Source organism: Trachypithecus francoisi, unplaced genomic scaffold (genome assembly GCF_009764315.1).
Source record: "Trachypithecus francoisi isolate TF-2019V2 unplaced genomic scaffold, Tfra_2.0 Lachesis_group5, whole genome shotgun sequence".
Classification (NCBI taxonomy): Eukaryota; Metazoa; Chordata; class Mammalia; order Primates; family Cercopithecidae; genus Trachypithecus; species Trachypithecus francoisi.
The window spans coordinates 22,793,889-22,938,067 of record NW_022681470.1 but is presented as its reverse complement, the minus strand read 5'-3'; the positions used below and the strand labels follow the sequence as shown (position 1 = coordinate 22,938,067).

At 44.3% G+C, this 144,179-nt stretch overlaps 2 protein-coding genes, 1 long non-coding RNA gene and 2 pseudogenes across 4 annotated transcripts; 3 read left to right on the top strand and 2 right to left on the bottom strand.

Moving 5' to 3' along the window:
* Positions 1–18,798: 18,798 nt before the first annotated feature.
* On the top strand, positions 18,799–19,349 carry LOC117074646 (60S ribosomal protein L21-like). The gene has a single exon (XM_033196303.1). It carries the CDS (start codon positions 18,836–18,838, stop codon positions 19,316–19,318), a length of 483 nt encoding a protein of 160 aa, XP_033052194.1. The 5' UTR covers positions 18,799–18,835; the 3' UTR covers positions 19,319–19,349.
* Positions 19,350–28,106: 8,757 nt separating this feature from the next.
* Positions 28,107–28,599, top strand: LOC117076763 (annotated as a pseudogene). Its single transcript, XR_004434467.1, has one exon. The product of XR_004434467.1 is annotated as a 60S ribosomal protein L23-like (transcript).
* Positions 28,600–30,277: 1,678 nt separating this feature from the next.
* Positions 30,278–117,812, bottom strand: UCK2 (uridine-cytidine kinase 2). Its single transcript, XM_033200601.1, has 7 exons — positions 117,355–117,812; positions 51,779–51,938; positions 50,817–50,913; positions 45,833–45,975; positions 38,920–39,017; positions 35,926–35,974; positions 30,278–34,210 (listed from the first exon to the last, which is right to left on the bottom strand). Exons 1-7 carry the CDS (start codon positions 117,451–117,453, stop codon positions 34,071–34,073), a joined length of 786 nt encoding a protein of 261 aa, XP_033056492.1. The 5' UTR covers positions 117,454–117,812; the 3' UTR covers positions 30,278–34,070.
* On the top strand, positions 108,804–112,048 carry LOC117076762. Its single transcript, XR_004434466.1, has 3 exons — positions 108,804–109,211; positions 109,398–109,502; positions 111,772–112,048. It is a non-coding gene; the product is annotated as an uncharacterized LOC117076762 (long non-coding RNA).
* A 7,476-nt stretch (positions 117,813–125,288) lies between the features above and the next one.
* On the bottom strand, positions 125,289–125,722 carry LOC117075270 (annotated as a pseudogene).
* Between the last annotated feature and the right edge of the window lie 18,457 nt (positions 125,723–144,179).

The window sequence follows — 144,179 nt, the reverse complement described above, 5'->3', positions numbered from 1 at the left end:
CACTGCTTGGGTGCCCATCTGCTGCCCTCGCGGAGCTGGGCCATGGGCGCGGATGTGCCCCAGCGCTGCGCGTGGCGTTTCCACCCGTCTGCTCGGTGGCCTGAGCCTCCTGCAGCCACTGACCCGGCTGCCCCTCCCAGTGTTCCTGCCACCTCCGGCTCTACCCCCTCGACTTCGGCCTCGGTGGCGTGAAGAGTTCGTGCTGGCCCTTGCTCGCTCAAATCTCCTCTGAGGACCTCACGGTCCCGAAAATGCTTTCATTGTGCTCCTTGGTCGCATGCGCCTCACTTGCATTCGCCGGCTGACCGAGAAGCACAGGGAGGCAAGTCCCAGGCTGGAACATGGCTCTGCATGGTCCGCACGTCCCCTTCTCGGCACTGGCTGTCTACTTCGGGCACGTGTATTGCTAGGCTGGGGTGTGCACCGTTTTTGCCGGCCTGGAGTATGCTGTCTCCTAATCAACATAGGATCCCACATGGAGGCCTGGTGGGTCTTCCGGAGCGAAGAGCAGACCCTCTTGACCTGAGGGAAAGCTATTCTGAACCCTTCAATCCTGCTAGGGAGGAGGCAGCCCACTGCCGGGAAGTCAGAAACAAGATACTACTCTACTCTGGTCTTCCCCAACCGGCGTCCTCTCTTGTCCCTACTGAAGACACAGGTGGGGTGAGACAGAAGGGTAGAGGCCAAGGCTGACTCCAGTGTTGCTGGCCTGTCCCCGGCCCTCAAGCAACAGCAACCCTACCTGAGAGGCCCCAAGAAGCTGAGCTAGCAGAGACCTCCAGCATTTGGTACTGAAAAGAGTCCAGAGGCTCACGACCACCATCCAGTTTTTGGCCTTTACATAGCCACCTTTTGCTGAGGTCAGGCACCCCTGGGCAGTGGCTGCTCCCTGACAATCACAGCCATTTCTCTTCACAAGGTCATTCACATGGCTGATGTATCTCATGATCTACTGTGCATATCCAGGCCTGGAGCCACAGTCCCCTGCCAAAGCTGCTCAGGTGGTCTAGTCCTGACCTCGCCTCTTTGATTTGGGGTGTGCCCTAGGGTGCATACCCTTCCCTATCTGAGCCTCAGTGTGTCCATGTGTGTGATGGGGAATGGGTGTGTTATGTGATTTCCAAGGGCTCTGCCAATCTGTGGTTCTGATGTCACCGATGGAGGTGGTGTTCTGTACCTAAAGGATGACCCATTCCAGAAAAAGCACCAGCACAGCATGTATTTCCCTTCCCTTCTGAAGTTTCTGGCTTATAGACTTCCCCTCCTTTAAAAGGTATGGGGTGGAGGGATCATATCCACAGGTCCCTACCCTGAAATGGGCTCCCTTGTATACCCCTGTCTTCCCTACTGCTCCAGGCCCTGAGCTTTTTTGGTTGTACATTTTATTTTAAAAGAAAATAATGTTTTTTTGCCAACAACAACAACAACAAAGTTTCATGCTTAGGAGATGGTAAAAGGAGGAGCCTTTTAGCAGAAAAAGAATTTGTAGGTTGATGGTGGAATTGCAAAGGGGAGTGGAGAGGAGTTCAGTTTTTGAAATGGCACTGCAAGTAACATAGTAGTACAACAAAGTGTTTTATGATCTAATTGGAAAAACTAGACTAGGGCACTGCACACCATGTCTTAGAATTAAGCACGATTGGCAATGGAGGAGCAGAAATGACCATGATTACTAAATGACTAGGAAAAACTTCTTGGAGGAGGTAGTGTTTGAGCCAGACCTTGAAGAAGAGCAGGACTTAAATGGGGCCACAGAGGGGTGCGGAATAAAGGCAATTGGGCAGAGGGGCGATTTTCAGGGACATTAGAGACCAGCTATCCTCAATCAAGAGATAAGGGAGTCTGGAGAAAAAATGTTGCAGTCAAAACAGCTAAGAAAACAATGCTTTTCAGTGGTCTCTCCCTCTTCCCTCCTCCTCTTGGTGTGACTTACATAACTCTGCACACTTACTTTCCCACCAATATCACCCAGCACCTGTTCAGAGCAACACCCCACTTGTATCTCTCCTGCCCTAGACAACTCCCACATTCTCAACCTGCTCAGTCCCTCTCCCCACTAATTAGTCAACCAGTGCTCAGGGCTTACTGTGTGCCAGAGCCTGTGCCAAACAAATGACATGTAACGTCTTTTTTAGTACTCACAGTTTAGCACTTAATAATAGTTATTATTATCTGCATTTAACAGAAGAGCGAATGAGGTATGGTAGGCCAAATAACGCTCCTGCCTCCCCCAAAAAAATCCACATCCTAATGCTTAGAACCTATGAATACGTTATCTTACATGTTGAAATATGTTGGCTGGCACGGTGGCTCACGCCTGTAATTCCAGCACTTTCGGAGGCCAAGGCAGGCAGATCATGAGGTCAGGAGATGGAGACCATCCTGGCCAACATGGTGAAACCCTGTCTTTACTGAAAAAATTACAAAAAAAGTAGCTGGGTGTGATGGCAGGCACCTGTAGTCCCAGCTACTTGGGAGGCTGAGGCAGAAGAATGGCCTGAACCTGGGAGGCAGAGCTTGCAATGAGCGGAGATTGCGCCACTGCACTCCAATCTGGGCGACCGAGTGAGACTCCATCTCAAAAAAAAAAAAAAAAAAAGTTACAATGGCATTTTGCAGATGTGAATAAGTTAAGGATCTTGAGATGGGAGATGATCCCAGATTCACTGTGTGGGTCAGTGTAATCACAAGGGTCCTTGTAAGAGAGAAGTAGAAGCATCAAAGTCAAAGGGAAGATGTGATGATGGAAGCAGAATCACAATTAAGAGTCATGCACCTGAAGATGGAGGAAGGTGGAAGCCAAGGAATGCAGGCAGCCTGCAGAAGCTAGGAAAGGCAAGGAATTCAATTCTTCCCAGAGCTTCCAGAAGGAACACATCCCTGCCAAACATCTTGATTATAACCTGTAAGACCCATTTCAGACTTTTGACCTCTAGAATGTAGAATAATAAATTTGTGTAATTTTAAGTTCCTAAGTTTGTGGTAATTTGTTACAACAGCAGTAGAAAAAGAATATCCTGGGTTTACACAACACTTGCACTTTAGCAGAGACTTTTACTACCTTAACTCAATGCCGTTTCTTCAAACAAAGGAAATCTGGCAAAATCTGGCAGGCCAGTAGGGGAGACATCTGTGTGTGTGTGTGTGTCTGTCTGTCTTGCAGAGTATGCATGAGAGGGTGTTGTAAGAAGTAGCTGTTGGAGTGTTTGGAAATTCATAATAATGTCAAACAATCTGTTCTAATGGAGAGAATTCCCCAAGCAGTCAATGCCACACCTGGAATAAGATTCTGACAAAAGTACCTAAAGAAACCTGGTCAGGGCTGGGTGTGGTGGCTCACACCTGTAATTCTAGGACGAGGCAGGTGGATCACCTGAGGTCAGGAGTTTAAGACTAGCCTGGCCAACAGGGTAAATCCCCGTCTCTGCTAAAAATACAAAAATTAGCTGGGCGTGTGGCAGGTGCCTGTAATCCCAGCTACTCAGGAGACTGAGGCAGGAAAATTGCTTGAACCTGGTAGGCAGAGGTTGCAGTGAGCCGAGATCACGCCATCGCACTCCAGCGTGGGTAACAAGAACAAAACTCCATCTCAAACAAAAAAAGTAACCTGGTCAGAATGCACCACTCAGAGACCTCCCTCCTACTACGGTTTTACATCCCTCTCACTGCCTTTATCCTGGAATCAGTGGCTGCATTTTTGTTCTCCAGGAGCCTGTTGTCAACCTGACTAATTAGGTGGGTGCAATGATCAGGAATGGGAACCATAAAAGGAAAATTGCTGAGCGGTTGGCTGCCCATTAGAGAAGGGCTATGCCTATCACTCCCCATTAATAAAAGAAAGGTGGGACTTTGCATGAAATCTCAGCTCTAATATTGCCTGGCTGGTTTTTATTGGCCATGAGAGGCTCTAAGCAGGAAATTCTGGGACAGTTCAAAAGCACTGTATTATATAAGATTTACTTTGCATTCAACAAGGCAAAGTAAAGTTACTGTGCTGGTGGTTAGGTGCTGAGGTACCTGACCATTTTGTTTTCAAGAAAATGTAATCAATTACTTGGGGAAAATACAAAAATTGACCTATGATATGATGAAAACAACACTTTGCCCTCTGGTCTTCCTCCCAAAAACCCATACCCTCGTCTAATCTTGAGGAAAAAAATCAGATAAATCCCAGTTGAGGGCACCCTACAAAATAACTGACCAGTTCTCCTCAAAACTACTGTAAGGATTGGCAACTATAGCGATTGCTATTTCCATAGTGTGTAAAAGCTCTGGCTCCTGCCTACGCTGGCCCCTACCACAAAGCCCTCTGCAAATCTTAGCCTCAGGATCCATGTGGGTAGCTCTCCTAATTTCAGAAATAACCACCGTAAATGAACACAAAGACTTACATGTGCAGGATTCAGGAGACATGACCTTGAGTAGGTGATCTGCCCTCTGGAAAGCCATCTCCTCACTTGTAAACTGAAGAAGTTGGTTTAGGTCAGCGCTTGTCAATTCTAACTGCATACGAATCACCTGAGGACCTTGTTAAACTGCAGTTTCTGATTCAGTAGATTTGGAGTGGGCCTCAAGAGTCTTCACTTCTAACAAATTTCTAGATGAGGCAGATGCTTACTGGACCACGGACTGTATTTCAAGAAGCAAGGGTCTGGATCCTTGGTTCTCAAAACAAGGACAATTTTGACCCACAGGCGGACATTAGGCAATGTCTGTAGACAGTTTTGGTTGTTACAACTGGAAGGCAGATCTACTGGCATCTAGTGGGTAGAGGCCAGGGAAGCTGCTAACATCCTACAATGCACAGGCCAGTCACCACAACAAAGAATTACCTGGTCCAAAATATCAATAGCACTGCTGCTGAGAAACCTTAGTCTAGATCAGTCGTTCTCAAACTTGAGCGTACATCAGAATCACCTGGAGAATCTGCTAAAGCACTGATTGTAAGGCCCCTCCCCAGAGTTTCTGCATCAGTGAGTCTGGATGGGGCCTGTGCCTTTGCATTGCTAGCATGTTCCCAGGATGCACTTGGAGAACCACTGGTCTTCATGACTCAGATCCTTGCAGTTCCAGCACGCCTTGCCTCTCCCACTGCCCACACACCGGAGGCCATGACTCCTCATTCTAAAACACCCCACACAGCCAGAACTTGTTGGTTCCAAGGTAGGAACTGGCATATTTCCCCTGTGACAGCTTTAGATCTCGAGATGAGGCAAAAATCGACGGGGAAACCAACTCCATCTTAAAGAACATTCCCGGTACCCCTGGCCCTGTGTGTAGGTGGATCCACTTTTAAATGAAACTAACAGCCCTTCTCCTGAGGCTAAAAACAAAGCAATGGAAGGACAGTTTACACCCAGTTTTGTTGCCCCCCGCCCTCCATTTTTGTTCCCCACAAATGACCCATTAAATGTCAGAACCATGTACAAGGAAACAGCTAACAGGCAAAGAAACATAGCTGTCTTTCTAGGATGACATGTTGGCGGGCCCATGAGATGGCACACAGTGAGACTCCTCACCTAACCCCTCCATTCTTCTCACACAAAACAGCACAGAAAAACTGTCTCTATTAATCCAGGCGACCTAGGGAGTGAATACACACACCCTCACCTCCCAACTTGCCCACTTCTCTGAGTGACCCTGGGGAAGTCACTTCACCTCTGGAAGCCTTGGTTTACAATCTGTAAATGAGAATGATACAAGTACTTCATGGGTTACTGTGAGGCTTGATGCATGAGGCAGCCTATGTTATTGACCCCAACTATGGACCAGCACCATGTTAAGCACCGGGGCTCTCGCAGTGAACAGAACAGATGAAAATCCCTGCCCTGCTGGTTCATGGTAGGACCTCAACATTCTTTTTTTTCAAGATGGAGTTTCACTCTTGTTGTCCAGGCTGGAGTACAATGGTGTAATCTTGGCTCATTGCAACCTCCACCTCCTGAGTTCAAGTGATTCTCCTGCTTCAGCCTCCCAAGTTGCTGACATTACAGGCATGTGCCACCATGCCTGGCTAATTTTGTATTTTTAGTAGAGATGGGGTTTCACCATGTTGGTCAGGCTGGTCTCGAACTCTTGATCTCTGATGATCCACCCGCCTCGGCCTCCCAAAGTGTTGGGATTACAGATGTGAGCTACCACGCCTGGCCCTACCTCAACATTTCTTGTTGAATTTACCTTAGACAAAACAGTGAGTGCTCCCCCTCCCTAAGAGATCAGTCAACCACAGCCTCCAATCCACTCACAAAGAAAAGCTCCAACAAGCCAGGCAGCTCAAAGCAGAGGAAATGGAGTCAGTGAGGCCTTCCTCAGGATGAATTATTTTTTGCTTAATATGGTATGGGCCGCAGCTCCCTGAGCTTTAAATATTAAGGGTTTTATTATGACTATTTCATTACTCTGAGCAGTACATTGCAGGAGACAAAGTTACTCAGTGTGACTAAAGCAGGAGGTGAGGCTGGCTGGTGTCAGATGCCCAGTCCTGTTGGGTGGGCAGGGAACTGGGAGCTGGTGAACCACAGTCAGCTGAGAACTCCCATCTGGCAGAGGGGAGGGCAGGATGTATCTCATTCATCAGTGGATATATGGAGCAGGCCCCATTTGTGCCAGGGACTGTGCAGGGCAGAGGGGACACAAGCAGCTCTCTGGGCACAGGTGTTGAGTGATTGGCTCTGCAGCAGACTGCCAGACCCAGGCCCAGGACTCCCAAGGGCCAAAGAGGACTTTCTGGTGAAGACTCCATTTAGACAATGGCTGTGAGCTCTGGCTGGTCAACCTGGCAGGTCAGTCTGAGCCTCTACAGGCCCCACATCAGGGGTTCTGTCAGGGGGCCAGCAGCCATGAGCCAGCCTGCCCTAGTCTGCCTTTCTTCCAGCACCCCAGTCCCCTGGCCTTCCTCTCCCTGTTGCGCCTTCTCCCAAGGGAACCCCCAGCATCCGTGGTCTTTTCAGTGATTACCCTGCCTTTGTCACTCTCTCCCTGGACCCACTCCCATGTCTGATTAAATGTGACAAACTCTTCCCCAGGGCTGGGATCAGAGGATACTGATTTGCTGGTGTTATTCCTCTGAAACATTGATTCGGTAAACATATATTCACATTTTTCGTATAGGTCTTCTGGAGGCTATTTTTTAACCCTAGGGAATGATGGATGCAGAAAGTTGTAGCACCAGGGAACAACTGAGGGGGCAAAAGGTCAGATATGGGGAGGAAAACATTTGTTTCCTGCCACAATAGGCTGCTAAGGTCACGATAACCATAAGAGGTAGGTATTATTTAGGCAGATTTTTTGCAAATGAGGAATCTGTGGATAAGAGAGCTTTAAGGGACTTTCCTAAGTGTCACACAGCTAGCAAAAGACCCAGGATTTTCCTAAAATCATAGGCCCTATCATCCATGAGAAGCCAGCTCTTTGCCCCCATGTGCATGGCCTCCTGATACACTTTGGGGTTAGGAAGCCCAGACAAGTGAGGCCTCTTCTAATACCTGTGCTGAACCTACTCCCTCACTTTCCCTCCTCGACCCCCAAAGCCCCAGTCTGTGGGTATAGCTACAGCAATTGGAGAAAGAGGTCCAGCAGCAAGGCGCAGCCTGTGCCCACACAGGAAGGAAAACTGTTCAGGTGTCCCCTGACAGGAATCACAGTCCATACCCAGGTCAACTCTATGTGTGAGTCCGAAGGCCAGACCCTGATGCAGGACAGCGGGCCCTCGGCATCACTTCTTCAAGCCCTGCCTGGGGAAGCGGGGCTCACTGAAGCTAAGCTGGCCAGCTGAAGCCAGTTTCCGGCTAACAGCTGGTGTAGTGCCTTCATGTGTCTGCCCTCCCGGGTCACATTTGCATTTTAACAGCCACCTTCATGTTGCCCCACTGGGAAGCAACAGTTGCAGGGCAGGGGGGAGCGGGGTGGGGATGATGTGCTTGAGAGAAAAGGGTGGCCTTTCCTAGACCTGGAAACGTTTTTTATTTCCCAAGAGCTATTTTTCTACTTCCTACTCAAGCCTTTTTCCCCCTAGGCTGCTCCTTGCTTCCTTTCTACTGCAGCAGGAAGGGCTCACAGCTTTCAGGGCCCCCTGCCTGTCTTCTCTCTGGCACGGCAGCTTAGCCTCACCTGGGGCTCCCAATTAAGCAAGAGCTCGGGCTAATGGATTCCCTCAGCTCTCCCTCAGGGCAGCTGGGAGGGGTCCCTCCCGCCCTTTCTCTGCATCCCTGACACTGTGCCACTCTCCTCCACCCCAGCCCCACCACACGCTTCCCCAAGCCGGCCTTGGATTCCCGCATCTCAGATCCAGTGCCTTTGACTACTACACACCTGCCAGCTCCAGGACTGATTGCTGATCATGGCCGCCACTGCCCCCTCCCCTGAACTAAGTGATGACCGAATCAAGCCCCCCACACCCTTCACACCTGTAGTAAAATTGGAGAGGCTCTGGGTTTGGTGCTTGGTGATTCAGGTGTGACTCCCAGTTCTGCCACTTGTACGGGTGACCTTATTCAGGACATGTCATCTCTAAGCCTCAGTTGACTCACCTGAAAAATGGGAAGGCAACCAATACCCACCTACTTCACAGAGCTGTTATGAAGATCAAATAAGATTATGCATTCAGGAGCGCAGTAAATAATACTCCTGTCTTCTCCTAAGTTCTGAGAGGATAAACATGATTTAAAAAAATAAAAATAAAAAGACTAAATTGAGGCAGAGTACATTTTTTAAAATCAGTCTTGGCCGGGTGCGGTGGCTCACGCCTGTAATCCCAGCATTTTGGGAGGCCAAAGTGGACAGATCACGAGGTCAGGAGACCGAGAGACCATCCTGGCTAACATGGTGAAATCTACCAAAAAAAAAAAAAAAAAAATTAGCCCAGCTACTCAGAAGGCTGAGGCAGGAGAATGGTGTAAACCCGGGAGTTGGAGCTTGCAGTGAACAGAGATCACGCCACCACACTCCAGCCTGGGCGACAGAATGAGACTTCCTCTTAAAAAAAAAAAAAAAAAAAGAAAGAAAAAAAATCAGTCTTATTAATAGAGCTAAATTGAAGAACATGGATTAGACTTGGGGCCAAGGGGGCTTCCTGGTATGTCTCTCCTGAATGCACATGTGAAAGCAGAAGGCATCACAGGCCTTCTGGCCCTGCAAAGCCCTAGCCTGTAGAGTGTAGCTGCAGCAATTGGAGAAAGAGGTCCAGCAGTAAGGCACAGTCTGTGTCCATGCAGGAATGAAAATAGTTCAGGGGTACCCTGACAAAAATCTCAGTCCAGATCCAGGTAGCAACTCTACCTGCAAGTTAGAAAGTCAAACCCTGATGCAGGACAGCTGGGCCTCTGGGCATCACGCCTCCAAGCCCTGCCTGGTATAATGGAGTATACCACTTTTATCTCCAACATACATGTACAAGAGCTGTGGCTATTACTTGCTACAGAAGAGGGCACTAAGGCTCAAAGAGATGAAGCAACTTACCTAAGCCCATACACCCAATAAACTGCAGAGCTGGGATCTGAAGCCAATTAGTTGATTCCAGGCTCTCATCACTAGTCTAGGGAATACCAGGGCCTGGCTAAAAGACAAGTGACTTTGCTGCGGTTGGAGGCAGAGGTATGGGACAGCAACTATCTCAACCAAGGGGTCATGCTTATACTCTTCACTTCACCATCTCACTGCATTCACTTATCCACTCAGTAAACTTCTATCGAGCACTGCGCTGTGCTAGACCATCTTCTAGATCCTCAGGACGCAGTAGGAAACGACGTAAGTCCCTGCTTACATTCTGGCGAGGAGACAGACCCAGAAGAACTATCCATAGAGGAAAGGCAAGTACACAGATAGAGACTAAAACAGATAAATTCAATGAAAAACGAAATCAGGGTTAAGGGATAGACCATTCAAGGATGGCTGCTGTGAGTGTCACATCCAGCAGAGACCCAGTACAGTGAGCAAGTGTGACTATCAGGGGAAGAACATTCCAGGCAGAGGGAACAGCCAATGCAAAGTTCCCAAGAAGGAAGCAATGCAGTCATCAAGTACCAGCCAAGTCCTGTCAAGTAAGGCATTGCGACTAAAAAACAGCAAGAAGGAGAAGGGTAGGAGGTGAGGTCTTAGAGTTAGTAGGGAGTTATGGGGCATGGATAGTGGTGATACATAGTCTAGTTGATCACAAAAAACACTGGGTTTTATTCTTCAGTGTGTCAGAAACTGGGGGATTATCAAACCAGTGAGTAACTTGATTGAATTTACATTTTTTAAATGTGGCTATGGCTGTTATGGGGAGAACAGGCTACAAAGGGCAATAATGGAAACAGGGAGCCTAGTCCAGTTATGAAGCTATTACAGAATTTCATCTGGCACATAATGGTGGCTTGCACCAAAGGGTAAGCAGTGGAAATGTTGAGAGGTGGTTGGATTCTGGATGTATTGTGAAGGCAGCAGGATAGGATAGTTACTGTCCCCAGAAAAAAAAAAAAAAAAAAAAAGGAAGCCCAGAGCCCAGAATTAGGAAGGGAGGATGAATGCACCAGGTGTAGTGTATCCAGTTAACAAGACCTGAACCCACTCTGGAAGCAGCTCCCTGACCCTGGCCTGGGATCTCTACATTGGATGCACCAAACAACACCAAATGTCCAAGCCAGGACCTAGCCCCGGTCACGGATCCATCCCTGATTCCTCACCCTTCTCCTGTCAAGATGGCAGGCCAGATGCATCATCTAACACTTGCTGTGTATTTTTCAAATGATATTTTCCCAGTAGTGAAAACACAACATGGCACTTTAATGCAAGATGGTGGAACAAAGGAACAACTCTCAGGAGAGGCATCTCAAATCCTCCCATTCAGGGAACCACACACATATCCCACAGAGAAGCCGGTGATGCTGCATTTCAATCAATATCCCTGAGCAAGAGCTTGCCAGGTGCTTGCTGCACTACCAAGCTATATACTGCAGAGGGCTGTGCTCCTAGCCTGGTTGTAGAGAGGGGGATAAATTAAGGGTCCAGTAGATTGTTCACCAGGAGCTGCGGGGACACAGGATAAACAAAGGCTAAAGCAAAGGATAAACCCAGGGTGAGGAAAAGAGTCTTCAGTGTGTGCCCTGAATGCGATTTGGTGATGGGGGTCCAGGGGGAGAAGATCAGGTAGGGCAGCGTGTGAGCAGAGACCTGGAGATGCGAAAAGGCATGGAAGCAGAGTAGACCCATACAGGGAGCAGTCTAGTGCATCCTGAGCAACAGAAACTACAGCAGACACAACTAGTTTTTACTGAGCAAGATGCCAAGCCCTGCACTGAGAGCCTGTAGGCATTCGCTCACGTGTTCCTCACCACACTGTGAAGCAGGCATTATCACAGCCCCATCATGTGGGATGAAGACACTGAGGCTCAGAGAGCCTAAGTGACTGGTCCAAGATTATACAATTAGTAAGCAGTGAAACTTGGATTTTTAACAAATAAATATCTTCTACTGAAATATTTTACAGAAAAGATCACAAATCCTAAGTGTACAGCTCAAGAGAGTATCACAAAGAGAACACACCCAGTAACTACCACCCAGATCAAGAAACAGAATCTTACCATTCTGAAGCTCCTCTCATGCCCCTCCCCCAACCCCTTCCCTTCCCTTCCCTTCTCCCCGCAGTAAGCACTATCCTGAGTTTTAACTCCATAGACTAGTTTTTGGAGTTTACCTTTGCATCCAGGTCTGTGGCCAGGATCTGTAGTACAGACAGTAATAGGTGGATGGCTGTCCGCAGTCTGATAGGGTCTGTGCAGGATTGCCAAGCTTGTTTTCCCCAGCTGCATCCCTTTCTGTGCTGTTCTCCTTGAATCTCCTTGCGGGGGCTTGTAGGAGACAGGTGCTAGCTCTAAAGAGGACCTCTGGAAATAAGTGAGGGAGCCACCTGTGTCCAGTGTAGGAGAGTCCGTTCCTGAGCTCAAGGAGCTGGCTATGAGGAAAATATGATTTAATGACAAGAATGTCCTTTTGGAGAGAGCAAATCAATAGCTCTGGGCAGTATCTTTGAGCAGATTTAGCCATATTCTCAAAGTAAAGGGTTTCAGTCTGTGAAAGGTGAAGAAAACTCTATAGTCATTACAAAAAAAAAAAAATAGAAAGACTTCAGTTTGTCAACTGGATAATAAGACTCAAGACTCAGTCCCACCTCTCTATCCCACTCCTGGCTCGTGTTCTGAAACAAAAGCAAAAAATAAGCATAAATTGTGCTGAGAAAATGATTAGCTTGGGCTCCTTTGAAGCCCTAAGTCACATAAGCCTCAGCCCATATCTTCATACAGAATTCCATGGTCCCAGCCTTTGCTGACCATTCTCCTCTCAGGAAGTCTTCTCTTTCCTCTGTCCCATCATTCAGGTCAAGATGGACTTCTAACTTTCTCAAGTGGCCTCCAGCAAGAGTCTGCTCTCCTCGCCAGAGTGTCCTGACTGGAGTGCTGTAATGCTAATTGGAGATAGCTTAAAGGGTTGTCCCTCTCAGGAGGCAGCATCCCTCCTCTCAAAAGTTACTCTGAGTTTAGGGAACAGCCAGCTTAAGGGAGACTTAGGCCAAGCCACAGAGACAGGTAAAATGAAAAGTGGATGCTTCCATAACATCTAAGTTGGGAAAGTGCCTTTAAAATGCAGATATCAGCTGGGCGTGATGGCTCACACCTGTAATCCCAGCACTTTGGGAAGCTGAGGCAGGCGAATCACCTGAGGCCAAGAGTTTGAGACCAACCTGGCCAACATGGTGAAACCCCGTTTCTACTAAAAACACAAAAATTAGCTGGGCATGGTGGAGAGTGCCTGTTATCTCAGCTACTCAGGAGGCTGAGGCAGGAGAATTGCTTGAACCTGGGAGGTAGAGGTTGCAGTGAGCCAAGATCACACCACTGCACTCTAGCGTGGGCAACACAGTGAAACTCTATCTCAAAAACAATAATAATAAATAAAATGCAGATATGAATGACAAGGTATCAAATGGGGATATTATAAGGAAACACAAACCCAGGCTAAGGGCCGAGGTGCTCACCTGCTTGTCAGGTGAACAGGGACTTCCATGGACTAGTTCAGTGGAGAGCCAAGTACTGTAAAGATATCCAAGAGGGAGAGGGTTGGAGAACAGAACTCAGTCTTTGAGATAGCATGACATGGGGGAGGCAGCAGGGTGTAAGGGTATTGGGTTTACATTCTGCAGGCAGAAAAACACGGGTTCAAATTCCGGCTTCTCCATGTATTGCTGATGACGTAATTTACTTAACCTCTCCTAAAGCTCAATTCCCTTTATGGAAAGAGGGGTAATTCAATCTACCTCACAGGATTCAAATGAGGTTTAAAACAAAACAATGCATTTCAGTGACAGGCATACAGTAGAGGCTAACTCGATAAATGGCTGATGAAGGAAATGAATGGGAGAAATTACAATTGCGCCCCCTGGTGAAGTTTTGAAGCCTAGCACATTGGAGAATGACAAGCACATGGGAGGTTAGTGTCATTACAGGATGTGCCAATATGTCATGGCCAACACTTACACACATACACACATACACACACACACAGAGTCTACCTCTGCCAGATTCTCCTTGCTGCTACAGCAGCAGAGGTGACCATGCATTAGTCCTTTCTCCTTATTCTCACACACACACGAATGCAACCAAGAGAAAAAGCTCCACATCTAAGTGTGTCCAAAGTCGCATCCAAGTTCTGTATTATCAAATGTCTATTAGCAAACTCAACAAAAATAAACAATGGAGAAAACACTCCCTATTCAATAAATGGTGCTGGGATGACTGGCTATTCATATGTAAAAGAATGGACCCCTACCTATCACCACATACAAAAAATAACTCAAGATAGATCAATGACTTAAATCTAAGACCTCCAGCTGTAAGAATCCTAGAAGAAAGCCTAGGAAATACCCTTCTCAATATTGGCCTTGGCAAAGAATTTATGACTAAGTCCTCAAAAGGAACTGCAACAAAAACAAAAATTGACAAGAGGGACCTAATTAAACTAAAGAGCTTCTGCACGGCAAGAGAAACCATCAAGGAAGTAAACAGACAGCCTACAGAATGGAACAAAATATTCCCAAACTATGCATCCAACAAAGGTCTAAGACCCAACATTTATATAAAACTTAAATCAACAAGCAAAAAGCAAATAACCTCATTAAAAGTGGACAGAGGACATGGACAAACACTTCTAAAAAGAAGACATACAAGCAGCCAACAAACATATGACAAAATGCTCAACACCACCAATCATCAGAGAAATGCAAATCAAAACCACAGTGAGATACTATCTCTCGTCTGTCAGAGTGACTTTTGTTAAAAAGTCAAAAAATAACAGATGCTAGTAAGGCTGTGGAGAAAAGGGAACACTTACATGCTGTTGGCATATTAGTCCAGCCACTGTAGAGAGCAGTTTGTAGACTTCTCAAAGAAGTTAGGCTGAACTACTATTTGACCCAGCAATCCCACTACTGAATATATGCCCAAAGGAAAATAAACCATTCTACCAAAAGGACACATGCACCCATGTGTTCACTGCAGTGCTATTTACAATAGCAAAAACATAGAATCAACCCAGGTGCCCATCAACAGTGGACTGGATAAAGAAAATGTGGTACATATGCACCATGGAATACTACACAGCCATAAAAAAGAGCAAAATCCGCCGGGTGCAGTGGATCACGCCTTAATCCCAGCACTTTGGGAGGCCAAGGCAGACGGATCATGAGGTCAGGAGATTGAGACCATCCTGGCTAACACGGTGAAACCCTGTCTCTACTAAAAATACCAAAAATTAACCTGGCGTGGTGGTGGGTGCCCATAGTCCCAGTTATTCAGGAGGCTGAGGCAGGAGAATGGTGTGAACCTGGGAGGAGGAGCTTGCAGTGAGCCGAGATGGCACCACTGCACTCCAGCCTGGCGGGCAGAGCAAGACTCTGTCTCAAAAAAAAAAAAAAAAATTCATGTCCTTTGCATCAACATACATGCAGCTAGAGGGCATTATCCTAAGTGATACAGAAAACCAAATACCACATGTTCTCACTTATAAGTGGGAGCTAAACATTGCACATACATGGACATAAAAATGGCAACAACAGACACTGGGGAATATTAGAGGAGGGATGAAGGGAGGGGCACAGGGGCTGAAAAACTACACACTGGGTACTATGCTCTCTACCTGGGTGATGGATTCAGTCATACCCCAAACCTCAGCATCACCCAATATACCTTTGTAACAAACCTGCACATGTACCCCCAATTCCAAAATAAAAGCTGAGAAAGAAAAAAAAAATGCCTATCAGCAAACCAGATGGTACTGTTGGTGCTATTGTTGACTGCATGATCAAACAAATTTCTAACATAAAATAGCAGAGAACAGGTTAAAACCCTCTCAGAGGAAATGCTCTTCTAAAATAGTCTCTCTTTGGTCCCCATTCCCACCCCAGCAGCCCCCTGACACACACACATACACACACACACCAATGTGTGTGCATGGAAAGCTCACCTTAACTGAAGTTTTAAAAACACCAGTTTGATCAAATCAATAAAGTCTTTTTAAAAATAGACTCTGAAAGAAAACGGCCGCGAGGATCTCGCTGGGGTGTTCTTCGGTGCAGCAGGCGATAAGCACGGTGACTGACATTTCCAGCCTTTCCTCCTCCCGGCTCATCCCACGGATCATGAACAGGCGCTTTAAATCTCCCACCAGCTTGAGAAGGGGTCAGTCTCTTTTCCTCAGGCATGAGAGAGGATGGCAAAGTTCTCTCTACCATTCAGTTCCTTTATTGGTCCTGAAAAGTGATAGTGGCTTTTCTTCTTGGGAGCTTATGTCACAGGTTAGGGCAGCATCATGCCCCACCCATTCTTAATCTCCTCTTCCTCAGGGTCCCTGCCTGGGAAAGGAAAGTGCCCCTCTCCACAGGCTGGAGCATAACCCTCCCACAGGGCCACCCTTCTTGGATGCCAGGCTGACACCTCCCCAGACAGTGTCAGAGCACAGTGTTCAGCTCCACACTTTAATGACACTGCTGTTTCCTGGCTCTGAGATTTGTCCGAACCTGCCTGGTATATCTCGGCTTACTGTGAGTCTCTTCTTCTGGAAGAGTTTACATTCTGGTTAATTCGGTAAATGCCCATGGTGGACCCAAACTTCCTAAGTTCTGAGGGCAGTTTAGGGAAATTTATATTAACAATTATTTTAAAGCTTCATAAATATATGGCACTTATGACTTTTCAAAATTACTTTGATCTTCATTACTTCACTTAAATCTGACACAATCCTATGAAGTAGAAAGGACTTGGTATTATCATCCCTAAATAAAGAGATTAAAGATTAGAGAGTGGTTAGTCCAGGGTCATGCAAATAGTCTACTGCAAAGCCTGGGTGGTCTCTAGCAGGCAACAGTAAAGCCATATACACATGAAACAGGTGTATGAAGAAGTGGGTGAGACTGAGACTGAGAGGGTGGATGGTGCAGGTCCTGTAAGCTTCCTTCTCACAGATTGACCAATCTGAGTTCTACAGGAGAGACATCCACAAGTCCTCCTTCTTGAGACCCCCCCTAGATCTAGGAGTTGGGATTGTACCTCTTCGTGCACATTCCATTCTGCCCTGTACAAGAGTTGTGTCTATATGTGAGGGGCCACTGGCCATTTATGAGGTCCTGGAAGGCGGGGGGGGGGTTGGCACAGTACCTGGCACATGATAGGTGCTCTCTAGCGCGTTTGAATTGACTGTCCTCCAGCTGTTCTGAAGGTTAAAACAGGACTTTGCTGTAATGTGGCTCATTCTCACCCTCTAGTGGCCAGTTTTAAGAATAACAGCCTACAGATGAACCTGAGTTTCCAAAGCCAACCAGGAGGCACTGCCATGCCTAGGCCACAGTCCACGTTCTGGTCAGGAAAAACTCAGTTATCAAAGGAACTGTTTAAAAATACACGTGTATCTCGGGCCGGGCGCGGTGGCTCATGCCTGTAATCCCAGGACTTTGGGAGGCCGAGGCGAGTGGATCACGAGTTCAAGAGATCCAGACCATCCTGGCCTACATGGTGAAACCCCGTTTCTACTAAAAATACAAAAATTAGCTGGGCGTGGTTGCAAGTGCCTGTAATCCCAGCTGCTTGGGAGGCTGAGGCACGAGAATCGCTTGCACCCGGGAGGCGGAGGTTGCAGTGAGCCGATATTGCACCACTGCACTCCAGCCTGGCGACAGAGCGAGACTCCATCTCAAAAAACAAAACAAAACAAAACAAAAAACATGTGCATCTCCACTAGCGAGGGGTCTGGCTCTAAAGCAAAAGTTAAATAAGGAAATCAGCCAACTGTTTATCAGGCACTAACTACGTGGCAAGTACCCTGCCAGGACACGTGAGATACAGGAAAAACACATTTCACAGTTCCTGACCTTAAAGGAGCCCACAATTTAATGTGAAGTAGCAACAGTCCACCACCCAGGCATCCCAGCATGCTTCACATACACAGAACAAGGGAAGTTTTAGAACTCCAAGGAACATTTGACGCTGTGAACAAAGCAGAATTTCTCTGGAGGAGAAAGTTTGAAAAAACCAATGAGACATTTTTTTTTTCATCATCATGGTTCAGATAACCAGAAAACCTTCCTGCTACAAAATACCTAGAAGTTCTAGATAAAATACAAAAAATAATAATAATGAAGTCCTGCTTAATGCATAGCTGAGCGTAAAAGAAAATGACATTAGACAAGGGCCAAGAATAGCAATTTAAAATAAAAATCAACAAGCAGATTTGGACTATAATGAAATGGTTTTTCTAAAAGCTAAAAATATGGTCATTGAAATTAAAAACTTGGCCGGGCGCGGTGGCTCAAGCCTGTAATCCCAGCACTTTGGGAGGCCGAGACGGGCGGATCACGAGGTCAGGAGATCGAGACCATCCTGGCTAACACGGTGAAACCCCGTCTCTACTAAAAAAAAAAATACAAAAACTAGCCGGGCGAGATGGCGGGCGCCTGTAGTCCCAGCTACTCGGGAGGCTGAGGCAGGAGAATGGCGTAAACCCGGGAGGCGGAGCTTGCAGTGAGCTGAGATCCGGCCACTGCACTCCAGTCCGGGCAACAGAGCGAGACTCCGCCTCAAAAAAAAAAAAAAAAAAAAAAAGAAATTAAAAACTTGGTAAGTTTTAAACAGCAAACTAAACATGGCTGAAGAGACTAAATTGGAAATGATCTAAGAAGCTTAGCTACAATGTAGCTTGAGACATAAAAAGATTAAAAATAAGGCAGGGCACAGTGGTACATACCAATAATCCCATCACTTTGGGAGGACAAGACAGGTAAATCACTTGAGTCCAGGAGTGCGAGACCAGCCTGGGCAACACAGTGAAACCCTACCTCTACAAAAAAATACAAAAATTAACTGGGCATGGTGGCTCACGCCTGTGGTCCCAGCTACTTAGGAGGCTGAGGTGGGAGGATCACTTGAGCCCAGGAGGTTGAGGCTGCAGCAAGCCATGATCACTCTGCTGCATTTCGGCCTGGGCAATAGAGTGAGACCCTATCTCAAACAAACAAACAAACAAAAAACAGATTAAAAATAAAATAAGAGAGTAAGAGACTTAGAGGAAAGAACAAAAGGTCCTATGTACATGGAACCACAGATCAAAAGATAGAAAATAGAAAGGTGAGAAGGCAACACTAGAAAAGATAATAGCTATAAAATTTCTAGAATAGATGAAACACATAGATCTTGCCTTCAGGAAGAACAAGTCCTAAGTAGGATAAATAAAAATAAATCCACATCTCAGCATATCATAAGAAACTGCAATACGTTTCCTTTCGGCCGGAACCGCCATCTTCCAGTAATTCGCCAAAATGACGAACACAAGAGGAAAAAGGCGAGGAACGCGTTATATGTTCTCTAGACCATTTCGCAAACATGGAGTTGTACCTCTGGCAACCTACATGCGCATCTACAAGAAGGGGGACATAGTGGACATAAAGGGCATGGGAACAATTCAAAAGGGTATGCCGCACAAGTGTTACCATGGCAAGACTGGAAGGATATTCAACGTCACCCAACATGCAGTGGGCATTATTGTAAACAAACAAGTCAAGGGCAAAATTCTTGCCAAGAGAATTAACGTGCGCATTGAGCATATTAAACATTCAAAAAGCAGAGACAGCTTCCTGAAGCGCGTGAAGGAAAATGATCAGAAAAAGAAAGAAGCCAAAGAGAAAGGTACCTGGGTTCAGCTGAAGCGCCAGCCTGCTCCACCCAGAGAAGCACACTTTGTGAGGACCAATGGGAAGGAGCCTGAGCTGCTGGAACCTATTCCCTATGAATTCATGGCATAATAGGTGTTAAAAAAATAAAAAGTAAAAGACCAAAAAAAAAAAAAAAAAAAAAAAAAGAAACTGCAATACATCAAAGAGAAGTCTTTTTAAAAGACAGAAAACAGAAGACCAATCTATTCAAAATGTTGAGAGAAACAGCTAAATTATAACTCAAGAATGAGGGTAACATAAAGGTATTTTCCAACAAAGAGTGTCCCACTAATACTTCTGCCAAAGAATTATGAAAAAATGTGTGTTATGAAGAAAACTGAATCCATCACCAAGATTGACAATGCAAAATAACATAGTGAACAAAGTCATTAGTAATAATCTGGGAAAATCGAAATGAGCACTGACAGGATAAAACCGTAATCGTAACCAATGTCAGGAATATAAAAGCAAGGTGGAACTATAATATTTAACATCAATAACAGGTAAGATAGAGTAGTCAGAGTTTAAGCTTTCAAAGCTTTCATATTGTTTAGGAACAGGAGAGAAATGCTGATTAAATTCAGACTTTGTCAACTATACATGTCAATTTTAAAAGATGGCCACTAAAGTAAGAAAAATACATTGTGTAATTTTCAAACCTAAAAAGAGGATAAAAGTGAACATAAAAATCTCAACTTTTGGTTAAACATGGTAGGTTGAACCACTGTTTTCTTTCTGCTCTCTTCCAACACCACTCTAAAAACAGTGAATTTAGCAAGATCGCAGAATAAAAGACCAATATATAAAAATCAATTGTATTTTTATATACTTGCAACAAACAATCGTAAGTTGGACTTTTTAAAAAAACACTATTTACAATAGCATCATAAAATATAAACTATGTAGGGATACATCTGATAAAAGACAGATAAGACTTATACATTGAAAACAATAAAACATTGCTGACACTTTTAAAGACCAAAATAAATGGACAGATATATCTTGTTCATAAATCAAAAGACATAACACTGTTAAAATGTCAGCTGTCCCCAAATTGATCTATGGATTCGACACCATCCCAATTAAAGTCCCAGCATGTTTTGTGGAAATTGACAAGCTGATTATTTAACATTTATATAGAATTGCAAAGAACTCAGAACAGCCAAAACGATTTTGACAAAGAATAAAGTTGGAGAGCTGACACTACTAGATTTCAAGATTTATTATAAAGCTACAATAATTAAGACAGTGTGGTATAGATGTCAAGAGAGACAAAACAATGGAACAGAGTCTAGAAACAGACCCACATATATGGACAAATGACTTTTTCACAAGGGTGCAAAGGCAATTCAAAGGACAGTCTTCAATTATGGTGCTAAAACACATGGATATCACATGTAAAAAATGAACTTCCATCTATTACCTCACACCATCTTAAAAAATTAACTTACCAGGCGCAGTGTTTCAGGCCAGTAATCCCAGCACTTCGGGAGGCTGAGGCAGAAGGATTGATTTAGCTCAGGAGTTTGAGACCAGCCTAGACAACATAGTAAGACCTTGTATCAAAAAATCAAAACTTTAGCCAGGCATTGTGTTGCACTGCTGCAATCCCAGCTACTCAGGAGGCTGAGGCAGGAGAATCACTTGAACCCAGGAGGTCAAGGCTGTAGTGAGCCATAATTGCACCACTGTGCTCCAGCCTGGGTGACAGAATGAAAAAAAAAAAAAAAAAAAAAAAAAACTCAAAATAAAAAAAAAACCTCACCTAAAACTATAAAACTTTCAGAAGACAACACAAGAGAAAAATTTCTGTGGCTGGGAGTGGTGGCTCACACCTGTAATCCCAGCACTTTGGGAGGCAAAGGCAAGCAGATCACTTGAGGTCAGGAGTTCAAGACCAGCCTAGCCAACATAGTGAAACCTGTTTCTACTAAAAATACAAAGATTAGTAGTGGTGGTGGGTGCCTGTAATCCCACGTACTCAAGAGGCTGAGGCAGCAGAATGGCTTGAACCTAGGAGGTGGAGGTTGCAGTAACCTGAGATCATGCCACTGCACTCTAGCCGGGGCAACAAAGTGAGATTCCGTCCAAACAAACAAACAAACAAACAAAAAAAACCACTGGCTGGGTGTGGTGGTTCACGCTTGTAATCCCAGCACTTTGGAAGGCCCAGGTGAGCAGATCACGAGGTCAGGAGTTCGAGACCCACCTGACCAACATGGTGAAACCCCATCTCTACTAAAAATACAAAATTATTAGCCGGGTGTGGTGGCGTGCACCTGTAGTCCCAGCTACTCAGGAGGTTGAGGCAGAAGAATTGCTTGAACCTGGGAGGTGGAGTCTGCAGTGAGCCAAGATCACGCCACTGCACTCCAGCCTGGGTAACAGAGCGAGACTCCATCTCAGAAAAAAAAAAGTGACATTAAATTAAGCAAAGATTTATTAGCTATGGCACCAAACCAAAATTGGTAAGTCAGACTTCATCAAAATTTAAAACAAGAGTTTTCTAAAAGACAGTGTCATTTAAGAAAAGAAAGACAAGCCACAGAATAAAAGAAAATATTTGCAAAGTATAAATTTGAAAATGACTTGTATCCAGAATACATAAAGAACTCTCAAAACTCAGTAAGGAAGGCCAGGTATGGTGGCTCATATCTGTAATCCCAGCACTTTGGGAGGCTGAGGCAGGAGGATCACTTGAGGCCAGGAGTTCAAAACCAGCCTGGGCAATATGGCAAGACCACATCTCTCTTAACGAAAAAAAAAAAAAAAACTCAATAAGAAAACAAACAACCCTCCTCCAAAACAATGAGAGAAACTTTGATACACACAACATGGATGAATCACAAAATTGTGCTGAGTAAAAAGCCAAACAAAAAGGAGTACATACTATATGATTCCACTTATATAAAATTCTATAAAACACAAAGTAATCTCTAGTGAGAAGAAGGCAGTTCAGTGGTTCCCTGGAGTAGGAGGGTGGATTACGAAGGAGCATGAGGAAACTTTAGGAGGCGACAGATATGTTCATTATCTTGATTATGATGATGGTTTCACAGGTCAAATTTATCAAATTATACACTTTAAATATGTGTAGTTTATTTTATGCCCTTTATACCTCAATAAAGCTGTTTTTTAAAACAATAAATGTAAAAATAATAAAATAAAATTATATTAACGGATGTCATTGACTGAGTGCTTGTCATGCTTGACTGTTTCTTTTTGCTTATATTATCTTTGCACATTTCATATTTTATTCAGGGTAGGAATGCAGTCAACTAAAAGGATCACATTTCCCAACCTCCCTAGGAGGTAGGTGTAGACCTAGACTAAGTTCCGGCCAAAGAGATGTAAGCAGAAGTGTCATGTGGTGTTTCTGGAAAGTCTTCCTTAACAGGAATAAGGCATGCCCTTCATCTCTTCTTCCTTCTGTATAGAATGAAGATCTGCTGACTGTGACTCCAGCAGCCTTTTCAGACCAAAAAGTGACTTTGAAAACATCAACCAAGCGCTGATGATAGGAACGGGAGCCTGAGTCCCTTACGATATGATGAAACCGCTGAATTAGCTCGGACTTCCAAACCCTAGACTTCCGTGAGTAAAGTCAACTTCTACCTTGCCTAAGCCAGTTGTTTTGGTTCTTTTGTTTTTCTATTATGTGCCATTGAACCTAATCCTCACTGAAAGAGCCTCCTTCAGTGATGCTCAGTATGGTGGGGCTACTTCTCTGACACTGGGGCGCTTAGGTCTTATGACAAGCTGACGCCTTGAGTGAACATTGTCTTTGTGCTTCCTGCTAGCTCGCAGACATTGCCCCAAGCCTGGCTGACACAGGCTTTGATTCCCTGAATCCCCTTTGCTGATCTCATCTGCTCTAATCTGCTTTCTGGCTTTGTGTGGACATCTTATTTTCCTTACAACTATATTGGTTGAGGCTGAACTCGATCAATTCTTAGTACCACTTTGGCCCAGTTGCACTTTGTACTGAAAATGAGTAACACAGTATATGTTTGTGTTATTGTTTTTTTTTGCCTCCAATGCATGTTATACCGATTATTTCACATGGTCTTCTAAACCACTAAATTGAGGAGGGCAGAGGTGACGCTCTCATTTCTCAGATGAAGAGGACTGACAGAAGCGAGCAATCTACAAACGTCCCCAGGAAAGAGTGGGGCATTGAGAGCAGAGCGAGGGCCCCGACTCTGCGCCTGTCCGGGCTGCAGAACAGCTCTCCCTCAGTCACTCACTCCTTTATTCCCATTTGTCTTTCAAATGCTTGCCAAGCACCTCCTCTGCAGCAGGAACCTGCCATCCCACGTGTTGGGGACACTAAGAGGAGCCAGACATGCTCCAGGCTCTCGAGGAGCCGCCAGTGCAGAAGAGGCCACTCGCCATACACACCCACAGTGCCATGGACAAGCGAGCTGTCAGGGTGGCATCTCAGGATAGATGATGGAGGTGCAAGGAAAAGGACAATTCCCTGGCGTCTTCCCTTATCTGTTTTTAGGTAAGAACTAGAGCATTCTGCCATGTCCTCCTCTTTTCCTTTGATTACCAGTCATTTCCACCTTCCATTAATTCCAATCATCTCTTGACCTCTGTGGAATAAATGGACTTTAATGTGTTCCCATTTTTCAATATCATTGCAAATATTTTGCCAGTTTATCACATTTCTTTTTGACAACTTACTGTTTATTTCTCTCCACCCTGGATTTCTCTAAGATTCACTTTCTCTTCACCCATTCCTTAACCAGCATTTACTCTTCCTGCTATGAGGTGACCCCATCTCCCATTACTATATCCTCTGAAGCCTTCATGTTCCAGGCTTTCCTCTCCTCAGCTCTGGTTAGCTGTCTTTGTGGCATCTTTCATCACTGGGCTTTCAGAGGCGGAACCCCCAAAGCCTGGGCTTCTCCTGAAAGACTCAGGCCTTCCATCAGACTCAGGGCTAGAAAAATATAACCTTGACCAAAAGGCAGCGTGATGGTAGAACATCCACTAGACCAGGGCCTAACCAAAGCCTTGCTCTCTAGCTAACCATGACCTTGGACAAATCACCTTCTTTCTCTGAACCCCAATTTCCCCTTAGGTAAAAAAAATAGGACTCAACTGCAGCCTTGCCCAGCCCTGACATGATATCATTCTAACTATATAAACCAGTGCTGCCCAATGACATGGCCACTAGCCATGTGGCCATTGAGCCCCTTGATATGTGGTTAGTCCAGATTGAGATGTGCCGTGAATGCAAAATAGACACACCAAAGACTCTGTACCAAAAAAAGCATGTAAAAATCTCATGAATAATTTTACATTAATTACATATTAAAATATTTTAGTTTATATAAATAAAATATAACGCAAAAATAAATTTCACCTGTTTTGAGTTTTTTGTTTTGTTTTTGTGTGTGTGTGACAGGGTCTCACTCTGTCACCCAGGCAGGAGTGCAGTGGTGTGATCATAGCTCCCTCAGTCTCAAACTCTTGGACTCAAGTGATCGTCCCACAGCAGCCACCCAAGTAGGACTATAGATACGCACCACGATGCCAGGAGTCTTACTATGTTGCCCAAGCTGGTCTCAAACTCCTGGCCGCAAACCATCCTCCCACCTTGGCCTCCCAAAGCACTGATTACAGGCATGAGCCACTGCACCCAGTCCTGTTTTTTACTCTTTTAAATGTGATTCCAAGAATGTTTTAAATGTGGGATGCTCATTTCGTTTCTACAGGCCAGAGCCAGTACAATTATCTCACAAGAAGCCCAGCACCACTGACTGAGGCTTAGCTCGTTCCACACGCAGGGTAAAGAGGAAAACCTTCGGTCTGCCTTAGTCTCCAGGTGACCAGGATGATTTGGATCTGGACAGGGGTTCGTAATCTGAGGATAAAGCACTGAGCAGAATTCAGGTAATCCATGAACTTGAAAAATGACATCTATCTTTTCACTAGCCTCTAACTGAAATTTAGCATGCCCTTCCATTATGAAGGCAATTTGTAGGCATCATAGAAATATTGACTGTATTAGTTTGTCAGCCACAGAAATCAGTTACTTTCACAACACATTATTGTTACAGAATTGCAAAATATCACTCAGGTGCATCACTACCACACAATTTTGGTGGATATTAGACCTGCTGCTGGATCTCGTTATTTGATGTGTTAATAAAGCAATACATATCTTACTATATCCCAGATTTGTCTTTATGTTTTGGTAACCGCATTGCAATTTATTTCCTTTGGTATTTGTGGGGTGTTATTTCATGTATGTAAAAACATTCGGAGAAGGGGTCCTTCTGTAGCCTGCTAGAGGGGTTCATGGCGGTCCCCTACAAAATGTATGTATATAAACCCCAACTGACAAAGATGGGGTATTTTCATCAGCCAGGGTACCGGAACATCCTGAGTAGAGGTGGACACTGGGCCTAAAGGGGTTCCAGGTATGATGTAGACTGTCCTGCTAAAGATGCCAAGTGTCCCTCAGCTTGTCTGACCCCCTAGGCAGCCCCTTTAGCTGAAGAATCAGAGAACACAATATCAGACCCTTTCGTTTTGATGCCAGGACTTTTTGACTTTCACTATTTTGAAGAAATGGTGAAACACACACCACTAAATTGTAGGATCCCTTTAAAATTACTAAATAATATGTGCAACAGATATCCTTCCTTACGCCATCCTCAAACCCAACTTCGATATCATGGCCTCACCCCAAAGTGGGCATCGGGATGGCAAAAGGCCTAGAAATGGGTGCGTCTCAGCCTGCGAGGCACAGAGCTCCAGGGATAGGCTAAGCTCTAAAACCCATTTGATGTCTGATCAAAATATCCTACTTTGGTTTTACTAAAACCTTCTCTACAACAGCTGAGTTTAGCCTAGGGGCAGGGCTCTAGCAGTGGCTGCTGAGAAGTCTAGTTTAGGTATTCTTTCCCAAGCCAACTCTGTCCTAATCCAATCCACTGCAGACCTACAGCCCAACGATGGGATCTTGACTCAGTCACTTTGCTTCTGGGTCTATTTCATCATCTGTGAAATGAGAAGCCTGGGTTTAAATGGTTTCCAAGCTCAAGGGAGAGGCTAAGAGGAGGCTCCAGACCCCCCTTGCCAGTTTCAACCACACAGCTTTGCTTTCCTCTAATTTCCACATTGAAACTTCAGGTAAGACTTCCTGAAGGGATCCACAGCCAAAACATGTTTGAAGGCCACTGGGCTTGCTAACTTGTAAAAGCACCCCAGCTCTAGCAGACATTCTAAGGAACACTCCCAGGAAAATTCCAGCCCAGAGCCTCCTGGGGTCTGACAACCTTAGAGAACGGTGCTGACTTTGAATGGGCTTGGGGGCAGCCTCGAAACCCTCTTTCCAGTCTCCATGCAGGCAGGGGAGGTCCTTAAGCAACACACAGGACATTTCTGGGAGAAATGGGATCCCCAACGCAACGAACACCACAGATTTTAATGGTCTATATGGTTAAATACACAAGGCCCCTAGTTTCCAACCCTGCCTGTCCGTCCAATTCACCTGTCCAGTTTGTTATAAAAGATTCCCTCCCCAACATGGCGAAACCCCATCTCTACAAAAATAAAAAAAATAGTTGGGCATGGTAGTGCACACCTGCAGTCACAGCTACTCAGGAGGTTGAGGTGGGAGGATCACTTGAGACCAGGAATCTGAGGTTGCAATGAGCCATGACCATGCCACTGCACTCCAGCCTGGGCAAGAGTGAGACCCTTTCTAAAAAAAAAGATTCCCTCCCTAGAATTCTCAGGAATGGATCCCACTCAAGTTTTTAAACAAGCTCACCCACTGATTACGATGGCCATCTTGTGGAACCACTGCAACAGATGGTAGCAAAAGCCAGGTGCCGTGGTGCATGCCTATAGTCCCAACTACTTAGGAGGCTGAGGCAGGAAGATCCATCCCTTGAGCCCAGAAGTTCAAGACCCACCTGGGGAACAGCATAGACCTGCCCCATCTCTTAAAAAAAATTTTTTTTCCAGAAAAAAAAAATAAATAAATAAGACTTCTAGAGACACTCCAACAACTCTCTTACAAACCATGATAGCCAAGCATATGCCAAGTTCAGCAACCCAAAACAACCTTCCTGTTGCAATCTGAATCCCACCATTAGATGGCAGGCACACACCACACAACCTGACTATACAGCTTGTCCTACTTCCCAGCAGTTGCTTTGGGTTTAAATCAAGTTTCCTTCTCAGTAAAACTGGAGCATGACCACATTCCTTATATATTTCGCAGGACTGTTTTAAGGATAAAATGAAAGTGTAACGAGAGCTGGATAAGTTGAATGTGAACATTACAATGCAAGCTGGAAATTTCAGAAACAGAAGAGAAAGTATATGCCATCATAAAGAGAAATCTTGAGAACATCCACAACTACAATTATCTTGGTGAAAAACTCCTGGGCTTTTCAGCATAGAATTCCACCCTCACATGTGAGCAATTTAGGCAGAGGCCATGGTGGCTTTCCCTGAACCAGAACAGTCAGAATTCAGTGAGCACTGCATTAAACCCTGCACCATTTTCATTCTAGGCACCATGCCATAGGCACCATTGGATCTAGTCTAAACACATCCTCAATAAAAGGCAATGCTAAGCATGGATATGACTGTATGAAAAGGGAGTATGTATAAGGCACAACTTCATATTCTCCTGCCCCTCACCACCATTCATTTAATTGAGAATATAAATCTTGGGTTTAGTCCTAACACAAATTTTTTACTTGGTATTGTTATTTTAGTTCATGAAAAAATTATAAGCATATGTATGTGTGTGTGTATAAATATACATGCAAACACACACACCCACACAAAATCCAAAATCTCTCAAGTAGCTTTACTTCATTCTGAGTTTAGAAAGTGATCTGATTCCTTTTTTCCTCTTTCCGGCATTCAAGATGTCGAAGCGAGGATGTGGTGGGTCCTCTGGTGCGAAATTCCGGATTTCCTTGGGTCTTCCGGTAGCAGCTGTGATCAATTGTGCTGACAACACAGGAGCCAAAAACCTGTATATCATCTCCGTGAAGGGGATCAAGGGACAGCTGAACAGACTTCCCGCTACTGGTGTGGGTGGCATGGTGATGGCCACAGTCAAGAAAGGCAAACCAGAGCTCAGAAAAAAAGGTACATCCAGCAGTGGTCATTCGACAACGAAAGTCATACCGTAGAAAAGATGGCGTGTTTCTTTATTTTGAAGATAATGCAGGGGTCATAGTGAACAATAAAGGCGAGATGAAAGGTTCTGCCATTACAGGACCAGTAGCAAAGGAGTGTGCAGACTTGTGGCCCCGGATTGCATCCAATGCTGGCAGCATTGCATGATTCTCCAGTATATTTGTAAAAATAAAAATTTTAAACCCATTTAAAAAAAAAAAAGAAAGTGATCTGATTACGGTCAGCTTTAAAATAGAAATCTAAACATATCCCCCAGCACCAAATAACAGAACTCCATCTCTGGTTCCATCCTCTCAAAGCACTTTCCCATATCTCAAGTCTCCTTCTCCACCCCTTATTTAAAATCTTTCAGCAGGTCCTAACAGGTTTCTTTTAATCTGCCCCAATTAAGGGTCTGATTAAAGCAGCACTAGTCAAACAGGCATCTCCTCCTAGCTGTGGAGCTGAAGGATGGATGGCTCAGAGGATGTTGTGTCACAAGGGTAGGGAGACAAAACTAAAAAATCGACTCCGGGGCATTACTGGCCTGCACCACGGTCCCCTCCAACTACAACAAAGGTGCAGGAACACCCAGTGAGAACCAAGTGGCATCCCAAGCAAAGCATCAAAGTCCAGAGGTGGTCGGCTTGGGACAGGCGAGACTGCGGGCAGTGCAGAGGGAAACTGAACTACAGCTAGGCACCGACTTGCATGACCACTGCCTGTGTGACACCAGGCAAGCCACTTACTGTGACTCACAACATCTTCACCTGCCAGAAGTTGACAATGCTTACATTAGCTCTTGCAGGGGCACCTGAGTGTTGCTTAAAATAGCCACCTTCTGAGGACAGATCCTGTTAAAAAGCTGCTAAATTCACAGATGGGGTTGCACCTGTCAGAGTGGAACTAGTGGCTAGAAAGAAAACGGCTCTGCCCATCAATGACAGTCATTGGGTGCCTGGCAGGTAGTGGTGGAAGAGATGAATGACAAGCTACGAAAGGTGGCAAGTTAATAGTGGATAGGGCGTGACAAAGAGCATAAAAGCCATTCCCCCCCCGCCCTTTTTTTTTGAGACAATCTTTCTCTGTTGCATTAGTGTGCAGAGGTGCGATCTCGGCTTACTGCAATTTCTGCCTCCTGAGTTCAAGTGATTTTCGTGCTTCAGCCTCCCGAGTAGCTAGGATTACAGGCATGCACCACCACACCTAGCTAATTTTTTAGTAGAGATGGGGTTTCACCCTCTTGCCCAAGCTAGTCTCGAACTCCTGGCCTCAAGCAGTCCTCCTGCCCTGGCCTCTCAAAGTGCTGGGATAACAGGCATGAGCCACCACACCCTGACAAAAGCCAATCATTTTTCTATTCTTGGTGGGTGGCCTAGGTCTTTAAAAAACAGGGATGAACATACATATACATCCATTCACAGCGTGTGGGCAACATGCAACTGTTTTGTGTTGTCATAATGTAAACTTTCCTCATCTTCCACCCCCCTCCCTCAAAAAAGTTTACTTTAAAAGGGTTTGTTTGGGCAAGGAAGGGGCTTGGTCACTAGCCTAAGGAAGGCAATGGGGCAGAGGCCAGGTAAACTGGATGACATCAGGGGAACACAGCGCCAGAATGTCCTAAGAACCAAAGGCTCCCAGAAACCCTGGCCCGGGCTTCCCACTTGATAAGAACTACAAGTCCACTACCTGAACTGGTATCTGAGCCCAGGTGAGGCCTGGGGTCTGCCCCACATACACCCCAGGATCATGAGGCTTCATGACAGCAGGCCCAGTGACATCTACACCGCATATGCACAGCATGGCCCCTCTGGAGCCACTCGGGCTTCACAGCCAGGATTCGGTCGCTGCTCTGGGCCAAGCATCACACAGAAGGCGAGAGCCGGATCCTTTTTGTCTGTCTTTATTTACAGCAAAGTACATAATATGTGGTCACTTTGTAACCACTAACAATAAAGGTAGGGTGGTAAAAAGAAAAGGGAGAGGAGCAAGCATCTTAAAAGGGGGAAAAAAAAGCCTAAGTCTGTATTTAGCTACTCACCCTGCTCCTGAGGCAGGACTGGGTAGGCTCTCCCTGCCTCTAAGACCACAGTCAAGCTGACCTGGAATGCCAGTCCCCAGTATGAGGAGGGCAGCAGAACGTCTAGAGACAAAAGATGAAAGCGGACTGAGCTCTGGATGCATCCACTTATGCCTTTGCCAGACAGTTCCCTTCCTTGTTTTGTTTGAATGCTTCCCCCACCCCACCCTGAGCAAAGTGTAAAGGGCAACGGTGGCACAGAAGTACAGGCGGCCCCTTCCAGAAGCAGTCCTGAACTCCATAACCCACCTACCTAGCTGCTCCTCAGCCTGCCCAGTTCTTGGCCCTGGAATCTTTAACAGGCACATAGGAGATTCCAGGGCAGAGGAAAGTATTTCCCTGCAAGAGGCTACTTCCCTCCAACAGCCATGGGGGCCAGTGCAGGTCAAGGTTGCTAAATCAAGGAAAGTGCACGAGAGCAGCAAGAGCAATCATATACAAACCAACCAGGCTTCCGGCCCTCCTGCTGCCCGACTGCTCCGAGGTATACACAAGCCTCAGGCCTGACCCAGCAGCCTAATGAAATGCTGGCAACCCCCCTGGGCGTGCCCACAAGTATCCAGCTCCAAGCCCAAGTGAGGCGGGGAGTCAACTTCCCCATGACTGCCAAGTGGCCAAGACCAGAAGCAGGGATGATTAGGCTAGTTCTGCGGCAAGGTGAACTGGAGACCCTGTCTCTGCCCTCCTCCCCGGCCTGTCGCACAGACATCCTGTTGTTTAACCCACTGCCTTTGCAAGGACCTCCTCTGTCCGCTCCAAATCAAAGGACACTTACATCCTTCTTACATAGACTCCCATCTCTCTGCTCATAGTGGTCCCAGGCTGCCCGAGAATAAGAAACTTGGGTCAGTAGACAGCTCATTAGTGTGAAGGAGTGTGAGGCCAGGCCTTCCTGTGACATAATGCTTCTGGGCTTGTTTCCTAAACACTTGGTCCACACACAATACCTGGGCAGGAAGAGAGAACCGAGCACCACTGGATGGCTCTGGAGCCAGGGGACTTGCATGCACATACAACCCACATCACCCCACTCTGCTCATCTGTGCCTCCACCCTGAACAGCAAAGAGTACCTAGATGGCAAATGTCATGGTTTCTGGTCTAATAATTCTACTCCTAACTCTCCATGGAATCAGAGACCCAGAGGCTCTTAAAAAACTAAGACCATTGTTTGTTCCATAGAAAGCTCAAGTTCAGATACAGAGTTGGCTAAATGCTGGGCTGCCACAGAGGGCAAAGACATGGTGTGTCACAGACCCCAGCAGACACTGTTCTGTGGCCCCAGCCAAGCCACCAAGAATTGGTGATCCTGTGACAAGGGGCAGGGCAGCCCTTATAGCTGTTTCCAAGCTAGGGGTGGCCTACTCAGAGATACTGGAAGCTTGGTCCCAACACCACAGGCAGATGAGGAAGCAGCTAGGTAAAGGCTCAGAGATGAGACGAGTCCATCTTCCAAGGCAGTGGGATAAACAGCCAAGGCACTAAATGGTTTGGCACCTGGGAGCTTCAAGTAAAGTTGAGCATGCTGCCCACTGAAAGGCCAAGGCTCTCCAGACAGGGGTGGGCTTCACCTGAGCACGGCCCAGTGCCGTCAAGGCCAGGGGCCCCGTGTCCTCAGGATGCTAACCCAGGCCTGCATTCCCTGCTTCATCTCAGAACTGATCAAGCCATGACTACAAGGATAATAATGATTGATCCTGAACACACACTCCAGAACTCAGCCATCCTGGTGAGCACTGGCTTTCAAAGGAGGCATCTTAGGAGCCTTCCCTTGCTCCAAGTAGGTGGCTGCTGTGACTGGGAGCTCCTTTCAGAGCCTGCATGGTCTCCTGAAAGTCTCCGGGTGGCAAGCTCTGTTGGGGACTAGGTTTAACTCTTCTAAAATAGCAAAACAGATTTAGAGTCAAACTGAACCCAGAGAAGGGGAATCCGACTGGATGGTGCTGAGTCTGAGGGGAACATTTGGGGTGACCAGGTAGTAACGGAGACTGATTTACCTGAATGGCTCGCAGAGGCTCTGAGAGCAATGTAGAGAGAAGGTTCTCCAAAACGTTTCTGGCAATGGCAGCCACAGTGGGATAGCTAACGGCACAGTCCACCAAGCACTAGGGTGGTCAACAATGAAATGAAAATCTCTGGCTCTTCTGTGGTCAGAAACTGAGGCTCGGGACTCTCTAATCAGACCTCCTTCAGGCTCACTTGGGCTCCCCTCCACCCAGAATGTCAGGAATCTGTACTTCCAGAGAAAACACTGCCACCAAGCAGCAGCTCTCAGGAAAGCTAGAAATCTCCACCCCAAATATTTCAACCTCAGACTCCAACTTAGGTTACCTATGATTTAAATACTCCCCTTTTAAATACTTCTTAAAAACTGCTTTTCTGAGCCCCTTTTATGCTCTGCAGCTGCCATATCCACTAGGCGGTATTGCAAGTAAGTAAATCATCCTGGCCATGATGCTGCTAGCGAGAATCCCTGACCAAAGTTACTCTCCTCATCTCACTGCAAACCTCCAGGAAACAGAAACTACTACCCTTCCATGGACAGAGCTCCCCTGCCAGCTCGTGAGGTGCTGCTGCCGGCGTCAGTGACCGAAGCCCTCACCCACGCCCAGCCTGCAATGGGGCACTCTATATTCCACAATACAGGAAAAAGCCCAAGGAATCAGATCAGTTACGTCCCTGGGAAGCAGAAAGAACCAGTGATTCTTCAGATATGACAGCAGGCACAGTTCTGCCCTCTCCTTCCCATCTTCTACCAGGAAGCGATCCCATAAAATCTCTTCCAGGGAAGGAAAGAGGCAGCTCTGGCTTCTTGGAGAGACGGAGAAGCAGGAGGGTGAGGAAGGAGTCACCAAGCTATCCAAGCAGCCAGAGGCGAGAGGGTGGGAGCAGGGCAGAAAGAAAGTGCAGAAGACTTGTTCTCCTCAGTGGGCCTCTTCCCTGAGTTGGATTTTTGAGTTGAGGTTTTACCTAATTTCAACTCAAAAAAAAAAGAAAAAAGAAAAAAGACAAGAATATCTCTCATTGACATATCGCTAAGCTCCAGCTCCAAGAGTGGTATGTGACAGAGGAGGCAATCAAGGTTTTCCAACCCCATTCCCATCGAGTTCCATGGGGCACTCAAGAGCAATGGGACTTTAGCCACCCTCCCCGTCTCTCACAGATGCCCGAGCCTCCCTGCCCTGGGACACGACAGGCAATTTCCCCTTGGTGAAATTCCAGCTCCAGTCCTAAAAGACTCAAGTACAGACTCTCCTGCAAAATACTTATGGCAAACAGCTTTACAGTATTTGTACATTTACACAAAAATAGATCCTTTTATATATATATGTATTTATAACTGGTTACACGTTGGATTCATAATTAGGCATCACCAGTAGTAGTTGGCACAGTTTTGTTATTTAAGCTCAGGGTCAAGTTCCGTTTCATTTTGTCGTTCCAAAGTACAAAAAGAAAAAAAAAAAAAAATCAAAGGCATTTCATCTCCATGGTGTTTTCTTAAATACAGTAATGTCATAGGAAACAGTATGTACAGATGAGCAATGCCTCCTGACCCCTCCTCTGTCTCTTGGAGATAGGGGCTGGGGTCCGATGGAGACGGGTCAATGCGGCCTGCTGCTGGACTCCGATGCCTGCCTCTTGCGTGAAGGGGTGTAGCCGTTGAGACAGCCATTGGTCTGCCGTTTGGAGGGCCCTCCATTCAGGATGTCCTGGATGTGCTGCACGATGAGGTTGATGGCCACTGTGGGGCAGAGACCAGCAGAGCGTTATGGGTGCAAGCACGGGTGCAGGGGTGAGTATGGCAGTCTGTCTGGGAAAAGGGCACGCAGGAACCACAGCTGAAAGACTTCCAGGGAAGTGGCTCTGCCACTTGCAGGCAAGTCATCCAACTTTCCAGTGGCTCTGCCTGGACTAATATGATCCCTCTCCTTTGCAGGAGGGCTAAGACAGACAATGCTTAGCACAGAGTAAGCCCTTAATGAATGGGTACCTTATCAGGAGATGATCAGTCACCACTGGATGAAGCACTTGGGCCAAATTCTGCAGACGTGCTAACCAGCCATGGTTTTGCCACATCTATTAGCTATGAGACCTTTCCACCAGGAAACCTTCCAGTTTTCCATCCTAAGACAGAGCATCCCGATGGAAGGCCCTCTGTCCCTCCAAACCACATAACAGAGAAAGCTATCTTTTCTTAGCATTAGAAATAAATTATATACCTCAACCAAGAGGTCAATCTAACATCACCAAAAATGGAATACACATCAAATGCTTTCTGATGTGATAAACAAAGAGGACCACGCCATCTCTCTCCGGGGATAATTCCTTCAGATTACATAAGCTCATGAATCCAATCATAAGAAAGCAAAAGACAAACACAAATGGAGGACCATTCTACCAAACAATGGGCCTGTTATGTTTCAAAAATGTCTTAAAAAAAACAAAAGATAGGGAACATCTCCAGGTTAAAAGAAGTCGTATCAATGGTGTCTTGGATTTAATGACTGCATTGTGGTGATGAAAAAGAATGCCTTTGTCCTTAAAAAATACAGGGTTAAATATTTACTGCTATAACTTACTCCAAACAGCTCAATAAATAATCTTTTTAAATGAAGGGAAAATTAAATAAATTCTAAAGAGAATCAAGAAACCAGGTCCCATCTTACAGATCAACTCTGCCACACTACGCCTAGTCCAGAGACATTCATACTTCCTAGACAAGCCAAAAAAATAAAAAAATAAGCCAGGTGCTATGGCTCATGCCTGTAATCCTAACACTTTGGGAGACTGAGGTGGGACGGCTGCTTGAGGTAGGAGTTTTAGACCAGCTTAGGCAACATAATGAAATCATCTCTACAAAAACATTTTTTTTTTAAATTAGCAGAGCATGGTGGTGCACGCCTGTAGTCCCAGCTACTGGGAGGCTGTGGCAGGAGAATCACTTGAGCTCAGGAGCTGGAGGCTGCAAATGAGCTGTGACTGTGCTACTGCACTTCAGTCTGGGTGACAGAGCAAGACCTTGTCTCTAAAGTAAAATAAAATAAAATCAAAAATAAGTACAATAACAGTAGCAATGAGCTCCCTTTAGAAAGAGCTACCGTGATGGCAGGTCACTCTAAATTAGATCGAGGGAATCTACTTTTGCTAAAAGGTGGCCTCAGAAGCAAAGTATCCAAGTGTCATCATTGGGAAGTGATAGTAAAACGTAATCTGCAGCCCTCCATTTCTGCCAGAGAAGCACAAGTGCATGTCTGTCACCATAACACGTGGGTGCCTACACCCAGCAATCGGTTCCCGAGGCCAGACACGTAGGTGCAAAGGTTCTGCTGACTCACAATCTCAGACAAGCAGGGCAGCCAGGTCTGCAGAGCCCTGTATGGTCACCACGTCCTGCCTAAATTATGACTGACAAAGGGCAGACGTTATACTCCAGGATGACACTCTGCCGGGACTTACCTAGATTATCTGCACCTCTAGGGATGATCACATCAGCATACTTCTTTGTCTGTGGAGAAAGACAGTTAAAATGCATTAACACAGTTCAGAGACAACTGGCGCAAGCCCCTCTCCAAGGGAACACGGGGAAAGGGCAGCCTTCATACTAGCGAGCCGAGAGGGGCAGCTTTTAAGGCTTCAAATATAATATTGTTTACAACTTCACAGTGAATGCATCTATTAATAGAAATTTGGGGAAATCTAAGGAATTGCCTTGTTTAGCTGAATTGTGAATGAAAGAAGATAAGCAGGGAATGAGGAAAATGAGAACGAAGGACTGAAGACTTTTATGTATCAGTGAGGGAAAAATGGTCTAGACTGAGTGGTTAATCCAAAACCAATGCATAATTCAATTTATAATTATCTACCATGGATTTTTATCCACTTTATCTACATTACAAAAATTGAGCTTTTATTCAAGTTCTCTCTCACTCTTTTTTTATTTTTTTAAGACAGTGTCTCACTCTGTCACCCAGGCTGGAGTGCAGTGGCATCATCACAGCTCACTGCAGCCTTGACCTCCTGCGTTGGGTAGATCGTCCCACCTCAGCCTCTGAGTAGCTGGGACTACAGGCACCCGTCACCACACTCAGCTACTTTTTGTTATTTTTTATAGAGAGGCGGTATTACCATGTTGCCCAGGCTGGTCTCAAACTCCTGGGCTCAAGCGATCCACCCACCTGGGCCTCCTGAAGTCGCAGGATTACAGGCATGAGCCACTGCTCCCAACCAAGTTCTCATTTCTAACGCTTAACACTGTTTCAGCTTACGACCTACGCAGAGAACATGGTCTTTGAAGCCAAACACTTAATTGCCTCTATTCCACTAGGACAAATATGAACTAGAAAAATCCAAACTTTCCAGGGGACTGGTTCACCTCAGACTTTTACGCATAGTCTAAAACATGACAATGTTCACTCCTAGCACAGGGTAAAACCAGAAAAAGTATTCTTCACTGATGACCAGTTCATAGGTTCTGTTATTACCCAAATTTTTTAAAAAAGAAAGGCCACAGGCCGGGCACGGTGGCTCAAGCCTGTAATCCCAGCACTTTGGGAGGCCGAGACGGGCGGATCACGAGGTCAGGAGATCGAGACCATCCTGGCTAACACAGTGAAACCCCGTCTCTACTAAAAAATACAAAAAACGAGCCGGGCGAGGTGGCGGGTGCCTGTAGTCCCAGCTACTCAGGAGGCTGAGGCAGGAGAATGGCATAAACCCGGGAGGCGAGGCTTGCAGTGAGCTGAGATCTGGCCACTGCACTCCAGCCTGGGCGACAGAGCGAGACTCCGTCTCAAAAAAGAAAAAAGAAAGGCCACAAAGAGGCATATTTCTTTTTCGTTGTTCCAAATTTACTGAGATCTTGTAGACCATTCTACAAATAACTGCATCCTGGTATATACACTAACTCTAGCATAAGACCACATAAACCACACCTCAAGCGTGTGGGCTTCTTACTCTGTGCAGCTTCCACACTAGGACTGCTGAAAGGCAATGGTGTCAGCCCCAAACCCAAGTCAAACTTGAGCAGACATTTATCAGGTCCAAGTTCCTGGCTTACACGGGAATGAGCTGATCTTCCCTGAGCAAAGAGTGGCTGGACAGTGGGAGCAAGCAAAAATAACCTGGAAAATGTCTATGCAGAATTTTTAGCTTTGTTACAACTAAGTTAAACAGCAGAAAACTGACAGTTAACTATAACTGATTTCCAATAATAAATTCATCTTGTGTTCTTATTAAGTCAAAAATAACAGGAGAGGTCCTCAGACAGATAAATGGGCGGAAAGAAGTTCATATAGCTCCTTAGCCCCCTCTGGTCTCTTCCCAGTAACCTACTCTTGTAACCCAGTAGTCTCCGGGATAATGGACAGGGCATCAACGTTTCTCAGTTGGCTCAAAAAGTCCACCTGTCCTGCATCTAAAACCAAAGTCAAGTGTGGGTTATTGTAAAAGCTACTAATATCCTTGAAGAAACAAAGAGTTTGAGGATCATATTTTCCCAGAAGAAAAAGAATGAAATTTATTATTAGAATAAATAGGGAAATTCCAATACCCAGTCTTACTCTAAATTTATTCTCATTGTCTTCAGAGATTCCAGCCTTCCCAGTATATCTCAACCAAGACCAGGTTAAGTCCCAACCTCTTCCTACCCTTCCTCCTCGTCTCAGAGCTTAACTACAAATAATTAAGGAGCCAGACCATGGTTTGGCCAAGCTGGAGAAGACTCAGTGACTCAGGAGGATTCTCCTGAGTTAAATACTTCTCCTTCTGCAGCCCCACCACACCACACCTCTTGTCTCTGGTAGCCTTCCCTCAACATGCCCCTTCCTGTCTTTCCTGGGCTGAGGACCAACTCCCTCCATTCTTCCTTCTCTGAAAGCCACCTCACTAGAGAATTCCTAGCTGCCACGGGAAGGACTGGTGCATCTGTAAGGGTGAAGGGAAGGAAGCTTATTCCAGTAAGGCATGACAGTCCCCAAATGCGAGCTAAAGACAAGCTCAAAGCAGGGCTCACCAGTGATGGCAGGAGAGGCTCAGAGGGGAACACCTCGGGGCACAGGACCCAGTGCATCCATACTTCACCTACTGCAGGCCCTTCAGAGATCCAAATGGCTGAGGACTCTCCTTGGATATGATACACCCTCAGTAAAGAGTCTCACCCCATGATCCCACCAAGCAAGAAGTCTAGAACTAGCTGGGAATTAAATAACCTGCCTAAGGACTGGCAGGACCCTACAGGGCTACCCAAAGAAAGAACAGCAGGACAGGGCTCCTGGAGAACACAGAGGACACAAGGGCCAAGGGCTGCCCTCTCTTAGGACTTCGGGACAGAGGATCACTGAGAGAGAGGAGTGAGATTCAGGCAGGGGAGCTCCACCAACTCGCATACCTTCATTTGTATCATCAAATTTTAAATTCTACATGCAACAAAAACAAACCAAGAACACAACTCACTGGCAAGCAGAATTCCTCAAAGGCAGGCTTGACGAATGTAATGTACTGAGATAAAATCTGTTCAAGATCCCTGCCTCTCTCGCTGATGTCCCTTAATACTGTAAGAGAAGGGAGAATAAGAATCAAAAAACGGTGTAGGAGCCAGCGCACACCCGCCCTTCATGGGGTGGACCTAGCTCCCACAGGCTCCACAATTACTCTAGATGATTCTCAAGCTGGAAACCTGAGAGGCTTGACCAAGAGCAGATCAGCAGCGGCTTCGAAAAAGACAAGTTACATTCTGACATCTTACAATGGTCAAACGTGGCAATGATAACAATGCTCTTTCAAACAAACGGTTGTCCATGGAGGCCAACAGCCTTCTTGTTTTAAGCAACATTTGATCCAAACAAAATTTCAGTGTGAATTAAAAAAAAAAAAAAAAAAAAGCAGGGCAGCCCTGGAGAGCTCACTGTTAACAGGAAGCAATCTGGGCCCACGGAGGGCTGGGTTGCACGCTGCCTCCTTGCATGCACTTACCTGTGTTCAGAAGTCCAGCGACCCGCTGCTCAGCTCACTGCTCCCAGCTCCCACCCATGCTCCCTCTGCAGCATGGAGCCCAGGCCAGGCAGATCACCCAGCCATGGTTAACCATTTCCACCTACCTCAAACACAGAGGTTTGCCACACACAAAAAAAAAAATCACTCAGTGAAAGATAAGAAAACCATAGTCTAGAGAATGGTGGGCTGGCGCTGAGGAAGCCCAAGCTGACAACAAACTCACCATCTTCTGTCTTCTACCTTCTTCCCCCTGGTTAGTTTTATCCAGGGGCTTTTACCATTCTTTTTTTTTTTCTTTAAAAATGTTTTTTCTTTTAAGACAAGGTGTCTCGCTCTGTCACACAGGCTGGAGTGCAGCAGCGGAGTCATAGCTCACTACAGCCTCAACCTCCTGGGCTCTAGCAAGCGATCCTCCCACCTCAACCTCCCAAGTAGCTGGGACTGCAGGCACACATCACCTCAATGGACTAATGGGGTTTTTTGTTGTTGTTGTTTGTTTTTGAGACAGAGTCTCATCACTCTGTCGCCCAGGCTGGAGTGCAGTGGCGCAATCTCGGCTCACTGCAACCTCCGCCTCCCAGGTTCAAGCAGTTCTTCTGCCTCAGCCTCCTGAGTAGCTGGGACTACAGGCACCTGCCAGCACACCTGACTGATTTTTTACATTTTTAGTAGAGACGGGGTTTCACTGTGTTAGCCAGGATGACCTCGATCTCCTGACCTCATGATCCACCTGCCTCAGCCTCCCAAAGTGCTGGGAATTACAGGTGTGAGCCCCCCCCTTTTTTTTTTCTGTAGACACAGCGTCTTGCTTTGTTGCCCAGGATAGTCTTGAATTCTTGGGCTCAAGTGATCCTTCTGCCTCGGCCTCCCAAAGTGCTGGAATTACAGGCAGCCCATACACTCTTTATTAAATAGAGTCTTCTGTCAATAAATAGAAAGAAGACTGATCACCCTGGTTCTGCCGCTGCACATGAGCCTTAGTTTCCCCATGAGTAGGGAGTTTGGAAGGAGATTCTCTTAATTAAAACTGCCTCCCTTTGCAGATGTCATTTTAAATGTTATCTTAATTTAATCTTATCATCTGAGCTGCTAAATCTTTCACCCCAAAAAGTTACCGCATCCATCTACAATCATTTGTAGTGGCTCTTCAGCTCTCTCCCAACCATTTCTCAGTGAACAGACTCAAGTGTGGGGTGAAACTCACTGTAAACGAACATGGGGTATAGCTGTGACAGAACCTCTGAAAGCCATGTGTCTAGTTGTGTCTTTATACACACATGCACAGATGCATGCACAGAGGACAGGGAATGGGGAGGCTGTCATGGCTATCATCCAGGCTGACAGGAAGTCTGTAAGATGAGAAGGCTAGAAAACTGCCGGGAAATCCACATTTCCAGAAAGCCGGGCACTAATGATGCTGCCATTTGACTTTTGTAACAGCTCCTCAATTTACGAAGTGTTTTCTCCATGGGAGACCTGGTAATAAAACAGTTGGTTGGTTGCTAATGTGTCAGGACTTGCCCACCCAGCCCAGCAGCAGCCTTCTCCAGTCAGAAAATGGTTTTCCCCACCCCTGCAACGCTGGACCTGGGCTCCCGCTGCCGACCTGCTGCTCTGGCAGATCTGCTGGGAGACTCGCCAAGAAGGAGCCCTGAGGAGCTGCCACGTGGCACACCCCCCAGAAGTCCTCAGAGCTCCGGCACACGTGGCTAACCAGAGTAGCACTGCCAAAACACACAGCCAGCGCGGCCTCCAATTCTTCACACGTCTCCAGATAAAGCCCAAAGAAAAAAGGAAACCAGATCAAAAAGGTATCACAGCTAGGAAAAAACAAACACACCCGTGCTTGGGCAGCTTTTACTTAAAACCCTGCAAACGCCTGATGCTGGGATTGTTTCGCAACACATGCTTTTCAGACAATTGCTGAAGGCTTTAGCACTGGAGAAAGCTTTGTCCTTCTCCCAGCACACACGCGCACACACACGTGCACACACACAAACACACGTGCGCGCGCACACACACACACACACAGTGCATGTCCACACCCTGTCACGTAGTCCTCCTACTGCCCTCAGCCTGGGCGTTCAGCCCCCTTCCTTCTATAGACCTAGTGGCTTCAGCTGTTTTGTCATTGGCGAGAGGAAGCTGGTCGTGCAGAAAGTAGGAAGAGGCACAGTGAAGCTTCTACAGCCCAAAAGCTGCTTTCTGTTCTACCTCTATGGGCTCTGGGGGAGAAACTGCCCCGGACCTGAATCCTGACCCCAATAACTCCTACCTCTGTGACCTTGGACAAGTGACTTTAACCTCTGTGAATCTTAAGTTCCCTAACTATAAAACAGGAACAATAATGGTACCTTCCTCATAAATATTAATTTAATAAACAAATATAAATATTACTATTCAGGAATACAGAGATGTGCATAAAATTCTTCAGCACCCGTAGCTGGCGCCTTAGCACACGTTCAAAAAGCATGTGTTCTATGATTATTAGGACCACAACAGAAACTGAGGGCACGCTGGAAGGGTAGTGCCTCCCTGACAGAACTGCTCAACGCCATGGGAGGGCGGGAACCTCGAATTCAGGTAAGCAGGTCAGACCCAGCTGAGCAGGGTGAGCAAAGAGAAAAAGGAGTCCTGCGGGGCAGCTGGAAGGGCGGGGTGCCACACAGTAAGGGAGAGCAGGACACAAGCACATGGGACAACAAACGTGAGGAGGGAGAAGAAGGAAGACAAGGAAGAGTCTCACTACAACTTTTATGCTGGAAAAGCAAATAGGGAATGGGTCAGAATGTTGCCCAGACACTGGAAACACGCAACATCAAAAGGCCTTGCCCACCTCTGCTCCCCAAGAACCTCCGATAGAACGATCACCTCAGGCAGACTGGGCCTCCCTGAGCCAAGAACAACAGAGGGCCAGCCACCTCCCTGCACTGAAAGGCCCTGCTCCCCAGGCAGAGTCAGGAAACAGGACTGCGCCAAGGACTGAGTCAAAACAAGGTCTTGGCACAAACTGGAAACCCCAGGGGCTCAAAAACCAGCTCCTCCATCACTGCTCTGACCCCAGCACGTTTGCTGGGCCAGGACAGGCCCTTTTGGAGAACAGGGTACAGGGCAGGAAGCTACAAGTCTGCCCACATTCCCTGCTGGGCTTCCATGTCAGCCCTTCCAAACCCTGATGTGCTCTTTCTGGTTAGCCAAAAACCGAGAACAAAACTTAGAAGGACCCAAAATAAAGACAATTCCTCAATGGTGAAGTCAATCACTTTAAAAATCTGATGAGGAAATGTGCTACTCTATAGTCAATGAACAGGCTGAATCCCCCTAGGCCCAGTGCAGCCCTAATTCTATGTGAACCAGAGAATGACGCATGAGGAAGATGAGGGGTCAGCCATCCTAAATCTCCCTGCCCCGCTTCATCCCTGTCCCTGTATTAAGGGCTGAGAGAGAAGATGAAGGCAAACGAGGCTAGAAACCAATCCCTAGAATGTCAAGGGTTTCCATCAGGAAGGAGGTAGTCTCTAGAGCTGCTTTACTCAAATACAGATTTCTCCCACATGAGGGTCAACTCAGAATATGGAGGTCATATGCCCAGGAGGGTGTGACAGACGGGTAAAATCATGGAGCTAACTCAAGTCTCTAGGAATGTTCAAGCTCGCTCAACAGCTGCTTCTGACTAACCAGCCTCCCTACCCCAGCACCCCCGCACTCCACAAAGCACATGCCAAGCATATTTTTTGTCCTACGTGGAGAGAGAATGAATTTGTAGAAATAGCATGCAGAAAAGTCCCATGAGTCCATCAGGAAAGTGACTCGGCAGTAGGTGACATGTGAAGTCAGCAGATCTGAAATGAGAAAGCAGAGCCCTGCCCAGGCAGCCTGTTCAGAGAAGGCGGAGAGGCAGAGCTGGCCCTAAGAAACCCCAGGAGAGGGCCAGCACCACCGTAGCAATTGCTCCCATTTCACACAAGAATCCTGTGCAAGAAAGGAAGGGAAAATGTTCTGTTGAACCCACACTGTGATGATCTGTTTGAATTAGACACTAGGATGCACTTTGTTTCCAGCGTCATTGCTGCTGCTCAAAACTTGGTTCCAATCTCCTGTGCTGGTTCTTGCACTCCCTGCTGTGAGGCTCCCCTCGGCAGCATTGCATCCCTGAGACCGAGTACCACTGCTGGACTCGTGATGGCATCAGCCTGGACATCACCAGCTCCTGAGGACAGTACCTGAGCAGATCCCTTTGAAGGACTTAACCAGTGTTGTCAGAAAATTCAGAAAATGAACAGCACCAACCCCTTCGGCAGAAGCAGATTTCTGATCTGTCACATAGATATTTATCGACTTATGCACCACCAGGCATTTTACCTGCATTACCTCTCATCTTCACAACTACAGCAGAAGTACCAACCATAAGACCACATTCTAATAAGAAAATGAGATACAAAGAAGTTAAAACACAATCTGCCCAAGGTCACACATCTAGTAAGTGGTAAAACCAGGATCTCAGCCCAGCTCACCTGACTCCAAAATTTATTTGTCCCTGTGTATCATGCTGCCTCTCTAATTTGACAAGCTGACACAGACACTGAGCAGATCAACCAAAGTAGGGCCTGAGTTTGTGGATTAAGGTGACAAGCCAGGCCCTGGGGTAGAAGCATGAGGGGCTGTCAGGCTCAGGGTTCAATTATCTATGCAACTCTTACCCAGCCAGAGTCGTGACACTAAAAGCAGGCCTGTCTCCCCTGCATTATCCATAAAGAAACCCAAGCCACGGTGGCGCAAGAGCCTAGTCACAAAGCTAGCTGGGAAGAGCTCTGCTAGAACTAAAAGGCCCCTCCCATTCCATTCTTTTTCCATCACACAAAACTAACTGTCCCCACCCCACGTGGGAGCAGAATGTAGCTCCGACTGACTTAACAGCGTGCCTATCTATTACTACTTAGAAGGGCAAAGCTCAGGACTTGTTTCTGTAGGTTATACTGGTCTCATTAATAGTCCTTACAATTACAGTGCTAAATGGGATAAACTACAGATCTGTTTCATGAACCGAAAAGAGAAAAGTACCCAGACTTTGAAGTCAGAGGTCTCTGGGATACAGCTTATAAAATCTGAAACTGTCAATAATGTGTCCTGTGACTAGGAGCTAACCTCGTCATTTCCTGTGTCTCCTCGCCTCTTTCACACAACGGAGACTCGAACCTTCTCACCTTTCATTCCTCTATTCAGTCACCCCCACCCACTGCCCTTGCTGGGTCCTGGTCAACTCTAACTCTGCTAATACTCTTCTCATCTCAATTCTGCTCCCTCTCCCACCCACCTAAGGACCACACCCCTGCCTCGTGTCTAGATCAGCAGAGCGGTCTCCAAAGAGCTGCTCCAGCTACAGCTATAGGCTTCACTTACACTTCCTCTGTCAGCACCAGGGTCCAACACAGAACAGTGGCCACTTTACTTACCTTGCTCAGAACTTCATAGTAGCTTTCCCTTACCCACTGAGAACCAGACTAGAGATCTCAGTCTCTAAAACCAGACCCCAACCTGCTTTCTTGTGTCTCTTCGTACAACGCTCTGAACATTCCAGGTTCCTGCCATTCTCAGAACAAGCCACTGTCTGTACATCTGTGCTGTGCACCTTCATGGGTTGCCTGTATCGCCACCCTGCTACACCACATCCAAGTCCCAACCCCTCTTCGTCCATGAAGTCTCCCAATCGCTCCTGGTGGAAGCAAACTCTCTGCTTAATACCCTATAGAGCTCAGTTCACAGGCTGGGCTCCTCTACCAAGGGGCACTGCTGTACCTTCAGCACACAGGCATGGCGGACTTAGCACGGACAGGCCCATCCTCAGCACCGCCTGCGGAGGGCTCAGCTGACTTCCCTCCTGAGCTGACTGGAAAGAGTAGCAATGCCTCCGTAAAGCCTGCTGGAAAATAAAGGGCTAGAGAAGCAGGCTAACAGGATGAGCTGCCCAGCACTTTAGGCACAGGGGATCCTGTCCTCAGGGGCCCTACAGTTAGTTCCGCAAATCAGAGCATCTTCATTTTGATGTCTTGTGAACAAACTGCAAGGAACTAAGCAATTAATCAAACTTTTCCCAGCAAAAGCAGACATCAATGTCTTATTTAGTCTCTGACCTCACAAGTCTTTCGTTATCCCAAACAGTAAGTGACTAATCCCTTCTCAAATGTCACCAAGTGTCTGGGCAGCAGGATATCCTGGGGCTGGACTGACGCAGCCGCTGGACCATGCAACACACAGCTGCCTCAGGGAAGGCCTGGGCTTCAGACTCAGGGGGGTGGGGTCCTGTCAGAGGCTCCCAGGTCCTCTGCCCTTGAGGTGGCCACCAACAGGGCCACCTGGGGCTTTTAGAACGCACCTCTGCGAGAGAGCCGGGTGTCCGCATCTGTATCCACAAAAAGCTTCATCTGGAACAGGTCTCGTACCTCCTGGGAGTAGAAGGCCAGGATCCCTTCAAAGAGTACCACGTCTGCAGGATAGACAGTAACTGTCTCCTCCTTCCTGTAAAGCACAGAGCAGATAATGGACGAAGCCAGGCAGGGGCTAGCAAGGGGCAGAGAACAAGGGCCAGAACATCTGGCTGGGCTGGGTTCTGAGTTCCTTGCCCCCACAGACTTCAAGCGGGAGCTAAAGACTCGGCTACTACAGCCTTACACCACCACCAAAGAGCCAAGGGTGATCACGGCTGGGACAAAGGTCTCCTTTGACCACTTCTTCTGAGCTTTCACCATGAAACAGAAATACAGGGCAGACATCCTTCTCCTTGGAATCAAAAAAACCTGCTGTTGAATGAAGAATAAAGGCAAACAAAAACAGATGTGATTTCTTTTTTTCTCTGAGGGCGTCTCCAGAATGCTCTCATGCCTGGTTTATGGAACCTAACACTCTGAACTTTAAAAACAGAAACTTACAGTTTTCTCTCAACAACCCCACCCCCTCCCCACCAGTCCTGAGGCAGCTGAAAAGGAGGGAGAAAAGGACAGAAGGGGAAGGGAGGGAGGGAAAATAAAGAAAAGTTTTGGGAAAGAGGATACAGACGAGAACGCATTTGTGAGGAAATACAGAATCCCGATGTCTGTCTGGTCTGGCTCTACCCCAAGCCAATACAGTGGCCACAGGTCACTCCTGAGCTCCCTAGAGCTGCTCTTCCTTATCAATCAAGCAGAAATGCACATGACTTCATCCACCTAACCCACGTGGTTGGGAAGCCTAGGGCCGGCACTAATTGTAAACATGACTTTTTTTTCTCTTTTTTTTTTTTTGGAGACAGGGTCTCACTTTGTCACCCAGGAGGCTGGAGTGAGAGTGGCGCAATCTTGGACTCACTGCAGCCTCAACTTCCCAGGCTCAGGCGATCCTCCTTCCTCAGCCCCCTAAGTGTCTAGGAGCAGAGATGCACACCATCACGCCAGGCTAATTTTTGTATTTTTAGTAGAAACGGGGTTTCACCACGTTGCCCAGGCTGGTCTCTAACTCCTGGACTCATGCAACTCACCCACCTCAGCCTCCCAAAGTGCCAGGATTACAGGCATGAGCTACCAAGCCCAGCCAACACGACTTTTCAAAAAGTAAGAACAGTGAAACATTGCTAAACGGTTAGGTGATGGGCTTTCACAGATGGCCCTGCTTGTGCTCAGCTCTGCCTTGCTGCAACTTTCACTGTATTTTGTCTTTTGATTCTGTCCTATGCCCACCTTACATGTCACCAACTGCCTCCTGCTCAAAATTCACTGAAAATAGAGTAACAATCATCACTGCAAGTTTTTCCGTCACCCTGACTAGCACACTGGCAAACCAAATAAAACAAAGTCTCTTAAAACAGTAGTTCCATCTGGGCAAGCATAAGGAGGTCAGTTATCAATGGCCAGCTCAAGAGGGTGCCGTTGGAACTCCTTCCCATAAACACTCCCTGATGCCTTCTTAGCTTGGACCACCGGGCTTGTGTATGAGTTTTAAGGCAGGCACTGTTGGGGTAGCTAGCAAGTGGCAGAACAGCGCAGGGAAGACGGGAGAAAAGGACTAGGACTAGGAAATGCCCTAGAATTGTGGTGTATCTGAGATGCATATCAGAACCATCTTGGAAGCTTATAAAAATATCCCTACCTGGATCCTGCCCCCCAGGAGCTCTGATTTCACAAGTCTGAAGTGGAGCTAGAACTTCAATACTATTTAGAAGCTCCCGAGATATTTCTAACATGCGGCCATGGTTGAAGAAGCACCAGTCTAGAATGTCAGCCACCAGAAAATGGTGTGCCCACTGTGGATAAGAAGGCAACCTAGAAGAGTTCAGAAAACAGGACCAATGGGTAAATAGTGAGCCACTCTCTAGGCAACTGCCCTACACCAAGGAGAGGATGGGAGCACTCTGTCTAAAAATAAAGTGAATGTACGTGCGAGATTCCACTTGAACACACTAACAGAGAACACAATGGCTGCACTAAGTTTACATATACAGGTTGAGTATCCCTTATATGAAGTGCTTAGGTGTTTAGGATTTTTGAATTTTGTTTTTTTTTCAGATTTTGGAATATTTGCATTATATTTACGGCATCCCTAATATGGCAGGGGGAGAAAGGATCTAAAATGAGCATCCCTAATATGAAAATCCAAACTCTGAAATGCTCCAATGAGCATTTCCTTTGAACATCACATGGGCACTCAGAAAGTATCAGATTTTGGAGCATTTCACATTTTGGATTTTTAGATTAGGGATGTTCAATCTGTACTGACACTAGATATTAACAGCATTTTAGGATGCCTAACTGATAAATATTAAAAAGGAAAAGTGGGTTTCCTTCAGAAGGAGAAAATGAACTGCCTAATTTGTTGTTGGTGCCTTAAGAAGTTAGAATTAATCATTTCCCAAGTCCACATGCAGGTCTAAAAACTGTCATAACAGCTCAGAGTTTTTAAAAAACAACAACAAATTTATTGAGCAACTACTAGACCAGAATGTGCAAGGAGTCATACCTGGCTTAATATACCACTTACAAATGTAGGGTCTGGCTGGGAAGTCCCAAAAAGAAAATAGCCAATTAGATCATTTGAGATAACCCAGTCTAACCATCTCATTTGGCTTATGGGGAAAAGGATGCTCAGAGAAGTGTAACTGCAACAAGTAGATGTCTTCTTCATTTTAGCCCAACAAATTTTTATTTGTACCAAACGCCCATGGGTGGGATGGAATCAGTTAACCCTAAATGGCTTGATGTCCAATTAAGTGGCCCTTAAGATTTGCAGGGACGTGGGAAGGGGGTGGCTATGGGTCTAGCATGATCAGTGAAAGTTTCTAAGACATGAGCTTTAAGCCACTAAAGAACAAGGTTTTAATATATAAGGTATGAGATAAATCAGGAGGAAACGTGAAATATGTCTGCACTGGGAATTCTACCAGGATTTTCTCTTGTTGGCATACGAATTTGATGGAACTCATGCTGCACGAGGTCTTCAACTTCTCTCCTCCACTCCTAGACTGCATTGGTCAGGCCCTGGCTTCTGTCAACCATGCTCAGTTACACTGCCTTCTTTCAGGCCCTTATTAGTCTCTCACCGGGGCTGTTCCAAAGGCTTCTTCACAAATGGCATTGCAGATACTCTCTCCTCCTGCCACCAAAATGACCTTTCCACTACCACAGTAGAGTCGTCTGTGGCTCCCTACTGACAAAATGTTTGTGCTCCTGGCCCTGCCACCTATGGCCTTTCATGACCTGAGGCCTGCCTGCCTTCCCACACACCCACTCCCATTCCTCCAAACCTCTCCTCCGCCGTGCCCCGACCAAGCTGATCCATGCCCAGCTCTGAAATGCTTCCCTACCCAGCACCTTGGAAATCCTTTTCCCAAACAACTTCTTATCCTTTCCTATCTAAAGCTTAAATATCACTTCCTCCATACAACCTGCTCTGAATCCCCTGCTCTTCCTCCCTCCTTTACATTCTTCTGCAGGCCCTTGCCTTAGCCATCATGCTGCATTTTACCTCTTCACCTGGGAAGTGGTGGGCTGGAATGTCTCTTGACGCCACCACCACCTCCCCCTAAGGGAGAACTACAATTCTCAGAATCCCTTTCCCCACATGCTTCCAGGTTACTGCGCCAACAAGAGACTTAGAAGGTGAGAGTGAAGCAAAATCCATGATATTCAGGAGATGGTAATAATGAGACAGGAAAACTTTGCAAACAGTCCACAAGCTCCTAGATTGAGGCTGCAAACCCAGACGTGGGGGTTTCTTGGACTTTTCCATGAACCCCAGCTTCTGCTCCAGTGCCTCAGGCTAGAGTCAGCGGGGACTATTTAGTCTGATTCTCTGGCTACAAACTTCCAGGTCTTCAGTCTCCCAGCCCCAGTGTTCATGTAAGCTCCAAATCCTATACTAAACGCCTTCATTCATTCCTCCATGATCTGCAGTGGTTGAGTTAGGAAAACAGACTGACACAGGAGGCGTAAGGATGGTATCCTGATCTTTTACTCTCTTCTCTCCTACACAGAAGAACCTGGCCCATAGAAGGAAGTGTTTCAGAAGATTCTGGTGAGCCATGAAGGTAAGTACCACAATAGCCCCCTCTACACCTCCATGCACACACATGCATGCTCATTCTCTCTCTTTCTCATCTTCCTCCTGCGACCAAATCTTCACCACGCTCTCTAGTTCAGACTCACGGGAAGATGTGTGTAGTCTACATTGAGGTCTGAGACGCTCTGTGCAGCTCTGAAGGAGCTTGGGGTCTGGCCAACAGGAGTGCAATCCTCTAGGAGCCCATTCCCACCACTCAGAGGGAAGGAGGATGGGGTGGAAGTGTGGTCGCTCCTCTATTCCTAATCAGGAGCACTAAAATTGAGGCTTCACTGGAAAGGACTGCTTTGATTCCACTGAGAAGCTTTCTGGAGGGCTTGGTTAATTCTGAGATCACAGTCTGGTGACCTCGTGCCTGTCCACACTGTCCAATCCCAAGTAAACCAGGACAGCAGAAAGAACAGTTTTCTTTGTTCTTCTTCCTGCCCTTCCTCTACCCCTCCCCTTACATCTTGTTCCAGGAACAACAGCACTGGAATGTGGACCAGAACGCACATGCAGTCTCTCAAGCTCAAATACGATCCCATCCTTCGGAGTTAAGGAATCGTGACAACAGGACTGTTCCAGGAAGCGCCCAGAAGAACTCCCCAACCTCTGCAATCCCATAGCACACACTGCTGCCACCACCCACTCCACTGACCGGCTGGAATGGCATTAGGCAGGGGTAGGACAGAGGTCTGAAGTGCAGGAGGTAAGGAAGGAGGTCTCAGTGCAGACCAGGGATGCTCTGGGGAGCAGCGGGTGTCATCCCTGGCCCAGAACAGCTCACTTACCGGGAATGGGAGACGAAGTCATACACGGGGATCTGGACTGTTTTCCCTTCAGTGATTTCTTTGAGTGTTTTGAGAATGAGTTCATTGTCAAAGGCATCTGAAAAATATCAAATTGTTAAAATGTTTCTTAATTTTAAAATAGTATCTCCTATAATCATACACAGGACATCCTCATAAACATGTATATGGGCACATCATACTTTAAAGGTAATCATACTGCTCCCTAAAAAGCTGGATTTTTACCCAAAGCAGAATGGAAGCTCCCTGTATCTCAAAATAGGGTGTATAAATGAGTTCTGACAAACAGATTTCTTTTTTTCTCCTTTGACATTCCATCCCTGACTTCAGACAGGTCTTTCCCCTCTCCAAGTTTAGCTGTTATCATCCTAGGATTGGCACATGCTAAACTAACCTGGAAAGCACACCCATGACTGGGGGAGTGCACACAATAGGCACCATGCCACGGTTTGCTTCTAACAATTTTAAGAAATCCAAGCCAGCTAAAGGAGCAGTGTGCTGATCTAGGGCTGCAGGGCAAAAACCATTCTGGCAGCCCCCCCTGCCCCTCCATCTCCCTCTCTGCCACAGAGTGGGTTGAACACACATGTACACATGGGGAGGAGGGTCTGACGAGGGCTGCCTCAGAACAGAGGCAGCAGAAGGACCAGCTCTGTATGTTTGACCCCATGTCTGGCCCATCTTGAGTCCCAGGCTCAGACAAAATCACCTTTGTTCAGATACAGATTCAATCAGTATTTAACGAGCCAAGCACTACATGAAGCATCTGAAAATTCCTTCTGTCACATAAGCCCCACAATAACACTGCAAGGTAGTTTATCAAGTCTCTACGTTCTAGATAGAAACAAGATTTTGAGAGGTTAAGCAACTTCCTCATGAGCAAAATAAAAATATTCCCCCCTACACCAATACACATACATACCCCCTTCAACACCCTGACTCACCCGGGTGGTCAAAGTTGAACTGGCCCTTCAGGGCTTTGGCCTTCTGTTCCGAGGTGAGAACACGGTAGAAGCTATCCTGGCTCAGGATGACCACCTGCTTCTGGCGATAGTCCACCTCATTCTGCCCCAGGAGCTGCACGATCTTAGCACACACGGAAGACTGTGAGGAGAAAAGAGAGCACCCAGGAATAAGAGAAAGGGCATGTGTGGTACAGAGGAAGTCCCTGGAGTAACCAAGCTGATGCACACCTTACAAGAAGGGGCTCTGGAAGGACGAATTCAAAGGCAGCTGTCACGCATGACGAGTTAAAGGGCTAAGGGATGCAGCCATAAAAAGAACGAGAGCATGTATTATGCGGGAACGTGGATGGAGCTAGAGAACACTATCCTTAGCAAATTAATGCAGGAAGAGAAAACTAAATACCACATGTTCTCACTTATAAGTGGGAGCTAAATGATGAGAATACATGGACACAGGGAGGGGAACAACACACACTGGGGCCTGCTGGAGGTGGCGGGTGGGAGGAGGCAGAGGATAAGGAAAAATAACTAATGGGTACTGGGCTTAATACCTGGGTGATGAAATAATCTGTACAACAAATCCCCATGACACAAGTTTACCTACATAACAAACCCCTGCACTTAAAAGTTAAATTTAAAAAAAAAAAGAAAAGGCTAATAGAGAAGAGTCCACCTGACACGCCTGTGACAAAGAAGTCTTAGGATCCCCAAAGTCCCTTCCTCCCTTTCCTTAACACAACTTACTACTCTCAGGTACTTGCAGTGATGGTAGGGGAAGGAGGGTAGCACACACCACCTCCTCCTCCAGAAGACCCTTTCCGAAAGCCACTGATAAAGGTAGGGCTAACTGATCCTGCCTGCTTGCGCCCTGGTATAGACAGACAAAAAAGGCAGCAGCAGCAGAAGGTAGAATGAGGGCACGGTGAGGATGTGCTGAGGGGCCACAGGGTCTTGGAATCACAAGGTGACCGCACACGCATGGAACGCCACTCAGCCCCTGCACATCTCTTTATATCAATGGAACCAAAAACCACGGCCAGAAAGCTCAGCTAGTTAGCAGGAGGCTATGCTCACAGCGTTAATCCTACTTCTGTTGGTTACTTTTGCTCCAGTCCACAGCCATGGACTTCTCCATACCTGTAGTAAACCGGGTGGCCTTTTCACAAATGTGTGCCACCATAGACAGGGTGACAAAGAACACAAACACCACCAACATCTAAAACAACTTAGGGGTATCCCAACCAAGAGTGGAGAAGACAATTCCAAATGAACTCAAACCTACATGCTTTGTGTGTGTTGTTAGTAATACATGTATTCTAAAATTAAAAAAAAAGAAAAAAAATAGTAATATATGTATCTGCCCCTTTCTTCCCTTCAATAACATATACTCTTCATAAAAGGAAAATTATGAAACAAGTGCATTCAACAGAATGAGGCAGTGAAGGATTGTATTTATCAAATAACTGATTTCTTTTTCATTTCATACAAAGGTTAATTTAAAAATAAAAATGTCTATATTACATAAGCTGTAGAAGACATAACCCAAGTCTTCTAATTAAACTAGTTGACCTGCCAGGGACGGTGGCTCATGCCTGTAATCCCAGAACTTTGGGAGGCTGAGCGGGGTGGATTGCTTGAGGTCAGGAATTTGAGACCAGCCTGGGCAACACAGTGAGACCCCGTCTCCAATAAAGAAGGAAAGAAACTGGTTGACAGGATAATAGAGATGAAAAACAGGATAATAGAGATGATAATAGAGATGAAAAAAGGGTACGACTGTTACAGTGGGCTAAGACTTAATTATTATATTAACAGTCACAAAAAGACAAATACCATAGGATTCCACTATGTAAAGTAGTCAAATTCATAGAAACAGAAAGTTAAATGGTGGTTGCCAGGGGCTGAGGGGAGGGGAAAATGAAGAGTTGTTGAAAAAAGAAAAGAAAGAGAAATAATCCACCAATAACCAGGGTTTGAGAAGGCAGGCAATCCTGAGCCTACAGAAATCTAAATATGCCTAGCATATTTAGGCTAGGCACGGTGGCTCATGCCTATAATCCCACAGTTTAAGAGGCCAAGGTGGGTGGATCACCTGAAGTCAGGAGTTTGAGACTAGCCTGGCCAACATGGTAAAACCCTGCCTCTACTAAAATTACAAAAATTAGCCGGGCATGGTGGCACATGCCTGTAGCCCCAGCTACTCGGGAGGCTGAGCCAGGAAAATCGCCTGAACCCAACACATGGAGATTGCAGTCAGCTGATATCGTGCCATGTACTTCAGCCTGGGCAACAGAGTGAGACTGCATGAAGGAAAGAAGGAGGGAGGGAGGGAGGGAGGGAGGGAGGGAGGGAGGGAGGGAGGGAGGAAGGAAGGAAGGAGGAAGGAAGGAAGGAAGGAAGGAAGGAGGAAGGAAGGAAGGAAGGAAGGAAGGAAGGAAGGAAGGAAGGAAGGAGGGGAGAGAAAGAAAAGAAAGAACAGAATAGAACAGAAAAAAAAAACCCAGCATATTTAGAGGTTTAATGACTCAATCTTAGAAGTTTTACTATTGAATTTATTTCACCAACTGATTTTAACAACAACAACACACACACACACACACACACACACACACAAAACATGAAATCTTTTAAAGTTACAATTCTTATAAAGTTGTGTTTGACTGCCCTGGGCATAAGGAAAACTGGCCATTCCTGTTGCACAAGTCAGTGCCAACTAAACAGGTTTGCAAAATACGTCCTGTTATATAAGTTATGACACACGACTAAGTAAGGATCTTTGGAGGAACGATAATATTTTGACTCAATTATTTTCAAACAATTTATTTTGCTTTCATGATACTTTTGCATATTGACGCAGAAAAACATTTAAAACTACTCTGGACTTTGGGAACGCAGATCCTCCCATGCCCCAAAATGTCACAGAAAACAGATTCATATGATAAACTAGATTCAAAAGTGAAAATGTTACAACAAAACCAAAGGCTCTCTGGGTACTACAGATGGATGCGGGGTGGGGTGGAGAAATCAAAGGCTCTATGCAATTATAAACTATAAGTTTTTAAACATCTGTAGGCCCTCAATTTCCTTTTCCTCCCAGGCATCTATCTTAGGACGTTTCTTACATCCTAAGGTTGTAGGAGGGTAAAGTCTACAGCCTTTATTAGTAGATAGAATTCCTCCTAGAATTCCAAAGAACAAAAACAACAAAGTGATCCATGAAGCCAAATATATATTATCTAGTTATTCAAATTGTGGTGTTTTTATTTATACTTAAAACCCATAAAATGTTTTTAATATAAATAGCAATCCCATCACCATCAAAAAAGCATATTAAAAAGTTACACTACCTAATTTTGCAGATAAACAACTGTTTCCCTTAACCCAGCACAATGGAGGACAGAACCTGTACAATGGCCCGTAAAATGGGATAATGAACATACAGTAGGTGCAATTCTAGAAAATCAGCACTCATCCCAATCCTTGATCAATGATACAGTATAACTGTGTTGATCCCCAGCTGCACGTCTCAGTCCCGTATTTTCAACAACCTGGCTGTTGACCCTTCCCTTCTACAAACACACCACCATTGCTGACAGTGTAAATGATAACTTATTAGGCAGCAGGCCCTGCGCCAAACACTCCATTATGACCACCCTTAGAAGCCACATGTGCTCTCCTGCATGGATGAGGAAACCAAGTTAAAGTAACTTGGTTTCATAGAGTCCCGGCTCTTTACCTCAACCTTAGACAGTAAGAAGTCCCAAGGCAGAAGAAGCCCTTTCTCAGGAAGGAGATAAATAAAATTGCACAAATAAGCAAAGAAACACCTGCCTCTAGGTTAATCTAGATTTTTAAGGCATTTTCTTCCTCCTGGGCCATGTTACAAGTGGGCCCTAAAAAATCTGGGTAACTGTTGAATCTGGCTGACAGGTACCTAGAGTTTGGTTATATCATCCTCTCTATTATTGTGTAGCTTTGAATTTTTACCTGGTAGGGAAGAAGGCAGAGAGGGAAGAAGGAGTCCCACAAAGAGACTCTACTCTGCCCTGAATAAATGCTCTTTTGCTTACTTAATGCTCACCTCTGTATCTCTTTCACTATCATTTCTGTGTTCTCCTTTTGCCTAATCCTGCCCTTCTCTTCAAAAGGATGAAATTGAGCTCTGAAGTGTCATCTTGTTCCTTAAGAATAATTCAGCTGGGCACAGTGGCGTGCACCTATAATCCCAGTGATTTGAGAGGCTAGGACAGGAGGATCACTTGAGCCCAGGAGTTCAAGCCCAGGGTGGGCAACACTGTGAGACCCCACCTCTACAAAAATTCAAAAATTATCTAGGCATGATGTTTGTGCCTATAGTCCCAGCTACACGTGGCAGGCTGAAGCAGGAGGACTGCTTGAGCCCAGGAGATCAAGGCTGCAGTGAGCTATGATCATGCCACAGCACTTCAGCCTGGGCAACAGAGCAAGACTATCTCTAAAAAATAAGAGATAAAAAAGAAAAGAAAGAGAAATAATCCACCAATAACCAGGGTTTGAGAAGGCAGGCAATCCTGAGCCTACAGAAATCTAAAACATGAAAGGGTACGACTGTTACAGTGGGCTAAGACTTAATTATTATATTAACAGTCACAAAAAGACAAATACCATAGGATTCCACCATATAAAGTAGTCAAATTCATAGAAACAGAAAGTTAAATGGTGGTTGCCAGGGGCTGAGGGGAGGGGAAAATGAACAGTTGTTGAATGGATATACTTTGTTTCATTCTGTTTTATACAATAAAAGGGTTCTGGAATTTGGCCATCCAATAATGTGAATATACTCAACACCACCGAGATGTACACGTAAAGATGGTTACGATGGTAAATTTTATGTTATGTGTATTTTACCACAATTAAAAATTAGTGTTACTATAATAAAAGCCCCATTTATTTCTATATGCTGGGTACTGGGCTCAGTACTTCAAAATGATCTCATTTGCATACCACAAGCTTGTGTGATGGGAATTATTATCACACTCACACCACAGATGGCAAACATGGAGGCAAAGAGAGGTTGAATGGAGCCAGGATTCCCACTCCAGCAGTCCATCTCCAGTGCCTAGACACTTAGTGGCTGCAGCTGCATGGCGCTGTCTCACAGGCAAACCGACCCTGCCCATTGGAGTGTGAGTTCAGCCTCATTTTGTATAATATCTCTATATTTAGTGTAATGAATCCAGAATACATTCTGTCCCTGCCACTTCTAACACATTACTGAAATTGGAGTCAGGAGGGTTAAAGGTCTGCTAGGACTGTGAGCTGTAGTTCAAATATAAAGTTAGGCGAAGGTCAATACAAGGTATTTTCAGAAAGGGAAAAAAAAAACCTATGGAAGAAATTAGTGAAGGTGATTCACAATTTCTTTACTTATATGGCATTCTGAAGACATTATCTCATTTAATTCCATTACAACAAAATATTACTTTGTCTTCTTTTTTCCTAATGAGGAAATTGAAGCTTAGAAAACTGATCACATGAAATGATTTGCTCAGTCCCAAAGCGGAGTCTCAAACCACAGGTCTAACTCCAACTGCATAATTCTTTTCACGATTTTAGAACATAAGCCGCTTTGGCATCCACCCCAATGTTCTCCATAAACGTACTCTAACTCTGGAAAACAATGACAGGGGAAGGGAGACAGCGAGGGAACTGATGAGAAATATAATACTGTTTTGTCCCACTGCATCATTAAAGTCAACATTTATGTTGAACTTCTAGAACTAAAGGCAGGCAAGTGATGTGCCTATTAAAAGGAAGCTAAAAGCCCACCCACCAAGAAAACCTGTTCTAGAAATGTTTATTATGTTGAAAAGAATCCAGCTGTTCGGAGCCAGGGTCCACTAGACATGCTGAACAATGAACTCCTTGAGCAGAGATTTCCCATTTGGGAAGCCTCAGTAGCAGTCAACAGCTTATCAACAGGCCCCTTCAGCTGGCAGTTTCCAAAAGGGCAGCTGTTGAGCCAGCATAGGTTCCTGTATTGCTACAGAAAGGATAGTTCTCTAAACTCGTTCTCACTCAGGAGGTGGCTCTGACAGCCTGGACACAATCTTGCCATGCTAGTTCTAGTGTGTGTCTTCCAGGATCTAATCCATAAAATCCTCTTGTCCAGTTCCAAGACCACTGAGTGAGTAAAAGAAAACAAGCAGGGCAATCAGCTCTGACGCCTCTTTGTCATATACCCTCCACTACACTTCAGTGCTCAGAACCTGACATAGCCCAAGCCTGGACAGCTCAGAGCAGCGCAGCCCTCGGGAGGGCATCGGGCTGGGTGTGTCCCTACAGGAATGGGCTGGCACATCTCACAGTCATCCTTACAGAAGAAGACCAGATAACCATGCTGCCCAACATTTTTGAATCCCATCTAGATGTCTGTTGTAACACTCTGGATGAGCTGCTTCAGAATCACAGGGAGGGCTGCTCAGAGGGAGGAACACTTAGCAACCACAGCCAATCAGCTCCAGGTGAGGCACACTGATTAATCATTTCCTCCCTGCTTTCCAGGACGGGAAACATCACAGCAGAGAAGAATGCCCAAAGGCCAGAAGCTTGGCTTCCTCAGGCAGGAAGACCCCATCTAGCTCCTTGGCTCTGGGACTATGTGTGGGTCACATCAATTACTCTTGGCAGTAGCTTTCCCTGTCACTATCATTAAGTAAGTATCACCACTAGCTTATATGGTATCCATCTCAAAGGAAGAAACCATCGCGGCCCGCAGACGTTACATCACTCCTTTGTAGGTAGGGGTTGCTCCCCACAAGGCTCAGAAGCTCTAATTTACAAGCATTAGAAAACCAAAGCACCAGTAATTTGCCCTGGTTTAAAACTAAGAACAAGGTTCAAACCTGCTGGCTCAACTTCCAATTCAACTGGTTAAGTGGCACAATAGAGAGGTGTCACTCAAATGCTTCCTTGCAATATCTGCAAGGCCATCTATTCTTCCCCTCTTCCCGCCCCGGCCCCCCTCCACCCCGGCAGAAAGATTTATTGTGAAAAGCAAAAGAACAAAGCTTCCACAGCGTGTAAGGGGACCCAAGTGGGCTACCCTAGGCCATCTATTCTTGAAGTCACGGATGGCCCTAGAACCCATGCATTGTTGACTAGGAGCTCCTACCTACAATATAATCACCACCACCCACCCACCCCATCACATACAGGATCTAAATTAGAAACTCACTAAATTACTAATAAGGCTCTCTCTCCAGTACCAAAAAGCAGCCATGGGTCAATCAAATAACCGAAGAGCTTTTGGAGCATAAGGACCAAGAGTGTGATTAAGTTTTTCTTCTCAGGCACCTGGGGTGAGGGGTGGGGGTGTGTCTCCCAAATGTCTGTTAAACAGAAATTTTTCTGTCCAAATTTATCAGAAGTCTTTTTTGAAGTTGTGCGATCTTAGCTCACTGCAACCTCAAACTCCTGGGCTCGAGACATCGGTCCTTGAATTTTAGCTGGGCACACAAAATGCATTTTCAACCTCCTTTGCAGTTCCTCATGACTATGTTGCCTTTTTTGACATTCTTTTCCGTTGACTCAAATGAAGACTTGATAGCTGAAGCTCAAGCAGCCACCTTGCAGCATTGCTATCATGCTAAGGATTGGAGAGCAGCTAAATAAAAGCCCAAGATTCAAACAATTAGAACTGAGACCCATTAAGAGTGAGTGCTTCACACCTCTAATCCCAGCACTTTGAGAGGCCGAGACAGGCGGATCACAAGGTCAAGAGATCGAGACCACCCTGGCCAACATGGTGAAACCCCACCTCTACTAAAAATACAAAAAATTAGCTGGGCGTGGTGGCATGTGCCTGTAGTCCCAACTACTTGGGAGGCCGAGGCAGGAGGATCGCTTAAACCCGGGAGGCAGAGGTTACAGTGAGCTGAGATCGCGCCACTGCACTCCAGCCTGGTCAGAGCGAGACTCCATCTCAAAAAAAAAAGAGTGAGTGCTAAGGTCTAAATGTGTCCCCCCAAAATTCACATGCTGAAATGCTGAAACTTAACTGCTGATGTGATTGTACTAGAAGGTGGGCCTTTAGGAGGTGATGAGGCCCCTTATGAAAGGGCTTGAGGGAGTGGATTCATTCTCTTCTGCTCTTCTGCCATGTGAGGACACTGCATTAGTCCCCTCCAGAGGATTCAGCAACCAGGTGCATCCTTGGAAGCAGACAGCGACCCTCACCAGACACCAATCCTGCCACTACCTTGATGTTGGACTTCCCAGCCTCCAGAATTGTGAGAAATAAATTTCTGTTCTTCATGAATTACACAGTATCAGGTATTTTGTTACAGCAGCACAAACATTCTGAAATAATGAGGTATACTATCTTTACACCCTGTTTTAGAAGTTTTCTGTCACTTTCAACAGAAGTGATACTAATACTGATGTCAACACCCACATAACCAGCACTCCTTAGTACATGGCTCTTGGTAGAAACGTTCTCTTGGCTGGGCGCGGTGGCTCAAGCCTGTAATCCCAGCACTTTGGGAGGTCGAGACGGGCGGATCATGAGGTCAGGAGATTGAGACCATCCTGGCTAACACGGTGAAACCCCGTCTCTACTAAAAATACAAAAACTAGCCGGGCGAGGTGGCGGGCACCTGTAGTCCCAGCTACTCCAGAGGGTGAGGCAGGAGAATGGCGTAAACCTGGGAGGCGGAGCTTGCAGTGAGCTGAGATCCAGCCACTGCACTCCAGCCTGGGCGACAGAGCGAGACTCCGCCTCAAAAAAAAAAAGAAAAGAAAAGAAACGTTCTCTTGAAAGCTGAGGAAATCCTTTGTCCTGGTCTATCAGGCTGCCTTAATTATCCCAAGAACCACAAGTAACTTATCAGCCAAGCCATTTCCATGTGAGTTTTAAAGGGTAGGGTGACGAACATTTGCCTGAACCAGTGTCCCCAGACCACTGGGCACTCTGTCACCTGCCGGCCTCCAGATATTTACCCAGAGGTGTATCTTCCCCCTTTCAGCACCTATTTGTGCCACAGACCAAGCTCTCCATAGAGAAAAGTAGCACCCAGGAGAGGGAAACCCAAAAGGCTATTAACAGTAGAAGATGAAAGATTCCCCACAACAGAAGCTCCCAGTTTTAATTCCTGATCTATCTGCTGGTGCAGCAAAGGTAGTCCAGCCTAGAAAGACACAGATGTTAGACTGTGCCTGAGAAATCTTCTGGTTGATCAGCAGTCACCAACATAAACAGGTTCCTAGGACTTTTCCCTAAAATGCCAATCTCATTAAGCTCTATTACTAGAAAAGACATTTGAAAAATTCATTTCTGGGTTTACGTAATTACATGTTTGGCTCTGCTCTTTAGACTCACTAGCACTGGGAAATTAAGTGGTTCAAAATTAACTGAGTGATGATAATAACAGCTAACACACAAACATGCTATATGCCAGGAACTATTCTAAGGGCTTCATATATACTTGGCTATATTTAATCCTCAAATCAACTCTTTGAAGTGGGTATTCTTATTATCCCTATTTTACATAAGAAGAAACTGAGTCAGAGAAGCAGATTAAGTGACTCGGACCAAAGTCAAACGTCTGAAAAACAGTTGAGCCTGAGCTTCAAGAGCTTAAAAGTCAGGTGGGCTGGCTTCAGGACGCGTGCTCTTCGCCACCACACAACTGCTTTGGCTTGTCTTGCCACCTCATCAGAAGGGGATGGAAATCTTCTGATGAGAAAAGAGCCACAATAACCCTACAAGCCGGGGTGTAGTGCCAACATGTGTATACCGAATGCACTGGAACCACCAGGAGCAAAACATTCTCAGCAAGCCTCTGTAATTTACTCCCTGAGGGGCTCTGCAAAGCACATGTTTGTTGGACTTCCTTAGAAGTTGATTTTTCTGACAAATATTTCATCAAGAAAAGAGAAAGGTAGGTCACTTCTGATCCCCTACAACTCATCCTTTGGTTGAAAATGGTGTCTAGGTCCATGCTTAAGGGGGTTGGGATTAATCCTCTGGGAAACAGATGAGCCCACGTAGGTGCTTTCGGGAGCAGAAATGAGCAAATCAACTGTTTAAAACTTTACCACATCAAAACTGGTACACTCATGCCGGCTGTTGTGCTGTGAACTGGTAAACCCATTTTAAAAAGCAGTAGAGTAAGAATCAACATGTCTACCCTCTTGCCAAGTAACAAACTTACAGTGAAATCGATCAAGATAGGAAAAAAAAAAAAAACCCTGAGTAAATAAATAAATATGAGGACAGGGGATAATGGAGAATATAGTACAAATACTCTGACTATAACCATGTAAAAGATATAGGTAAACATGACGGAGAAAATCCGGAAGGCAAATTGGCCAAAAATGAGAACTATGGTTCTTCTACATCATCTTTTTTTTTTTTTTTTAATTTTATTGAGACGAAGTCTCACTCTGTCACCTAGGCTGGAGTAAGCGGCGTGATCTCAGCTCACTGCAACCTCCGCCTCCCAGGTTCAAACAATTCGTCTGCCTCAGCTTAACGAGTAGCTGGGACTACAGGTGTGCGCCACTACACCCAGCAAATTTTTTGCGTTTTTAGTAGAGACGGGGGTTTCAACATGTTAGCCAGGCTGGTCTCGAACTCCTGACCCAAAGTGATCCACACGCCTCGGCTTCCCATAGTGCTGGGAGCATGCCTAGCCTGCTAAAGGTTTGTTAAGGTTTATCACCTTAAACAAAAAGGCAAAGAGGTGTCTACATGGCTCATGTGAGACCAAGTTCTACGCTCACCCAGAGCCTGGTTAACAGCTACCACCAACCAAAGACAAAATAGGGCTATGCTTGAGATTCAAGGGGCAATGTATCCCTCACAATTGAATTAAAATTATTCCATAAAGAATAGTAATTAATTTCAGTCTTTACGCTAAGGCTGAACATGGAATCTATGGATCCTACTTTGTATTTGTCCCCACAGGACAAACACAAAAGGCATCTCACTCACTCACAAACGCACACGTGCACGCACCAAAAAAAACCTGAATGGATCCAGGCTTGTTGCTAACTTTGGTGAACTGCCGCTCATGATGCCCTCTCCAAGAGGTAGAAACAAAGAGGAGACCTGCTGGAAGATTAATTATTACTGACTTGTGGGTGCAAGTGAGGCTGGGTCTATTTCTTTCCCCTTTGACTTCAGTGTTAAGAGGCAAATTGGGATAGTGAAAAACAACAAACTGGGCCCCTTATTCTGGGTGACACACCAAAACCCACCCACTTGCTAGGGACTGGTCTACTGAGCAAAGATCACATGCTTATTACAGAAATTATGGACTGAAAGAAAGAACTGAAGTCCTTGGGTATGAGACACAAAACGAAAGCTGACTTTCCTCCGTTTTTAAAAAACTGAATAGATCAAGGGAGCACAATGTGCCAGTTGGATCCTCTGCTGAATCTTTCCAAATTGCAGGCCACATATGAGTAAACACTTAATGTGGATGTAACAGCACAACAGTGCTTTGTTGTACAAAGTATATTTTAGTTAACTCCTCCATGCAGTAATGCTTATCCAAACTGGAAAATCAGAAATCAGACTGTCTAGTTATCAAGATTTTTAAAAATTTCTTCTTAATTTCTCCTCCAGCACCCACATCTAATGCCCAAATATGGAGCAACAGGGGAAGGAAAGAGAAAGCAATGCCAACCACCCACTTCCCTTCCTTTTTGAGAGTCTCTTTCATATCTTTGAAAACTAATCTTATTATTTATTCCTCATAGCATTTGAAGAAAGGGGTTCAAGTCCTCTATTGGCTGCCTCAATTCCCTCGACTGTTCCTTTCTAAGTTTTGCTGAATTCGTCATTCATCACCACCATCTCCGGGGCCCCAAAACTCCAAGAATCAAAAAAGAGAAAAGAGAAAAGAACTCCCAAAGCCACACAGACCATGTTACTGTATAAGGAGGAGTAAGTTCATCACACTGAAAGTCATCATAAATTTTCAGGGCTGATCTACTACTGACAAAATAATAATAATAAATAATAAAAAGCAAACATCCTTTGAATATAATGATTTTCTTTTATTAATTTGTGAAACTGACACAATAATCAGTAGATATGAGCCAAACTCTTATTTCAGACTCACACAAATATGAGTAACTGATATGACAAAGATGCAAATGCAATTCAGTGGAGGAAGGACAGCCTTTTCAAGAAATGGTGCGGAAGCAACTGAATGGATATCCATTGACCAAAAAAATGAACCTCAAGCCAGGCATGGTGGTCTACTCTGCAAAAGACCCTGCCAAGAGAATGACAACAAGCTACAGTCTGGGAGAATAATTTGCAAAAGGCATGCCTGAAAGAGGTTGTTATCCAAAATACACCAAAAAATAAAAACACAAAACTGTTAAAATTCAACAGTAAGAAACAAACCTGACAAAAGATGGTCTAAAGACCTTAACAGACACTTCACCAAAGAAGACATATAGATGATATATAAGCATATGAAGAGAGGCCGGGCGCGGTGGCTCAAGCCTGTAATCCCAGCACTTTGGGAGGCCGAGATGGGCGGATCACGAGGTCAGGAGATCAAGACCATCCTGGCTAACACGGTGAAACCCCATCTCTACTAAAAATACAAAAAAAAAAAAAAAAACGAGCCGGGCGAGGTGGCGGGCGCCTGTAGTCCCAGCTACTCAGGAGGCTGAGGCAGGAGAATGGCATAAACCCGGGTGGCGGAGCTTGCAGTGAGCTGAGATCTGGCCACTGCACTCCAGTCCGGGCGACAGAGCGAGACTCCGCCTCAAAAAAAAAAAAAAAAGCATATGAAGAGATGTTCCACATATATTGTCATCAGGGAAATGCAAATTAAAACAAGGTACCACTACATACCTATTAAAATGGCCAAAATGTAGAACACTGACAACACCAAGTGCTGACAAGGATGTGGAGCAACAGGAACTCTCACTCATTGCTGGTAAGACTGCAAAATGGTATAGCCACTTTGGAAGACAATTTGGCAGTTTCCCATAAAACTAAACAGTCTTACCATACAATCCAGCACCCATGTTCCTTGGTATTCACCCAAAGGAGTTTAAAATGTATGTTCACACAAAAACCTGCACATGGTATTTAAGAAGCTTTATTCCTAATTGCTAAAACTTGGAAGCAAGCAACCAAGATGTACTAAAGTAGGTAAATGAGTAAACTGTGGTACAGCTAGACAGTGGAATGTGATTCAGTGCCAAAAAGAAATGAGCTGGCAGCGGGCGCAGTGGCTCACGCCTGTAATCCCAGTATTTTGGGAGGCCAAGGCATGCAGATCATGAGGTTAGGAAATCGAGACCACCCTGGCCAACATGGTGAAACCCTGTCTCAACTGAAAATGCAAAAATTAGCTGGGCGTAATGGCACATGCCTGTAGTCCCAGCTACTCAGGAGGCTGAGGCAGGAGAATCAGTTGAACCCGGGAGGTGGAGGCTGCAGTGAGCCGAGATCGCGCCATTGCACTCCAGACAGAGCGAGACTCTGTCTCAAGAAAAAAAAGAAAAAAAGAAATGAGCTGGCAAGCCATGAAAAGACATTGAGAAACCTTAAATGCATATTGCCAAGTGAAAGAAGCTAATCTGCAAAGGTCACATACTGTATGATTTCAACTACAGTATATGACATTCTAAAAAAGGCAAAACTATAAGGACAACAATGAGATCAGTGGTTGCCAGGGGTTAGGGGAAAGGCAGGGATGAATAGGCAGAGCACAGAGGATTTTTTTAGGGCAGTGAAACTATTCTGTATGATGCTATAATGGTGGATAACATGTTGTTATACATTTGTCAAACCTACTGAATGTATAGCGCCAAGAGCAAACCCTAATGTCAACTATGAACTTGTTGATAAGGATGTGACAATGTAGGTTCATGACTATGACCAAGGTACCTCTCTGATGGGGGGTGTTGATAATGGGGGAGGTTGTGCATGTATCGGGCCAAGGAGAATCAGAGAAATCTCTATCTTTTACTCAATTTTGCTAGGAACCTAAAACTGCTCTTTAAAAAAGCAACAAACATGCAACTAAACTACCATATGATCCAGCAATTGTACTCATCCCACAGAAATGAAAACACAGTCACACAAAAATATATACACATATGTTCACATAAGCTTTGTTAGAGCCGAAAATTAGAAACCACCCAGATGGCCGTCATTAGGCCAACGGTTAAACTATGGTATATCCATACAATGGACTATTACTCAGCAATAAAAAGGTACACAACAACCTGCAGGAATCTCCAGATAATTGTGCTGAGTAAAAAAAGGCAATTCCAAAAGGTTACACACGGTATGGTTATATTTATATAAAATTGTGGAACAGATTCGTGGTGGACTAGGGTTAGGGACAGGGAGCGGCGGAGGCGCAGGAAATCCAGGGCAGGTAATAAACAGCAAAACAGCAGTAGTGATGGAAATGTTCTGTATCTTCACTGTGTCAATGTCAACATCCTGGTGTCTTTTGTAACATGGGATCTCTCTGTATTATTTCTTACAAGTGTTTGTGAACCTACAACTATCTCAAAACAAAATGTTTATCTAAAAAAAAGATTAGCGACCATCCATCTTCTGCCATTTGTCTTTTTATTTACCCCAGAAATTTAGCCTCTCACTTTTCAAAATTCTTAATTTTTCCTCACAAAGCAGTGTTAATAATTAATTGGGATGAGGTGAACGTATTCTGCACACAGTACAAATTTTGGGGGGCCAGTGGACAAGCTATAAGTGGGTTACATTGTTGCCCCCCAAAATATACAATCATGTTCTAACTCCCCCAACCTCAAAATGTGACCTTATTTGGAAAAAAGGTCTTTGCACGTGTAATTAAGTTAAAGATCGTGCGATGAGATCATCCTGAATCAGAGTGGGCCCTAAACCCAATGACACATCTCCTTCTAAGAAACAGAAAAGGTGAAGACACAGAGACACGAGGGAAAGCCATGTAAAGGTGAAAGTAGAGACTGGGGTGACGCAAGGAACAGCGGCAGAAGCTGGGAGACAGGATGGAGGCATGTGTCTCCTTCAGATCTTCCAGAAGAGGTCAATGCTGCCCACATCTAAATTTCAGTCTTACAGCCTCCAGCACTGTAAGAGAATGAATTTCTGTCATTTTAAGTCATCAAGATTGTAGTAACTTGTTACTATAGCCATAGAAAACTAATACACCTGTCACTTTTTTAATGGGTATATTCCATTTCTTTTTTTTAAATCACAGAGGATGTGAGTACTTTCTTCAAATTTTATTTATGTACACTCCTGTACATACATTGTTTTTATCTCCTTGCAGAGGATGTATGTCATAAAGATGTATCATTCCATTTTACAAACTTGTCCTGCAGAATTTTTCCTGGTGTTTTCTGTTTGCTCTAATGGTAAACCGCTGCTGTCTGGAATATAGGCGTGTCTACCTCATCAAATATCCTGGTTAATAATTTATCATACTTACTAAATACTCAACTTAGAAGTAAAACTATACTGAGCACAGGACTTAATCTACTATTTCCTTGATGACTAAGAAGTCACTTTCAGATCCAGTGGTGTGCTTTAGGGTCTTCAAAATGAGTAGCAATTATTAGGCTGCAGATGTGTGAAACTGCCATTTAAGAGAGGTGTTGTGTTTCCATAGAGATATCCAATAAACTTCTGGGCAAGGTGGATTTCAAAAAGCAAGACGGATGAAAACTACCCACCTACTACAATGTTCTAAAAAGCAAAATATAGGTCCTTGTGGTGTTATGATTTATAATGGTTTTCAACCACGGTTCCTGGTTCATAACTCCCACAGCCCTTGTTACAGTCTTTTGTGATACTATTGGGTGTGTTAGGCCTCAGGAAACCGAATCTCTTTCCTGCCTTCCTTTCACCTGGCACGAGGCAGGAATCTAATCTTTCCGCACCTTTCAGATTGTGGGTCTCAAACCCTCCCCTGAGAGGGTTGAGCATTGTAGGAAGGAATGCTTTCAAAAAATCCAAGAGGGCTGGGTGCGGGGAGTTTCCGGATAGCTGAACACCTGGAGGTTCCTGGAGGGTGGCACACCAGGGAGGGGTTGGAAACTCCACACCTCTTTCCCCATGTCTTGCCCTATGCGTCTCTTCATCTGTGTCCTTTGCAAAATATCCTTTATAATAAACCAGTAAACATATGTGTTTCCCTGAGTTCTGTGAGCCATTCCAGCAAATTAATCAAACCCAAAGAGGGGGTTATGGGAATCTCAACCTGAAGTCAGAAGTTCCAGAAGCTCAGGTTTGCATGTCTACAGGGGGCATGGGCAATCTTAGAGACTTGAGTTTCCAAACTGTGGGATTTGACACTCTCCAGGTAAATAGTGTAGCAAGTAAATTGGAGGACGCTCAACTGGTGTCTGTGCCTAGCTGTGTGAGGAAATCCCCCCTCTCTCACCACAATTGGTCACAGAAGTCTTCTGTGTTAACTGTTGTGGTGTGAGAGTAGAGGAAAAACGTGGTTTCAGAGAGTTTCCCTACATAGTCCTTTACAGTCAGGCTGAGCAGTGCACACAGGACCTGGCTTGATTCTTGACTCTACCACACTAGTGATATCTCGGGCAACTCAACCTCTTAGAACACTGGCATCCTTGTTTTAAACTGCACGTAACTATATCCACTCCACAAATGGGCCGTAAGTGTTAATAAGCTACATGCCTAAGATAGTGGCTAGCACAAACTATATGTTCAATAAAAATTATTATCTTCTTTAAGATCCACCAAATTTTCCTTTAGACAAATCTTTCCAGGAAAGTCCATTAGGAAGCTTTTTTTTTTTTTTTGGTAACTCAGTTGAAAACTTCATCACTGATTCATTCCCACTAGTTTTATTTTCTTCACATCTATAAAATGGCACAAAACTACATTATCATACTATTAAACCACCCTACACAATTAAAACAACACACTAGTGGTTATACATTATGTTCCAGGAAAGAAAGAAAAAGCACCCATTTCCTTAGAGTTGGTGTTCCTGCCACGGCCACCTAAGAAAACACCAGGGCAAAGGACGGCACCCTCTCCTAGCATGCCCAAGCAACTGCAAGGCCTTTCATGTCCTTGGTTAAAAAAAAAAAAAAAAAAAACTTCCATTTTAACAATGTATAGATGGAAGAAAAGGAATTCTTAGGTTAAAAAAAAATCTTTCTGTTGTATGGCAGAGGCACCTGATAGCCATAACTGAAGCATATCCTAAGAATGAGAAGAGTATTGGTTTGGAGTTCCAGGCTGAGAAATCCAAGAGTGGCCAACCTAAAGATTCATTCTTTATCTGTTAAAGACATCCAAACCCCTGGCCTATCCCTTTTAATGCAGAGGATGGAGACCCTTTGTTTTGGGAGGCTGCCAGGTGGAGGATGCTAAACAAAAATGCTATATAATCTACATGTTTTTTACAAAAGGTAGCAGCATGCTTCCTGTCAAGCCCATCGTCACTGGACAGCTCTGTATGTGAGTCCAGCAAATAAACCCTGTGTCTCGTTCAGTATTCCAGGTCTTTTCTTCAGTCTCTCAAACATGGTGTCATCCCTACTGGAGTCAATAGGGGTCCAGCATAATATCTATAAACAATCAAATCACAAAGCATTCCCTCAAGAAGCAGGCTGAGTGGCCCAGGAAATGGCCCAGGTTATTGTGGAGCTCAGAGAATCAGTGCTTATGAAGGCAGAATCAAGTTTCCATTTACCGCTGTCTCTTTTGTTTTTAAAATAAAAGTAGTAGAGAAGTAAATTCATAAAATAGAAGGTTGTCCTCAGAGGATGGGATGCATTAAATTAGGTTATGGAGGACTGCAATTACTGGTAATGATAAGGTCTAAGGTACAGAGAGATAATGGCTAAAGTCGATTACCTATGTTTACACTGAAATTGACAAGAACTAAAGGAAGGAATGATATTGGAAAGAAAGAGACAGTAAGGTAGGAGATAAAATGACAGAGAAATAGCTCAGGAGTAATGAGTGGCTCTGGTAATGTGACATCCAAAGCTGGGGTTTTAGGCAGGAGGAAGGGAGGGAGAATGGTCTGAAAGAAATAGGAAGTAAGAAGGAAGCACCGCCTCCCACCTTTAGGCACTAAGGCCCAAATATAAGCAGCATGTGGGAAAAGCTTCTCCGAGGCCTGGCAGGGAAAACAGGGAAATCAGGAAACAGTAAGTTGTTGACAGAAAAGGTAAAGGACACTCGAAAGAAAGGGTTGAGAATACGGAAGTTTTACTGATGATGAACCAAGACAGCCCAATGGGAGAAAGGGTTTTTACACTGCAGGAAGTGAAAAAAGAGAGGGTCAGGAAAATATAAAGAATTACACAGAAATGGGAAACTTCATTTTTTTCTCATTATTAAAAAATGAATGTAATACTTGTTTTCTAAAAAGTACAAGTAAAAGGAAGAAAGAAAACGATTGGCTGAGTCCTACTGCTAGAAATAAATGTAGCTACCATTCTGGCAAGCACTTTTCCATGTTTATATGCATGCATGGTAGCTTGTCTCCAAGATGGTGGCCATCAGTTTCTTCCCGCCCTGTATGGGAAAGATATTCCTCCAGTAAGGGGTGAAGTATATTCAGTCAATTGTATACTTACTTCTTTTAAGATAACTACATTTTATTTTTATCTCTCTATTCTCTATCTCAGAATTCTGTAATCTGTCCCTTCTTCATTATTAAATCTTGGCAACCTAAAACCAGACATGACATTCTGGGGGTTTTTTTTGTTTTCTTTTCTGTGTTTGTTGGTTTGTTTTTTGGTAGTTCGTTCCCTGGTCTTTCTACTTACTTTACTTTTTATAATTAACATTGCGCTGAATAAATATCTTACTCTACTTCTCTCGACTGCTCTTTTCAAGGAGGTTGGTTTCTCCATCTCCAACATGATGCAAAATTCACAATGTACAAAATAGTATAAGGCACAAAGCCTGTCTCCTTCCTACTCTATCTCCCAGCCAGATTGCTGATCACTTCTCTGGCAGCTACCGTTTTCAGTTTCACGTACATCCCTTCAGAGACAGTCCCTACATATAAAACCACGTGTGAATGCATTTTTTCAAACACAGACACTAATACATGCTGTCTGCACCTTCATTCACTTATGTATCTCAAAGATTTTCCTGTCAATACTTTTAAGACTGCTTCCTTTTCAAGGGCTTCAACGTATTCCATTATATGAAGGAACTGTAGCTAGTCCTCCAATGACAGACATAAATTATGTCTCAACTTTTTCTGAAATGAACTTAATGTATGGACATACATATATATTTGTAGAATAGATTTCCAGTAGTGGATTTGCTAGGGCAAAGAATCTGCATTTTTAAAAATTTCCATACATATGCCCAGCTAGCCCCCACCATCGATTTATATATACTGTACTACTTCCCCCTTACTCTTAACGATATCTAACCTTTGGTCTGTTTAATTTGCCTTCCTATTTTAAGTGTGGGTAAACATCTTTTATATGCCTAAAAGATGGCCAGGCACGGTGGCTCACACCTGTAATCCCAGCACTTTGAGAGGCCAAGGCGGGCAGATCACTTGAGGTCAGGAATTCAAGACCAGTCTGGCCAACATGGCAAAACCCCATCTCTACTAAAAATACAAAAATTAGCTGGGCATAGTGGCACACACCTATGATCCCAGCTACTTTGGAGGCTGAGGCAGGAGAATCGCTTGAACCTAGGAGGTGGAGTTTGCAGTGAGCTGAGATTGCACCACTATACTCCAGCCTTTGCAACAAGAGCAAGACCCTGTCTCAAAGAAATAAAAATAAAAAATAAGTAAACTGGCTAGAGCAACTGGCAAAAAGAGAGAGAGAAAAAAAAGATTATGTATATGCCTAAAAGGCTTCTGTTCTTCTGGAACTGGTTTGTTGATATCCTATCTGCACTTGTCTGTTGAGTTATTGGTCTTTCATTGCTATAAAAGCTCTTTATATATTTTTTATTGATATAAAAGCTCTTTATATATTAAGAAAACTGGCCATTTCTCAGTTGTATCACAAATTCTTTCTAGGTAGCTGTCTTTTTATGTAGTGTTTTACAAAGAAACTTCTTATTGATACAGTTAAACTGATTAACCTAAACTGATTTTATCATGTTATATTCAGAAACAATTTCCTCACCCAAAGACTTTTTTTTTAACTTCCCTATGTTATCTTCTCAATGTCTCGGTGGCTCACTTAATGCTTTCTTTGCCTTCAGCTCCCAAAATCCCAAACACATCAAAGGCAGACCACAAGAGGGCATCAATCCAGCAACTCCTTGAACCCTGAAAAGGCAGGCCAGGCTGACACCCAGAGAGCACAGAGGGCAAATAACCGAAAAGGAAATGAGATCTAACAGAGTGGGTTGTAAGGCACTTCCTGTGCATATACAGAGCGTTACAAAAAGACCTGCAGCTGTGTCCCTGTGGAGTTCACCAGGAAAAAGAGAAACAGGACCTGCTTTCAACCCTCTAGCCCACAGCTGCACACATGCTAAGGGATCAGGCCTGTGGCACAATTGGAAGAGCATGAAGCAGCAGCAAGTCTGGAGTACATCACAGATGAAAGCCATTTGTTAAACTATTTTTCTTTAAAACACAAGGTATATTTTCCCACCTCGTGCAGGGTATCCTGTTAAGAGTATGAAATCCTATTTTTTTCCATACCATGAGAAATAGCTACAATAAGCAAACGCGCACGCACACACATTCACTCTCCCTACGCAAAAAGAACACCACACTAAAGACTAACAGGGGCTAGGCGAGGTGGCTCACGCCTGTAATCCCAGCACTTTGGGAGGCTGAGGCAGGAGAATGGCTTGAACCTGGAAGGCGGAGGTTGCAATGAGCCGAGATCGCGCCACTGCACTCCAGCTGGGGCAACAGAGTGAAACTCCTTCTAAAAAAAAAAAAAAACTAACAAGGAATTTTTGTCCAATGAAGCCTTCTGTAAAATAATAACACATATATAACTTAAGACTGGATATTAAGCAGCACAATAAATACATGTTTCTAATCCTACCTTAATAACCTCCTCCCATGTCACTTGAAATGGTTCCTACAGATTTCTAGGAAACAGTACACAGAAAGTTCCCTCAGGGAAGTTCCCTGTAGTGTGCTGTCTGCCCGTAATAGAGTGAGAGGCTTGAATCTCTTCCTCCTACATATTAAAGCAGAACTCTGCAGCCAGACACTTGGGCTCAAAATCTCCTGTGAGCAGAAGTATCTTCATTCATATTAAAATTATCGTCCAGCAAACAGTACTGGGAAAACTGGACATTCACATGCAAAAAAAAAAAAAATTAAGTTAGAACTTTCCTTACTTTACACCATACATAAAACAAATAACAAAAACACCACCTCAAAACAGATCAAATACCTAAACTTAAGGGCTAAAACTCTAAGTCTTAAGAGAAAATATAGAAATAAAGCATCATGACACTGGATTTGGCAATGATTTCTTACATACATGTAATACTGAAAGCATGGCAACAAAAGAAAAAAATAGGTAAGACGGACTTCATCAAAATTTAAAACTTTTGCCAGGCACAGTGGCTCAATCTATTAATATAATTCCTGTGCTTTAGGAGGGCAAGGCAGGAGGATTGCTTAAGGCTGAGAGTTCAAGAATAGCCTGGGCAACACTGCAAGACCTCCACAAAAAGGTTTTCAAAAATTAGCTGGTGGTGGCTCACGCCTATAATCCCAGCACTTTGGAAAGCTGAAGCGGAGGAGCGCTTGGGCCTGCAGTGAACTATGATCACGACACCGCACTCCAGCCCGAGTGACAGAGCAAGACCCTATCTCTTAAAAAAAAAAAAAAAAAAAAGGCCCATGATGAGATTCTCTTTCATACCCATTAGGATAGCAATTATTATTATTATTTTTTTTTTTTTAAGAAAGAAACTGGAAAGAACAAGTGTTAGCAAGCATGCAAAGAAAAGGAATTCTTGTGTACTGCTGGCAGGAATGTAAACTGGTACAGCCACTGTAGAAAACAGTACAGGAACTCCTCAAAAAACTATAGAATTACCATATGACCCAGCAATACCAGTTGTGGGGATGTACCCAAAAGAACTCAAAGTAGAAACTCAAGTAGATACAGGCATACTTCATTTCACTGTACTTCACAGATACTTTTTTTTTTTTTAAACAAATTGAAGGTTTGTGGCAACCCTGTGTGGAGCAAGTCTTGTTAATACTATTTTTCAAACAGCATGTGCTCACTTTGTATCTCCGTGTTACATGTTGGTAATTCTCACAGTATCTCACACATTTTCATTATTATAATATATGTTACGATGATCTGTGATCAGTGATCTTTGCTATTACTATTGTGACTGAAGGGGTGGCTTGCCCCTCCACATCGGTGGGCATTTCTCGCTAGGTGGAACAAGAGACTTGAGAAAAGAAATGAGACAGAGACAAAGAGAAAGAAAAAGTGGGCCCAGGGGACCGGTGCTCAGCATACAGAGGATGCCGCTGTCTGAGTTCCCTCAGTATTTATTGATCACTATCTTTACCATCTTGGAAAAGAGGAAGTGGCAGGATAATAGGATCACAGTAGGGAGGTCAGCAATAAGACACATGAATCAAGATCTCTGTGACATGAATAAGTTTAAGGAAAAGTGCTGTGCCTTGATATGCATATGCAAACATCTCCATAAACCTTTTTAGTGCATAAAGAGCAGCATTGCCGCTAGCACGTCCCACCTTCAGCTCCCAGGCGGTCTTCTCCTTTCTCAGTAAATAGAACATACAATTGGGTTTTACACCAAGATGTTCCATTGCCCAGGGACTGGCAGGAGACAGATGCTTTTCTCTATCTCAACTACCAAGAGGCCTTCTTTCCTCTTACACTAGTCCTCCTCAGCACAGACCCTTCACGGGTGTCAGGCTGGGGGACGATTAGGTCTTTCCCTTCCCACAAGGCCATATTTCAGACTATCACATGGGGAGAAACCTTGGACAATACCTAGCTTTCCTAGGCAGAGGTCCCTGTGACCTTCCGCAGTGTATGTGTCCCTGGGTATTTGAGATAAGAGAATGGTGATGGCTTTTAACCTGCAGGCTGCCTTCAGGCACTTGTTTAACAAAGCACACCCTGCACAGCCCAAATCTGTTAAACCTTGAGTCACCACAGCACATGTCTCTTGAAAGGACAAAGTTGGGGGTAGGGTTACAGATTAACAGCATCTCAAATACAGAACAAAATGGAGTCTCTTATGTCTACTTCTTTCTATATAGACACAGTAACAGTCTGATCTTTGTTTTCCCCACAGTAATTGTTTTGGGGTGCCACCAATCACGCCCATGTAAAATGGCAAATTGGATCCATTAATGTATATGTTCTGACTGTTCCACTGGGGCATTCCACTGTCTCTCTTCCTCTTCTCGGGCCTCCCTATGATTTCCTGCAACACAACATTAAAGTTAGGCCAATTAATACCCTAAGATGGCCTCTAAGTGTTCAAGTAAGACTCACATGTCTCTAACTGTAAATCAATGGCTAGAAATAATTAAGCTTAGTGAGGAAGGCATGATGAAAGCCAAGATAGGTCAAAAGCTAGGCCTCTTATGCCAAGGAGTCAGCCAAGATGTGAATGCAAAGAAAAAGTTCATGAAGGCAATTAAAAGTATCACTCTGGTGAACACATGAATGATAAGAAAGCAAAACAGCCTTATTACTGATACGGAGAAAGTTTGGTCTGGATAGAAGATCAAACCAGCCACAACATTCCCTTGAACCAAAGCCTAATCCAGAGCAAGGCCCTAACTCTCTTCAATTCTGTGAAGGCTGAGACAGATGAGGAAGCCACACAAGAAAAGTCTGAAGCTAACAGAGACTGGATCATAAGGCTTAAGTTAAGAAACCGTATCCCTAACATATTGTGCTAGATGAAGCAGTAAGTGCTGATGTAGAAGCTATAGCAAGTTATCCAGAAGATCTAGCTAAAATAACTGATGAAGGCAGCTACACTAAAGATTTTTTCAATGTAGAAGAAACAGCCTTCTATTAAAATATGATGCCATCTAGGACTTTCACAACTAGAGAAGTCAATGCCTGACTTCAAAGCTTCAAAGAACAGGATGGCTCTCTTGTTAGAGGCTAATACACCTGTTGACTTTAAATTGAAGGCAATGCTTATTTACCATTCCAAATATCCTAAGGCCCTTGTATGCTCTATCTACTCTGCCTGTGCTCTGTAAAAGGAACAACAAAGCCAGTATGGCAGCACATCTCATTACAGCATGATTTACTGAATATTTGAATCCCATTGTTGAAACCTATCGCTCAGAAAAAAAGATTCCTTTCAAAATATTACTGCTCATCAGCAATGCACCTAGTCACCCAAGAGCTCTGATGGAAATGTACAAGGAGATTAATGTTATTCTCATGCCTGCCTATACAACATCCCTTCTGCAGCCCATGGATCAAAGAGTGATTCTGACTTTCAAGTTATTAAGAAATACATTTTGTAAGGCTATAGCTGCCAAAGTGATGATTCTGGTGGATCTGGGCAAAGTAAACTGAAAACCTTCTAGAAAGGATAAACCATTCTAGATGCCATTAACATTTGTGATTCATGGTAGGAGGTGAAAATATCAACATTAACAGGAGTTCGGAAGAAGAAGATTCCAAGCTTCATGGATGATGTTGAGGGGTTCAACATTTCAGTGGAGTAAGTTACTGCAGATGTAGTGCAAATAGCAAAAGAACTAGAATTAGAAGTGGAACCTCAAGATGTGACTGAATTGTTGCAATCTCATAATAAAATGTGAACAAATAAGGAGTTTCTTATGATAAACAAGTTTCTTCTTATGAAAGTAGTTTCTTGAGATGGAATCTAACGCTGAAGATGCTGTGGGCATTGTTGAAATGCTAACAAAAGATTTAGAACATTCCATAAGCTTAGTTGATAAAGCAGCTGCAGGGTTTAACAGAACTGATGTTAATTTTTTTTATTTTTTATTTTTTGATTGCTGGGTTGAATGGTAAAATTGACTCCCACTTTGAAAGAAGTTTGACCATCGGCAAAATGCCATACATTTCAAACAGCATCACATAAAACAGAGAAATATTTCATGAACGGAAGAGTCAATCAACATGGCAAACTTCACTGTTGACTTTAAGAAATTGCAACAGCCACCCTAGCCTTCAGCAACCACCATAATCAGTCAGCAGGCACCAATATCAAGGCAAGACACTCCACCAGCAAAAAGATTACAACTTTCTGAAGGCTCAGATGACCATTAGCAATAAAGCATTTTAAAATTAAGGTCTCTGCAATTTTTTTAGACATAATGCTACTGCATACTCAACTGACTATAGTATAGTGTAAACATAACTTCTATGTGCACTGGAAAAGAAAAAAAAATTGTGTGACACTACAATATTCACTTGATTGCCCTGGTCTGCAACCGAACCCACAATACCTCCGAGGTATGTATCTGTATACACTTATGTTCATAACAGCATTATTCACAATAGTCAAAAGGTGAAAATAATCCAGTGTCCATTGATGAATAAATTGATATATACATACAATGATATGTAGCCTCAAAAAGACAATTCTGACATACAATACAGTATGATGAGTCTTGAGGAATTATGTTAAGTAAAATTAGCCAATCACAAAAAGGCAAATGGTGTGTGATTCTGTGTCCGGAACTGTTGGGTTCTTGGTCTCACTGACTTCAAGAATGAAGCCGCAGACCCTCACAGTGAGTGTTACAGTTCTTAAAGATGGTGTGTCCAGAGTTTGTCCCTTCTGATGTTCGGACTGTTTGGAGTTTCTTCCTTCTGGTGGGTTCGTGGTCCCGCTGGCTTTAAGAGTGAAGCTGCAGACCTTCACGGTAAGTGTTACAGCTCCAAAGACAGCACGTCTGGAGTTGCTGCGGAACCCTTGTGGCGGAACCGTTCCTCCCTTCCAGAGTTGTTAATTTCTCCCAGTGGGTTGGTAGTCTTGCTGGCCTCAGGAGTGAAGCTGCAGACCCTGGCTGTGAGTGTTACAGCTCATAAAGACAGGGCAGACCCAAAGAGCAAGCAGCAGCAAGATTCATTGCAAAGAGGGAAAGAACAAAGCTTCCACACTGTGGAATGGGGCCCTAGGGAGTTATTGCTAGCCGGCTCTGGCAGGCTGCGTTTATTCCCTTGTCTGGCCCCACCCACATCCTGCTGATTGGTCCATTTTACAGAGAGCTAATTGGTCTATTTTACAGAGAGCTGATTGGCCCATCTTAACAGAGTGCTCATTGGTGCGTTTACAATCTCTGAGCTAGACACAGAGTGCTGATTGGTGTGTTTACAATCCTCCAGCAAGACACGGAGTGCTAGACAGAAAAGTTCTCCAAGTCTCCACTACTTTAGCTAGATACAGAGTACTGATTGGTATATTTACAAACCTTGAGCTAGACACAAGGTGCTGATTGGTGTATTTACAATCCCTTAGCTAGACATAAAGGTTCTCCAAGTCCCTACTAGATTCTGGAGCCCAGCTGGCTTCACCTAGTGGATCCCAGTCCGGGGCTGCAGGCGCAGCTGCCAGTCAGTCCCCTGCCATGTGCCCGCACTCCTCAGCCCTTGGGCGGTTGATGGGACCAGGCGCCACAGAGCAGGGGTCAGCACTCTGAGGAGGCTCAGGCAAGGTGGGCTGAGGTCCCGAGCCCTGCCCCTCGGGGAGGCAGCTGAGAGGCCCAGCGAGAATTCGAGTGCAGCGCTGGCAGTACCCTCTGCAGCTGCTGGCCCGGGTGCTAAGCCCCTCAATGCGACCGCTCCGAGTGCTGGGCCCACCAAGCCCACGCCCACCCGAAACTCAAGCTGGCCGGCCCGCTAGCGCCACGCACAGCCCTGATTCCCACCCGCGCCTCTCCCTCCATACCTCCCAGCAAGCAGAGGGAGCCAGCTCTGGCCTCCGCCAGCCCAGAGAGGTGCTCCCACAGTGCCGTGGTGGGTGGAAGGGATCCTCAAGCTCCGCCAGAGTGGACATCAAGGCTGAGGCGGTGCCGAGAGCAAGTGCTGCTAGCATGTTGTCACCTCTCAATTCCACTTAACTAAAGTATCTAGAATAGTCCAATTCTGAGTCAGAAAGTAGAGGGGTGGTTGCCAGGGCCTGGGAATGGGGAGGAATTATTGTTTAACAGATACAGAGTTTAAGTTAGACAAGACGAAACAGCTTTGGAAATAAATGGTGGTGACGGTTGCCTAACAACATGAGCGTGCCACAGAACTCTAAACTTGAAAATAAATTTTATGTATATTTTGCCAGAATAATAAAATTATCTATTTATATTATTCCTCTCACTGCCACTAAACTGAATATATCAAGGGCGGGGATCTTATGTTAGCAATCTGTGTACACTTATTCCAGCGCCAAGCCCTCAATAAAAGTACAATGAACCTAAGTCATATTTCTCAGGTAGTCTCTAAAAAAAAGATGTCCTCCAGGTTCAAAGTGGTGAAAAGTAGTACCTGAAACCACAATTGGGCAGGGGAGACCTTGTCCTACAGCCATTTTCACAGTTATAGAAATCAATTCACTCTTAACAAATACTTTAAAAAAAAATCAATAGCTTGCATTACTAATTCACAACTTCAAGCCAGCCTCCTAAGAGGTGTTTACTTCCTGGTATATGCTACTTAGCACAGCCTATACTCCAATCTCCCAGTTAACTTCCTCTTGCAGGAAGACTTAAAATACTGCTCCCTGAAAGTACCTTTGCTCCCTGCTCCTCCCTTTCTTCCTCTCCCTATTCCCCATACTACCTAGCCCACCACTCAGTTTTAGACGCCCTTCTTCCGTTTCCAGCCTCACATCAAATAACTGGTTTGGGAAAGGGGATCAGATCTTTCTGCTTAGCAGGTGGTAAGCACTGGGCTTGATCTCACACTTTTTTAGAATCAAAAGAACTGGCCTGAGTTCTGTCACTGTTGAAAGCAAAGTCTCATTGTGCGAGTGTTCTTCCCTAATCTGTCGTTAACGACTGTGGTTATCCCAGTTCGCTTACCCCAGACCCTGGCTTCCAAGCTCTGTCATCAGAGTGCTTGGCTGGTGATCAGGGGCATGCTCATTTCAGACCTCCTTTACTGTATCCTCATGGTACTGGCTTTGTTAGAAAAGCGTCCTACTGAAACGGAATGGACAGTCTGTCGGTAGCTCTCTTTTTTGTGCAGGAAAGGCGTTTAAAAAGGCAATATAATATAGGAAGTCTATCTTGGTACATTAAAAAAAAAAAAAAAAGAAAGAAATATGGCTGAATTGACAAAGAACACTAATTGTCCTCCCAAAAAAATGGGGAAAAAAGCAATGTCAAAAGATGATGGGAATGACTGTCTTCCTGGTGTTTGCCGTCGCAGATCTTGTGTTGCACTTGCCATGCTTTGCAGGGGGTGGGGGGCCTTTCGGTACTGTCACCCCTGCAACACACTGCATCTGGGAAAATACAGTGCTGCCAACAGCAAGCACCAAGAATTCTGCACACCAGTTTGGAAGGAGTATAAAAAACGTCTAGTCTTTTAACCAATGAATTCCACTTCTAGGAATTTATCCTAAGGAGATAATTAAAGAACAAAAAATTAACTTACGAAGATGCCCATCATTGCACAAAAGTGGATTAACAAACTACATGGTCACCAATAATGGGGGCTGTAAGTTTTAGTACACTACACATATGGTGTGATGTGTACAGCTACCAAAGGACATGTTTGAGAATAATATTTGGTAATACAGGAGATGTTCAGGATACATTATCAAAAGTGTAAGTTTGTGTGTGTGTGTGTGTGTGTGTGTATAAAATCTCAATTTTGGCCAGGCACAGTGGCTAACATCTGTAATCCCAATACTCTGGGAGCTAGGATGGGAGGATCAATTGAGGCCAGGAGTTCAAGACCAACCTGGGCAACACAGTGAGACCCTCATCTCTACAAAAAGTAGAAAAAATAAAAATTAGCCAGGCATGGTGGCTCACCTCTGTAGTCCTGGACACTCAGGAGGTGGACACTCAGTCCTGGACACTGAGGTGGGAGGATCACTTAAGTCCAGGAGTTCGGGGCTGCAGTGAGCTATGATCATGCCAATGAACTCCAGCCCGAGTGAAAGAGTAAGACTGTGTCTCTAAAAAATAAAAATTAAATAAAACTAACATCTCAATTTTATCCAAAACCTTTTTGCCTAAAACCTTACTTATATATACAGGTTCCATACATATATTTTTAAAAGTTTAGAAAGAATTGTAACAGTGTTAACTGTTAGTTAATGGTTAGGTTTGGGTCATGAAAGTTTTCTCGTCTTTATACTATTCTATTCTAATTACTTTTTATATACCCAATAATCAGGCTGAAGCATAATGAGGTGAAATCCTAAACCCCATACACAATATACTGATACCTATAAAAATAATGAAACGTTTGTTTCTGAAATGTCATTTTTAAAAAATCTATTCTCACTTGGCACCCTGGGTGTGACCATCATAAAAGCCAAAGAATGCACAAGAGGTGGCAGATCTAGGACCCTGATATGTGGAGTCATGTACCTGGATATTGAAAAATAAGGCAGGACCTGGCCGGGCATGTTGGCTCATGCCTGTAATCCTAGCACTTTGGGAGGCCAAGGCAGGTGGATCACCTGAGGTCAAGAGTTTGAGACCAGCCTGACCAACATGGCAAAAGGCTGTCTCTACTAAAAATACAAAAATTAGCTGGGTATGGTGGCAGGCGCCTGTAATTCCAGCTACTTGGAAAGCTGAGGCAGGAGAATAGCTTAAACCCAGGAGGTGGACGTTACAGTGAGCTGAGATTGCAGAGCAAAACTCCTTCTTAAAAAAAAAAAAAAGGAAAAAAAAATAAGGCAGGAACTACTAAAAAACTACGACTTTTTGTAAAACACATAAGGTGATTGCCGTATTTAACAAATACATTATATAAGTGATATATAATACATGCTTTCTATATAAATTTCAGAGAATGTAATTTTCATCACAAACCAAATCAGTCCGTAAACTCGCAATCAGGAACCACTAGATGACCTCCATGAGTCTACTACTAATATTTTGTATTGCAAGAACACCCTGCTGGAGGTTATTTTGGCTCAACTGTACTAAAGTAAAATCAAAACTAATTTCAAGCATGCTTTTTTAGCATCTGGTTCCAATGACAACTCCCTTTATCTCTCAGAAGCCCTTGGTTTGAAAAGAATGTTCTCTTCTTTACAAAATGTCCTACAGGCAGTCCCCAACTTACAAACACACTGCCATCGAAAAGTTCACTCACTGTGCAACACTGGGAACACATTTTCCCAGACAAACGGGTGGTTCCCAGCATAGTTTCTAATGCCAGCTTAACCTATACTGCTGATGAAACATTGAAGATCTGCTTAACAAAATCAGGAGACAATACTGCTTCTAATCTAAAACTGAAGTAAAAAAGAACACCAAAAATGCTGGTGCTTGCAGATCCAGAAAAGCCTATGTTGCTGAAGCATTTTTCCTCACACCATTCATAACAAATGGCCAATATGGCTTGCTCTCCAACATACAACCTGCTCACTCTGTGCAGACTTCTTTACTCCAAACCTCTGCCTTGCTAATTTTCCGTGTGTCTCCAGAGATGAGCCCTCAAGTGCATAAATCCTTATCAGGGTCAATCTGCAAAGTAGATCTTTAGCATACCTGGTACCTGGCACTGGAGAAGACAGTGCCCTCTGATGGACACCACAATAGTTGTCTATCTCTTTTCTCTGGACCCACTAGCTCGCACATAGTATGTTTCCGATGTTCCCCATCTGGCTAGGGACAGCTGAGAACCAGACCATCAGAATATCCCTAAGTAGGCAAATGCCTAACAAAATCCCTAAAAAAAATAGTTTTTCTTTTCTACCTAGGGAAGTCCTATTATTTATTCTTTATTTCTATACACAAATCTAACAAGCTTCTTTTCCAAACTTCAAAAACCATAAAAAGGGAAGTGAAAGGGAAGGTATCCAACATTTGTTGATGGCCTCTCTCTCTGTGTCAGGCACTTTTTTAAATTCTCATTTACAAGAGGAAACTAAGGGTTTAAGTGTCTTGTAAAGGTCCCTCGGCAACGACATAAGACCTGTGGCTGAAACTAGAACTCACTTGGCTGGCCCTAAAGTCAGTGGAGGCTGGGTTGCAGCCGGGTGCCACCTGATGTGCTACTATACGGAAGTCAAAAACTGACATCAGACTCAGCCTGCAGCGGGTCATTCACTCACTGTTGCTTAAGGACACAAAGCAGTGCTTGAAATACTTCCCAAACATCTCTCTCTTAAGTTTTCCCAAGTGCTGGCACTTCAGACGGGCTGTGAAACACTGCTAACCCTGAGGCTCCAGGCAGATGAGGTTTTTACACCAAAGGACCTCCCATCATCTCCATTCGTCTCTGCCTTGTGCCCGCATCAACAGTGGGCCAGACTACACCCTATGGATGTTTTCTGATCTGGAAGCAGCACTGTTCTGACCCTGGCTGCCTTAGCAACAGCAACTTTGCTCTTCACTTGTTTAGAATGCAGCATGAACAGACACTCCAGGACTGGGGTGAAGAAATTAGCTTTAGAGAAGTTTATCATCTGAGACTACCGTACTCTAAAGAAAGGGAAAGCGGAGATTAAGAGACTGTGCATATGAACAAAGAGATTGATGAGAGCCAAACCAGATGACTAACAGTTTCAATCAAGTATTTAGCAAGGATGATTTAGCACCCTTCTACCAAGGGTGATGAGAGGACTTATGGCTTTCATTTCAGTAAGCAAGGACCTTCAAGTGGAAGTCATGAAAGAATAAAAAATGATGATCAGAACCCCTTCTACCTTCCAAGGACCTTCCAGCTAATTATCAGTTAACTGAAAATTGTAACATAATTTGCTGAAATTAAAAGTGGTATCATGAAATCGGCATGTATTTTGCTAGAGGCAGGATTGGCATGGTGAAGAGAAAAATAAGCCTGAGTCACACAAGCTGGTGTCTGAATCCAGATGTGCTGTCTGACCTTGGGCAAGGTTGTTACCCTCCTTTAACCTGAGTTCCTTCATCTGTAAAATGGCCAGGTAGGGAATGCCTATCTTAGTAGGCATGTAATAAACACTCAAGAAACCAGAACTATTGAGTTTTACTGTTTTTAGGACACAAACTATATGACAAGTTGCTGCTAAGGTTGGCATGCCTGTGTCCCCCTAAAATGCCTGTGTTGAAACTTAATCCACAAAACAATAGCATTAAGAGGTGGGACCTCTGGGGGGTGATTAGGTCATGAAGGCTGGGCCCTCATGAATGGAATTAGCGCCCTTTTAAAAGAGACTTGGGGGAGCCCTTTTGCCCTTTCCACCATGTGAGGACCATAAAAGGCACTAACTATGAAGCAGAGAATGGGCCCCCACCAGACGCTGAATCTACTGGTGCCTTGAACTTGGGCTTCATAGACTCCAGAATTGTAAGCTATAAATTCCTGTTGTTTATAAATTACCCAGTCCAAGCTATTTTATTATAGCAGACTGGACAGATGCTTTCTTTTCTTTTTCTCAACAAAGCAGTTTCAAGTATTATACTTCCTCCCAATTAAAGTATCACAAATCATGTAGACTTGGTCCCTACTCTCTTAGAGTTGACCACCACAGCTCTAAAGATTATAACAGAAACAAAGGAGTCAAGAATAGCGAACAGATGTGAGATAGGTTAAAAATTCACTCTGGGGCGGGGCGCTGTGGCTCACACCTGTAATCCCAGAACTTCGGGAGGCTGAGATGTATGAATCACTTGAGCTCAGGAGTTCCAGACCAGCCTGACCAACATGTTGAAACCCTGTCTCTACTAAAAATACAAAAAATTAGCCAGGTGCGGTGGTGTGCACCTGTAGTTCCAGCTACTTGGGAGGCTGAGGTGGGATAATCACCTGAGCCTGGGAGGTCAAAGCTGCAGTGAGCTGCGATTGCACCACTGCACTCCTGTCTGGGCAACTGGAGTGAGACCCTGTCTGAAAATGTGGGACCCTGTCTCAAAAAAAAAAAGAATTCACTCCACACAAACATCACGCACAACTGCAGGGAGATGAATTATAACCCTAGGTGATAGTCCCCTCTACTTTTGTCAACAGTAGAAAAGCAACTGGAAAAGCAAGGAAGGCTTCAACAGGAAGAGGGCAGCTTCAAAGGTGTGGCATGTGGCCTTCAAGACAAAGCTGTGGAGAGCAGGGACAAAGGTGGATACAAAGAACTAAGAAGGTGATCCTGAAAGGCAGCAGGCAGGTGTGACCAACAGAGCCTGAAAACAAGCAGTGGGAAACAGGCTGGGCATCTTGAATCAGCCCCGCAGTGCAACTGTGTGCACGGAGTTAAGGCGGGGACTTATCAATGTCCAGCGGTCTGGACTATAGCAAAATAGGATGGTTGCTTGAGCCTCCTTCAAAGCTCTGAGCCCTGACGCAAACAGCAACCCAAAGAAGAGTAAAGACTGGTCCTGCACAAGGAGACTAGTGGGGAGGGGGACTGCAGTGGAATGGGAGGCCTGCTGTGATGGGCAAGGCAGGGTGGACAAGGTGGGCAGGGGAGGGCCAGAGAAGGCAAGAGCTTCTTCCCCAGAGTTGAGTTTGGGAAGAGACTTTCACTTCCAACCCATTGATCTTTTTTGAGAAAGGTCTCACTCATGACTTACTTCAGCCTTCAACTCCTGGGCTCAACTGATTCTCTCCTACCTCAGCTTCTCCCCACTCCTCCCTGCCCAGTAGCTAGGACCACAGGCATGCACCACCACACCTTGCTAATTTTTTGTGGTTTTTTTGTACAGGTAAGAGTTTTATCATGTTGCCTAGGATGTTCTCAAATTCCTGGGCTCAAGTGATCCACCCGCCTTGGCCTCCCAAAGTGCTAGGATTACAGACGTGAGCCACGGTGCCCGGCCCCACTGATCTTTCTGACAGGGTGTTATTTAGGTCTGAAATGCAGGGGAGGGTTCAGGGATCTGGGTCCAGAGGGTAGAATGTCACTTCACTGAGAGCTGGAATACATATAACAATGAAAGTTCAGTTAAGGGGTTCAGTTAAAGTTAACCAACTCAGACATCAGCGGAGGACCGGCAGCAAGTCTCCAACACAGGAAGGAGACAACAGCTCTGGACTGGGGCGGGGGCAGGGGGTCCTCCTCTAGACATCCAGAAACTTCAGGGGTAACAAATGTTGTTAACCTCCATTCCCAGGTTGCCAGCAGCCTCCTCTGCCGGGAAAAATGAAATGATGCACCCACTCAGAACACCTGCCCCAAGAAGTTCAAAGTACACTTGGAAAACATGGCCTTTTTATGTAGATTTAATTACAGTCCTCCATTCCCTGTGTCATAAACGTTGCAACTCAGTGAACTGTCTTTATCTTTTTCATTCTTCAAAACACGGTTATTAAACATGTTGTAGCAATCCCAGCAGAAGATTTATCCAGCAGATGCCAATCTACAGAATTTGATTCCTGGTTTACGCAGTCCTTTCAACAGTCATGTAGCTAACAAAACAGTCCCTGAAGGCCTCAGAATGATGAATATATAAAACAGGACCCGCTCCCACAGTAATTGTCACTGCTTTGAACACAGTTGGAATGCCTGGCTTCCCCGTCACCCTTGCCCCATCAGCATTCCATCTTCTTTCTTGCAATGACCCTGGCCAGGTCACTGTGAACATCTTCTCACAGACTGGGAAGGGGAAGTTCCCAGAGTCCAGGAGTCCAGAAGTCACGGCAACTCTCCCTCCTCCCATGGGGCCTCTCCTGGGCTAAGGGATAAGTACCAGGCAGGGAGTCAACACAGGGGTCCTACAGAAAGGGCTACGAAGTAGGCATTGCTGGCTCAGCAGACTGTGTGACATGTCCAGACATTTCTGCTTCATGACCCGGCATAACCTTCCTGGACTTGGGCATTCTCTCCAGGGACAAGTTCCCAGGCCTATCAAAGCAGCTGGCTGCTTGTTTGTTCACCTGTCAGCAAATCGAGCTATTGTAGGCAAGGCTCCCAATGGGGCAGACTGGGAACCACAGCCATTCTGCGGAACACCCAGGGTGGTACTGACAGACCCACCTACACACATAGGAGGCACAGGGCATGGAAGAAGAGGTTGGTCGCCCCACAATGCGAATCCTTGGTTCCATATCTTACTGGCTGAGCAACTTCAGGCAGGTTATTTAATCTCTCTGAGCCTCTACTCTCTCCACTATGACAGAGGTCTAGGACCTCACACCTTGGGATAAAAGTGCATGAACTATCAATCTCCAAGGAGCATCTTGCACAGTGGCTATAAACTCACTACATGCTAGTGGGGTCTTCAAACATCCGCCTTATTCACACATCTGATATATCCTGAACTCGTGAGTTTTTGTAATGGTCTGAAAGAAGAAACACCTTTCTCCAATCCTACTACCATGCTTACTCCCTCTTTCTCAGAGTGCTAATTCCAGATGTCATGATCCACAAAACTCCTTCTGTATCAATTCTCTCAATCCCCCCAGCAGACACAGTCTCTCCTAGTAGTCAGATCTGTCCTGCTGGAAGGATCTAACCTTTTATGGGGTGCAGTAAACACTGACAGCCTAAAGCAAACATTGAGAGAGGTAAAAGGGAGAAAGTAAGGCCAGCAGGAGTAGGGTGGAATGACAGATGTCAGCCAGAGCTGCAGGGGAAGGACATGTGGTATACAGTGGTAATGGGACATCATTCAAATGCTTCGCTTCACACACAGGGCTGTCAAGCTGGCCTCAAACTGCTGTTCCTGCCTCTCGCTCCTGCTACATACCGGGTGTGAGCGCACACTGCTGTTCCAAGCCCTCCAATTCTGTCTGCAAATGCCACCCTGCGTGTGCCTGCACACCCCCTTTGCAATCTGCCTAACTCCTGCTCATCCCTCCAACTCCAGCTCAGTCATTACCTCCTGTCATCTGCCTCCTCCAACTCCCCACCCTAGGCAATTGTGGCTCCCTCATGGGTATCCCCACAGTACTCTGCACTCCGTATCATGCCACTTACGCAACTGCACTGTCATGGGTTATGTCAGTTATCTGTCTACTGCCTTACTCATCTTTGCAATGCCAAGTACTAGAGATACAACAGAAAATCAATGTTCGCTGAATACATTAATGTATCAGATGGTACTTAGTACCGTAAGTCACCTACCGCTACAGTGGACCCTGATCAGCTTAGTACAAAGCATGATTCAGAGAGAAAAGGGTTCAAGTATTGGATGTGCCACTGACTAGCTGCATGTGCTTGGGGAAGGCACTTCCTCTCTGAGTCTTAGTTTTGTCATGTTAATATGTAACAAAGGAGGGGTGAATAAAACCATCTACCCCACAAGACTGTGGTTGACTCAAGATCACTTGGGAAAGCAGATGTGAAGATTCTAGTAACTATGAGTCCTCTCTTGGAGTTGAAATACTTTCCCAAGCCCCTAAAAACACTCTCTCTGCAGAGAATGAAGGCAAGACATATGTATGCCTGTCTTCTGAGCCTCATCTGTGTCAACATGTTTGCAAAAGCAGAAAAAAAAAAAAACTTGGGGCCGCCTATGAGGGCCATATTTAACATATATCCTTAATTCTCAGGCTCTGAATACTTGTCCCAGTTGACATCTGCAGCTGCCAAGAGTGACATTTGACTCTGGAAGCGTGTTCCAAAAACTTACCTATTAAAGCTTTTCAGCTCCCACTGGATAAGCCTAAGACTGAAGACTTAGGAAGGTTAACAATTAAATCACTTCCCGAGAAACTAACCATAAGCAATTTAATATAATCATGTATCACAACTCCTAATTCACTTACTGAAATCATTAAAAATCTCTGTTCCTAATAAATGACCCTCCGACCAACTGCAAGATAAAAACACACAGGAATGTCAACTAAATTTTTAGACTAGGAACCAAGTATAAGAACCAAGGGCAGTGTGGTTAAAAAGAGGGATGAAGTTTTTTTTTTTTTAAAGCTAAATGCCTCTGAAGCTCATTACAAGTTACTTGTGAGGTGGGGGTGGGGGGAGGAAATTTTAATGACAAACAAAATTCATCTAACACTCAAAATACCAGAAACTGGGGATACAACAGGCACTTAATGTTTGCTGAATACATTAATGTATCAGACAGTACTTAGTACCATAATTTGGCTACTGCTTCAATGGGCCCCAATGAGCTTACTAGATATCAGAATTCAAAGAGAATATTCAAGCACTGACTATGCCATGGATTAGCTGTGTGAGCTTGGGAAGATACTTTCATTTCTGGGCCTTAGTTTTATCATCTAAGTGCAGATATATGTATCTTATAATATGTAATAAATGTTTTTTATATATACAGATAAAGAAAAGATAAAACCTTCTACACTGGAAGACACACATCACTTTATCATGGGGGAGTTCTTTATGGTTTATAAATATTTTCATACTGGCCGGGCGCGGTGGCTCAAGCCTGTAATCCCAGCACTTTGGGAGGCCGAGACGGGCGGATCACAAGGTCAGGAGATCAAGACCATCCTGGCTAACATGGTGAAACCCCGTCTCTACTAAAAATATAAAAAACTAGCCGGGCGAGGTGGCGGCGCCTGTAGTCCCAGCTACTCGGGAGGCTGAGGCAGGAGAATGGCGTGAACCCGGGAGGCGGAGCTTGCAGTGAGCTGAGATCTGGCCACTGCACTCCAGCCTGGGTGACAGAGCGAGACTCCGTCTCAAAAAAAAATAATAATAATAAATAAATATTTTCATACTTATTTTTACATTTTATTCTCACAACACTCAGATGCTATAGACAGGACAGATTCTCAACCACTGGACAGAGATTATCAAAAACCACAGGTTAGTCAATTTGCACCAGGGTGTAAAAAGGCCAAGCAGAGAACAATTCAGTGTATTTTGATTTCTGTACTCTGCAACTTTTCCCAAGGGTTCACACTGGCCAGGACAAGGAAACGCAGTTCCAAGTCTCCACAGGGCCAGGCTGGCTCTGTAACGATGCACAAGCTCTCGTCCCCACCCCACATCTACCTGTACTCCTCGAACATTCAAGTTCCCCATCACAGTAGCCCCAGCTTCTACACACCAGTCAGACACAGTGACTTCCAGCAGCTCATGCACAGCAAGATTCAAGTAGCACATACTCTTCTGCTCTGCACATATTCAGACACCAACAGAAACCTGGGAATGTCCAACTCAGCTGGCTGAGATGTTATGTGGGTCTCAGCCCGGACAGAAAGAGAAAAAAAGAAAAAACGGGGAAGTGACCGAATATACATGTAAAAACAGTTTTACTTCCTGCCACGATAGATTCTGGGCCCACTGAAATGTGTTAAAAAAACTGAGTGAGCTGTCCTGAAACAAGATGTGAGGAAGTAGAATCTGTTGCTATATATAAGCACCTTATTTGGGGACATCTTTGCTGAAAAATAAATGCAGATTCAGACAAGAACTAGGAATAGGTGTTTATGGAATGAATTAAGAAAGCCTAACACATTGTAATTCCCCTTCACATACTAAGAGCTACCTGGACCTGTCAATCACAATCTATGTCATTCTAAAGGTAAAGTCTTTTTCATTTATTTTATAAGCATCCATCTCTCTAGGGTAGGACAGTTTAAAACGAAGGTGGGTGGGAGAAACACAGGCTGGCTAACCATCTGCATTCCTTACAATTTAAGGCTGAAAATGTAGCAATGGTAATTTTCCCCCAGTGAGCTACTTTATAGAATCTGTCCCTCTCTTTTCAGTGTCATGTGTACGAAGTATCTAGAAAATTATTTATTATACCTTCATACGGGAATTTATTTAATTATTCAAACCCAGTTAAATTCTTCTCAGTTATGTTCTCCTACAGTAGGGTTCTGTTCGAGTTGGGGATTGGTAGGAAAAACAGAAGAATAAAGGAAAGATTTCAAGGACCAGAACAAGGCATGGAAGGTAATATTTAAGGACTAGAAAAGATATGGTGAAGTAAGATAGAAGCTAAGTGGGCAGGGTGGGGGAGCTGCTTCAGAGTGAAGGACTGAACGAAATCAGGACAAACACAGGAAAGTCAAATACAGATTTTTTCTAACCTAAAGAGATCCAAAAGACTTATTTATTTATTTATTTATTTTTTTTTTTTTTAAAAAAGGAAGCCTAGTTAGCAATGCACAGTCTAACTCTAGAAGACAGGGCTGGGGGCTGCGGAAGTGGGACCCAGTTCCCTACGACACTGGTCAGGCTGGCAATGGCGCCTTATGCTACATGTTGGTTCTCTGCAGTATGTGACTAATCAGGTCCTACAGCGAAACCAGAGAAATCAGTTTACTTCCCCATGGGACACCTGAGAATCATCTGAACGAGGTTAACTAATATCCAAGGAGTAGACATAATTTGTTCTCCATTCCCCCGCTACTGTGGCGACACATGTCCAGCAGCAGGAAGCAACACACGGGGAGGAGCGGTTTCCAACTCCCAGACAGTCTTTTTGTGTCGGGTCACACAGACATTCTCAGCCTGCCACTGTGCTCTGAGGTGCCTGGTGAAGCCACTCCAGAGCCCATTGCTCCAGTGCTTCCTATGTTCTCAGAAAGTCTCAACAGGCATTCTGACTCACAATCTGAACCCCAAAATCAGAGGAGGCAGGAATGTCACCTAAACTTTCTCAGACTTCCCAAAGAGCATGGAATTCTGACTACACAGATCTAGTTGAAAGAACTGGTGAACGTTCAGCATCCAAGAATCTAAAACTGTTAAGAAAGAAATTTTGAAAGATGAAGTCTTTATATTCTAGTAACAAAATACAGCTGCTCCCGTGAGTGGCGATTCCAAAAGCCCTTGAGTGTCTACCCAGATCTTTACACTTAGGGTAAGTTAAGAGTTCTAGGGAAGAAACTCACTTGTCTCTAGTTGTGAAATACTCAAGAAGGGAGACAGAATTACAGCACAGAGATAAGAATGAAAAAGATGCAGGATAGCAACAGTGCCTAAACCTGGTAATACTAGGGGCCCGAAACAAATACTTTTCATTATTTTCATGGGTCAGAAGGCATCAAAGGATGGAAGGTGTAAAGAGGAGGAACACTCTACGAAATACATTCTGGCTAAGGATGACGTTCAGTGAGGGAAGCACTGGTGTGAAGCAGAACTTAACTCTGAGGTTTAAAATTCCTTTCTGGGTAAAGATCATTTCTGGAAAAAAAAAAAAGCCTTTCTGCAAACACTTGTTTGGAGAGGGGGTAGGTGACAGAGAATCCACTAGATTTAGCAGAAAGATGTAATACTTGGCCTACTTTTAAAAAAATAAATATTTGGCATATTTGACATGGTTTTTATGGCATTTTTTAAAATGAAAACAAAAAAATATATCAAATATGCCTGACAAGTGAAGGGCAGGAAATGCAATAGGGAAATATATTTATCCTTTCACTTTGCAAATAAAGGTGGGCATTAAAATCACTGAGATGATCTGCTCTTCCCAGCACCCAAATTTTCCCCCATCTCTGATTAGATTTGGGAGAGGCCTCATCAGTAGGTTCGGCTCTTTCTGGGGCCTCTCGGCACTAGCCCTAAAGCCTAACAGCAGCCCAATATTAAAACCTGTTCTCTATGACACATATGAATCTGCAAAACTCCACGGGAAGGCGGCCCCTTGGAACTCACACGGAAGAAGGATCAGGCCTTGATATTCACATGACAAGTAATCAAAGGGGCAACTTAGAAGAAAAGAAACCAGAGCCAGGGCACCAAGAGAGGGATAACCTTGGGAACGATAACCTTTAAGGGAAGACCACTCTTTAATATTTGAGAGATGTTTGACTATCCATTAATCATAATACCCAAGTAGTTTCCAGAGAGCTGTGGCAACACTTCCCATGCCATCTATTTCCCCACACCATTTGTCCACATACCCACCCATTCTTTCTCCTTTCTACCCAAATAACAAGCCACCTCCTGTCCCAACTCCAGGAGAAATAACTTATATAAGGAAGGATAGATGAAATGCTAAAAGGCAGGTTAAGAGATGTGTTCTATGGGACTAAATATATGGGTCCCCTGCTCTGGAAGCCTTTTAAAAACCATAAGCACTAATTTACATTCCTACCAACAGTGTAAAAGCATTCCCACTTCTCCGCAGTCTCGCCAGCATCCACTGTCTCCTGACTTTTTAATAATCGCCATTCTGACTGGTGTGAGGTGGTATCTCACTGTGGTTTTGATTTGCATTTCTCTGATGATCAGGGATGTTGAGCTTTTTCTCATGTTTGTTGGCCACATAAATGTCTTCTTTCGAGAAGTATCTGTTCATATCCTTTCTCTACTTTTTGATGGGGTTGCTTTCTTCTTGTAAATCTGTTTTAAGTTCCTTATAAATTCTGGATGTTAGACCTTTGTCAGATGGGTGGATTGCAAAAATTTTCTCCCATTCTATAGGCTGCCTGTTCATTCTGATGATAGTTTCTTTTGCTGTGCAGAAGCTCTGTAGTTTAATTAGATCCCATTTATCAATTTTGGCTTTTGTTGTAATTAGTTCAACCATTGTGGAAGACAGTATGGTGATTCTTCAAGGATCTTGAACCAGAAATACCATTTGACCCAGCAATCCCATTACAGTGTATATACCCAAAGGAATATAAATCATTCTACTATAGACACATGTACACATATGTTTAGTGCAGCACTATTTACAATAGCAAAGACTTGGAACCAACCCAGATGCCCATCAATGATAGACTGGACAAAGAAAACGTGTTACATATACACTATGGAATACTATGCAGCCATAAAAAGGAATGAGATCATGTCCTTTGCAGGGACATGGGTGAAGCTGGAAGCCATCATCCTCAGCAAACTAACACAGCAACAGAAATCCAAATACCACACATTCTCACTCGTAAGTGCAAGTTAAACAACGAGAACCCATGAACACAGGGAGGGGAACACACACCAGAGCCTGTTGGGGGTGGGAGGGGAGGGAACTTAGAGGATGAGTCAATAGGTGCAGCAAACCACCATGGCACACGTATACCTATATAACAAACCTGCACATTCTGCACATGTATCCTATTTTTTTTCTTTTTTTTAGAAGAAAAAAAATCCATAAGCAGCTTCAAGCCTTGGGCTCTGAGAGGGTCACATTTTAATAAATATTGCAGGGGCAGGGGAGCAGCATGCACAGAGTAGCAACAGTAGCTTTACCAGCTTGACTTTGATTCTCATTAGGCTATAAGGAGGTCTTTCAGAATGTTAAATTAGCCAGACTAACACGAGGTACTCATGTTGGGTTGAGGTCACTCCTATGAAGCATATCCAGATCCAGGAAAAAAAAACATGGGCACAAAATGAGGGCTTCCAAATAAATGTTCAAAAAAAAATAAGACAAAGGCAAGAAAGAGGCTGAGAATCTGTGTTTGTGGGCGAAGCCAGGAAATAAGGATAAACCGCAGAAAGAAAAACTATCATGACAATGCACCTTTCACAACCGTCTTTCTCACTACTGCGGCCCCTGGGGGCGCATGATCTCAGAGACACCCAGGTGCACTGGACCAGCTCTAAAGATGAGACAGAGATAACAGGACAGGAGGAGCAGAATCTCCAGTCTGCCTTCCCAAGATTCACCCTGTGTGACCTGGAAGGGACTTCACAGGCTGATTAGGCTGGGTGCAATGGCTCACGCCTATAATCCCAGCACTGGGAGGGCAAAGCAGGAGGACTGCTTGAGCCCAGGAGTCCAAGCAACATAGCGAGACTCATTCTCTACAAAAAAAAAAAAAATTTAAAGGCCGGTCGTGGTGGCTTACGCCTGTAATCCCAGCACTCTGGGAGGCCGAGGCAGGCGGATCACGAGGTCAGGAGATCGAGACCATCCTGGCTAACACAGTGAAACCCCATCTCTACTAAAAATACAAAAAAAAAAAAAAATCAGCCAGGCGTGGTGGCGGGCGCCTGTAGTCCCAGTGACTTGGGAGGCTGAGGCAGGAGAATGGCGTGAACCCGGGAGGTGGAGCTTGCAGGGAGCCGAGATCGCGCCACTGCACTCTAGCCTGGGTGACAGAGTCAGACTCCATCTAAAAAAAAAAAAAAAAATTTTTTTTTAAATTAGTCACGTGGTGGCATGTGCAACTGTAGGCCCAACTACTTGGGAGGTTGAGGCAGGAGGATGGTTTCAGCCCAGGAGTTCAAGGCTGCAAAGAGCTGTGATCACGCCACTGCACTCCAGCCTGAGCAACAGAGCAAGACCTTGTCTCTAAGAAAAATTTAAAAATTAAAAAATAAGGCCAGGTGCGGTGGCTCACGGCTAAAATCCCAGGACTTTGGGAGGCAGAGGCAGATGGATCACCTGAGATCGGGAGTTCGAGACCGGCCTGACCAACATGGAGAAACCCCATCTCTACTTAAAATACAAAATTAGCCAGGTGTGGTGGCACATGCCTGTAATCCCAGCTTCTCAGGAGGCTGAGGCAGGATAATCGCTTGAACCCAGGAGGTGGAGGTTGTGGTGAGCTAAGATTGCAACACGCACTCCAGCCTGGGTAACAAGAGCAAAATTCTGTCTCAAAATAAATAAAAATTTAAAAAATTTTTTAATGAACAAAGGCTGTTTAGTTCAGTCTCCTCAACTTAGATCTAAGGAAGGTGTCTTCTCTGGGACATGTAGTGATCTCAGGTTCTTCTCACTATTTCATACCATTTCTGGGTCACTCCAGTTCAAACTCTTACCTGTTAATCCAGTCACTCTCTGAGTAACAGGTGTTATTAACTACATCTAATTTACAGAGAAGATGACTTGCCTGCAGCTACTCAGCAAAACCTGTTAAAGAGCTGAGTGAAAAATGTGGAGTCAGGCACCACACCAAGAACAGAAAGGAAAACTACCTTGAGCAAGAAAATCCTCTGCTACTCATTCCAAGAGACAGATTTTTCCTGTCTAAAATGAGCTTTTCCATTTTCACAAGTTTTCCAGATTCCCTCACTACAATCACTCTCCAAAATTGGTTCCTAACTCCCAACACAAAAAGTTTAGAGCCAAAAATGGAAAAAGGAACTCCGTTTTAAGCAGAAATTTCATGTTTCTCTATGCAGGCTGGAAGCTGGCATTGTGTAAAACTATAATTGGTGCCCCAGCACTGGCTTCCTCAGGAGAAAAGGGCTTGGCCTTCCTCATCTCACTTCACCTCTGGCCCACTGCCCTGCCCATCATCCCTCTCAATCTTAGAGGCCAGAATACCCTAGACCAGGCTGACTTCAGGACAGTTTCATTAACCACAGCCCCAAAGAGAAATCTGCTTTGGTCCCGAGTCCACTCTTTCCCAGATCAGAGCCCACGGTCGTGCCAAGCACTACACAGAGACAATGTTTTGCTTCTCGGTCAGGTTCTCAGAGCAGAAGCTCTCCACCACCTGACGACCTCCATCTGGTTTGTTGGTAAACACCTGACATCCATAAAACCACAACTCCCCCTCTACCCTTATGCTCTGCCCCTTCCCCCACTCTGGGTAGACTGTACCAAGGAAAACTGTATCAATACTGACATTCCAACTATTAGATCAGCCTAATCCTCTTGTTCAGTGCACTTTCAAGAAATCTCTGCTCTTCCCTACTATCTTTTTCAAAAAATGGGGTTTCACTTTGTTGCCCAAGCTGATCTCAAACTCCAGGCCTCAAGCAACCCTCTCACCTCAGCCTCCCAAACTGGGATTACAGGTCTGAGCCACTGCACCCAGCTCCATCATTCTTACTTTTCATAATCATGTTAATTTGCCTTTTCCCACATCTGGCTCATTTTGTACCAAATCCAACTAGGTTGTCCCATCTGAGTGCTTTCCTGTGACCCACCATGTTTTCTGAAATATGGTGGGCTTATTTCTATGACAACCTAAGAAAAAAGACATGAAAGGCAGATAGTATCAAAAGCCGACACAGATAACAGGTCATCTATTTCTACTCCGAACTCCTCATCTATGGATGTAAAGCTCAGGGGGGTTTTTTTGGTGTGTGTATATGTGTGTGTGTGTGTGTGTGTGTGTGTGTGTGTGTTTTGGAGACAAGAGTCTCACTCTGTCATCTACGCCAGAGTACAGTGGCACAATCTCAGCTCACTACAACCTCCACCTTGCTGGGCGCGGTGGCTCAAGTCTGTTATCCCAACACTTTGGGAGGCCGAGACGGGCAGACCATGAGGTCAGGAGATCGAGACCATCCTGGCTAACACGGTGAAACCCCGTCTCTACTAAAAAATACAAAAAACTAGCCAGGCGAGGTGGCGGGCACCTGTAGTCCCAGTTACTCAGGACGCTGAGGTAGGAGGATGGCGTAAACCCGGGAGGCGGAGCTTGCAGTGAGCTGAGATCCGGCCACTGCACTCCAGCCTGGGCGACAGAGCGAGACTCCGTCTCAAAAAAAAAAAAAAAAAAAAAAAACCAACCTCCGCCTCAGCGGGTTCAAGCGATTCTCCTGCATCAGCCTCCCAAGTAGCTGGGACTACAGATACACATCAACATACCCAGCTCATTTTTGTATTTTTGGTAGACATGGGTTTTCACCATGTTGGCCAGGCTGGTCTCAAACTCCTGGCCTCAAGCAGTCCTCCTGCACTGGCCTCCCAAAGTGCTGGGATTACAGGCGTGAGCCACCACGCCCAGCAAAAGCTCAATGTTTCTTCAAGAAGTTCAACCTCCACCAATACTTTCTAAGAGTCCAGACTGCTTGTACAAACCAATAAGGTAAAATTGAGTATCTGAGGAGAAAAATGAGCAAGTCATAAAATAAACCTAAATAAGCTACAACCACATGACAACCTCTAACTTCACTCATAATTAAAATCAACAAACAATATTTCCCCCAACTTTTTCAACTCAGATTAGCAGTTAAAATGTTCATATGATCATTATGTTAACATTAAATGTCAATTTAACCAAAACTTGATATAATTGCATCAGAAGATGAAGAAAAGTGTAGGGAAGCAGAAGGTATCACTTAAAACCTAATCTTCAGCCGGGTGCAGTGGCTCAAGGCTGTAAATCCTAGCACTTTGGGAGGCCAAGGTGGGCGGATCACTTGAGGTTAGGAGTTCGAGACCAGCCTGGCCAACATGGTGAAACCCTGAACCCAGGAGGCAGAGGTAGTGAGCCAAGAGTACGCCACTGCACTCCAGCCTGGGTGACAGAGCAAGACTCAGTCTCAAAGAACAAACAAACAAAAAAACCCTAATCTTCAAGCTGGGAATGATGGCATAGGCCTGTAGCCCTATCTACTCTGAAGGATGAGGCAGGAGGAGTGCTTGAGGCCAGGAGTTCAAGGATGCACTATGATGATGTCTGTGAATAGCCACTGCACTCCAGCCTGGGCAACACAGTGAGATTCTATCTCTAGAAAAAACTAAAAACCTGATCTGATCTTCTCAAAGAGAAAGTCAATAAAGAGGCTTAATGTAGTCGAGGTTGAGAGGGTGATGCAAATTAAGAAAATGTAATTTTTTCAAATTTGGAGATAAAAGAAATAGCTAGAGGATTTAAAAGTGGTTGTTTCTAAAACATGGGATGGGGTAAAGAAGGAAGGACTACTGATTTTTGGTTACAGGCCTTTCTAGGTATCATTATTGTTATCAATACCATCACCATCAAAAGAGATAATTATTGCCTGTTTTCCATATACCAGAAAACATTTCAATTGCCTTTTCCATATTATTTATTATTTTATGTAATCTTTACAATCCTCACAATATGGGCAGGAACTACTTTGGTACCCATTTTATTGATGAGGAAAACTGACACACAGCAAGTAACTTTGCCCAAGATCATTTCACTAGCAAGTGGCAGCACTGAGACAGTGTGATTTGTCTTTTTATACCATATACTTTTTTTTTTTACTCTTACCAAAGTAATAACTTATATGTTAAATTTTTAACAATATACAAGTACACATACACTTCACAGCAGCAGCATCTGAAAATAAAAATGGCCAGTTAAATAAGGGTGTGAGCTATCTTCACTCTACATGATAAAAAGCTCACAGGGGACAAAGGCAGTCATGACATTGCTGTCACGTCACAACATGAGATTTAATCTGAACAAGTGCCCCCATATATACAGGCTGAGCCTATACATCCACCTGATGCGTGCGAACCCCTGTTCTTCACTGAGGAACAGTCCAAACTGCCCTCTCTCATTTTATTCCCACTGATTTCATTTTCTGGGACTAGGAATAAAAAGGAAAAACATGTTCTAATCCCTAAACCAAGTCAGCTTCCAGGATCCTTGTTGCCAACTTGACAAAGAATACACCTATATCAAAAAGGATTCGTGCTTATCCTCAACCTGGGATCTGGCATGAAACACTCTCCCCAGTGAGATGTGAAATGCACACTTCACAAAATTCTCTGTGTAGTTTCATAAGATAGATAGCCCTTCTGAAGCCTATGCATGGATCCTAGGCTAATCTAAAAACTCTTGCTCTACAGGTAAACTGTCTGCTACCACCAGAGGGAAACAGAAGGAAAGATAAGACTTGACCAACTTTCAGATATTTTGTTTTGTTTTGTTTTTTTAAAAAAAAGGGCAGTCTCTTTTTCCTTATCAACACAGTTATAGAAACTAGGAAAAGACCACAGTCAAAATCCCATACCCATAGGAAGTCAACACCTGTAGAAATCTAGGGACATTAAATAAATTTTAAATTGTTGTGTTTCTTTAGAGACAAAGTCTCACCCTACTGCCAATGTTGGAGCACAGTGGCACAATCACAGCTCGCTGTAACCTCAAACTACTGGGCTCAAGTGATCCTCCCACCTCAGTCTCTAGAGTGGCTACAGGTGCCACACTCAGCTAATTTTTTTACTTTCTTTTTAAATTTTCTGTAGAGACAAGGTCTTACTGTGTTGCTCAAGCTGGTCTGGAACTCCTGGGCTCAAGTGATCATCCCACCTCGGCCTCCCAAAGCACTGGAATTACAAGCATGAGCCACTGCACCTGGTCAACTTTCTTTGCAGGGCATGACATCCAGTGAGAATGCACAGAATGCTGGGCGCAGTGGCTCACACTTGCAACCCCAACACTTTTGGAGGCCAAGGCGGGAGGATCACTGGAGTGTAGAGTTCAAGATCAGCCTGGGCAAAAAAGTGAGATTCCATCTCTAAAAAGAATTTTAAAATTAGCTGGGCATGGTGGCACACTCCTATAGTACCACCTCCTCAGGAGGCTGAGGCAGGAGGATTGTGTGGGTCCAGCAAGTTGAAGCTGCAGTGAGCAGTGATCATGCCATTCACTGTACTCCAACCTGGGCAACGGAGCAAGACCCTGTCCCAATCAATCAATCAATGAACAAACAGAAAACAGCAGCTGCCATCTGCAGGAGCACCCCCTTCCCCAAAATACTGCTGATGAGACTTAAACATTTCCCAGATCGCAAGGAGAATGATATTTAGCTGATGTAAAACAACTCAGATCCAGTTAATTGTTACACAGCTAAAATAATGTCCCATCTCAAGGGATACGCTCTCCAAAGAGTTGTGAAGAAAAAAAGTCTGTTTCCCAAGAGAGGTAATATTCATTTTATAAGTACTTCATCTGTGCATAAATATATATTTGTAATTGAAAAGGAAAAGCTTTATGAGGAAAACAAATTATAGCAACTAACCTCTGAGGAAGAGTGGGCCAAGAAGATACAGAAAAAAAACCAAAGTGCCTTTCCTACCCTCTACTGTGCACAGAATATTCCACCTCTGGTCACCAAAATGTGTGGGGATTTCTCCCCACCAGCAACCAATCAATTCACCAGCAGACACCAGCTGGGTCTCCTGTAATTCAATTCCGACATGATCTACCTGGAGAGAGCACCAGATCCCACAGGCTGAGGGCTCAGTCCCCAAGACTGCCCCATACTTCAGATGCCAATGGCAGGTCCCAGGTTGTGACCTGTGCTTCTGACAGAGGCTTTTAAATCAGGGTTCTCATGACCCCTCCTTAGGCTCGATTAATTTGCTAGCGTGGCTCACTGAGCTCAAAGAAACACTTACTTATGTTTACCCATTTATTGTAAAGGGAATAATTTATAATTTATTATAAAGATTACAAAGGAAACAGAGGAACAGCCAGATTAAAAAGACGCAAAGGGCGAGGCATGTGGGAAGGGCGCAAAGTTTCCACACCCTCTCGAGGCAGTCACCCTCCAGGAACCCCCACCTGTTCTGCTATCTGGATGCTCATTCAAAAACTGTCCTTTTGGGTTTTTCTGAAAACTTCATTATATACGCATCATTGATCACAATTCTGCCATTAGTCATCAGCTCGACCTTTAGCCCCCCTCTCCCTCTCACCTCCCCCAGAGGTCAGGGGCATGGAGCTGAAAGTTCTAACACCGTAATCACATAGCTGGTTCCCCTGGCAACCAGCCACCATCCTGGCTATCCAGGAGCCCACCACAGTTATCTTGTTAGAACAAAAGATGCTCCTATCACCTGGGAAATTCTAAGGGATTTAGGAGCTCTGTTATCACCCAGGAAATTACAAAGGTTTTGGGGGCTGTCAGGAACACATTAGAACAAGAGGTTCTCCTAATGCCCCTATCCACAAGGGTTTTAAGAGCTTTGTGCCAGGAATGAGACCAAATACATATTTCTTATTATATCACAGTACCACAGGTGCTGAAGGATTTTATTTTTACTTCTTACTTGGAATACCTCGTGTTCATCCACACTGTATGTCAACTATGAGGAGGCGGTCATTCTAGGTGCAGGCACTGCAGAAGGCATATGTGCCCTTTCAGGCTTGCATTGAGATTCCATGGAGCAGAGTAGGTTTTTTGGACTCCGAAGCCAGGAGTTTAAATGCCAGCCCCACCTGGCACTCTGCTATGGCACAGTGGGTACTTAACACCTTGGGGCTGCAGTCTTCCTGTGTTGAAATTGGGGATAATTAGAGTACCTTACCTGAAGGGGCTGTGAGAGGAAATAAAGGCATTAACACAAATAAAACACTTAGAATAGCACTTAGTATATAGTTAGTGCTCGGGAAGTATTAGCTATTACCAAAAGAAACACACTGAAAAGAGATAAACAATAAACACATGCAAAATTATTTCAAATGGTATCAGTGATATAAGAAAAAAATAAGGCAGTGGAATCAAGAGTTGCAGTAGGCACTCCATTAGTATTAAATCAACATTTTACAAGAACATATGTTACTTCTGATTAAGAATAAAAAGTGGCAAAACATGATAAAAGTTGTTCTCCTCTTTTTTAGATAGGGTCTCTCCATCTGTCACCCTCAAACTCCTGGGCTCCACAGATCCTCCTATCTCAGCCTCCTCAGTAGCTCGTACTATAGGTGCATGCCGCCACATCTGGCTAATCAGTTATTTTTTGTAGAGATGGGGGTTCTACTCTGCTGCCAGGCTGGTCTCCAACTCCTGGCCTCAAGTGATCCTCCCACCTTGACCTCCCAAAGTGCTGGGATTACAGGCATTGAGTCACCAAGCCCAACCAAAAGTTGTCCTTTCTAGTAAGTTAAAAGCCTGTACCATCCCTCAAAAAATCTGTGGCTAACGACTTCTTGAAACTCAATCATGTCGCTAATTTTTGCTATAAATGTAGCATTCATTTAAAGATGACTTTTTCCCCAAAACTACAGATGTGAAATTAAGTTTTCAAATCTTAAATTCTGATATGAGAATGAGAAACAAAAAAGACCCAGACGAATTCCCAGATAAACCAATCTCACAATCATGGTTTCAAAAAAAAAGACTTGAATACATTCACTCAAGTATGTTTGAGCAGCTACAATATTCTAGGCACAATGGTCAGAGATGAAGACAGTGACCCTAAACTCAGTCTACTGAGAAGAGAGCAGTATGGGGTGTTAGAGAAAGAAAAACACAGGATGCAAACCTCAATTCAGACTGCAGTGAACTGACAGAACACTTCCTAGGGGAAGTGACAGGTGAAGAGGTGTTTGAAGGATGAGTAAAAGTGACCACACAAAAGAGGCACATCAGAAGCAGCAGCATCAACACGTGCAGTAGTCTGGAGGTGAGCTCTCAAGAGCTGGGAACTGGAAGTGCTGACAGCTCAGGGTGGGGGAGGACCGATATGGCAAGAAGGGAGTGGCAGGAAGCAAGGCTAGAGGGACTAAGCCTCCTGTGGCTTAGCTGGGAGAAAAGGATGACGGCAAGACTGAAGGCAAAGAAGAGCTACTGAAGAATGTACAGGAAGGACAGGCAGCATTGGAGTTGCATTTTTAAAAGATCACTCCAGCAGCAATGTAGAGAACGTTTTGGAGGTGGTCCAGATTGGCAGCTGGGAAATCAGTCAGTGGAGAGTCTTCAGGCAAGAAATATGGATGTGGATTGGGAGGAGAAATTATTTCAAGAGAAATTCAGAAAGCAAGATTGACTGCACCAGGAGACGGGTTGGATGTGGGAGAATGTGGAAGTGCAGGAGTGACAGAGATGACTGTAAGGTTCCTGTCTTGTGCATCTGTGTGGAGAGAAAATACAGGTAGGGCAGCAGGTCTGTGGCTGGGAACAGGAGGAGGCAAGGTATTGTCAGGAGTCTCATTCTGGATAAACGCTGGTTAAGAACATGATGTGGAAATGCCCAGTGACAGCTGAATAAATGAGAAAGAAACCCAGGAAAGGACTCAAGGCAGGAAACAGCCAATCTTCGAATCACTGACAAACAGAGAATACAGAATAGGGAGAGGGAAAAACCAGTGAACCAAGAAGGGGATTCTAAGGCATGACACAGCCATAGGCAGAAAAGGGCCCAGGGATGACTGAGAAAAATGGTGAGAGTGAAGAAAGCCAAACAGGGAGCAGTGAAACCAAGAAAAGTTTCCCAGAGGACAAGGGCACTGCCAAGTGTTACAGAAAGTCAAGGTAAACAATCTACAGCTTGAACAGGATTTACAGACTAGGTGATGACTGGTGACTTTAGCAAGAAAAGCTTTAGCACAGTCATTAACACTTTCTGACTCCTCTCGACCTGTGACAGCACTTAATCGCTGTAGCATTTACTTGGCATTTAGCACACTTTCAACAATCACACTGAAGCCCTCCCTGTGCACCAGACTGGGGACACAAGAGGAATAACTGACACTCCAGGATCCTGGAATCTGGAAGTCAGGTGTAAACAGCCAACCATGACACAAGACAATGACTGCTACAGGAAACCAGTAAAGGGAGTATTACTTAATTCAGTCTGGCAGACGCTTAAACACCTACCATGACACTGGGCACTGGGTTAACACAGATGAGTCAGACCTAAACATACAAGCTCCCTGAGGTCAGGGCCTTTCTCTAATGCACTGCTGTGTTCCCAGCACCTCACAAGTGTCTGACACACTAAGTAATCAACACATATTTACTGAATGAGTGGCTGAATGAACAAAGACATGGACCTTTTCTTTCAGGAGCAGGAAGGGGTGGATGCTTCAAAAACTGCAATTTGTGACCTGGATTAAAGAAGCAATAAGGGCCAGGTATGGCGGCTCACGCCTGCAATCCAAACACTTTGGGAGGCTGAGGTGGGTGGTCTGGAGTTCTAGACCAGCCTGGCCAACATGGTGAAACCCCATCTCTACCAAAAATACCAAAATTAGCTGGGTGTGGTGGCGGGCACCTGTAATCCCAGCTACTCGGGAGGCTGAGGCATGAGAATCGCTTGAACCCTAGGAGGTGGAGGATGTAGTGAGCCGAGATCGTGCCATTGCACTCCAGCCTGGGTGATAAGAGCAAAACTCCATTTCAAAAAAAAAAGCAGCAGCAGCAGCAGTAGGATTTTGCCAGGCTCATGGAGATTTTTATATTCATTATATATATATATACACACACCCCCACACACACGCGTGCACACACAAATATATATCTCCTGTACAAGGCTAAGTTACTAGAGTCACACAGATACTGGTCAAACACTACCTTGCCTCTAGCAGGTTATGAAGAAACAGTTGATAGGAGAGGTAGCGAAGGGTGGGGAGGGCTTTCCATGGTGCTGGGAATAATCTATGCTTGCCATACGATAATTCATTGAACCGTGCATTTAGAATTTATACATTTTGCTAGGAGTTCTATTTGTAATTAAAAGTTTTTTTTAAAAAGATGCTAATAAACTGTTTTTTTCTGCCCGTACCTACCTACTACAAAACAAGAGACCTTAACTCCTTCAGGAAAAGGCACAACTTAACTACAGGAAAGGATAGCTAAGGCCTACAGAAAGCTGGTAACACACGAATAAGAAACTTGAAAGGTTGACTCAGGAAGAGGGTGCCCAATATCTGAGTAGTTATGGGCCTTATCAGCAAAGAAGTAATAACTCACATTAGTCAGTGGGACTCAAACTACAAAGGCTCCTTATCACTATCAATGCTCCCATTCCTAGACCCTGTCAGGCACAGATGCCAGGGAGCAGTGCTAGATAGCAAGACTGGCCAAAGATACACTGAAGGGACAAGTTCAAGGGATCGATTGCACCACATGCTGACTACGGTTAATGACAACGTATTGTATACTTGAAAATTGCCAAGAGAGTAGACATCAAGTGTTCTCACAACAAAAAAAATGACTGAGGTAATAGATATGCTAATTAGCCTGACTTAACCATTCCACAATGTATACATACATTAAAACATTAACGTGCACACCATAAATATATTTTCATTTGTCAATTAAAATCAATGAATAAGTATTTAAAAACATTTTTAAAGGCTGACCAGGCCGGGCACGGTGGCTCACGCCTGTACTCCCAGCACTTTGGGAGGCCGAGACTGGGGGATCACTTGAGATTGGAATTTGAGACCAGCCGGGCCAATATGGTGAAACCCCAGCTCTACTAAAAATACAACAAGTAGCCAGGCATGGTGGCACAAGCCTGTAGTCCCAGCAACTTGGGAGGCTGAGGCAGGAGAACTGCTTGAACCCGGCAGAGGCTGCAGTGGGCCGAGATGGCGCCATACTCCAGGCTGGGCAACACAGCAGGACTCCGTCTGGGGCAGGGGTAGGGAGGGAAGGTTGGCCAATGAGCCTGTTCTGACAGCACATCTGCACAGAACATGAATCATGGTACTGGCAAGTGACCATCCCACTGCAGAAGCATATACCTCTACATACATTTTATCGTTTAACTCCAACACCTCTCCAAACCAGACATCGTCTCCTTTTCACAGATGTAGGAATAGGTTCAGAAGAAACAGATTAGAAGTAGCCAAGCAGGAATGTTAACACAAGCCTGGCTGACTCCAAAACCCACACATGTTCTCCACTCCATCAAGCTTCCTGGGCTTACCTCAAGGAAGTATTTTCTGAACAAACCAGGGATTCTCAATCCTAACCCGAAGTGGAGACATTATAAAGCTTCAATTCTATCACACCAAAAAAACACCTTATACCCCACCAAGACCTAGCAAGCAGAGCCTCATGGCAGGCTAGGGCTGAGTTCTTCCCAGAAGACACATCCAAAACACAAGCTTTTCCACCTTAACAACAGATGTCTCCTGACCCCTTCCTCCAGAAACCAAATGGCCAATCTCATGCCCACTTCAGCTTGTGTCCTCCCTCTGTAGTCAGACAAGGAGGCTCCCTCAGCTTGCATTTCCTTCCTGAAGAGTATTCACTACCTCTCTTGTTCAAACACTATGTATCACTCAATATTCTATTCCTTCTGCTCTCAAATGTTTACTTTCTCTACAAAAGGAGGTAGAGAAAAATGTAGCCACCAACTAAAAAAAAAAGCATATCTTACCTCAATTAAAAGTATTGAGTTAAACAAAATAGGTGACAGTTCTTTAAGAGCATTACAATAAGAATTTAAAGTTAAAAGTTTAAGTTAAAGTCACTCTCTAATTTGTTTTTCTTTTTAATTAATTATTTATTTATTTATTTTTTTGAGACGAAGTCTTGCTCTGTCACCCAGGCTGGAGTGCAGTGGCATGATCTCACTGCAACTGCCGCCTCCCTGGTTCAAGTGATTCTCCTGCCTCAGCCTCCCAAGTAGCTGAGATTACAGGCACCCACCACCATGCCCAGCTAATTTTTGTATTTTTAGTAGAGATGGGATTTTACCACATTGGTCAGGCTGGTCTGGAACTCCTGACCTCAGATGATCTACCCATCCCGGCCTCCCAAAGTGCTGCGATTACATGCATGAGCCACCGCACCCAGCCTGATTTTTTTTTAATGCACCATTAAACAGGCATCTAAGCCATCTAGCATGCACACTTACAAGACCAAGGTGAGTGACTGACAACGTGCCAGCAATCTTATCCAGGTGATGGTACCCCAGGAGGAAATACAAATGTGAACAGCAAAGGGACAACTATCCACATCCCCCAGCAACAGGTTTAATGTTAAAACTAGTATTAGAAGCAGTAACTGAGCAAAGTAACTCATTCTTCAACCATTCAACAGATATTTGAGTGTCTAATGTTTACAATTTTAAATAGTGATCATGAGAAGGAGACACGTGAGCAACACTTGAAGGAGGGAAGGTGGTTAATGACACTGGTATCAAGAGATGCCCTGAGGCCGGGCGCGGTGGCTCAAGCCTGTAATCCCAGCACTTTGGGAGGCTGAGATGGGCGGATCACAAGGTCAGGAGATCGAGACCATCCTGGCTAATACGGTGAAACCCTGTCTCTACTTAAAAATACAAAAAACTAGCCGGGCGACGAGGCGGGCGCCTGTAGTCCCAGCTACTCGGGAGGCTGAGGCAGGAGAATGGCGTGAACCCGGGAGGTGGAGCTTGCAGTGAGCTGAGATCCGGCCACTGCACTCCAGCCTGGGTGGAAGAGCGAGACTCCGTCTCAAAAAAAAAAAAAAAAAAAAAAAGAGATGCCCTGGTAGAATGAACAGCCAGTGCAAAGGACCCATTTGTAGGGCCCTCCCGATCTTGTTGTAGACTTAATTTACTAGGAGTAAAATGGGAAGCCACTGCAGGGTTGTATCAGAGCAGGGAATTATCCAACTTTCATTTTAACAGGATCACTCTGGCTGTTATGAGAATACAACATGTATACAAAGAAGGAAGAGGGAGATGGGTCAGGAGACAATTGCAATGATGCAACCGACAGATGATGAATGATGACCTGGACCAGGGTAGAAGCAAAGGAGTGGAAAAGCGCTCAGACCGCAGATACGCTGTGAAGGCAGGGCCAACAGGATTTCTTAATGGACTGGATCCAAGTGACTTAGCAATTATGAATGTAAACATGTTTGAAGACTACAGTCCAAAGTCAGCACTCTTACTAGCCATTCTTCGTAAGTTCTCTCTAGACAGCCTGAGACTACAGAAGAAAGAAAGAGTAGTCAAAGATAACCCTGAGGTTTTAGGCCTGAGCAACTAGAAAGATGAAGCTGTCATCAACTGAGATGGTGAAGGTTAAAGATTGAACATGTTTAAGGGGTGAGATGAGGAGTTCAGTACTGGACATGTTGAAATTCCTATGATACACGGAGTTTGGAAAAAAAAAATACTTAATATTTGGTTATTCAACAAACATTTGAGAACCTCCTCATCCTTCCTGTTTTTGGACATGTGTTAGCTTCAGGCAATAGTGAGGTAAAACAAAGTCCCTGATCCTGAGAGCTCAGCCTAAAGATAGACTAAACAAGCAAGGACCACACAGGGCAGGGAAAAAAATTTCTGTAACTGCGGTCTGTTTAGGATGCTTTAGCAACATAGAAGAGGAGGACCCAAAAACAGCAAACAGCAACACCTGCAAAGGTTTGAAAGTGACAGTAAGCATACAGGGTACCAGGACCTTCAGGAAATCTAACTGGTATCCAGTTGAGATGAACGTTAGCAAATGGCAGAGGATGTCAGTCTTTCAGAACCCCACCAAAGAAAGCTTACAAATGCCTACCACTTACGCAGGTTCAGATTCAAGAAGTACTTTCTGTGGCCAGTGGTAACAATTATAGGATACTCAAGGCTAGTTACAGAACTGTGAAAATGCAAGGGCTGTAAGGACCCTCTTCTGTAGATGAATATACAGATACTTAATAAGTAAGTGGCAACAGTGGGCTGGAACACAAGTGCTGTGGTTTGAAAGTGTCCTCCAAAGTTCACATGTTGAAAACTTGATGCCCAATGTGGCAGTGTTAGGAAGTGGGGCCTGATGGAAGGTGTTTGGATCTTGGAGGCACCACCCTCATGAACTGGATTAATGCCATTATCATGGGAGCAGATTCGTTACGACAGGGGCGGGTTCCTTAAAAAAGGAACCTCGTTTGAACCTCTTTGGCGTGAGGACACGCACTTTCTCTCCTCCCTTCCCCCGCCCCTTGCCCTTCTGCCTTCCAGGATGGGATGACCATGACACAGCAAAAAGGCCAGGTGTCAGACCCTCAATCTTGGACTCCTTAGCCTCCAGAACTGTGAGAAATACATTTCTGTTCATTATCAGGTATTCTGCTACAGCAGCACAAAACAGACTAAGACACCAAGCTACCTAAATCAGTTGTCTTCAAACTAGGGTACGTGAAAACTTCCCGAGCCAAGTGAAAGCAGGGATACCCTTTCACAATCCGGCTTCTCTCATTTTACAAAATAAAGGCCCATCACCCCTCCATTCTGAATCCATGCAAAAGGGTGATCTAAAATACTCAAGCTGATACTGGAAGATGAATGACTTAATGATGGAATAACAATTCCTTTTACAGGTCTGGAGGTTTCCAGTTTTCCTGCTTTCTACAAAATTAGAGGAGATGAATGGCAAGCTAGTTGATTCATAAAAATCCACTGTATTTTGACATATAATTTCAAAGGTAAAAACTGAGTCTGATTGACCTTGATATAACAATATTCTTTCCATTTCCATCTACTTATTTATGTCAACAGGGTTCCTTAAAGCTTAGAGCTATACAAATGAAAAATCTTATTCTAGTATTAAACAGTAATTATCCACATAATCATCAAATAATTCGGGGTGGAAGGCTCTATCTCATCAAGATGCTTTCTTCAAAAAAAAAAAAAATGTATAAGATACCCATTTGGTTTTTTTTTTTTTTTTTTTTTTAAAGACAGAGTCTCACTCTTGTCACCCGGGCTGGAGTGCAGTGGCCCAATCTCAGCTCACTGAAACCTCTGTCTCCTAGGTTCAAGCGATTCTCTTGCCTCAGCCTCCCAAGTAGCTGGGATTACAGGCACCCGCCACTACGCCCAGCTAATTTTTTGTATTTTTAGTAGAGATGGGGTTTCCCCATGTTGGCCAGGCTGGTCTTAAATTCCTGACCTTAGGTGATCCGCCTGCCTTGGCCTCTCAAAAGTGCTGGGATTACAGGCGTGAGCCACCACGCCCGGCAGTATCCATTTGTTTTGATGAATTTTGTACTAATAAGTATAGTAGTAATGCAATCCAAAAGAAATAAATACTTAGATTCATGAGAACAGGAAATAAAATTTTAATGTATACTTTTGTCAAATATGATAGAGTGACCAATAAAATTTTCAAGCATAAAAAAATGAAATTTAATTAATATTTTGCAGGGGAAGCAGAACTGAAATGATTGAGGAAAAAAGAAAAGTGAAAATTTCTGACTCAAATAAGAGCTTGTTCATCTACAGGTTTTAAAATGTATGACAACAAGGTCACATTATTACAGTAGTTAGAACTCATCAGATAATTTAAAAGAATGAAACCATTGTTGTTTTTAAGTGTATATTTGTAATATATCAGAAATTACTTCCTTTTCAACTCTTTACTGACAATGAAAAAAACTGATGTCAAAAATATGTGATGGGGCCCAGTACAGTGGCTCATGCCTGTAGTCCCAGCACTTTGAGAGGCCAAGACAGGAGGACCGCTTAAGGCCAGGAGTTCATGCCAACCTGAGCAACACAGTGAGACACAGTCTCTAAAACAATAATAACAACTAATTTTAAATATATATATTTTTTATAACATAAAAACATATTTTATAACATATAAAAATATATGTATTATATGTGCAAAATGGGATGAAGAATTCTCCAAAATTCTCTTAGTGGTTATGAATGCAAAAATGTCTTTTAGACCATAGTCCAAAATCAGCACTGTTGTCAGCCCATTCTACCACAAGCGTTATCTAGACAGCCTAGGAGACTAGAAGCCTGCGAAGGGCAAAGACAGTACTCATCTCCACTCCCAAGGAAAAGCAATCCCAGAGACACAGAACTTTGGACTTCTACAAGACAGGCAAGGGAGAGCACAGCATGCTAGCTGAGGTGACAAAACAGCCCTTGCTCCCTGCTAGTCAGCCAAAAAAAAAAAAGGTAAAAATGTCAGACCAAATAGCAGCCCTTATGGGCTGAATAAGGAAATAAAGAAGCACAACTCTACAACCCACACAAAATTTTTATGTTTCTGCCATGTATGTGCCAGGCAAAACTCCTGCAAAGACTACACATCACAGGAATAAAAAGTACTGCTTGCTGGTCACCTGTCCCATAGGGTACTGAAGGTTAAGTGTGGGCATTCACAGAAAGACTGACACTTTCCCTATAGTTTCACAGGGAGAAACCAAGTAAAAACAACTGCTTTAAAAAAAAAACAAAAAAAAGAAAGAAAAAAAACCCATCTTATGGAAAGAGTATTGCTAATAGCAAGTCGGCAAAGCAAACTGTTTTCAGAGTTGTCACCTTCTCTCATTGTTCAAAATTCTCAAGCATACATTTAGAACCATTGCCCCTCATCTAATCAAATGACCGCTTATGAGGCCTGAAAGTCTAATGCTGGAGGGCTTTATATGGTTCTTTATATTTTTCAGGTTATTATATTAAATTGTGTACTGATGGAACTTTTTTTGTTTTTTCTGAGATAGGGTCTCGCTCTGTCACCCAGGTTGGATTGCAATGGTGGGATTAAGACTCACTCCAGTCTCAACCTCCTAGGGCTCAGGCAATCCTCCCACCTGAGCCTCCCAAGTAGCTGGGACTACAAGATGAAAATTTTCTAGCTTGTTTTAAAGAAAAGTCATAGCATAATTGGAGGATGGGAATATCATGATTCAGTAAGTACTATAAAATGATAACTTTCCTCTACTTGGATTTTTTTAGGGGTAACTTTTTCAAATATGATAATCATTAAATAAAAATTCAGAAGACTAAACTTAGAACAAAACCTTCAGTCATGAATGATCACCAAAACTACCACCACCAAGGTCATCCAAGAACCACCAAGTATTAAACAAGGTTTTTAAAAATAAAACATCTTTCAATCTTCAGTCACAAATAATATTTTAGTAACAATCGAAAGATTTTATACTATTAAAGAAATTATGTTTCTAAATGTTTCCTTTTTCTTTTTTTATTCCTACTTTGTATGTCATAATTATATATGGGTTATGCTTATATATTTTATATATATGATGAAAAGATCAAATGCTTTCATGACAAATCAGCTTAATGACTGAAATGGTTTAATGGACATGAAAGCATACAGACATATGCATACACACTCACATATAAAAGCATACCCTCAACCCTTTTTTATTGATTTTAAAATACTGAAATACAAGTCTAAGATTTAGAGACCGTAAGTAGTTCCAATAGCACCACTACCAAGCCCACTAGCAAAAAAGGTCAGGTCTTCAGCAGTGAAATTCCCGAAGACAATCTGTCTCCACCACAGAACCTCATAAAAGCAAGATTTGACAAAGAAATGACGTGAAAGCAAATGCTATGTAGTGAACTGGTAGGTGACCACAGACAGAGTGAGCATCAGAAACCATACTTCAAAGACACTCAAGGAACAAAGAAGAAATACAGCCTGAGGAAAGGCAGCAGGAGAGGAACTACTGGAGGCAGCAGGACCCAGGGTTTCTTCATTCTACCAGATATCCTGCTAGGCATGGCTCGGTGAAAAAGCAGGAGTTTCAGGCAGAGCAGACAGCAAGTGCGGACATCCTTGGCTGGGGGAAAGCCTGCCATGCCAAGAGTGGGTGTGGCTGTACTAGCTAGAGGGGGAAAGGGAAGGAGGTCCCAAGGGCCAGATCTCACACCAGGACTTCCCCGCCATGGCAGCAGTTTGAGGTGATGGAAAACACACAATGCCAGCTCTGAGAAAAACAGCAGAAGGAACAAACCAGCCCCACAGTCCTGGGAACACTTGATAGGAGGGTGTGGAATACGTGATCTGGCTGGATGGGGATGGCGACGGAGGTTCCAGAACAGGGCAGTGGGAGCCCACACGGGTCCAGAGCACATTCTGAAGCACTCCAAAAGCAGATGCTGACTCATGGCCAAGCTGCACTGAGATGGCAGTCCACACCTCAGAGGGGACAGCATCTCCTCTCGTGTCCTGTATTGGTCACACACAGGCCAACCTCCCTAAAAATACTCACACGAAGAGGCCACTGCTTGTGGAGAAAGTTCAAAACAGATAACAGATTTTAAGAAGAAAAAAAAAACTGGCCGGGTGCGGAGGCTCACACCTGTAATCTCAGCACTTTGGGAGGCTGAGGCGGATCATGAGGTCAGGAGATTGAGACCAGCCTGGCCAACATGGTGAAACCCCGTCTTTACTAAAAGTACAAAAATTAACCAGACATTGTCGTGGGCACCTGTAATCCCAGCTACTCGGGAGGCTGAGGCAGGAGAATCGCAGGAGGTTGCAGTGAGCCAAGATCGCACCCCTGCACTCCAGCCTGGGCGATAGAGCAAGGCTCTGTTCCAAAAATAAATAAAAAATAAAAAATAAAACCCTAGATCCCAATCCCAGTCCTATCACTAAGTCAAAAGTTCCCCTAACCTCATCTTCCATTGTCATCTACCAGTAGGGAAGACTCGTGCCTGACTTCAAAGGGAATAGATAATCAAATGCTTTAATGATAAAGTGACTTGGTGATAAAAACAGTGGAAGAAATTTAGAAACAGTAAACTGCTAAGGACAGAGACCTTCTCTCATGGTTCCTTAAAATCCTTATTTCCCCTCAATCCCAAGCACTTAAACAGGTTAAGTAAGAAAAAGTATTCTCTCACAGAACACATACTCTAATGGAAGAAGCAGTCAACAAATAAGCACAAGCCAAGAAAGATATGGTAAGTCTATGGAAGCAGAAGAAAGAAAAAAAGTAATTCTCATTAAGGAAATGGGTAACAAAGCTCCCTCGAGGAAGTATTAACAGAGTTGAGCCTTAAAAGCCTAAAGGCCATTCCAAAAAGAAGACGACTGGGCAAAATGTTAAGTGAAGGCAGTTCAGTAAGATGGTCTGTGTGTATTCGGCTGTATAGAAAAATAAGGTCGGGCATGGTGGCTCATGCATGTAATCCCAACACTTTGGGAGGCCGAGGCAGGCAGATCACCTGAGGTCAGGAGTTCGAGACCAGCCTGGCCAGCATGGTGAAACCCCCACCTCTACTAAAAATACAAAAAAACTAGCCAGGCCTGGTGGCACATGCCTATAATCCCAGCTACTCGGGAGGCTGAGGCAGGAGAATTGCTTGAACCCGGGAGGTGGAGGTTGCAGTAAGCCAAGATGGCACCACTGCACTCCTGCCTGAGTGACAGAGTGAGACTCCATCTCAATAAAAAATAAAATAAAAATAAAAACAATAAATAGCCTGGGACCACGTTCAGGGGCCAAGGGGATTTGTACTGTACTGATGTATTTGACCTGTACTGAGCAATGGGGAGTTACCCAAGGTTTCCAAAAAGGAAAATGGCACAACCAGAGCCATTCCTAAGGAAGACCATTCTGATGACAGTGTAATGGAACAGATTCAGAGGCTATTTCAGTTGTCCAATGAAGAGGTCACAGGAACAAGGAACAGGCAATGAAAAGGAAACAGAACGATACTAAAAGTCACAGGTATGTATGCAGGCAAAGAAGTTTAGCCTGGGTTTTTTTCCCCTTTAGTGTTGTCACTACACCTGTCCTTTAGGGGGAAATATGAGAATCTGGTTTGGTTTGGTTTTGAGATGGGGTCTTGCTACATTGCCCAGTCTGGAGTACAGTGGCACTAAAGCTCACTGCAGTCTCCAAGTCCTAGGCTCAAGCCATCCTCCTGCCTCAGCCTCCTGGGAACAAACCACCATACATGGCTAATTTTTTTTTTTTTTTTTGTAGAGACAGGATCCCTCTTTGTTGCCCAGGCTGGTTCTAAGTCATCCTCCTGTCTTGGCCTCCCAAAGTGCTGGGACTAGAGGTGTGAGCCACTGTACTCAGCCATAATCTTTTTTGGTTTTTGTTTGAGACAGGTCTTGCTCTGTCACCCAGGCTGGAGTGCAGTGGCACAATCACAGCTCACTGCAGCCTCGACCTCCCATGCTCAACCATTCCTCCCACCTCAGCCTCTAGACATGCAACACCGCACCTGGATAATTTTTTTTATTTTTTGTAGAGAACAAGTCTCACTATGTTGCCCAAGCTGAGAATCTGGTTTTTAACATAGGTCAAAATAACTTTCTCAACCCACCACAACTTTCATTTTATACAGACAGGGTCTCACTGTGTTGCCCAGGCTAGTCTCAAACTCCCAGGCTCAAGCAATCCTCCTGCCTCTGCCTCCCAAAATGCTGGGATTACAGGCGTGAGCCACCAGGCCCAGTCTGGATTTTTTTAATAACAGAAATATCAATAATCTTAAAGGATGACAAACTATCATTCAATTGTATGTCAAAAATGTACAAACAAGCTTGGGCAACATGGTGACCTAGTCTCTACAAAAAATAAAGATTAAAAAGCCAGCCCGGGTAGTGGCTCATACCCGTAACCCCAGCACTTTAGGAGGCAGAGAATTAGCTACTCCCATATTGGCTCACCACTATTCCCATCCCACACTTTACCCAAGTAACACCAAAAGCTTGTACTGATTATCAAGTTAGAACAGGTGACGACTGAGAAATACACAAGAACAAGAACAGAGTTATTCACCTTCTAGGGTGGCAGTTTTCACCCTGGTGGTAACTAAATTATTTAGATGATTACCAAGGTCATTTTGTTTCTAAAAGCTCATATGCAAGTTTAAGTCTCCTCCCTACCTTAGGAGGACTGGACTTCAGCTTAAAATCTGGACCCCACTACATGCCAGGCAGGCACTGTGCTAGGAGGGCTGGGAAAACAGCCACGAACACACACACACACACACACAGCCACGAACACACACACACACACAACACACACACACACACACACACACACACACACAAGCTCCCAATCCAACAGGAGTATGCCAGAAGGGCAAGAATAATTCTAAAAGAACGGGTAAAGCGTCCTGAAAGGGCTAGCATTCTGGTTTTGCTTTGAATTACTAGTATAAGTCATAGTAAATAACACATTCAAAAATTACAAATTTTTTTTAAAAGCCTTCAACCAGGGAGCACACAGAACAGAAACTTCAGGACCTAAAGCAGGCCGATTCCTAACCCTGGGAGCTAGGGACGAGATTAACTTCATCAATAAAGAAGTTCCACAGTGCCAGCCGCCGTGTCTAGCTGGGCTCCTTGCGCTAAAGTCGTCCGGACCCGGAGGGAAAAATGTAAAACCAAAATGGAGGAGGGGCTACGGACGAGTCGGTTCGGGAGCGAAAACCTCGTGGCTCTTTCCTCATGGCGCCAACCAGCCTTCCTGCTCTGCTCTCCCCAGCCGGGGCAAGCATCATCCTGCCTCTCCAAACCAGCACACCAGCACCCAGCTCTCACGCTCCCTTGAGGAACCCGTGCTCCAAATGAAGTTGGAGGGTGTTAAACGGTGGGAAAAACAAGTAGCCACATCTTAAAGGCTGTTAGGGGAGCAAAGAAAGAAGCATCTGGGAGGACTCCACCCTTCTCCACCTGCAGAAAAAGCCCCGGGTAAAGCTAGGAAGTCATTTCCCTAGTCTCTTCTTGCCTTGCTGATAAAACAAAGGAAACAGGCTCCTAAGAGGGTCAGACGCCCATACGATGACCCCCTTCCGTGGATCCAAGACGCGTACGTCCCGGACACCGAAGAGCATGGAGCCAGTACAACTTTCTCATTGAAGTCGACCACGTTTCCTCTCATAATCTTAAAAAACAGAAGCCCCTACTATTACCGTTTCATTAATGTCACGGCACCTATTTGGCTCTCAGGCTTTTACCCGGAAACCCCTGTAATCCCCAGCCCTTGAGTGCAGCCCCAAACGGGGCTCCCCTTCCCCGGGATGCCGCCTCGCGCGTTCCCGCCACCCTCGCCCTCCCGGCCGCGCTTCCCGGCTCGCTCCGCCCTCAGCACCGGGCTGCGCCGCTGGGCGAACACGTCTGTGTCAGACCGGGGCTGGGGTGGGGGAGTGGGGGGGCCATCGGGGGTTCGTAGGGGGTCCTGCGGAAAGCCCTCTCCCCCAACACTGGACTTGCAAAACAATAAGCATCCGCTTCCCTGCCCTTCCCCCATAGGACCCCGGCCACGAGTTATTAACGCAGGGGGAGAAAAGCGAGGGGAGCACTCCAGCCCTGCGATCTTAGCCGCGTACCCCCAGAACCTCCACGGCCCGAGTCTTCGCCCGCCCCCGCCGCAGCGCCCCCAGGCCGCGCGGGGCGCACTCGGCGCTGGAGCGCGGCCGGGAGCGGAGGCGCGCGGGCCACGCGGTGGCTGCAGCAACTGACATGGCCCGCGGCCGCCGGCCACATGCGCCGCCGGGACCGGAGCCGGGAGGGGAGCGCGGCTTGGGGCCCCGCCGTACCTTGCCGCTGGCCGTTCCCCCGCTGACGCCGATAAGGAAGGGCTCGCCGCCGTTGGGCTGCTGGTGGTTCTGCAGGGTCTGCTCGCTGTCCCCGGCCATGGTTCGCGCCGCCCCTCCTCCCGCTGCCTGTGCGAACGGACGCACGCTCCCCGCCCGCGCCCGCGTCGGCCTCCCTCCGCTTCCCGCAGCCGCCGCTGGGCGCTGCCGGGGCCGAGGCTGCTGCCGCTCGCCTGCGAGCCGCCCGGAGCCCGGTGATGGGGCTGGGTTTCCCGGAGGAGCCAAGAGCCTTCCTTTGCCCGCAGCGGCCGGGCCGGTTTACATCCCAGGCAGAGGTCAGCGTGATGCTGCTGCTCCAATCCGGGCAGGCAGCGCGCTGCTATTCGCCGAGGCGGAGGCGGCGAGGCGTCTGGCCCCAGCCTCCGCCCCTCCCGGGCCCCGCCGCCGCCGCCCGAGGTCTCTGCGAAAGGTGTGAGCCCGACCCTCCCTTCCTCCCACCCGCTCGGTTAACCCTTTTTCCGACGCGCCCTAGCGGACCCTGGGGGAAAGAAACAGGCTGTTCTGTGTTTCAGTTTGGTATGCTACCACCTATTTCAGAAGGGATAAAAATCTTAAAGGAATTAATAGGCAAATTAAATAAGAAGGAATGGCCCAGGTTTGAGAAGCAAAATTTGAGCAAGCTTGGAAGATTAGGGTGGAACAAAGAGTTAATGTCATTTACCCATTATCCAGACTAAAAACTTGTGTTTCCAAAAAATGTGGGTTCTTTTTCCCTTCTCCCGTTCGCCAAGATAATATGTCAGCCTCTGGCTTTAGATATTTCCTGTCTTGGAAACCTCCCAGCGCCATCCTTTTTAGCAGGCCTGTCCTCTTGCGACTCTACAGAAGGGCAGTTTGAGGGGCTTATCTGAAAGGTGCCCTCCCTTGGAAAAGCAATTCCCTTCTAAACTACAGTATCTCAAATCCCATACACTGAGCTTCCTATGGAGTTAGGGTATCTGAAAACATACTGACATTTTGATCCATTAATACCTTCAATTGAACTGGTTTTCCAGAGATTGGCAATCAGTCACTTAGAAAGGCAGTCTCAGACTCCACCTCTGGAGCCAGATTTCTGCATTCACATCCAGGTCCCTGAGCAAGTTACTTAACCTCTCTGTGCTTCAGTGCTCTCATCTGTTAAATGGGAATAATAATGGCAATTACATCCCAGGATTTTTGTGAGAATTAAATGAATTCGTATATGTAAAGTTCTCAGAACAGTGCTGGTACAGTCTAGGCCCTATGTTAGTGTTTGAAGAAAAAAGGTCTCTAAAGGGCTGAAACTGGAAAGAGAAGTTTTGCTGGGACATACGTGAGAGAGGCAGGACTAGCCTAGTAACTTCCAGTCTCTTCTCCTCTAAACTTGGGACTGGTATCAATGAGCTGATGGGGCCTACAATCTAAAACAGAATTTACGTCAATAGCATTATCTTTTGAAACTTAGTAAATTACCTTAAATTGAAAATTATTTTGAAAAAAAATAATTTTCTCTTAAGCCAGGGAAATCGAGGCTGCAGTGAGCCATGATTGCCCCACTGCACTCCAGCCTGGTCAGCAGAGCCAGAGCCTGTGTCAAAAAACAAACAAACAAACAAACAAACAAAAAAGGATACCAGAAAACACAAACTTTTTTTCACTTTTAAATTACAGTTGACGAACAACACAGGTTCAAACTGGGAGGTTCACTTTTATGCACTTTTTTTTTTAACCAAAGGCATATGGAAAATACAGTATTTGTGCCGGTTCCCCAGGGCTGACTGTGGGACTTTATATGTGGATTTGGTTACGTGTAGACTGTCCTCGGACCAGTCCCTCCGCATATATCTAGGGATAACTGTATTTTATGTCACCATCTAACATCAAACTCTGTAGACAGGAAACAAAGATGGGGAGAGTGGCCACTACCTGGTACCCAGAAGCAGGCATTTAGGTGAAGTTTCCTAAAGGTGTGCCTTACCAAATAGCTATGGAGTGGGTGAGTTTTAAGTGATCCTAGAGTTAGCCTCTTCTCCAAAAGGTCTTTTCTCTACTAGATAGATTTATTAGTCGTCATGGACTTTTGTAGAACTCTTTATAACCCATTGGAATTTGGAAGCTGAACCTACAACTGAGGGTTAGCTTGGGGATATTAGGTAGTTAAGGAGAAGAAGAGGAGGATAAAGGAATGCCAAAGGCCAGTGGGGTGGCTCATGCCTGTAATCCCAACATTTTGGGAGGCAGAAGAGTGAGGATCATTTGAGACTAGGAGTTCGAGACCAGCCTGGGCAACATAATGAGACCCCCCCCATCTCCACAAAAAGTACAAAAATTAGCTGGGCATGGACCTTTTTTCTTCAAACACAGGTGCACACCAGTAGTCCCAGCTACACCAGATATTGAGGCAGGAGGATCACGAGCCCAGGAGTTCGAGTTTGCAGTTGTGATCATGCCATTGCACTCCTCTATCGATTGTCTCTTAAAAAAATAAAAGAATGTCATGTCTTCCCTAAACTCTCAAATCTGCACCTTCCTTGTCATTCCTATAGTGTTTCTTCCATAATATTTTATCATAAAAATTTTCAAGCACAGTTGAAAGATTTTACAGCAAACACCAATATACCCACCACCTAGACTCTATCATTATAAACATCATACTATATATATGTACTTGCTTTAAAACATAACTGGTCATCTACCCATCCCTTTATCCATCAAGGCATTTTTCTTATAGGATTTATTTCCTTTTGCTTTGTTAATTTTAATTGACTTAACTCCACACTGGCTTATACATTTATATATATGTGTATATATATATAACTATAGCCCTAACACCTAGAACAGTTTCTGGCACCTTGTAGTGCCTCAATAAATGAAAAAAGATAATGTCACATTTCTGCATCTCCCAGGCCCACTGAGCAGAATGACAAGCAAGTGGGAAGCATTTAATACATGGTAAATGAATGAACAAATGAATGAATATGAAGTAAGAAGACACCAACAAGTAAACTTCATTTCTGTCACTTTGGAAGGAAAGGCTTGTTCCCTTGATAGCATTAATGTGGTTACTACACTTATTTCTGAATGTTTCATTTTCCTGGCATTCCAGAGTGACTGTCCCCATCTAATCCTAGTATTAGATACATCTATTGCGTAGTTGAGCTAATTCATTAACTGAGTTAATTCTCCATACTTCTCCGCACTTTCTTTAATAACTATAATATTTGACCTCTGTGCATGAGTTAATATACATGAAAGTGTCTGAAAAAATCAAAAGCATTCTATATAAAGGTAAGGCCTAATTAGCAGAGGGCAGCCATCTGTACTCTGTACTCCCTGTTTTTCTTTCTGTTTCCTATCCCTGGGGCTGGCTTGCCTACATATAAGGAAATTACCCGTGTCCATTTAAATTATGAAGAGTACTCTCAGCTCCAGTGACCTCAACAAGGACTTTCACGTCTCTGCCCCCTACAAAGCAAGGCAGGCTGCCTGTGCTATTCCCTGTGCTGTGTCATCCTCTCTTGGGAGCTTGGTCACCAAATCCCATAGCTAGGAATGTTCAAATCACATTTGAGCCTACCATAACAATTACACTGCAGATTCTGAATTAAGTGATTTTGAGCTGTCCTCCTTCCCCTCCTACTTAAAAAAAAATCGAATTTTTTGACAAAATTCAGAGTTAGAACAGATCCAAGGAAATACATTTTCTTGGTATCTGTGATGATTTTTTTTTTTTCTTTTACAGATTTCAGTCTGATCAAGTTCTGGCCTAGTTAACATTTGGGGATGAAATCAGCATGAGTATGCAAGTGCAGCTGTAGCCAAAGAACAATAAGAGACATTGCTGTTGACAGTCCTTTGTCTGCCTGCCTTCTCCCCTTAAGTAGCCATAGTTCTGAACTAGACAAGGAATGTTACATTTTGCACCCAACTGAAGTGTTGTTCTAACTCTAGGTGCTTCATGCACCATGATCAATTCTCTGTTTTTTTATCTCATTCCCCAGCCAGAAAAATAGATGTTATCACACTTCATCATGTATCTGAAGCATTTTCGTTCTCTGTATTACCTTTCTAATTACTTTCCACCTTTCATCAATCAGCAATTGCTTTGTCAGATCATAAGCACTGTTATGAAAAGACGGCTAGTTGATGTTAAAGCTCTCTAACCTTAATCAGTCACATCCAGCTCTGTGACCTTAATCAATTCATTCTCAGGTACTGTTAGGCAGCACAACATAGTGCAGTGTCAGACCAGCAGCAGCAGCATCTGGGAATGCAAACGCTTAAGCACCACCCCAGAATTAGTAAATCAGAAATTCTGTGTGTGGAGCTCCACATTCTGTGTTTTCTAAGCCTTCCAGGTGATTCTCATGCCCACCAAATTTCGAGAACCACTGTTCTGGTGCAAAGAAGATGAATACGTTTTAGTCAGAAAACAAAGATTTATAATCTTGCTTTGTTACTAACTTTATAACCTTTGACAGGTTACATAATTATTTTTTCTTTTCTTTTCTTTTTTTTTTTTTTGAGACAGAGTTACTCTGTTGCCCAGGCTATAGTGCAGTGGTGCTATTTTGGCTTACTGCAACCTCCGCCTCCTGGGCTCAAGCAGTCCTCACGCCTCAGCCCCCAAAGTAGCTGGGACGACAGGCACCAGCCGGCACGCCTGGCTGATTTTTGTACTTTTGGTAGAGATGGGGTTTCACCATGTTGCCCTGGCCAGTCTTGAACTCCTGAACTCAAGCTATCTGCCCGCCTCGGCTTCCCAAAGTGCTGGGATTATAGGCATGAGCCACCACACCAGGCCAGGTTACATAATTTCTATAAACCTTAGCTTCTTCAACTGCTGAATGATACCTCGCTCATAGGATGGCTATGAAAGTAATGATATACATTAGTACATAGTAGTTGTTAAATAAATACTATTTCCCTTTCCCCCCCTATTTCTGTCATAGCTCTCTGATTTATCACACATGTCCCCCATGTAGAGGTCAGGAATTCCAAAAATAAGTCTTCCTAATCCCCAAGGGCACTTTTTTTTTTTTTCCTTTTTGAAACAGGGTCTCACTCTGTTACCCAGACTGGAATGCAGTGGCATGATCATAGCTCACTTGCAGCCTTGACCTCCCCAGGCCCAAGTGATCCTCCCACCTCAGCCTCCCAAGGAGCTGGGACTACAGATGCGCACCACCATGCCCGACTAATTTTTGTATTTTTTGTAGAGATGGAGTTTTGCCATGTTGCCCACGCTGGTCCCGAACTCCTGGTCTCAAGTGATCCTCCCGCCTTGGCCTCCCAAAGTGCTGAGATTACAAGGGCACTTTTGAATAAAAATTAAAAATTAATGTCCAGAATGGGCCCCCTCCAATGTAGATTTGTGGTTGCCCATGGCTAGGGAGGTTAGTGGGGGAAATGGAGAGAGACTGCTAATGGGTCCAAGATTTCTTTCAGGGTGAAGGAAATGTTTTAAAATTGTCATGATGGTTGTACAACTTTGAATATAGTAAAAACCATTGAATTGTACAATTTAAATTGGTGAATTGCATGATATGTGAATTATATCTTAATAAAGCTGTTTTTAAAAAACAAAATCAGTGTCAACCAGGCTAGAAGAAAGAGTTTTAAGAAATGGGAACAGAAATGGGCAAAAGCGAAGAGAAATGACTGAGATTTAAAAAGACAGCGTCAGAGAACGTAGTAACCTGTAAGACATTATGCAAATGTAGGTTATTAATTTGGTGGAATTTAACATACACCCTCTCTCAGCAAAGATAACAGTCATTCAAGGGCCCTTAAATTTTAGTTGGCCCAACTTCAGAAATCTCATAAGAAAAAGCCTTCACATGCCGGGCGCGGTGGCTCACGCCTGTAATCCCAGCACTTTGGGAGGCCGAGGCGGGCGGATCACGAGGTCAGGAGATCGAGACCATCCTGGCTAACACGGTGAAACCCCGTCTCTACTAAAAATACAAAAAAATTAGCCGGGCGTGGTGGTGCACGCCTGTAGTCCCAGCTACTCGGAGGCTGAGGCAGGAGAATGGCGTAAACCCGGGAGGCGGAGCTGGCAGTGAGCCGAGACCGTGCCACTGCACTCCAGCCTGGGCGACAAAGCGAGACTCCGTCTCAAAAAAAAAAAAAAAAAAAGAAAAAGCCTTCACAGAATTGAAAAAATTAACATACAGATTTTAGTTCTATAGAGATTTTCTGATTTTTCTCTCCCTTCCCCATACCAGGACACTTTATAATGTGATTCTTTGAAAATAGGCTGAGATAAAGTCAAGAGTTCTGTTGTCTTGCCCAGCCAGTTACCAGCACCTGATAAGAGCAGGCCCCAGAATCCATGTTTTATTCACCATGTTCTAAGCTGTTTGGCTTCATCCTGTTCACGTAGACCCATATCTGATCCTTCTTTTCCTGTCACCAGACTAAATCATTGCTATCCCACTTTTCTGCAATGACTTCCTTCATTTTCCCTAATTAGTTCTTAGGTTACTGTCTCTGCAGATAATCTACTAGTACCTCTTCCCTCCTCATGTGGCTGATGCTGTTTCCATCAGAACATAATGGATGCATTATAGTTAGTGATACAGAGCTGGGATTTGGGTGAGACAAGGGATGTGCCTAGAGTGCAAAAAGTGAGGAGGCACCGACTCTTGGGTTGAGCAAGTACAAGTGCAGGGTGGAAAAGGAGCAGCTACTTCATACCTACATTGCCTCATCCTAGTCTCAGAGCTCCGCTGATTGTAAAGAGGAGAAGCAGAGGATGGTACTGCTGATAGCGTCAATGTCAGAGAAGTAGTTACATTTAGTCTAGTGGCTTGTATTTGAACTGGTGGCGAAGAATGGCAGGTTTGACTTTCCTCAAGATGATGCGCTGAGGTACCAAGTGATGTTGGAAGCCAAATGAGATTAGGTGGATTAGTTTTTGCTCAGTGTTCATGGTATGTTACTAAAAGTTACTTTGGTGTCTTGAAGCGAACTCTCCCCAGGTCATTAGGAGAGAAGATTAGTTCGGTTTTCCTTCAGAATGAAATTATAGCTGTTCCTGGTGGCAAGGAGGCCTAAGGCTTCAAGTGATGAATGCTAGTGTTTCAGAAATATTTTTAGTCAGAGACACTGAGAAGCAAACAAAAGCAACAGACTCCCCAGGAAAACACTGTGTATGCACACACAAATAGAATGTTGAGGATAACTCGAAAGGGTTCAGAGATCACAGGAAACCCATTCATGAAGAACTCCAAAGATCCTTGATTAAGAAACCCTGGTGTAACTGGAGAGGCCTTGAACTGAAGAGAGAGAGTCAGTTAAGCAAGTTCTCCTTTCAGGGTGGTGGAAGAGACTGATTTGAGCCCTGGATACCTCTCCTGAGAGAGTTTGCAAGATCTTCAGCTGGTTAGGTCATCAGAACTAGAGAAATAAGATTTAAAAATTATGTGTGTATCTGTATCTACATCTATGTATATATCTACATTACATATATATTTATATGTATCTACATTTTATATATCTACATCTACATTACATATCTATATGTGTGTGTATATATATATATACACACACACACACTTTTTTTTTTTTTTTTGAGACAGGGTCGTGCTATGTCACCCAGGCAGGGGTGCAGCAGTAAAATGTCAGCTCACTGCAACCTCTGCCTCCTGGGCTCAAGCGATCCTCCTACCTCAGTGTCGCAAGTGGCTGGGACTACATTTGCGTGCCACCACACGGGGCTGATTTTTGTATTTTTTATAGAGACAGGGTTTTGCTGTGTTGCCCAGGCCAACCTCGAACCCCTAGACTCTAGCAATCTGTCCACTTTAGCCTGCCAGAGTGCTGAGATTATGGATGTTAGCCACTGTACCCAGCCGATATCTTTTTTTGTCTGTTTCAAGTTTTAATCAAAACTTGTATATAAGATTACTTCATTCCTGCATCTTATCAGTTGTTTCTTCCTGATATTTGCCCTTTTCCTTTCCTACTTGGGGAGATTTGGCTTTCCGTTCAAGGATCTTTTCGCGGTCTTTGTCAAGTTTAGTCTAGTGATAACCTTTATGGGGTGAATGCCTATGTGGACAGTTGTGCCATTAGCCTTTTCTCACTGCACCCATTCAGTGTAGATGACGTATTTCTTCCTGTAAACCTGGACTACTTTACCAATTTGCTGACCTTTCTAGTGTCCTCATACAACCTGAACTTCATCATCCTTTTGGATGGGCATGAATCACACGTTGTACTTCTGTCTCAGCTCTTTGGAAAGAGGGGAAGACATAATCTTCCTGTGAATGTGGGAAGGTGCATTGAAATGCCTTTTGCGATTTGTGCTTCGGTCAGAAGTCACAAAGGGATTGAACTTCATTTTGGCTGCTCTGTCACCCAGACTGAAGTGCAGTGGTATGATCATAGCTCACTGTAATCTCAAACTCCTGGCCCCAAGCAATCCTCCTGCCTCAGACTCCCGAGTAGCTAGGACTACAGGCATGCACCACCATGCTCAGTAATTTTTTTATTTTTTGTACAGACAGGGTTTCACTATGTTGCCCAGGCTGGTTTTGAACTCCTGGCCTCAAGTGATCCTCCCAAAGCTCAGGGATCACAGGTGTGAGCCACTATGCCTGGCCTATGCACTGTGTGTGTGTGTGCGCGTGTGTGTGTGTGTGTAGATATATATATATAAACGTATATATATTTCCTCCCAAAGTGCTGTGTATATATATACACACACACACATATGCATACATACATATTTTGTACACATGTAAATGTGTATATAGGTGTGTATCTATATCTGTAAATATACACATGTATTTTGTATCTTAAGATAGAAAAGAGGTTAAAGGGATAAAAAATGTTTTTTTTTTTTTTTTTTTTTGAGACGGAGTCTCGCTCTGCCACCCAGGCTGGAGTGCAGTGGCCGGATCTCAGCTCACTGCAAGCTCCGCCTCCCGGGTTTATGCCATTCTCCTGCCTCAGCCTCCCGAGTAGCTGGGACTACAGGCGCCCGCCTCGTCGCCCGGCTAGTTTTTTTTTTTGTATTTTTAAGTAGAGACAGGGTTTCACTGTATTAGCCAGGATGGTCTCGATCTCCTGACCTCGTGATCCGCCCGTCTCGGCCTCCCAAAGTGCTGGGATTACAGGCTTGAGCCACCGCGCCCGGCCAAAAAATGTTTAAAGGGATATAGCATTTTAAATGTTAAGCTATTAACCAATGTTAGCCAAGAGAACATAATCATCTTGATTAACATCTAAATAAAAGCTCTAGGACATCATTCAGCAGCATTTTTCCTAGCCCCAAACTGGAAGTTTATGAAGTAGAATACAAGAAAATATAAAATCAATATGACATTAAATTGTAATAAGAATACAATAGAATAAAATAACCCCTTATTTTAAAATAATAATAAATAATCAGCTCTAGTCAAAACTTGAACAATTCCTCTAAAGATTATTCCTATTTTTCTTTCCAGATTTCATTTTTAATTCAACTTTCAGAATGTGTAACAAATTACCTGATTTAATGAAATTATCATCATCAACAACAAAAAACCTTATTTTGCCATTCCATTCCTTAAGACACATACTTCTACTACTTTGAGACCCATCATTTCAATGGAAGTTAATAAACCCAACACTGACCTCTTCTCTTAGATCAGCCCTGGCCTGCAGAGGAGAGGACCACGAAATTTCTTTTTTTTTTTTTTTTTTTGAGACGGAGTTTCGCTCTGTCGCCCAGGCTGGAGTGCAGTGGCCGGATCTCAGCTCACTGCAAGCTCCGCCTCCCGGGTTTACGCCATTCTCCTGCCTCAGCCTCCCGAGTAGCTGGGACTACAGGCGCCCGCCGCCTCGCCCGGCTAGTTTTCTTTTTTGTATTTTTTAGTAGAGACGGAGTTTCACCGTGTTAGCCAGGATGGTCTCGATCTCCTGACCTCGTGATCCGCCCGTCTCGGCCTCCCAAAGTGCTGGGATTACAGGCTTGAGCCACCGCGCCCGGCCCACCACGAAATTTCTTAGGATCAGTGGTACCTACCTCTCTTCCAACCTATTCCTGATGGCTTTAGCAGTGTGTCCTTTAGGCCTTCCAATGGAACATAATTATCTGGCTGGTCTTCTTGCCTTACATATCAGTTTCGGCATGCCCACCTTCTTCTGAGGTTTGGCAGGGCAAGGCAGGTATTTCCATTTCCCTGAGATTTGGCCATTGTTTTTTCCAGGCTTCTTAAATCCTTGCAGCAACTTTGCTCCATCTCCCGGAGATCCTGGTAGACTATTAAATCTTTTGTCCTGAGAAAGTACCCCCACATCAGTGAATTCTTGCTTATCCAGTCTTCCATTCTGACATCCTTGATTAAACATCCTCAAATGCTAATCCCAGGAATAATCCCCTGACTCCTGCTAAGTCTTGCTTTTTTTTTTTTTTTTTTTTTTTTTTTTTTAGATAGAGTCTCCCTCTGTCTCCCAGGCTGGAGTGCAGTGGTGCAATCTTGGCTCGCTGCAACCTCCGTCTCCCGGGTTCAAGTGATTCTCCTGCCTCAGCCTCCTGAGTAGCTGGGACTACAGACGCATGCTACCATGCCTGGCTAATTTTTTGTATTTTTAGTAGAGACGGGGTTTCGTTGTGTTAGCCAGGATGGTCTCGATCTCCTGACCTCGTGATCTGCCTGCCTTGGCCTCCTAAAGTGCTGGGATTACAGGCTTGAGTCACCGTGCCCAGCCCTTGCCATTTTTTAAAGTACGTAGTCTCTTTTCTCCCTTATCAGGCCCAGCACAGCCCCAGTTGTCAGCCTGGTAGGCAGGAGTGGAGGTGGGGGTAAGGGCAGCATCAGAGGAGGGCACCTATTTCCAGCACAGCCAAAGGGCTAGCTCTTTTTAAGAAAGATAAGGTACCTCTGTAAACTCAGAGGGTCCAGGGACACAGTGGTTGCAGAGGCCAGACTCTTCAAAGCCTTCTCACCCACATCTTAGGATCTCAGGTTTTTATCACCAAGCCTTGATCTTCACTACTGCTTTGACTGAGCAATGCAAAAACTATGGAGCTCTAAGACTCTACATATTAAGTCTTCAGCCTGCTGCTCAAATGTGCTTGCCCTTCTACTGGAAGAGATAAGGGCCTCTTTGTAAGCTACCACACCGGTCCTGAATCTCACACTTAATCATTAACTGATTGGTTGTTTGTTTGTTTGTTTGTTTGAGATGGAGTCTCCCTGTGTCTCCCAGGCTGGAGTGCAATGGCATGATCTTGGCTTACTGCATTCTCCACCTCCTGGGTTCAAGCGATTCTCCTGCCTCAGCCTCCTGAGTAGCTGGGATTACAGGCACGTGCCATGATGCCTGGCTCATTTTTTTGTGTGTGTTTTCAGCAGAGACAGAGTTTCACCATGTTGGCCAGGCTGATTTCAAACTCCTGATCTCAAGTGATATGCCTGCTTCAGCCTCCCAACGTGCTGGGATTACAGGGTGAGCCACCATGTCGGCTGATTATTGTTAAGTGTCCTCAGTCTCTCATTATCCTTATGTAATTGTATCACTACAACTTAGCAGCAACCAGCCAACTCCAACTCCACTGTACTTGAAAGCATTGTTTCTTCATATTTTTGAAAGGCCTGACATATTGCTCCTGCTACAGCATTCTCTTCCATCAGCATTCCCCTCTAGGGATGCATTTTCCCACATTACCACTAGTGAAATCTTTAGCCTCTGAGCCTCAACCTTGTACCATGCCCCACTTCACAACCACAACAGCATCCTTTTCATTTGCTAGGCAGTAGGTGAGCTAGTCCTAAGTGAGCCAAATCCCCATCTTACTGCCTATTTTCTTAGCTGACTCCTGGAACCATTTGTGTTAGTCTGGACGTTTTAAGAAACAGACACCAAGATAGCATTAAGTATACAAAGATTTTATTAGGGGAGATGATTATGAGAAAAATTAGAGAAGGAACTGGAGAAGTCATCAAACTACAATACAAGCCTAAATCTGAATGAAGGAGAGAGAGAAGCAAGGTCGGGTAGAAGCATCCTAGACTACTATGCAGAATAAGAAAGTTTCAGCAAAGCTGTTGTCCTGGAGTCAAAGTTCTTGATAATCCTAAGAGCCCCATATCTCCCGGGAATGAGGCTGCCTTAGCATTCCAGCTATATGCAGTCATTGGCTGATAGTAGCCTAGGGGAAGCATGGCCAGCAAGCAAATGAAGCAGTTGATCTCAGAATACACTAGCTGGGCTTTTGGTCAATTATGTTGTTCCTTGTAAGTGAAGGTCTTTGAGGCACTCCTGGCCACCAGATGCTGAGGGTAAAGTGGATTGTCTATTTTTCTTTTCAATCATGTCAGGTTTTTTGCTTCATGTATTTTGGGGCTTGTTAGGTACATATATATTTATAATTGTTATTTTTATATATTGATCCTTTTTTATTATGAAATGTCTCTATTTGTCTCTAACAATGAAATGTCCTTATTTGTCTCTAATATGTCCTAAAGCCAGTTTTGTCTGATATTAAAATAGCCACTCCAGGTTTCTTATGATTACTGTGTACATAGTATATTATTTTCTGTCTTTTAATTTTAACCTATGTATGCCTACAACTCTAAAGTATGTCTTTTGGTGGACAGTATATAATTGAATCTTGCTTTTTTTTTTTAAGACAGAGTTTTGCTCTTGTTGCCCAGGCTGGAGTGCAATGGCGTGATCTCAGCTCACTGTAACCTCCGCCTCCCAAGTTCAAGCGATTCTCCCACCTTAGCCTCCCAAGTAGCTGGAATTTAGGCATGTGCCACCACACCCGGCTAACTTTGTATTTTCAGTAGAGACAGGGTTTCACCATGTTGGCCAGGCTGGTCTCGAACTCCTGACCTCAGGTGATCCACCCGCCTTGGCCTCCCAAAGTGCTGGGATTACAGGTGTGAGCCACCTTGCCCAGCCTGAAAAGAAGGTCCTTAAAATCTTATCGGTGCTATGGTTTAGAACAGTGCCCAGCCATCTTGCTTTTTTATATAGTTTCACAATCTATGATCGGTTAGCAGTATACTGGTCTGCTAGCAACATATTCTCTCAGTTTTTTAAAAAAAATGGTTTTGTTGGATATATAATTCTTGGTTGAAAGATTGTTTCGTTTCATTTTGTTTTGTTTTCCAGCACTTTGACTATGTCTTTCGGGCCTCCATTGCTTCTAATGAGAAGTTGGCTATTAACTGTATCATTTCCCTAAATGTGATGAGTCATTTTTCTCTTGCTGCTTTTTTTTTTTTTTTTTTTTTTTTTTTTTGAGGCGGAGTCTCGCTCTGTCGCCCGGACTGGAGTGCAGTGGCCGGATCTCAGCTCACTGCAAGCTCCGCCTCCCGGGTTCACGCCATTCTCCTGCCTCAGCCTCCCGAGTAGCTGGGACTACAGGCGCCCGCCACTTCGCCCGGCTAGTTTTTGTATTTTTAGTAGAGATGGGGTTTCACCGTGTTAGCCAGTATGGTCTCGATCTCCTGACCTCGTGATCCGCCCGTCTCGGCCTCCCAAAGTGCTGGGATTACAGGCTTGAGCCACCGCGCCCGGCCTCTCTTGCTGCTTTTAAGAGGTTTTTCTCTTTGGCCGGGTGCGGTGGCTCACACTTATAATCCCAGCACTTTGGGAGGCTGAGGCGGGTGGATCACCTGAGGCCAGAAGTTCAAGACCAGTCTGACCAACATGTCAAAACCCTGTCTCTACTAAAAATATAAAAATTAGCCCAGCATGGTGGCGTGCACCTGTAGTCCCAGCTACTCAGGTGGCTGAGGCAGGAAAATCGCTTGAACCTGGGAGGTGGAGGTTGCAGTGAGCCAAGACTGTACCACTGCATTCCAGCCTGGGCAACAGAGCAAGACTCTGTCTTGAAAAAAAAAAAAGGCCGGGCGCGGTGGCTCAAGCCTGTAATCCCAGCACTTTGGGAGGCCGAGACGGGCGGATCACGAGGTCAGGAGATCGAGACCATCCTGGCGAACACGGTGAAACCCCGTCTCTACTAAAAATACAACAACTAGCCCGGCGAGGCGGCGGGCGCCTGTAGTCCCAGCTACTCGGGAGGCTGAGGCAGGAGAATAGCGTAAACCCGGGAGGCGGAGCTTGCAGTGAGCTGAGATCCGGCCACTGCACTCCAGTCCGGGCGACAGAGCGAGACTCCGCCTCAAAAAAAAAAAAAAAAAAAGAAAAAAAAAAAAAAGACAGAGAGAGATTTTTCTCTTTGTCTTTGGCTTTCAGAAATTTGACTATGATATGTCTAGGTGGGGTTCTTTTTTGTTTATTCTATTCAAGTTTCATCAAGCTTTTTGTATATGTAAATTAACGTTCTTCATTAAATTGAGAAATTTTCAGCCATTATTTCTTCAGATATTTTTTCTACTCTTTTCTGTCTCTTCTTCTGATATTATTATTATTATACATAAGCTGAAATGCTTGACTCCATGGTCTTCAAGGCTGTAGTTTTCCTTCAATTTTTTTTTGGTCTCTCTTTTTTTTGGATTGGATAATTTCTATTAGTCTATCTTCAAATTCAGTAATTCTTTCTTCTGTCAACTCAGATTTGCTGTTGACCTCAGTGTATGAATTTGTCATGTGAGTTATTGTACTTTTCAGCTATAGAATTTCCATTTGGTTTGTGTTTTTTCTTTCTTTTTTTTTTTTTTTTTTTTTTTTTTTTTTTTGAGATGGAGTCTTGCTCTGTCACCCAGGCTGGAGTGCAGTGGCACGATCTTGGCTCACTGCAACCTCCACCTCCCGGGCTCAAGTGATTCTCCTGCTTCAGTTTCCTGTGTAGCTGGGATTACAGGCACTCCCCAGCATGCCCGGCTAATTTTTGTATTTTTGGTAGAGATGGGGTTTCACCATGTTGGTCAGGCTGGTCTCTAACTCCTGACCTCGTGATCCGCTTGCCTCGGCCTCCCAAAGTGCCAGGATTACAGGCGTGAGCCACCACACCTCACCTTCATTTTTGTTTTTGTTTTTTTAATACTATGTCCCTATTTAGATTTCCTTTTTGTTGATTTATTGTTAGCATTTTAAAAATTAATTGAACAGCCAGGTCCCATGGCTCATGCCTATAATCCCAGCTCTTTGGGAGGCCAAGGCAGGTAGATCACTTGAGGTCAGGAGTTCCAGACCAGCCTGGCTAACATGGCGAAACCCTGTCTCTGCTAAAAATACAAAAATCAGCCAGGCGTGGTGGCATGTGCCTGTAATCTAGCTACTTGGGAGGCTGAAGCAAAAGAATTGCCAGAACCCAGGAGGCACATGTTGCAGTGAGCCGAGATCGCATCACTGCACTCCAGCCTGGGTGACAGAGTGAGTCTCTGTCTCAAAAAAAAAAAAATTATTTGAACACACTTATAATAGCTGCTTTGAAGTGTTTGCCTGTAAAAACTAAAACCTGGGCCCACTCAGAGTCAGTTTTACTAAGTGCTTTTTTCCCCCTGTATATGGATCATACTTTCCTGGTTTTTGCATGTCTAGTAATTTCTGGTAAAAAACTGAACATTTTAGGTGATATATTGCAGCAACTCTGAATTCTGTTTTCTATTTTTAATGGTTGTTGGGTTTTCCCCTCTAATAAGCTGTCCGGATTTAAATGGCAGAATCTGCATCTCTGATGTGCAACCACTGGTGTCTCTACAGTGGTATGCCCCACCACTTGCTTTGAACAAAATCTCATTCTTAAGCTGGCAGAGCTATGCATTTTTCCTATTTGTACCCAACTAAGTGCACCATTTATTGCTGGCAAGACTGGGGTTTTGCCCCTCATGCTGAATGGAGTCTGACTCCTTTTACAGAAATGAACTCCAAAATGGAAAAGTTTCCAGTGAAATAAAATACAACAAAATAAAATTCCAGGCCCCACTTTTGCCAGTGAATTTGACCAAACATTCAAAGGAGAGTTAATGCCAAGATTATACAGACTCTACCAGAGAGAAGATGAAACATTTCACAACTCAAGTTATGAGACCAGTATAACTTTAATGCCAAAACCTGACAACATATTACAAGAATAGAAAATTAAAGGCCAATCTCTCCTATGAGAATAAAATGTAAAAATTCTTGTTTTATTTTTTTTTATTTTTTTATTTTTTTGAGACGGAGTCTTACTCTGTCGCCCAGGCTGGAGGGCAGTGGCGCCATCTCAGCTCACTGCAACCTCCACCTCCTGGGTTCAAACAGTTCTCCTGCCTCAGCCTCCTGAGTAGCTGGGATTGCAGGCACCTGCCACCATGTCCAGCTAATTTTTGTATTTTTAGTAGAGACAGGATTTCACCATGTTGGCCAGGCTGGTCTTGAACTCCTGACTTCAGGTGATCCACCCGCCTTGGCCTTCCAAAATGATGGGATTACAGGCGTGAGCCACCACGCCCGGCCCCTTCTCGTTTATTTTATTTAGTTTTCAGAGATGAGAGTCTCATTATGTTGCCCAGGCTGATCTCGAACTCCTGGACTCAAGCATTCCTCACACCTCAGCCCTCCAAAGTGCTAAGATTACCGGTGTGAGCCACTGCACCCAGCCAAAATGTAAAAATTCTGAACACAATTTTAACGAACCAAATCTCACAATACATAAAAGGATAAATCATCACTATCAAATTTTGTTTTTTCAAAAAAATGTAAGGTTTGATATTTGAAAAATCCATAGTTTAATTAATTTAGATCTGGCTCAAAAACAATATGCAATGGCTGGATATGGATAAATCCTGTAATAAGTAAGAATACCCAGCCGGGCACGGTGGTTTACACATGTAATCCTAGCACTTTGGGAGGCCAAGGCAGGCGGATCATCTGAGGTCAGAAGTTCCAGACCAGCCTGGCCAACATGGTGAAACCCCGTCTCTACTAAAAATACAAAAATTAGCCGGGCGTGGTAGCACATGTCTGCAATCCCAGCTACTCGGGAGGCTGAGGCAGAAGAATCACTTGAGCCCAGGAGGTGGAGGTTGCAGTGGGCCAAGATTTCGAGATTGCCCACTGTACTCCAGCCTGGGCGACAGAGCGAGAACCTGTCTCCAAAAAAAAAAAAAAAACGGTCTTAAAGAATACCCCCTCAAGTATGCAGTATCCTGTAATAAGTACTAGAGTATCCTGTAATAAGTAAGCATACCCCTCAGTATGCGAACAACTCCTTCCTAAACTCTCTAAAGCAATGTTTCCCAAAATATGCTCCTTGAAACAGTGGTCCTGGGAGGGAAAGGGATGCTAGGATACTAGGAACAAATGAGTTTGGAAAAACCAACATACTGCACTCCATTCCCACTTTAATTTCTCAGAGTCACAATGTGTATTAGTGCATTAAATAGACTAACAAATGTTAATTTGTTAAATTATTATAGTTATATCCGCAGCTCTCCTTTATTTAAAATAAAGTAATAACAGTTAGAAATTCTCCTTTCCCTAAAAAAGTAGGTATATTCAAATACTTCTCTATATAAATAACACCTTACAACCAAGAAAAAGATTTGCCAAATGGCTCAATACTTATTTCCTAGTAGTTGGGGGAACTGCTTCCTTCCTTTTGAATAATATTTGAACAACAACTTGGCATTTTCTCTAAGTATTGTGCAAAAGTGGCCTGGCATAGGTGAAATGAGTCAAACCTAATATAATCTATCCATTGTTCATAGAAATGTTTTGGCTATATTGTACATGGAATCAGTGTAATGTGCTACAAAGGAGCATAATTGGCCAGCACATCTTTTGTTTATTTAAGAGAGTAAGGCTTCCCTGTTGTTATTGAGTATTTTTTAATCTTAAATTTTATTACATTGACCTTCATTATTTCCTCATTATATAATATACAATTGCAGACAAATTAGGAAATCTGGTTTAAAATATAATAAAGAGATACAATCATCTTAAGACTCCAGTTAGAGATAACTACAGTTAACACTTCAGTGTATAACCACCTATATGTTTTTCCATTTCCTTCCTTTCTTTTCTTTTCTTTCTATGCTTCTTTTCTCTTCTTTCTTGACAGGGTCTTTCTGTGTTGCCCAGGCTGGTCTTGAACTCCTGGCCTCAAGTGATTCTCCCACCTCACCCTCCCAAAGTGCTGGAATTACAGGTGTGAGCCACTGTGCCCAGTCCTCTTTTTAAAAGTATTTTAATGGCCTTCAATCACACAGATTTTGAACTAACTATTCTTAGTTAGCCACACTGAATGGTATTGCCTAGGTTTCCTTTTAGGGTTTTTATGGTTTTAGGTGTTACATTTAAGTCTTTAATCTATCTTGAATTAATTTTTGTATAAGGTGTAAGGAAGGGGTCCAGTTTCAGTTTTCTGCATATGGCTAGCCAGTTTTCCCAACATCATTTATTAAACAGGGAATACCTTCCCCATTGTTATTTTTGTCAGGTTTGTCAAAGATCAGATGGTTGTAGATGTGTGGTGTTATATCTGAGGCCTCTGTTCTGTTCCATTGGTCTATATCTCTGTTTTGGTACCAGTACCATGCTGTTTTGGTTACTGTAACCTTGTAGTATAGTTTGAAGTCAGGTAGCGTGATGCCTCCAGCTTTGTTCTTTTTGCTTAGGATTGTCTTGGCAATGTGGGCTCTTTTTTGGTTCCATATGAACTGTAAAGTAGCTTTTTCTAATTCTGTGAAAAAAGTGAATGGTAGCTTGATGGGGATAGCATTGAATCTATAAATTACTTTGGGCAGTATGGCCATTTTCATGATATTGATTCTTCCTATCCATGAAGCATGGAATGTTTTTTCCATTTCTTTGTGTCCTCTCTTATTTCCTTAAGCAGTGGTTTGTAGTTCTACTTGAAGAGGTCCTTCACATCCTTGTAAGTTGTATTCTTAGGTATTTTATTCTCTTTGTAGCAATTGTGAATGGGAGTTCACTCATGATTTGACTGTTTGTCTATTATTGGTGTATAAGAATGCTTGCACATTGATTTTGTATCCTGAGACTTTGCTGAAGTTGCTTATCAACTTAAGGAGATTTGGGGCTGACACTATAGGGTTTTCTAAATATACAATCATGTCATCTGCAAACAGAGTCAATTTGACTTCCTCTCTTCCTATTTGAATACATCTTATTTCTTTCTCTTGCCTAATTACCTTGGTCAGAACTTCCCATACTATGTTGAATGGCAGTGATGAGAGAGAGCATCCTTGTCTTGTGCCAGTTTTCAAAGGGAATGCTTCCAGCTTTTGCCCATTCAGTATGATATTAGTTGTGGGTTTGTCATAAATAGCTCTTATTATTTTGAGATATGTTCCATCAATCCCTCATTTATTGAGAGTTTTTAACATGATGGGGTGTTGAATTCTATCGAAGGCCTTTTCTACATCTATTGAGATAATTGTATGGTTTTTATCATTGGTTCTGTTTATGTGATAGATTACGTTTATTGATTTGAGTATGTTGAACCAGCCTTGCAGCCCAGGGATGAAGCTGACTTGATCGTGGTGGATAAGCTTTTTGATGTGCTGTTGGATTTGGTTTGCCAGTATTTTATTGAGGATTTTCACATCGATGTTCATCAGGGATATTGGCCTGAAATTTTCTTTTTTTGTTGTGTGTCTGCCAGGTTTTGGTATGAGGATGATACTGGCCTCGTAAAATGAGTTAGGGAGGAGTCTTTCTTTTTCTATTGTTTGGAATAATTTCAGAAGGAATGGTACCAGCTCCTCTTTGTACCTTGGTAGAATTCGGCTGTGAATCCATCTGGTCCTGGAGTTTTTTTTGGTTGGTAGGCTATTAATTACTGCCTCAGTTTCAGAACTTGTTATTGGTCTCTTCAGGGATTCAACTTCTTCCTGGTTTAGTCTTGGAAGGGTGCATGTGTCCAGGAATTTATTCATTTCTTCTAGATTTTCTAGTTTATTTATGAAGAGGTGTTTATAGTATTCTCTAATGGTAGTTTGTATTTCTGTGGGATCAGTGATGATGTCCCCATTATCATTTTTCATTGTGTCTATTTGATTCTTCTCTCTTTTCTTCTTTATTAGTCTTTATTAGTTCTTTATTAGTCTGGCTAGCTACGATGAACATTTCAAACTTCCCAGTGGCTTTGTTTACACTGCGAAGGGAAAACTGCCTACTCAAGCCTCAGTAATGGCGGACTCCCCTCCCTCTACCAAGCTTAACCATCCCAGATCAACTTCAGATTGCTATGCTGGCAGCCAGAATTTCAAGCCAGTGGATCTTAGCTTGCTAGGCTCTGTGGGGGTGGGATCTGCTGAGCTAGACCACTTGGTTCCCTGGCTTCAGCCCCCTTTCCAGGGAAGCAAATGGTTCTGTCTCACTGGCGTTCCAGGCGCTATGGGAGTATGGAAAAACAAAAAACAACTCCTGCAGCTAGTTCAGTGTCTGCCCAAATGGCTGCCAAGTTTTTTGCTTGAAACCAGGGCCATGGTGGTATAAGCACCCAAGGGAATATCCTGGACTGTGGGTTGTGAGGACCATGCGGAAGTGTAGTGTCTGGGCCAGAATGCACCATTCCTCAAGGCACAGTCCCTCACAGCTTCCCTTGGCTAGGGGAGGGAGTTCCCTGACCCCTTGCACTTCCCAGGTAAGGTGATTCCCCACCCTACTTCAGCTCACCCTCCATGGGCTGTGCCCACTGTCTAAACAGTCCCTATGACATGACCCGGGTACCTCAGTTGGAAATGCAGAAATCACCCACCTTCTATGTTGATCTCACTGAGAGCTGCAGACCAGAGCTATTCCTATTCGGCCATCTTGCCAGCCACACCAATCTCATTCTTTTTTACAGCTCCATAGTATTCCATGGTATATGTGTACCACATTTTCTTTATCCAGTCCACCCCTGATGGACACTTAGGTTGATTTCATGTCTTTGCTATTGTGAATAGTGCTGCGATGAACATACATGTGCATGTGTCTATGGCAGAACGATTTATATTCCTTTGGGTATATATCCAGTAATGAGATTGCTGAGTCAAATGGTAGTTCTAAGTTTTTTGGGAAATCTCCAAACTGCTTTCCATAGTACTTTGCTCATTCTGTAATGGAGTTATATCACTTTTTGTTGTTGAATTATAGGAGTACTTTATATATTTTGGATATTAACACCTATTAAAATAAAAACTTCAGCCAAATTAAATTTAAAGGAGTTTAATTGAGCAATTAACAATTTGCAAATTGGGGCCGGGCGCGGTGGCTCAAGCCTGTAATCCCAGCACTTTGGGAGGCCGAGATGGGCGGATCATGAGGTCAGGAGATCGAGACCATCCTAGCTAACACGGTGAAACCCAGTCTCTACTAAAAAAACACAAAAAAACTAACCAGGCGAGGTGGCGGGCGCCTGTAGTCCCAGCTACTTGGGAGGCTGAGGCAGGAGAATGGCATAAACCCGGGAGGCGGAGCTTGCAGTGAGCTGAGATCCAGCCATTGCACTCCAGCCTGGGTGACAGAGCGAGACTCTGTCTCAAAAAAAAAAAAAAACAATTTGCAAATCGGGCAGCCCCCAGATCACAGCAGATTCAGAGAGACTTCAGGGATACCTCGTGGTCAGAACAAATTTATAGACAAAGAAAGGGAAGTGACATACAGAAATCAGAAGTGAAGGACAGAAACAACTGGATTGGTTACAGCTCAGCATTTGATTTATTTGAATATGGTTTGAACATTCAGCAGTATATGAGTGGTTGAAGTATGGTTGCTGGGATTGGCCAAGACTCAACTATTGTTACAGGTGCATACTCCTAAGTTAGGTTTTCAATCTTATCCACCTATTAAGTTAGGTTACCAGACCCCAAATATAGAAGTACAGAGTCCTCCTCAGGCCACATTTAGTTTGCTTTAACACACCTTATCAAATATATGATTTGCAAATTTTTTCTCCCATTCTGTAGGTTGCCTTTTTCACTCTGTTGTGTTCTTTGATACACAAACGTTTTTAAGTTTGATGTAGTCCCATTTGTCTATTTTTGCTTTTGTTGTTTGTGCTTTTGGTGTTATATCCTAGAAATCATTGCCAAGTCCAATGTCATGAAGCTTTCCCCCCACATTTTCTTCTAGGAGTTCATTAGTTTTAGGTCTTATATTTAGATCCTTAAATGTAAGGACCTAAATATAAGGTCCTTTTTCTCTTCTCTTCTTTTCTTTTTTTTCTCTTCTCCTCTATCCTATTCTCTCTCTCTCTCTCTCTCTTTCTGTCTTTTTTTTCAAGGTCTCATTCTGTCACATAGGCTGGAATGCAGTAGCACAATCACCACTTACTGACACTTTGACCTCCCAGTCTCAAGCAGTCCTCCCACTTCAGCCTTTCAAATAGCTGAGACTACAGGTGTGTGCCACCATGCCCAGCTATTTTTTTTTTTTTTTTTTTTTGGGAGAGATGGGATCTCCCTATGTTGCTCAAGCTAGTCTTGAATTCTTGGCCTCAAGCAATCCTCCTACCTTGGCCATATGAAGAACTAGGATTACAGGCATGAAACATAGCACCCAACCCCAACAAAATTCCTTGACATGTGAAGATTCAGTTTTCACAACACTATTTGAAGAGAGTCTTTGCCCCATTGAGTATTCTTGGCACCCTTGTTTAAGATTATTTGGCCACCTGGGCCGGGCGCGGTGGCTCAAGCCTGTAATCCCAGCACTTTGGGAGGCCGAGACGGGCGGATCACGAGGTCAGGAGATCGAGACCATCCTGGCTAACACGGTGAAACCCCGTCTCTACTAAAATACAAAAAACTAGCCGGGCGAGGTGGCTGCCGCCTGTAGTCCCAGCTACTCGGGAGGCTGAGGCAGGAGAATGGCGTAAACCCGGGAGGCAGAGCTTGCAGTGAGCTGAGATCTGGCCACTGCACTCCAGTCCGGGCGACAGAGCGAGACTCCGTCTCAAAAAAAAAAAAAAAAAAAAAAAAAAAAAAAAAAAAAAAAAAAAAAAAAAAAAAAAAGATTATTTGGCCACCTATGGGAGGATTTATTTCTTGGTTGCCTTATTTCACTGGTCTACTTGTCATCCTTATGTCAGCACCACACTGTTTTAATTACCGTAACTTTGAAACATGCTTTGAAATCATGAAGTTTGAATCTTTTGACCTAGCTCTTCTTTTTTTTTTTTTAATTGCTTTGGCTATTTGAGATTCCTTGAGATTTTATATGAATTATTTTATTTCTGCAAAAAAATGCCATTGGAATCTTGATAGGGATTGTTTCATATGTAGATTACTTTGACTTAAAAGAGGTCTTTTCAATCCAAGGTTTCATTAACCAAGTCCCCACAATTGCAAGATTGCACGAAGAAGCAAAAGCTGGACGGGCGCAGTGGCTCAAGCCTGTAATCCCAGCACTTTGGGAGGCCGAGACGGGCAGATCACGAGGTCAGGAGATCGAGACCATCCTGGCTAACACTGTGAAACCCCATCTCTACTCTAAAAAATACAAAAAACTAGCCGGGTGAGGTGGCGGGCCCCTGTAGTTCCAGCTACTCGGGAGGCTGAGGCAGGAGAATGGCGTAAACCCGGGAGGCGGAGCTTGCAGTGAGCTGAGATCCGGCCACTGCACTCCAGCCCGGGTGACAGAGCGAGACTCCGTCTCAAAAAAAAAAAAAAGAAAAAAAAAAGAAGCAAAAGCTGTCCTAACACATATTTACCAATGAACCAAGATGATACAATGTATGGTGAACTTTCAATGCAATTAATATGCATTTATATCATTACTAATACTGAAAAGTATTCCCTTGTGTAAATATACTGTATTTGGCCAGTGCTTTTTTTTTTTTTGAGACAGAGTCTCACTCTGTCACCCAGGCTGAAGTGCAGTGATGTGATCTCGACTCACTGCAACCTCTGCCTCCCTGGTTCAAGCAATTCTCCTGCCTCAGCCTCCTGAATAACTGGGATTACAGGCGTGCGCAGCCACACCTGGCTAATTTTTGTATTTTTAGTAGAGACAAGATTTCACCACGTTGGTCAGGCTGGTCTCGATTTCCTGACCTCGTGATCCGCCCGCCTTGGCCTCCCAAAGTGCTGGGATTACAGGCATGAGCCACCATGCCCAGCCGGCCAGTGCTTTTTAAAAAAAAATTTAAATATTCTTCCTTTTTAATTAGGTAAGAATGTGAAAACACCCTTAAATATGCTTCTTGGACTATCTGCGTGATTGTTTTCTTTTATTGAATCAAAGGGTATGTATGTTTCAGACAGGTTCTTTGTTGCTGAAGCTGAGTGCTGTGGCATAATCATAGCACACTGAAGCCTCAACTTCCTGGGCTCAAGCAGTTCTCCTACCTCAGCTTCCCAAGTAGCTGGGACTACAGGTGTGCACCAACACACCTGGCTAATTTTTTATTATTTGTGGAGACAGGGTCTCCCTATGTTGCTCAAGCTGGTCTCTAACTTCTGGACTCAAGTGATCCTCCAACCTCAGCCACCCAAAGTGCTGAGATTACAGGTGTGAGCCACTGCACCCATCCCAAAGCCTTTAAAAAACAAAGGCTTTTGTTTTTAAAGCCTCTGCTACATCCTGCTATATTGCTTTTAAATGTTTAACCCAATTTCAGCTCTCACCAGAAGTGTGTAAGTGTTTAAGGTCCTTTTTCTTTCCTTGAAGTGTTATTGTTTTTTAAATCTTATTTATTTGTTTATTTTTAAAATGTATTATTATTTATTTTCAGAGACAGGGTCTTGCTATGTTGCTCAGGCAGGACTCAAGTTCCTGGGCTTAAGCGATCCTCCTGCGGCAGCTTCCTGAGTAGTCAGGACTATAGGCATACACACTGTGCCCGGTTTATTTCTTAAATCATTGCCTTGATTATTGTTCAGTGCTCTGCTTTAAGCAAACTTAGTTACAGATCCCAAAATCCATATTGATACAGAAGAATATATCAGAAGATATCTATTCAAATTAAGGAGAGTTGTCTAAGTTCTTTCAATCAGGAAAGAAGAGAGAATTTCAAGCTTTCCATTGATACCCACTTTTTCTTCTATTATTTTTGAAACTTCTAACAGGTCTCTGCAAGTTTCCTTTATCTTCTATTCCACCAGGCCCTCTAATGCTTCCCTTCTCCTTCTCCTTCTTCTTTTTTTTTTGAAACAGAGTCTTGCTCTGTCACCAGGCTGGAATGCACTGGCGCAATCTTGGCTCACTACAACCTCCACCTCCCGGTTTCAAGCAATTCTTGTGCCTCAGCCTCCTGAGTAGCTGGGATTACAGGTGTGCACCACCACGCCTGGCTAATTTTTGTATTTTTAGTAGAGATGGGTTTTCGCCATGTTGGCCAGGCTGGTCTCAAGCTCCTGGCCTCAACTCATCCACCCACTTCGGCCTCCCAAAGTGCTGGAATTACAGGTGTGAGCTGCCATGCCCAGCCTCTAATGCCTGTTTTAAAAGTAAGCTCTGATGGCCTTCAAAACCTAGCAAATTAAGACCAAATTCCTTAGTCTGGTATTCAAGCCTTTCTGGTTTTATTTTTCACTTTTTCCTTGTACATAACCAACACCCCAGTAATGAGGCTACGCTTACCATTTCCTAAATACACCCACTGCTTTCCCTCATCAAAAGGACCTTCTTCTCATCACACCTATTGAAATTAAAATTTATATGCCACCTTCTTTGTGATTCTCTCTAGCTGCATAGAATTTTTTTCTTCCTTAAAACACCTACAGCATTTTGCATGCACCTCTGAATATTCTACCTTGCAGAATTTTTTCCCCTAGCACTAGCCTATGAATGCCTTTAGGATAAGAGGTCATTTTTTTGCGTGAAAGGGATGGGGGTAGCAGGGTCTGGCTCTGTTACCCAGGCTAAAGTGTAGTGGCATGATCTTGGCTCACTACAACATCTGACTGTGCCACGACATGACGCCAACTACTTTTTGTATATTTCGTAGAGACAGGGTTTTGCCATGTTGCTCAGGCTGGTCTTGAACTCCTGGGCTCAAGCGATCTGCCCACCTTGGCCTCCCAGTGTTGGAATTACAAGTGTGAGCCATTGTGCCTGGCAAGGTCATTTTCTTAATCTTTGTATCCATTTTAGAGGCTAACAGGACACCTTACATAGTAGTCCCACACCCATACATACTTGTTGAATTAATAGGCAAAACATTACTTTTCCTATTATAATGCAAGTGCACTAAAAATAAGCATCTGTTTATAGAAAATCACTTTACAAACCTCCCATTATTTATTTTAATGAATTAATTACTTTATTTTTGTAGAGAGAAGGCTCCCTGTGTTGCCCAGGCTGGTCTCAAAACTCTTAGCCTCAAGGGATCCTCAAGCTTCAGCCTCCCAAAGTGTTGGGATTACTGGCATGAGCCACCATGCCAGGCCTACAAACATCCCATACTGAGCAATATGGCTTGATTAGAATAAACAATCCCTTCCTTAGCTTCTAGGGGTTGAAAGTAATGAAATCAACAAATGAAAAGAAAAAAAAAAGAATAAACAATCCCTAAGGCCTCCTTCTCTTCTGGTATTTGATAGCTCTAAAAGCATCTAGGATACTATATCTCACCTGATTTCAGCCCTTATGTGTTAATTCAGATTCCCCACAAACAGACCTTGAGATAAGGATTTGAGTGTAAATAGTTTATTTTGGAGGAGATTCCAGAAAATACCAGTAGAAGAATGTGGGAAACTGAAAAAGGGAAGGGAAGGCCACCAAGTTATGAAGCCAGTTGTCACTGTGGTTCAATGGAACTCTGAGAGTCAGTGAAAATAAGTATTTCTGAGTTATCCCACCTGGGAAGGATGTTGGGGTGTTTATAACCCAACTCTGCCAGTCATTGGTTCAGGGCTTTTCCCAAGAGACCTTAATTCTCTTCATTTGCTGATTGGCCTCCCTAAAGGGGCAGAGGCTTCTGTTGCCAGAAGATCTTCAGCACTTGGAAGTTGCTG

Excerpts from the sequence above, each read along its gene's own strand:
- LOC117074646 (XM_033196303.1), top strand. The coding sequence starts at position 18,836 with ATGACGAACACAAGAGGAAAAAGGCGAGGAACGCGTTATATGTTCTCT.
- UCK2 (XM_033200601.1), bottom strand. The coding sequence starts at position 117,453 with ATGGCCGGGGACAGCGAGCAGACCCTGCAGAACCACCAGCAGCCCAAC. Across the intron at positions 39,018-45,832 it reads CACCCGGCTCTCTCGCAGAG|TATTAAGGGACATCAGCGAG; the intron begins GTGCGTTCTAAA and ends CTTCTCTTACAG. Across the intron at positions 34,211-35,925 it reads TAGAGGTGCAGATAATCTAG|TGGCCATCAACCTCATCGTG; the intron begins GTAAGTCCCGGC and ends TCTGCCCCACAG.